Source organism: Melopsittacus undulatus, chromosome 10, assembly GCF_012275295.1.
Source record: "Melopsittacus undulatus isolate bMelUnd1 chromosome 10, bMelUnd1.mat.Z, whole genome shotgun sequence".
In the NCBI taxonomy this organism is placed as follows: domain Eukaryota; kingdom Metazoa; phylum Chordata; class Aves; order Psittaciformes; family Psittaculidae; genus Melopsittacus; species Melopsittacus undulatus.
Genome location: NC_047536.1, coordinates 11,824,838 through 11,967,006, shown reverse-complemented (window position 1 = coordinate 11,967,006; position 142,169 = coordinate 11,824,838). Strand labels below are relative to the sequence as shown.

At 42.3% G+C, this 142,169-nt stretch overlaps 5 protein-coding genes and 1 long non-coding RNA gene across 8 annotated transcripts in view; 3 read left to right on the top strand and 3 right to left on the bottom strand.

The window, feature by feature from the left end:
* Window positions 1-690, bottom strand: part of CDC23 (cell division cycle 23) — a 9,037-nt gene extending 8,347 nt beyond the window's left edge. Inside the window, exons 1-2 of one of the 2 annotated variants that reach the window (XM_005147364.3) lie at window positions 563-690; window positions 422-494 (exon numbers count right to left, since the gene is read on the bottom strand). In XM_005147364.3, the coding sequence (XP_005147421.2) occupies window positions 422-494; window positions 563-678 (189 nt within the window). In that variant the 5' untranslated portion in view covers window positions 679-690. Of the gene's footprint in view, window positions 1-421; window positions 496-562 lie in introns of those variants that run through there. The other variant, XM_031047413.2, reaches the window with a different exon arrangement.
* Window positions 691-25,850: 25,160 nt separating this feature from the next.
* Window positions 25,851-32,884, bottom strand: LOC101879070 (GDNF family receptor alpha-4). Its single transcript, XM_034067155.1, has 8 exons — window positions 32,842-32,884; window positions 30,063-30,338; window positions 29,288-29,380; window positions 28,518-28,863; window positions 28,330-28,439; window positions 27,435-27,569; window positions 26,352-26,482; window positions 25,851-26,049 (listed from the first exon to the last, which is right to left on the bottom strand). The coding sequence occupies exons 1-8, from the start codon at window positions 32,882-32,884 to the stop codon at window positions 25,915-25,917; spliced, it is 1,269 nt and encodes a 422-aa protein (XP_033923046.1). The 3' UTR covers window positions 25,851-25,914.
* Window positions 32,885-45,271: 12,387 nt separating this feature from the next.
* Window positions 45,272-56,542, top strand: LOC101881859 (C-terminal-binding protein 2). The gene is made up of 9 exons (XM_005147301.3): window positions 45,272-45,491; window positions 46,113-46,267; window positions 46,358-46,502; window positions 48,825-49,031; window positions 49,642-49,856; window positions 50,673-50,803; window positions 50,950-51,077; window positions 51,605-51,725; window positions 52,758-56,542. The coding sequence occupies exons 1-9, from the start codon at window positions 45,443-45,445 to the stop codon at window positions 52,927-52,929; spliced, it is 1,323 nt and encodes a 440-aa protein (XP_005147358.1). The 5' UTR covers window positions 45,272-45,442; the 3' UTR covers window positions 52,930-56,542.
* A 775-nt stretch (window positions 56,543-57,317) lies between these two features.
* On the top strand, window positions 57,318-116,221 carry KDM3B (lysine demethylase 3B). 2 transcript variants are annotated; one of them, XM_034066667.1, is made up of 24 exons: window positions 57,320-57,567; window positions 74,311-74,478; window positions 77,030-77,143; window positions 77,510-77,615; window positions 78,801-78,925; window positions 80,308-80,376; window positions 81,249-81,827; window positions 84,293-85,532; window positions 85,898-86,099; window positions 87,437-87,651; window positions 88,722-88,874; window positions 90,764-90,871; window positions 92,294-92,421; window positions 93,077-93,356; window positions 94,287-94,543; window positions 97,951-98,217; window positions 104,391-104,562; window positions 107,650-107,740; window positions 107,828-107,958; window positions 110,984-111,103; window positions 111,594-111,733; window positions 112,080-112,256; window positions 112,860-112,994; window positions 114,884-116,221. In XM_034066667.1, exons 1-24 carry the CDS (start codon window positions 57,391-57,393, stop codon window positions 114,962-114,964), a joined length of 5,235 nt encoding a protein of 1,744 aa, XP_033922558.1. In that variant the 5' UTR covers window positions 57,320-57,390; the 3' UTR covers window positions 114,965-116,221. The 2 variants fall into 2 exon arrangements, with proteins under 2 accessions (XP_033922560.1, XP_033922558.1); XM_034066669.1 differs by lacking the exons at window positions 112,860-112,994; window positions 114,884-116,221 and having other exon boundaries at window positions 57,318-57,567; window positions 112,003-112,115.
* A 1,159-nt stretch (window positions 116,222-117,380) lies between these two features.
* On the bottom strand, window positions 117,381-120,449 carry LOC115946232 (uncharacterized). Its single transcript, XR_004080326.2, has 2 exons — window positions 119,380-120,449; window positions 117,381-117,531 (listed from the first exon to the last, which is right to left on the bottom strand). It is a non-coding gene; the product is annotated as an uncharacterized lncRNA (long non-coding RNA).
* A 142-nt stretch (window positions 120,450-120,591) lies between these two features.
* On the top strand, window positions 120,592-136,036 carry REEP2 (receptor accessory protein 2). Its single transcript, XM_034067223.1, has 8 exons — window positions 120,592-120,652; window positions 120,915-120,987; window positions 126,625-126,701; window positions 128,132-128,252; window positions 128,808-128,921; window positions 129,290-129,437; window positions 130,175-130,332; window positions 133,967-136,036. The coding sequence occupies exons 1-8, from the start codon at window positions 120,621-120,623 to the stop codon at window positions 134,039-134,041; spliced, it is 798 nt and encodes a 265-aa protein (XP_033923114.1). The 5' UTR covers window positions 120,592-120,620; the 3' UTR covers window positions 134,042-136,036.
* The last annotated feature ends 6,133 nt before the right edge of the window (window positions 136,037-142,169 follow it).

Genomic DNA, 142,169 nt, shown 5'->3' with positions numbered 1-142,169 from the left:
TTAAAGGCACAACATAAATTGTACTACAATAAATGTTGGCCTTGGTAAAAACAAATAAACCCCAAAATTAAGCGGCATAATTTCAAGCTTTGCTTAGAGAGCACCATGTTATAAGCACAACCACACGTCAAACGGAACCCTTCCATCTGGCGAAGCACGCTCAGCTCTGCCTGCCCGTTCACTATGGAACAAACACCGTACAACACCCAGCGCCCAGAGCCGCCTCCTTCCTGCGCGGGATTTTGAAGCGCCCGCGGTCGCGGTTTTAACTCGGTGCTGCAGACAGGATCTACGGGCAGCGCTGCACCAATCGCACCCCCACCATGCCCCCGAGGCTCAAACCGCTCCCACGGCGGCGGCCCGCCCTGCCCAGCCCGCGGGTGCCGGATCCCGGGGCGGCAGCGGCCCGCTCCGGCCGTACCTCTGTGAGCGCAGGCGGCGGCGGCAGCTCGCTCAACGGCAGCGGATCCAAGGCAAAGGCGAGCTCGGAGGCCCTGCGAGGGGACAAACCGTTAGAGCGGGGCCGGCGGGTCCGAGGCGCGCCCGGCCGTGCGGCTCTCACCACTTGCCGCTGTGCTGCAGGCCTCGCTCGCGGCTCCGCTCCGCCACGCACAGCAGCTGCTTCTTGATCTCCCGCAGGTCCGAGAAGTCGCCTCCACACAGCCCCACTGCCGCCATTGCACCGGAGCGCTCCCAGCCAATCACAACCCCACACACTGAGAACACTTCAGCACTATAGACGCAACATTCTCTTTGGCTGAGCTCGAAATGACTCGTAGCCAATCAAACGAGGGCGCTGAATCCTAGAAGCCTGATTGGCTAATCGGTGCTCTGACCCTCCACGGCCGGTACAGCTGAGCGCCGGCACCTGGACAGAGCCAGGCTGAAGGGAGGAGCGAAAGAGGCGGGGTCAGGCTCGTTCCGCTCGTTGCTACCGGTGCAGCGCACCGAGTTCTACCTGGCTCGTTCTCAATAAGGTCCGGCAGGTCCGGCGCAGCTCGGCGCTGTCCTTCTCGGTAGTCCGCCTAGGCTGTTTACACCTCGGCGCTATCAGGCGCTTTTCTATTCGAATCTGTCCGACATTGTCAGCCTCGGTGCTTTCCGACTCAGCTCTGTCCGCCTTGGGTGGTTGTTTTTTTGTTTTTTTGTTTTTTTTTGTGTTTTTTTTTTTTTTTTACGTTAAAATGGAATTTCTTATCCAACTGCAATTGAAGGTTACCTGTCAGAAGAGGTTAGAGGTCTGCTCTTTTCCCTTCTGAAGTGGGTCATTTCACGTGTCAGTTTAGAAAGGATAATATCGTACAAAAGAAAGACCTCTTTTGACGACGTTTTGTATTGATTAAAAAAAATTTAAAAAATCATTTCTCCCACTCAGTGTTGCTAAACGTTGGAACTGTGTATAATGTCCCAATACAAATTCTTGTTCAAATGCAGATCAGGCATGAGGAAGGAGAGGCAGGGGATTTCTTTCGCAGTTGGTGCCAGATCTGCTTTTGGACCGGCTGGGAGAGTGTGTTTATAAAACAAGAGGACCATGCTCTTTTTGCCTTCTGCTAGCCAGAGGCCTGGAAATCTTAAGTGCCCACTTCACTCCTGTGTCCGCCTCGGCTGTTTCCGTCGCTGCTCTGTGCGGCGCTGCCCTCCGGCTCTGTCAGACTCCCCTCGTCTCGGTTTGTCTCGTTCCCTGCTCGGCTCTTTCCGCCTCTGCTCGGCGCTCTCCGCCTCTCTTCGGCTCCTGTGGGAGTCTGGCACCCCGTCTGAGATGCGGTTCCGGGTCCTGGCCGCACTCCCTTCCGAGAAGCGGCCACTCGCGGTGTGGTTTCCAGGGACCGAGGTGTTGACGGGAAGTATTCCTGGGTTAGATGAAATGGAGGGGCTCTCTGCTCCTTCTGGAGGCGCAGGGGGTACCTTGGTGCTGGCCTTCCCTCTCCTTTTTTCTATACTTTGTCTTCCTTCATTCTTACAGAGTTTGCCCTAGCCTTTGACATGCCGAATGTTATTAACTGTGTGGGCTTTTTGCTTTCACTGAGGTAAATCCTTGCCTTTCTTGAACAGGTGTCTGTACAGAGGAGCTGGAGACAGGACCAGCACTGTGGTGTGTTGACGCTGCAGTGAGGAGGAACAAGGCTGGCAAAGTCTGGAAGAGAGAGAGATCCTTTGGAGGAGTCTGAGCAACGGTTTGTGTCATAAGGACATTTTCGGGAGGGCCCTTCCCGTTCAGCACAACTGAAAATCTCACCCATTTCTGACTTAGTGTTTGGATTTTCCCTTTTCTTTATGTAATTAAAGTTTATCTGGTTTGAGCCTCAGACTGGTGACGCCTGCTGTTGAATGAAAGCTGGGGAGACAAGGCCAATAGCACTGCAACATCATGATCATTCTGAGATGAAGAAACAGGGGCCTGTCTTGTTTCTAGTCGATCAGTTCTCAGCTGATAGCAGAAATACCATTAGTAGGGTTGTCCTCTGGGTTCTAGTCTTCAGGGTCATCTGATTGTTTCTTAATGGAGTACTTCAATTTGCCTGTGTTGATAACACCTCCTAATTTAGTCTCATTTCAAAGTTTCACTGACTGCCTCCTGTGGTAAACATCATAATTTAAAAATACTAAGTAGAATCGGTCCTAATACCAGTCACACAAGCTTGTACTTTTAGACCAGTATAATCTTTTTAATTTTGTGGTTTATTTTCCTGTGTTATTTTTCCTTGTGATGCTTTGGGTACTTAACTGGAATTAGAGTAGAATGGGATTTAACTCTTGGATTGATTTTTTTTTTTTTGGGGGGGGGGTTGGGTTTTCTTTCTTTTTTTTTCTAATAATACAGAAATTTAAGCACTTGTTTTGAGATCATTTTGCTCCACAACTTTTTAGGCTTTTTCAGAAAAAAATATAATACACCATTGTGCTCTTTCTGGTATTAGAATGTCAACTTTAACTCTCTTTTGAAAGAGGAATTAGGAAAGATTACTGTTAAAACTCATTTTGTTCATCATTTGCAGTTTCCTCTTTTTTTTCTGATGGTAAGGGAAGTATATTGTCTGTATCATGAAAGTGGCCTTCACAATCACTTCTTTTATTACAGAAGTGACTTGAATGACAGGATCTAGTGTTTGAATGTGCTGCACGTCTGTTGGCAATGAATATCACTGATAGCACCATGTCTCCCTACTTGATTCTTTTGTATCATAAAGAAAGGTTTTGGCTTGGTTTTGGTTTTGTGAGCCACTAATGTCACTACTTCCTCTTACACTGAATTCAGTTTAGATTCTAAGGTTACCACCAGCTTTTGGTTTGTTGAGTATTGTGACAGTTTCTAGGTTGTGACTGTGTTGTTCTTGAACCATTTGGTCTGGAGCAGTCTACTGAAATCAAGGTTGTTCTACGAAGGTTGACAGCAATAGGAACAGCCCAGTTTATTGTTTAAGTGGAAAACAATGGGTTATTTATAGGTTTTTTGGACTTTCAAATAGACAAACAAATTAGTCCATTGTTTGAAGTCTGATTTTAGTATTTCATGGGGTTTTTTTCTGTCTTAATTTTAGCTGTATGTTACAAGTTTGGTTGAAGCTGTAATAGAAAATACTTCTCTTACTCTGCCAGCCCATATATCCAAAATGCCAATAAAAAATTCTTTGTTATTCTTATTACTACAAAGATGGGTCTAGTTAGTACACAAAATGCCAGACTCATTCCCCATTCCCTCTCCTTCCCTTTCCCCAGATACAGATGAACAGAGACTCAGGTTTTGGTTTTTGGTCTGAAGATAAATTTTTGTTGTCCTTACAGTCTCTTTAGTATATGTGTATTTTTATACATACCTGGGTATCAGCTGTTAGAGTGAGCTGTTCTGTACTCCTAAATTTTGCATTTGATATTTGTTTGATAATTACATTGTTTTAACTTAAGGATGTTTGTATTTTACAATCATACAATGACTGGTTTGTTTGTTTTGGGGTTTTTTTGTAAATAATTTTGATGTGTGTGAGGCCTGTGAAGTCATTTTGTCAGTCTGTCCATCTTCTTTTTGGGCCCGCTCACTACTGCATGCTGTTTTCCTTCTGGAAGCTGTGACAATATGTTTCAGGAGCTCTGCAAGATTTCAAAAGGAACTATGGAGCCTTCTGCAAGAATGCACAAAGTGCTACTTAGTCAGACGCTTGCTGAAATCTAAGTAACATATCCCTTATGTCAGGTTCCTGATGTGTGCTACTGGGGCAGCTCTGCTCTAGTTGTTCATATGATTGCTCTGCTGGAAGAGCAGCTCAGACAGCTGTGACATACTGAGCTTCTCAGTGAGAAAACATGTTCATTTTTTGGTGCCTAACCAGATGGATTTGAGTGCGTGAATATCTCACTGCAGTAGGTCCCCAGCTGCTGAAATTGGGTTTTGTGGCCCCAGTTACTCAGCAGAAGGTGGCGCTTAGGGCTCTGTCTTTTAGGCACAAGAAAAGGATGAAAGGGCACTTAATGATAGCTAGAGTCCAGTAATTCAATTGCTCTAGACTTGCTTCATAATGAGAATTCATCATTCTTCCTGTCATTCCGTTGTTTAAGAGATGCATATTTGAAGTGACACCCAGGGCTGGATTAGCAGGGGCCTAATTAAATCCACTGCAGGAAACCTGGTAATATCTTTGGGAAATCCAGATTAACTTGCCTGTCCTAACTGATGCTGTTGAAAGAGCAGGAGGTTGTTCACCATGTCGCTAGAACACAAAAACATGGTGACAAAAGCAGTGAAGGTCAGAGCAGAGGGAGTTGTGTTAATTGTACAAATGGCTTGTGTAGACAGTTACTTTAAACGTTTGGGGTTTTTTTATTTTCCCCAAAGTTAAGATTTTCAGCTGTACAGCTGATGCCCAGGGAAGTCTGTGTAAGTGGCCTCTACCAAGTCAAGTGTCTTGCCAATACAGGGAATTTCATGTGTTGACAGAGGAAATCCAGACTTCTGCATTCTCTGGATTCAACTTCTTTATCATGATACTATCAAACTGTGTTTTTAAACTTGCTTAAAAGCCAGTTATGTATATGTAAATGATTTTAAGCTATATATATGTAAAGCTGTGATTGCAGGTTCTTGTATAATCTTACACTGAGAAATTTGATATAATAAGAGCTTTTTTTCTACTATTGGTTGTATTCTCTATTTAGCACAGTTACTGCAACTCCTCCGTTTGCTTGTACATTCTGCCAGCATGTCATTAAGGTTAGAGCTTGGAAACCATGTGACCCTGAGCTGTGAGAAGAAACCATTTGTACTTAATTTACAACAAGACTGAGGAATAAATTCTCACCAACTGTGGATAGTCTCAAAGGTGGGAGATTGCCTGTCAGAAGGTAAAAAGGTTACCCATGAATTTGTGTCAGCTCTGTGACACAGTTATTGAGTTCCTGAGTGAGAATGGAATTAATTCTATTTGCTTAGGGGCCCTCTTGTGTACTTCTAATCCCATGGAGATGAGCTTTTCTTTCCAGCATCCTTTTGTATTTCTTCTTTCTAATAGTATTTTTCCTTCCAGAAATGAGAGTTACATTTCTCTCTGGGTTCCATGTGTGCATTATGTCAGACCTCCTTAAGTGACCTTTGGTTTAAAAATAATAAAGTAATAATATGAATCTTCTTAAACTGGCTGTCCTGTAGTTGATTTGTGGCTACTTGAATTGTCCTATTTCAAGTGAAATTTGAAGGAAACTTATTTAGAACTAAGAATTTTGGTATATATGCATATGTATGCTGTCCATGTAGCAGCCAGGATGTTTCTCATTTTTCAAGACAAGGAACAGGTTACCACTGGTACCAATTCAGAGATTGACACTAGCACTGACTGAAGATCTTTGAAGAGTTTCTGCCTTTTGCAAAATCGTATCTTGGCAATTCTTTGTGTTACAACAGCAGATTTTTAAGGAAAATCCTTTCTCTGTGAGAACTTGATAGGTTCTTGCCAAAATTTCTGTAACTGGTTGGAGCAAAGTTCACAAAGAGTTTGTTTTATCTGATCCTCCAGGATGTATTCTAACCAGCATGTTCAGTGAACTCTTTGAACTGTATTGTCCTCACGTTAGATGGCACAAATAGGTACAACTTGTAGATGATGCAAGTTCAGAATCAGTATGTAGATTCTTGCAGGAATCAGCTGGTTGGAGCAATAAATTGATGTGCAGCTTCATTAGAAAGTGACTGAAATGCCTGTTTATACTCAGACTTTCCTCTTTGCATTTGTAAAAGATTCTTAATTGCAGATAAACTCCTGGCCTGTAGAATAGCTGTCTGTAACCTCTGATGTTAATGGAAGGTCTGTTTTAGTGATTTAACTGTACCGAGATTATTAGTTGCCAAACTGCCAAATACTTGTCCCAAAACTTTACTTGACATTTCCTTTGTGTTTTTTGCAAGACTTAAGTCCACACTTAGGCAGACAAACATCTATTCCTATATAATGTTGGGGGGTTTCCCCCTAATGAAAGAAACAATAAGCTGGGAATATCTAAGACCAAAGTAAATTCACTGGGAATAAACCTGACCCCCCTTTTTTTTCTTTTTCTTTTTTTTTTTCTTTTTTTTCTTCTTTTTGTTTTCCTTTTTTTTAAGGCCAGCCTCCCTGGGCAAGTGGTGCAGCTTGAGAACCACAAGTGGTTTAACTTCAGTGTATGGAAGTCTAAGCTTTACCAGATGTAATTGTAGTTCAGTTCCAAAATGATCTTGTTGGGGCAAAAATAGACACTGAATGCACTGAAAAAAGTGGATGTCAATGTTCGGAATATTTGGACAGAATGGAAGGGGTGGGTTTTAATATGGCTTTTCCATCTTCGGTTTGTAATATTGTGTCCCCCCATCATCGTCCCACACACTCGCCTTGTTTCTTCTTGTATATACCAGTTGCTAATCTTGTAAACCATGTCTGCTGCATAACAAGAACAGGGAATTGACTGCGGGATAGCTCATGTGACAAAGGCGCATTGTGGTCCACAGCCGTAGTGCTGGCCAGGACAGTCTCCAACGTCTGCTGTGCAGAGAACAAGTCACCACGAGCAGGGAGTGCAGAAGGGGCTGTTTGACACAGCTTTGCCCATAGGTGGTGATACAGTATACTGCAGGGGAAGTTTATAACTGCCCTGATTGAAAACAGACACGACTTTGTTACAAACATGATAGAATAGTATCATTCACTGTAACCGTTGTTTACTCTTTTTCATCAGAATTTAAGTGATAGGTACCTTGCTCAGACTATAGTTTTCTGATCCTTCTTCACCCCCTTGAGGCCGCTTTTTCCTAATACTGTCTTACTGGTAGTAGCAGTTACACAGTTATATAATCAAACCGGATTAGGAAACTGATCTGGTTTTAAAAAGATCTTGGGTGAAAGTGTGCTTCAGCTTTCATCTGACTCACCTTGTCCAGCTTGTGGGCTGACCATGGGACTGCTCCCTTGGGTGGCAAAAGGGCTACAAGAGTTTATGGGAAGGATGGGACTGTCCTTTGCAGCAGCAGTTTGGGCTTAGTTTGCATGGTTTGGAATCCACGTGTTTCATCTGCTACTGAGAAGGCAGTGCTAGCTGTGAAGAGTTTTGTAGTGTGAATGTCTGTGTGCTGGAGCTTATGGAGTAGAAGAAGAACCAACTGGCAGTCAGGTTGAAACAGCACCAGGCTGGAACTGACCCAGTGGTTTGATAGGAAAAACTATTTTTTCCTCATATGATTTATTCATAGAGATCTGTATAAGTGCAGAAATGTGTATGCTCTTGTATCCTGATCATGACAGGATTATTTTATTTGAAAGCATTGGTGTTATAATGATGGATTACTATAGACATTTTGGGCATCTGTTTCAAACACTATTAAGCCTTGGTTTTCTTCAGGCTGTTCATTTTATGATTAAAGTATTTTATGTTTAAGGTAGTCTCTCTAATAAGAATTCTCAGTTTTGTTAGAATTGCATAGGCTTTTGCATGTCATTGCAACAATCCTTGTGATTTGTTCTTGATTCATTATCACAGACTGCTAGCTTTGTGCAACCAAATTCCCACTCCACAGGAAGCACTGAATTTCCTTGTGTGGGATGCTGTGTAGCATAGTGGAAAAAGTGTCTTAAAATAATGTAACAGAGTACTGACAATTACTTCTGTCCGTGCTGCTGTGTAAAGTTGGTGCTGGAACAACAGTGTTAGAATAGGTGGTGGTTTTACAGCAGATTGTCTTTTTTGCAAGTAAGAAGATAGAAAACAGTCTTGTGACCCAGAAGCTACTGTGAGCAAGTTAGAATTGTTGTATTCTTTGTTTGCAGTATGTGCAAAATTGGGATGGGGAACATTTTGAACCTGAATAACATGTTAAAGTACACTTTGGAAAGCTGCTTTAACTTTCAGCTTCTTTAACTTTCAGCTGTAATAACAACTTAATTGTCATCTGAAATAATTTTTCCTTTTACTCCCAGTAGGTGGCTGTTCTTCTATCAATACTATTTATCGTTTGCTTTCCCGCTTCAAAACTGAATTCCAGGAAATCTGCCTGTGACTCAAGTAATACAGCATCATGACATCAGGGCAGGCTTTTTTGTGTTGTCAATAACGTCTTTTTTCCACTCCCTCTTGCTCAGACCTGAATTGTTTTCCTGGGAGGTAAATTGAGATTAAGTGATATAAAATGCCTCTAAAGACCCTGGAGTCACGCAGTAAAAGTGTTTACTGTGCCTGAATCACTTCTTTATATCTGAGAAATCCATTGACTCATGCCATGTATTTTCTGTTTTGGAGATTATATTTAATTGCAGCTTCTGATGAATTCGAAGGTAGTATCAGCTATCAGCTATGCATGCATAACTAGCCCAGATGCTCTGAGGAAACCAGCATGCATCATTTGCATAGCATGATGCCCACCAGGGCACCTAGATATCACAGTGAAACTGTAAAGAACCATGCAGGTTCTTCAGGATTCTGTTATTCAAGAGCCTTCAGACTGTTGCTAAACTGTGGTTCCTGACTTAGTGGAGAACAGACTTGCCTTTTCAAGAGACGAGAGCTATTGTTTTAACCAGTCTTCAAAAAATATGATTAAACTGACTTCTAAGAACTAGATTAATTTGACTGGATTGTGTTTAGTGTGCTGCTATGCAGCCTGGAAGTCACTGAGGAGAAGAGAGACTTGAGACAATATACTGAGTGATGGTCTTCATCTTGCATGTGAGCAGTAGGAATCTGTGGTTCCACTAGCATTGCTATCTAGCGTAAGTCTTTGCTGTATGCTGAAAAGGTGAGTCCTATACCTTCCATCCTTGTTCTGATTATAATGATTGTACACATAGATGATAATGAAAGAGCTAATTGGAAGGAAAATCCATTGCTCTTTTTTTGCAGGGCCACTGGAGTCAGCATGACAATGAGGGAGGTGAATGTGGGAAGGCAGATCCACACCCTTCATTACTGTTGAAGATTTTGGCAGGAAGAAGTAGAAACTAATAACATGCAATGAATGAATTCTTCTCTCCTCCCTCTGTGAACTAAGCATGGATGTAAAATAGGTCAAAGCTGCTAGTAGTTTCCTTGTGTGTCAGAGCTTTGTTACTGAGCAAGTGAGTGCAGGTTTTTACTGTCAGGAAACTAAAAATTTCTGCAAACCTGTATTGATATTTGGTCTGTCCAGGCATTTCCACACACACCCCTACCCCCGCTTTTCACTATATTTTCCACTTTGAGAAGAGAGAGGGATTTTTTATGGTGATCAGCAATCCCTTATGGCTGCTTCTAAGGCAGCAGCATTTTATACAAATTGAAGCAGTGACTTTAACCTTACAAAATAAATCAATGACCAGTACCCACAGCTCCTCCTGATTGTAATGCCTGGATTGATGCACTGATGCTCAGTGCATCACAAAATCAGAATGCTTAGTAGCCTTTCTGTTTTGCATCTGTCTTACTGAGAGGCTGTATTTAATAGGAAGGGTGTTATTATCAACTTGATCTTTTTAAATAAAACACAGTATTAGATATTTTTTTGAACCTCAGTGTTAATGATTTCTACATGCTTCATTAAGAAAAAGAACAGTTCTTCAAATAGCTCCTGTAAACCATCTTCTCTTCAGCAAAAGAATGTTGTGACTGTTTTCTGTGTAACAGTTTCTGTGAAGCTAATGAAGGCAAGGGCCCACTACTGGCTTCTGTTCAGCTTGGTGTCCACTAGGACTCCCAGGCCCTTATCTGCAAAGCAGCTTTCAGCCTGGTGCAAACATTTCATACTTTCAGTATATGTTGGTGCATGTGTTATTTTCTTTCGGCTTCATAGGCTTGGTGTTAAATGACATTTAAATTTTGGTTTTTTATTTTTTTTAGTAAGTTAGGTGCTACTGTGGTAGTGATAAAATGAATTTTAATTAACTTTTCAGCATAGGTGTGATGACTTCTCAAATTTCACTTTAACTTAATGATTTGTAAGCCTTGCTCAAGTGAGGAATGTCTGAGCACATCGTGAATATCCAAGTAAACATCAAGGCCAAATTATGGGCTTTTATTACCTGTGCTAATTCAGTTGAAATTCCTGGCTTGTTAACCGAGCTGTACTGATTCTGATGGAAGATGAAATAGTGCCCATGTAGATTTCTGTTGTGTTGATAAATTGCTTCGAAAGGGATTTCTGCTGTCAGTGGATCAAATGCAAAGACAAAATTTATTTCCATTATGTAACAGCATATCATATTAGACATCCTGAGGAAAACGAAGTTAAATATTAGTAAAGTATGTTCTGCACATAATTGACTTTATTTTCTTTAATTGAGAGTAATACCATTCTGAAACAGAATTTAGTACATCTAAAGTGTCTGATGCTAGATGAGTTACGATGGGTTAGAAAGTCTAAGAAACTTAATAGTGACTTCTATAGCATTGCTTGTTCCAGTTAATTTTCCACAGGTCATCAGAAGTTGGGGTATTAAGGACCTTCAGTTTAACTCAGACACTGATATGTTGAGTGTTAACTCAAGCCATTGAAGTACTTAATTTAATAATTTTTGTTATCCAGGCTTTTAAATAATTGTTGAGAGACTTTTATGAATTTTATCTAGATGCTCAGGTTGTTAAAGTATTTTAATCATATATACAGAACGTGTCTTTTCTCCTCCATTTGAAGAGCAAGAAATCTAAAACCCTCACAAAGCCCACTAGATTAATATAATGAAGATGCAATGAAAGGGAATTTGTAGGGGTGTTTTTAGTGAAGTAGATCACTTTGACTTTTTTAACGCTGTGAAAAGCAAGGATTACTACTGATCATCACAGAGTGCATATTAAAATGCAGCATTATAAAAATTCCTGGTAACAGTTTTGGTTCAGTGAAGGAAACTGTCATTTGATGAAGGCTTACAGCCAGTAGTATGTGACTTATCCTCATTCTGTTTTATGAGGTGCTGATGTGATCTGGAAGAACTTCCATGGCACTTGTTGCTTTCTCTTCCCAGGTTGCATAGTGGCATTTAGTCAGATGACTGTTAATGATTGAGTTAATAGTGATTTAAGCTATTGCTGCATCTCCTCTGAAAGATATCCCCTTCATCTGCTGAAGGATAACAGTTGGACATACATTTTCCTCTTGTTTATTCCCACTAAAACAGGTTAGCTTAAATCATAGAATGGTTTGGGTTGGGAAGGACCTTAAGATTGCCTGGTTCCAATCCGCCTGCCATGGACAGGGATGCCTAACACTAGACCATGCTGCCCAAGGCTCTTCCCAACCTGGCCTTGAACACCTGACTGCCATGATTTTTCAAATATGGTGGACAGTGGCTTAGCAACTTCATTCGCCAGCTCCTTCAGAACTCGTGGATGGATTCTATTAGGTCCCATGGACTTGTGCACATTCAGATCACTGTGATGTTTCAGTGGACTAGAAATGTATAGCCATTTGAAGGATACTCATGTTTTAAAATTGTCCAAAGTCATCTTCCTATACTGCTATTATAATGTCAGGGTATCTAAGTAAGAAGATTCTATATTCAGAGGCAGAGGAAGACATTTCATGCTCCCTGAACCAATGCTTTCTGCCTAATTGAAAACTGAAACTAGATTAAGTGCCTGTATTTCTACTTAGAAACAGACCTTTTCTAGTAGTTTCACTTCTAGGAATGTTGGTGCCGTGTCCTTCTTCACCCTCTTGGCTGCTCTAAACAAGCAAGCTAAAAGAAGTCTGTTGGTACCTAGCTCATATAATTAATTCAGTCTACAGACATGTCAAATTAGTAACTAGCAAAGAAGGACCCCAAGAGGACTGTTCCTAAGAGTCTGGAGTTTTCTGTGAGTGACAGGTATGATAAGCAAGGATGCTTGGCCTGAGTCCAGCCAGTTTATAAATGGAGAAGTCAGCGCTGGTAGCATGTCACGAGAGTGTAAGCATAAGATTTATTTGAGGAACATTTAATTAAACTGGAAGGTAATGGAAGATACAGTGTGTAGCTTTTCCATTATAGAAAGTACCACAGTGCTTAGATGATTTATTACTGGGGAGAAATAATGGCTTCATGTTTTTCCAGGACACAGTAGGAAAGTGCTGTATAACATTTGAAAGCTATGTACATTACATTGATACAACCTTCAGAATTATTATAACGTGACTTGTTTTTTGGACTGTACATCCAAAAGCAATCAATTCTGGTGGCCCATGGTGAAAAGTTTGGGGTATGGTTATTTAAAAGGCAAATCCGACAAATACTACAGAAGTCTGCAGTCAGAGGTTATAATCCAATTCCTTGTGTCAGTGTGTGTTTCATGAACTGTAACCAGTTTTTGCTAGGCATGACACCTCCTTAATACACTTTGTTATAGTGTGTTGCCTGTTAAAATATTCTATGGTTCCCTAGAAAGACTATTTTTCTTCTCTTTTCCTCCCTCTCCCTCCTCCTCCATGATTTGAGGTTTTTTGATGGAGAGAACTTGGGTGAATGTGCTGCTTGTCAGCTGGAGATTTACCATGCTGCATATTTATGTTGTGGGGCAGTTATGCACTTTGTCTTTATAGAAGTTGCATGAGGAGAAGCTGATCTTTGCATTGCATTTTTCAGGGGCATAAATTTTAAAACCAGTAGCTGGGATTGATTGAGCAATACCTTCAAGTTCACATGCAATAGGGTACTGTGCAGGGAGTGAACGTCAGTTTTCTCCCTACAACAGGCTGTCTTTTTTTTCTACCTGAAATCTCCTCCTGACAGTCACGTTGTGCAGTGAGCTCTGATGATCCTTAGCTTAGAATAGTCATAGAATAGTTAGGGTTGGAAAGGACCATCATATAGTTCCAACCCCCCTGCCAAGCACATTTTGCTTATTAAAAGAGATGCAGTTCTGTACATTGACTTCTGAAGGTCCAATCAAAATCATCTCTTTTTATTCCACGTTACACAGTAATTCATATATTCTCCTCAGACCCTGAATGACCCTTCATATTTTCAGTTTTCCAGTGTTTGGGCTTTCCTTGTGAAACCTTTCTGCTGCTTCTTGACCATGAAGTCACTCTTTTCATTTACTATGTTAATCCCACACATAAAATCAAGTGTGGTGGACACTGATACTGTGTGAAAGAGCATGTATTCTGAGATTAGGCTTTAGAAATAAAGTTGGTAAATATTGTGAAAGGGTGGGGCAACAGGACAGATTTTGGTAAAGTGTGGATAGACTGTGGTATCCAGAAATCTCGAGACCAGTATATTAAACCAACTGAAAGTGTGTAGTAGTTGTAATCCAAAATTAGAACTTTTACCATGTGCAGATACATATCTGGGCTACAGTGTGAATACTTTTGCACAGTTACCAGTATCAAGGTGACCTTTGGTTGAAGACACTTTAAAATAGAGGCAAACTTTGTGTTCTCTTTTAAGCATGAAGGAACGGAGACTTGGTATGAGAAAAGAAGAGGGAAGAGTTTAATTTCTTTTAGATGCATCCATTGTTGTCAATTATTATAGAATCATAGGTTTGGGTTGGAAAGGACCTTAAGATCACCCAGTTCCAACCTGCTGCCATGGTCAGGGATGCCTTCCACTAGAGCAGGTTGCTCCAAGCCTAGTCCAACTGGCTTTGAACACTGGCAGGGATGGGGCAGCCACAGCTTCTCTGGGCACCCTGTGCCAGCGCCTCAGCACCCTCACAGGGAAGAACTTTTCCTTATATCTAACCTGAACTTCCCCTGTCTCAGTTTAAACCCATCACACCCTGTCCTATTGCTAGAGTCCCTGATGAAGAGTCCCTCTGCAGCATCCTTTTAGGACCCTTTCAGATATCTTCCTTTTTATGCTTAAAATGAAATATGAGAAAAAAACCTGTATAATAAGGTCCTCCAATAAATTCCTGGGAATCAGGGAGTTATAGGATAAGTAAATAGAGGCCTGTATTTTAAGAATATGGGTATTGAAATAACCTTTAAACAATAAAAGGTTAATTAAAACACTAAGGCTTAGAGAGTCTTAAAATGAGGGTGTTCTAAAGGGGGGATATGAAGATTTTTCATTAATTCAGGCTGTCTTCTCAATACTGTGACATGCAGTATTTAGGAAAAAGACATCATGTTCAAGTCATTTGTCATGTTCACTTATCCTTAAGTCCTTTGCAGGACTGCATGCTGCCAAGAATCCATTTCCTTTGTGACACTTGAACTTTTCAAGGTACACAAAATGGAGCAAAGAAACTGATCTGGATGGAAGGAGAATTTCAGTCAGGGTGAGCAGATTATTGCTTAGAGCACTACTAGAGCTGGAGAAGGCTTTTTATCACTTCTTTTGACAAAATGGTAGTGTGTAGGTGGGCTGCCCTAGTGGAATATCTTATAACAACACCTGCAGTGTTCAAAGCATGGGAAAAAAGCATTGTACTCTGAACTGTCATCCTGTTATGTGGTGTCATGAACAAAAGGGAGGTAGGGCACCAGAACTGTGGTCATGTCTTTGTCTCCTCCAGAACTTTTAGAATTGGGTTGTAGAAGCCACACTGTGAAAACTGTTTACTCTCATTAGTAAAAGGGGCACCATCAGGACTGAGAAAATGAACATGAGCCAGCAGTGTGCGCTTGCAGCCCAGAAAGCCAACCATATTCTGGGCTGCATGAAAAGAAGTGTGAAGGTCGAAGGAGGTGATCCTGCCCCTCTACTCTGCTCTTGTGAGACCTCACTTGGAGTAATGTGTGCAGTTCTGGTGTCCTCAACATAAAAAGGACATGGAACTGTTAGAACAAGTCCAGAGGAGGCCACGAGGATGATCAGGGGACTGGGGCACCTCCCATATGAAGACAGGCTGAGAAAGTTGGGGCTGTTCAGCCTGGAGAAGAGAAGGCTGCATGGAGACCTCATAGCAGCCTTCCAGTATCTGAAGGGGACCTATAGGGGTGCTGGTGAAGGACTATTCATTAGGGACTGCAGTGACAGGACAAGGGGTAACGGGTTGAAACTTAAGCAGGGGAGGTTTAGATTGTATATAAGGAAGAAATTCTTTACTGTTAGGGTGGTGAGGCGCTGGAATGGGTTGCACAGGGAGGTTGTGAATGCTCCATCTCTGGCAGTGTTCAAGGCCAGGTTGGACAGAGCCTTGGGTGACATGGTTTAGTGTGAGGTGTCCCTGCCCATGGCAGGAGGGTTGGAACTTGGTGATCTTAAGGTCCTTTCCAATCCTAACTATTCTATGATTCTATGATTCTGTGACTAATTTCTTTCTGAAGGAATCTCTGCTTCTGTGATGACCAGAAGTTGACCAGGACACTGGGCACTTCTGGTTTGAATGCACTTACTATTTCTCATGTGTATTTAAAATTCCCAAGTTCACTTTTGTTTCTGATCTTTGTATTCTGTAATATCTCTGATAATGTGTTTCTCAGTCTGTTATAGTGTTGCATGCTGTCATGCTTACTCATGAGTAAGGATTAACGTAAATTCCACATTACTGCCAGTTTCTATCTTACAGATATTAGTTTTCGTTGGCATGTTGTGGCTGCTGCAATCTCTGATGTTAGACTGTAGTGTCAGTCAGTACTAGCTGCAGTACTGCCTGTTCCTCATCAGTTACGGAATTTAGATTTCTGTCAGAAAGTATTTAAATATTCTGTGTCATTTTAGATATAGCAAATGTTTGCTTCTATTCTGTGTGAAATGTCAAAGCCTTAGGTTCTACACATCTGTGTAACATGAACATGGTCCTTATTTCTCTTTGTACTGTCCTTTTATAGATCTACTTGTTTCTTATCTCGTTAGATAAAATGTTTGGCTTTGGTTTGTAGCATCCACTCTGTTGAGCAGGAAATTTGTTGTGTAGATGCTGTAGGCTTCCTTTAAAACAAAGGTGAAATTCAGCATAAGTAAAAATAACTTCCTGGTTAGGTGATAAGACGGTATTGCGGTTTTACATAGGGAATATACAGGATGGAAAGTAGTTTAAATTTTTGTCACGAAAAGTGTATGCTGCTGCATATAATATTGCCATGTCAAGTTTCATACCAGTTACAGGAGTTGTCAGTTGAATGTTTTACACTTCCTGATTTTAATGACAATTTGTATTATCTATAGAGGTTATAAATTCAGAGTGAAAGTGTAGCTGTAGTGTAACTGGTATGTTTGTGATCAATGAAACCTAGGACTGAAGTTGCAAAAAGGGATGGATCTGCTGTTGCTGGTATGGAGGCAGCTGAATTTTACAGGATGGAGCATCTGTATGTAAAGATGCTTTTCAGTCACTCTCTCTTAAGATAACTGTGAAAATAGTACTATTAATACATGTTGGAAAACCAGTGAGGTTTTAATAGAAGTAAATGTGGCTTCTCGAGACTGTGGGTTGCCAGTCCCATTTGCTTCTGCATTAATCTGACATCTTGTTTAGCACTGATAACACTAGAGAGTCCAATTAAAGTATTCAAGAAGACATCCCTATACAAGACTACACTGATTGTCCGCTAATGTGTATTGAATTGTAGCTGAACAGAGCCCCGGGTGCTGTGCTGCAGAGCAGGGGAGCTCGCTGGCCAGCTCTTAATTCCTTTTATATCGATTTGGCTGCTAAGGATACAACCTTCTTCTCTAATTAACTGACATCTGCATTAGGCTGAACAAGAGCTGCCTGCTTGAAGCTGTCCACTTCAAGCTGTTCGTGTTATGAAATGTGTCCTCTTTGTATGTTACATTTTGTCCAGATTAGCTTAGTCCGTGCAAAATAGGTCTGAATGGGTTTACAGGTTTTTTTTCAGTTTATTGCTTGATGGGGATATTGTTAGGAATAGAGGCTTATTGGGGTGAGTGTGTGTACGTACACCCCCCACATCCCCACCAATATATATGTATGCTGTTACTTCAAAGATGACAACAGATCTGTGAAAACAGATTTCAGTCGTTCCTTTACTTAAGGAGCAAGTTGTTTCCCATGTTATTATAGTCATATAATGATAAAAAAGAATTTCTGACTCTAATCTGTGTTATGCTACAGAGCATTTCAGCCCTGTAGGGGGAATTTATGTCCTATATGGTATAAATATAAAGGGTGGCATTTTACTCCCAACTTTTTTAGTAAATTCCTTCATGACAAGTCATGATGTCTCTCTGCCAAAGGGCCTTTCTCAGTTGAAAAGATATATAAAATGTGCCTTTGCACTGTGATTTGCAGTTCCATGTTAGTTCCATTTGCACTCTGTTTTGTGTTTGCATATTAAGAATTAAGTGTTCAGTGCACTAGAAGTGTGCTTCTGATGTGGTACCACTGCAGCTCCGAGCTGGATGTAGACTGACAATCAGTTGTGTAGTGCGTTTGAGGACCTGGACTGCTTAGTTTAATTTAATAAACTTTGACAAGGCTGGATTGAAATTGAGAAAAAATATGGGATGTCTCTCAACTGGTTTCTACTTGAACTGTCATAAAAGATACACATGCTCTGATTTGGAATGATGGGAGTGAAATACAAAGAGCTTGAGGCTGTAAGAATTAGCTGCTAATCTCACATTTCTACAAAAAGACTGAGCAATTCCTATTTTGTAGCCCTGAAAACATAATGGAGCCCTGGGGATAACTGACACAACAAGCTCCTGAGAGCCACTAGCACTTAGCAAAATTTACTTCAGTTAATCAAAAGATTCTGGGGGGAGGGGGGAGGGTGGAAGGCTGCTGGTTTGGAAAGCTGCAGAACAAGTAACTGTGTGTAGACGGTAAAGACATTTCAGTTCCTTGCAGTGGGGTTTGGTAATCTGTAATGACAGTATCTAATGGGCAAACTTAAGTAGAAGGAAAAATAATTTAAGTGCTAGACTGGCGGGGAAAAAGGTGAAAGGGAGGAGAGAGATAGAGTACAGTGGCACTTTGCTCAGACTTTACTAAAACATCTCCTGAATTAGTTGTACATATGAATCTGCAAGCACACTAGAGATTACAGAAGTGATGGGTGCAGAAAGAACAGAATTATCCAGTGTGCATGACCTGGAATATTAACATACCCCATTATGAATCATAAAATCACAGAGTGGTTTGGGTTGGAAAGGACCTTAAGATCATCCATTTCCAACCCCCTGCCATGGGCAGCGACATCTCATCCTAGACTGTGTCACCCAAGGCTCTGTCCAACCTGGCCATGAGCACTGCCAGGGATGGAGCATTTACTACTTCTTTGGGCAACCTGTGCCAGCACCTCACCACCCTCACAGTAAAGAACTTCTTCCTCATATCTAACCTGAACTTCCCCTGTTTTAGTTTGAACCCATCACCTCTTGTCCTATCGCTACAGTCCTTGATGAAGAGTCCCTATCCAGCATCCCTGTAGGACTCCTTTAGACACTGGAAGCTTCTCTGAGGTCTCCACGCAGCTTCTCTTCTCCAGACTGAACAGCCCCAGCTTTCTCAGCACTATGAGAGGTGCTCCAGGCCCTAATCATCCTCATGGCCTCCTCTGGACTTGCTTCAACAGCTCCATGTCCTTCTTATGCTGGGGACACCAGAACTGCAGACAGTGCTCTGAGTCGGGTCCCACAAAAGCAGATAGAGGGGCAGGATCACCTCCTTCAACCTACTGGTTACGTTCCTTTTGATGCAGCCTCACACATGGGTGGTTTCTGGGCTGTGAACACACACTGAAGCTGGCTCATGTTCCGGCTCAAGTTCCGGCTCATCTACCAGCATCCCCAAGTCCTTCTCCCTAGGGCTGCTCTGAATCTCTTCTCTGCCCAACCTGTAGCTGTGCCTGGGTTTGCTGTGACCCAGGCGTAGGACCTTGTACTTTGCATTGTTGAACTTCAAGAGGTTGGCATTGGCCACCTCTCCAGCATGTCCAGGTCCCTCTGGATCCCATCGCTTCCCTACAGCGTATCAACTGAACCACACAGCTTGGTGTCATCGGCAGACTTGCTGAGGGTGCATCAATCCCACTGTCCATGTCAGCGACAAAGATGTTGAACAAGATCAGTCCCAACACTGATCCCTGAGGAACACCACTCGTCTCCAGCTGGACATTGTGCCATTGACTGCAACTCTTTGCATGTGGCCATCCAGGCGGTTCTTTATCCACTGAGTGGTCCATTCATCAAACTCATGTCCATCCGATTTAGAGACAAAGATGTCATGCGGGAAACATTTGAAGAATGAAGAATATGTTTGACATTATTCTGACTTATGTGCCATTTTCCTGCAGTCCTAGGTAAAAGGAGGCACCAAATTATAACCAGTACCCCACAGTTCTTCCTTGGTATTTTTTTTAAGAGTCCATGGTGAAATCTCTGATGCAATATTTTAAATTGGCATGGCTGGTTTTAGTAGTGTCCTTTTCTTACACATTATATTATGTTCTGCTTATCACTGTTAGTGCTAGACGTTAAAAGAAACCCAGGGGGAATCACATTTTCTGGAGTCCATTGGAATGCCTGATAATGTAAGAACAAAGCTGTGAGGGTGGTGAGGCACTGGAACAGGTTGCCCAAAGAAGTAGTAAATGCTTCATCCTTGGCAGTGTTCAAGGCCAGGTTGGACAGGGCCTTGGGTGACGTGGTTTAGTGTGAGGCATCCCTGTCCATGCAAGGGGGGTGGAACCAGATGCTCTTAAGGTCCTTTTCAACCCAGACCATTCTATGATTCTGTGATTCTGTGAAAATACTTTTGAAAAGTTTCCATGTTCTCTCTTTAGGGACTGAAACTGCAAGAAACCTCCTGTGTCACCAGGTCCAATCTCCTGGTATCGCAGTCACAAATTCATCCATAAAGTCTGTCACATAATACTTAGGTTTTTTCCTGCGAGCAAACGCGTTAAGATTTATGTGTCTCCCAATAATGGAATAAATGGTTTTATTACAGTGGAGTTTAAATGGTCATTTGTGAATGCCAGGGGAATTTATCTGCAGCATCAGTTCCAGCATTATAAATCAGCTTGCAGCTTTTTTCTACTGAATATGTCACTGTAAACCAAATTTTAATTTTGCTTCTCTGTATGTGTTGCAATGCAGATGTTTCCATGTAATATTCCTCCCTGATCAAACACCAAAAAGTGTGAAATAGGGATGGCCACAGTTTAGAACATGAAGCACTGCAACAAGAAAACACTTCTGTTTTCCTTATTTGAAGAGTATACTGGAAGGAGAAAAACAGGAATATAAAGATCAAAATCTTTAATTTAGTTTTGGATGTGAATGTGGAATCCTGGGTGGTCATGACAGAAGGAAAACTGAAGTCTCATGCAACTGTTTTATTCTTGCACTGTCTTCAAAGGGATGATATATGCAACAAGGTATATGTGTGCATGTTGTAATGAAAGGGGAATAACACTTAGATGCAGAGTTCCAGTTTCTCTGTCTCTATATAGTGCTTTTCTAAATGTTGTTCTCTATTTTGATCAGAGGTTGCTGAAATACAATTCAGTGGAAGACTAATTTATTAATTAATTTCATTTCAGTCAGAGTATCAGTAGAACATTTCTCAGTTTTTTTCTTTACACACACAGGTAGCTGTAGCTCTCCTGTGTTCTTGAGCTTACCAGCAGTTCTTCTTGCAAAGTGCTTCTAGAGGCTCCAGTCTACATTTCCTAGCTCTTCAAGCATCTAGTGGTGTGAACTCTGTGATTCTGGACATGCAATAATGCAGAGGCAAATATGATTTTCTCTGCATCAGGACAAACTATTTGAATGTTGCCTAATCAGTTTTGTCATCTGCTGGGTAGAGGGGAGGAAGAGCTGGACCTCATGCCTTACAGGAAAACAGGTGGGACCAATAAGAGGAAAGATGAGCCAAAAATCACACAATTATTTTGTGCTAGCTTAATGGCTGCCTTATTCTGCCCAAAGGTAAAGACATAGTTATCAGTGCCATTTATCAGGTACACCGTTTTAGTATAAACTTGTTTAAAACAGCGTAGAGCCCCTTTTTCATCTTAATTAGACAGTAACCCATTGATTCCAAGTGGGCCTTCATTTTCTAATTATTTAGTACATAATATAATGTCATTAAACATCTTTGAGTGGACAGGATTGCTCTAAAAGCTTTAGCTCAAGAGGTCTAATATTAGGCTTTTGGCATTCATCCCTGTGTGTGAAAAGCAGTCAGTTTGTTTACCAGGAATTTAGATTCCCATTACTGGGGGAATTAGCAATGAGCTATTAGTCTGATTCAAGCACTTAACAATTGCTGATCATCTCCTCCTAGCCTGGGGATAATGGAGCTGATCAGCTGTAAATGGAAAGTTTGTGGCCCTATTTTCATGAAGGCACTTGAGAAAGCGCTGCATTCCCTGACCTCTTCTAACCCTGGGGTTTGCAAGAAACCCAGACACCAAGTCACTTCCTGGAGGACAGCTAATCACCTCTAAGAAGAGCTTCCATTAGGGCCTAAACCAAGCCCACCCTCGCTCATCTGAGAAAAGGTTCAGCCACAAAATCCCTGAGGTAGAAGTGATGAGCTTCTGATTGTATTTACCAGTATCTGTTTCGGTGGGGGAAGCAACTGCAGAATAGTGGCTGGTTTTGATTCTGTAGCAGCATTGAATGGTCCTGTTGAGCCCATGGTGCTGGTTGGCTTCCTGCTTCTCCACTGTTGCCCCAAAAGCTTTGTCTGGTTCATGGACACCTCAGGTTACTTTGAAAGTTTTCTTTCTTGTTCTTGTGTAAATTTGCTACCATTTTAGCAAATAGAGTGACTTGTGATTTTTAGGATGGATTGGGAAAAAGACTTTTGTTCTTTATATATGCTGAACCTGTAGTGTTGTCTTGTCAGCTTGAAGTTACCTTCAGTTTTTAAGAGGGATACCAGTGATCTGTAGCCAGGAATTACTGTTTGAAGTAAAGCTTAGCTTTTCCTCATCTGTGGTACATATTGTACCCCCCTTTAAAAGGAAAACTGCAGTCAGCTGATTCTTACTGAAAGATATTTTGATAATTTGTTGGAGGCAGTGGGAATGTTTTTAATGAGGCAAGGATACAGTAATTTTGGACTTCCAAATTCAAGGCTTATCTCTGGCATAACCTTGCTGATGACCTCAGGCAAAAAAATGTGTATTGCTTCTCCCACTTGTCGCAAAAGGGAAAGAAGTGCCTGAGTGACTGAGCTCCCTGCTGGAGGATGGTATGAATGCCCGTTGTGAATGCTGCATTAGGCCATGTTAAGGGATCTAAAGCTATGTCAGTTATAGAAGCCACATCTGAAGTATGTGTCAGTGAATGATGTCTGTAAAAGTTGATTGTTTTTAGAAGGGATTCTGTCTAATTGTGTTCTTTAAATTTCTTTCCCATAATGCCTCCAGAAGTGGAGACAAGGAGCTTAGCTTCTATCAAACACAAAGGAAGCAGGAGACTTCTAAAGTTGCAGGATAAAATTTATTAGTCAGATTTGGCATTGTTTCACACTTTTAAAAATGATCTACCTTACAACAATGAGAAGGTTCCCTCTTTTTAGGTGCTTGCTGAGAGCTCAAGGTTAAGTCTGTCAGGATAGAGAATTTGTATTAAATTATTTTTTGTGTTTGGGGCAAAGGTACTCACAGGATGTTGTATTTCAGTTTCTGGGGACTAGAAGCTGAGGAGGGTTTGTAAATTCCCCTCTAATATATTTAGTAAGAACCATTCTGAAAGGTACCTGGCAGTCTTTAAACATCAGCGGTGCTAACAGAACTGAACTGATACTGGCTGACATTTCTAGCAGTGGTTATACTTGTGCATGCGTGTATGCTGTGTAGTTGAATAACTGGTATTTGGAAAACAGGTGTTACAAAAGTCCAAGTGAAAATGGGTTTGTACTTACAGCAGTGTGAGTACCTGTGAATATTCAGAGGTGAATTTTGTTTGCAGTTACTGATGAACAAGCCTGAGAGGCAGCTGTGTTTATAGAGGTACACATGTACATGCGAAGGGAACATAGGACACCTGGAGAAAACCCCAGATTGACACATTTGGCTTTCCTTTCAGTCTATAGCGGGATTTTCTGAGTGTCAAGCATTTTCCTATGTAATCCAGGACATGACAGGAGGCTGCAACTGCAGTCAGTAACTTGGGGGTAAGGGGTTAAAGGCGCACGGTATCTTGAATATGAACAACAAAATGCTGATACCTTTTTCCATATCAGCCTGTCTTAGAACACAGAAGTGGGGCAAGAGGAAAGATCACAGTGCAGATAAGTGGAAGAGGAATGCAGTACACTGTGTGTGTGGTCACATGGCTCAGGGAAGTCTACTCGGGTATTCTAACAAATACCCTCACTGATACGAGTATTGCAAAGAACGTTTTTTTCTTCCCTGTAACTCTTCACTGAATTCTGGAGATGACAGACAGTATTACTCTAGTCAACAATCATGACTTGTTTCTAGTCCAACCATATGGAGGATGGTCTAAAGTAGATATGAGAATATGGTAATGTGGACTCTTCCCATTAAAGACTGTTAGCAAACACATGGACACAGTGCTGTCTCTTGATCCAAACAGCAATACTGCAGTAGGTAATCAGAAATACCAGCATTCGTACTCCTCTATATTACTGCATGGAAGTAAGGTGTTGCTTCTCTGTGTGACAGAGGAGATGTTTCTGCTCCATGCAGTGATTTCCTGCCCAGGAAGTAAACAGAAGGCTGGAATTTGAAATGCAGATGTTACCACTGCAGAAGGACAATTACTCTGATACGTGAGACAATATGAGATTCTGTAATAAGAAGGTGTCTGACAGTGACTGGAAGCCACAGCATATTATCTAGCTGATGCTTCCCTGGCACAGATAAACCACAGAGCAAAAATAAACACGCCCATGTTCTGAATATATTCAAGATTGTAATATTGTCTGGCTGCGGGTAATACTGTCCAGATCTGTTTTATCTCACAGAACAAGCAAGGGGCCCTATTGCGTGCATGGAGGAGCTGCTTTGAGATGAGTTTCTGCTATCCTGAAAGCCTAGACTGGCTGATGAGGCACCTCTTGAACACAATTGATTGTGGACTATTAACCTATGCTCAGAAATCAATATTCACTTAACACCACGTTTTAACAGGCAAATGCAGTACAAAATAACAGCAGTTACACAGTGCACACATTTACACTCAGAATAAACAGGTCATGAAATAGAGCCTGGCAGAGATTGGGCAGGCAGTGTGGCAGGGGACAGTGATAACTGGAATATCTGGAGACATACAAGGTAGTTACAGCTCCCAGAGATTTTGTGGTCACTGAGCTATATGCATTCTCTAAACGTTACTAAGGTTTGCCCTGAGGCCAGGCAAGGTCATCCTTTGCTAGATAAGACTAAATTTACTGAGGTTGAGCACAGAAATCCACTCTAACCCACGAAGTCCAAGTCTGTTCCTAGCTGTGATGGTTATATATATGTGTATATATATACATGTTGCAGGGGCAAGCCAAAAAGGAGCAATATAAAACTGTAGTGTCCTTGATCTAGGATGGTATTTTTCATATTTGAGATGAATTTGAAAAGGGAACTGAATGTAATCCAGAACTGGTGTTTACCAGAGACTTTATGGGTATGTTTATTGAGCTTTACTTGCTAAACCCACCCCGGAGCATGGACTTCTGTCCTTTAGGATGATGTGCTGTACTTCATGCCTTGACAGGTTTCAGGAGTGGCCCCTTGTGAACTTCCTGAATTTCAGCAAGGCCAAGTGATAGGACATGGACCTGTTTAAGAAGGTTTAGAGAGCCACAGAAATTATGAGGGCTGTAGCACCTCTCCTGCCAAGAAAGGCTGAGACAGCTGGCATGGTTTGACCGAGAGAGAGAAGGCTCTAGGGAGACCTTGCTGAGACCTTTTGATATATATAAAGGAGGATCATAAAAGAGACTATTTAGCAAGGCCTGTAGAAACATGGACACTGTACTGAACTCTTTTAACCTGAAACAGGGTAAGTTTAGATTAGATATAAGGAAAAAAGTTTTTACTAAGAGAGTGCTGAGGCGCTGGCACAGGGTGCCCAGAGAAGCTGCGGCTACTCCATCCCTGGCAGTGTTCAAGGCCAGGTTGGACACAGGGGCTTGGAGCAACCTGCTCTAGTGGAAGGTGTCCCTGCCCATGGCAGGGGGTTGGAACTGGATGAGCTTTAAGGTCCCTTCCCACCCAAACCAGTCTATGATTGTATGCCTGAGTAAGAGCTCCAGAACATGGAGCAGTAGGGTGCATGGTGTTGGGTCCCTCCCTGCAGTCAGAATCTAGTGCTGCAGAAGTTCTCTCAGAACTCAGACCTTTGTTTTAAAGTATTAGCCTCACTGTTACTCAAAATGCTAACATGGCAAAAGCAATGATGGGCACCAGATCTGTCTGCAGAGTTCAGTACAAACTGTTGGGGGAAAGTAGGGTGCGAGGTGGGGAAGTTTCCAGTGACTGCTATTCTGGGTTAAGGCTGTTCCATTCCTCTTTTCTGTAAGCTTTCTGTTTTCCAAAGGTAAATCCACAGTGGGAGGTGCCTGGATATGAATAAAATTAGTAATATGGGAAGGAAAGATGCCATTTCTGCCAAGTTAATGTGGGCTCAGCCACAGGGGCAGGAACAGAGCCAGGGATGGCCAAGAAACAGCAGCTCCAGAATATACTGAGGAGGCCATAGGCATACTGCTGTGTTTGGAGATGTCTCGCTGTGTCTTCCCTTCAGCCACCTAGGAAATGAAAAGGAGGAATGAATCCCAGATAGATACATTTATGCTCAAATGTCTGGCTGTAGAGCTGCCAGTTCTGAGCACTGATGAGAGACCATAGGAGACTGCTGTAGCCAGGCAGCATGGCCTCCTGCTTCTACTAGTCTGTGGGGGGAATAGCTCAAGGTCCAAGGGTTCTGTATACATGTGGCATTCCTCACTTTAGTGTCCAAAATCACACCTTTCCAGATCCAAGGCTTCTCAACTACTGTCTCAAGGCTACTTGACTCGCTGCTTTGTGAAGGCAACAAAGCAATGCATACCTGGGACATTTCTGAAGCAAGAGATGTGCTGGCACTGTCTCCTTGGAAGCTTAGGGAAGATGAATAAAAGAAGTCTTCCTGTCTTTCTAGAGCTGTCTGTTTCAGGTGCATTTGAGACCAAATCGCATTTTCTGCAAACAGAAGTAAAGCAAGAGTCTTACTGTGCTTTTCTGTGCACATCTTGGAGTCTAGTGAGCAGAAGTCTAGGGAAGCTGTTAGCTTCCAGACAGGCTCTGTGGCTTCGATTCAGAAAATACATATTCTGTGTTTAGTGAAGGGCCTGTCAGTCTGTGGGTTTACTTCTGAGTTTGAGCCAACTGCAAAGCCAATTTGCACTGTACTTAAGGACGTTTGGGTCCCTCTGGGACTTTCCCGAGTGCCTGTTTGGTAAGGCACAGGTATGTAGTAACTCAAATGGGATGTTTAGGTTGTAGGTGTATCTATAGTGCTGGGTGTAAGGCTTTTCTATACAACAGGAGGTAGATTTAAATATTAATCATTTATGTAATGATGCTGGTTTCTCTGATATCCTTTGGGAGCTTTTACAAACATAAAATATTTAACTTTTATTCCAGTCTGTTGCTAAAATGCTAGGGAGATAACAGACTTAGGAGTACATAGTTGAATGTCGCAGGATTTTTGTAACTGTTGTGCTGCTGAATCCAGTAATGGGCTGTGTCAAGAGCTACTTATCCTGATCATGTGAGAGCCAAGGAAGAGGGAGGAGAGGAAGCCAAACTGCAGGATCCTGGTGCACTGATGTGGTTACTCAGCAACCTATGGATACAGCATGTCTGACCTCCCCTTGCAATTTGTTTTTTTTGCAACCCCATCATTTGAATGCTGTTTGGAAAGAACTTCATGGTGTTTGAGACAAATAGAAGGGTTGCCAAAAGATACAGAAGTGCTTCTGAGAGCAGATCCAGGCTGGTCCCATAGGTTGGATAAGGGATCATGGAGACACTGCAGAAGAAGGCAGAACTATACCCAAGAACAGTGCAACACAGGATCTTGAAATCAACAGGATTTGAATTTCCCTGTGCTGAGCGGTCTCTCTCATTCTGGGATATGATTGATGCTTACCAAGGCATTTGTTGTTCTCAAACATGCCGAGTATCTGGTCACACTTCTCCTTCTCATTGCCGCTGCTCTCACATGTGCACCACAGGGATACCTCTGCACTGGAGTTGCTGACATAGTTGGGTGTCATGGGTGTGCCTGTCCCAAAGTGCCAGAAACCAGAATGAGGATTTACTTACCAAATGAAAGTAGAATCATGAGTCCCACTGTAATAAAGGGAATGCTGCCCTGAAGGCAGAAGCCTTCCAGTGCAATACACACTACTCAGGAGTGCCAGGGAGCCCCTGCAAGGTGACCCAGGCCTGGTCAATCTACATGAAGTCTGCTGGGCTGTGATAAAGCATGGAGATTGCTGCCCCTGGCTCAGGCAATCTGATGGTGAGGAGTGCTGATAGCTGAACCTGGTGCAAGCATCAGATAGGATGCAAAGCTGCAGGGACCTGGCTGCAGAACTGGCATATGGCAGCAAAAGATGCTCTTGTTTCTTGTGTAGCTGGCAACACTGTGAGGCCAAATGCCTTTTGCCACAGAAATGTTGCATGCTTGTGGGGTACCATTCAGCCAGAGTTCATTTGGCACAAAACCAGAAAAGACCAGAAGGTATAGTTTAAAGCTCCTGAGATACTGCTGCTCTTTACAGTTCCTCTTTTGAGACACTCTGAAAAAGTATTAGCAGGTTGGCAGTGAATGCCTAGAACCAAAGATGACCTTCCTCCTAACAGCTGGTAGTGCTGTTTTCTGTCTGGCCATGAGAAGATAGCTCTTTTTGGGCTGTATTTACCTCAGAAGAGGGAGCACCAGCATCAACTATTCACTGGTATACTGAGCAGCATCAGTATGCCTGCAAGTTTGTGTCCTACAGGCACCCGCCCTGTGTGTTCCTGTGGCTATCACTTACCAATCATCCCCATGTAAGCCTGCAGGCATGCAGCATGGCTGTGCTGAGAGCAACCATCTGGAGATGTGTCTGCAGGTTGACAATTTTGTTGGAAGTCAGCCAGTCGGGACCTGTAGGAAGGAAAATGAGACTGTCAGTGTCTATGCTGTTCTCTTCTCTTGGCTAATGTCTGCTGCTGCTGGACCTACTTGCAGATATGGTCTTCTAAGCAGGAGTCCAGAAGCCAGAGGCAATTGGGTTTGGTGCTATGCTGGAAGGAACAATTTGGAACAATAGTTTTCCGGCGCCGTTCTCCGCAAAGCTCATCTTGACATGGACAGAATAAGATCCTTTTGGTGAAATCCTCAGGGACTTTCTCAAAGAAATTCCTCAGCCCTCTGTGGCATTTTCGACGATCACACACGTCCTCACTTCCTGCTCCTTTGGTGCAGATAGAAGCATATTCTGTGCGTAGACGAACACACTTCTTGCTCAGATTACAGACATGAGTTGCTTTTACGCATGGATTTGTTGCATCTCTTGCTAACTGTGAGCCTAGAAAACCAAAAGAAATCCAGAAACAGTGAAGAAAGTCTCCAGAAGAGATTCTCTGTGGAAATAGGAGTAGCCCTTGTTTGATGGTCAGATTGGAAATATCAAAAAGAACGAAGCACCTTAGTCCTGCTGTGTGCAGGCAGTGTGCTGTTGCAGTGGTACTAGTTACAAAACCATATTTTTTGTTGGTTCATGTTCGGGTGTTTGTTTCAGTGAGCACATCATTGTGAGTTATTCCCTGTTTCATGGACCTTGATCTGTGGCTATATTTACACTTGTTAGGGGGGATGAATTTAGGCAAGTATCCAGAGCAGGCATTCATCTGATTAAAGACGCCATTACCCCAAATTTTTCTTAATAACTTTCAGCCCCTGAAAAGATAAGAAATGACAGCATTATATCACGTAACCATTACAATCCTTACCTGATAACAGAGCTGCCAGTTTATTATAGTCTGTCTTCCAGTGTTCTTCATTTGCTGGATTCTCGTAGGGAGAGGTCTCCAAATTGAAATAACCTGGGCAAGATACAAGATATTTTATGCAGTGGAAACATGGTTTGGATTTTTTTCTTTTTTATTTTTCCCTCTTTTTGTCTTACTTGTGCCTGGCTGTTTTCTCAGGCTGGAATTCAGAGATACTCTGTTTTGCTCAAAGCCAAATGCCAAGAATGGTTCTGTGCTGGAGAAGCCGTGTAAAAACGGTGTTACATTTTGTCATCATTATTTCCTCTGGATGGAATTTGGTCTATGTTGTCATTTGGGCCTTTTCAGCCTCAGTAGTAGTGAGGTGATGTACAGCACAGGCTGTAGTGGGAGGCCAAGTAGAAGCATCCCACTGAAGTTGGAGAGAAGCAGCATGCTCAGGGATGCTGAGTGTGTGTAATAACCACGTGTTGTTTTCAGTGATGACAGACTCACATTTTGAGGTGATTTTCATAGCACTCTCCCCTCACAGCACCAAATCTAACTGCCCCAGAGTAGCTATCTTTGTCTCTTGGGGTCCCTGGTGTATTTGAAGGACCAACCCAGATCAGTTTTCTCTGCTTATCAAACAGAGCAGTAATGAATTCTCTTCACTGGGAGATGTGGCTCCAGAATGAGCTGCACTGTTGGAAAGTCACCTTTCGCAGTTGTTTCCAGATGGGGGGCAGGGGTGAGCCTCACTAGTACCTTATAAATTCCTATTATTTCATCTCACCATCTGTCATGCTGGAGTGAATGGTCCAGAAAACACGCAAGCAGTGCTCCTCTCTCTTCATGCGCCGGTGACACTTGCAGTGCAGCAAAGAGCTGTCCCCGAGGTCTAGCTCTGCATTCAGACATTGGACCCTGCTATCATGATCCAGTGGAAGGAAGCGAGTCTTAGCCAGGGCACAGTTTTCTAGGATCCTGTATGTGTCATTGCAGGTAGAGTCCAAGAGGCACAGTTGCTCTGCTGCTATGCAGTCATTCCTTGGCAGGGCCAGGAGGTCTCCTGGTCAAGTAGGGAAAAGATTATTAGGATCACAATCATGTTGGATGCCACACAAGCACCTTGTCACTGTTCTGTAGACATCCTTTATTCAATGAGGACTCCTCTCAAGAGGCAAAACTGATCAGGGTCTCTCATATGGAGTAGCAGGGAACAAAATCTGTCTCTATTTAGAAACAGAAGGATGAATATTAATGTATGAAAGAGGGAACAAAAAGTTAAAAAAAAGTTGCAGAAATAATTTTAATAAAACCTTTTTTTTATCACCCTTAACTCTTTCAACTTGGCCATGATCAGGGATGGCTCTGTGTTTTATGGAGTAGTAAATCCCCATGGAAACCTTGGGGTTGATGAGGCCTGCTCTAAAGAAGCTCTTCTATCTATTATCTATGGGTAATGAAAACCGCAGTGCAATAAACACATAGTAACACCATGCTGTGTGCTGTGAGTCAGTGCTGCTGCACTTGCTAAAGTATATACTGGTCATTAAGAGATGTACTGAGAAAGCCATTTGTAGGGTGTAAAAACAACTGCTTTACTGAGCTTGGAAACTTAGGAATAAGAATGTGTATTTTTTGCATACTAGAAAAAATCCTTAATATAAGATGCAAGTAGCTTCATATAGCAGCACTGATGTGCAATCAATTCAAGTACACAGGACCCAGTCCCTGAGATCCCTGTAAAAAATGCTGGGATGCAGGCTTGGTCTGCTGTCTTTCATCTCTTGGTCGGCTGTGAACTCGATCTATTATGTATATGTATATTTGCATAGCACAGGCATTGATGCTATATAGACACACATACACATGCCTCCTTTCCCTGCATGACAACATTGCTTGGCTGGCTTTAAGAAAGGACTGTGCTGAGCCTTACATCTACCTTTAATGTTCTTTGGGTACACGCTATTACCTGTCACTTTCTTGGTCCCTAGGTGCAGTAGTATTATTTCAGTCTGCATTCATTATAGATTAGAACAAAATCTTAGTGTGCCTCTGTACCTGGTATACTACCTTCACCATCTAACTTGTTCTCTCACTTCCTTTACTTCTGCTGGCTTCATCAGTTCATTTGCTGTAAGCCATAAACAGCACAATTGTGTGCTAGTCTGTTTCTCAGACCTACTCCTGCAGCCCTGTGATACTCTCTAGGTGTCTCTGTCTCACTTGTACAAATGTCTTTGTTTTTCTAGCAACTTTTACTGTATGTTGTTGTTCATCTGGCTGTAACATAGACTGTGGCTTTGTAATCTCCCTGAAAAGCAAATCTCTTGTCAGAGAGAAATTCAGAACTCTCCTACAGACATCATCTAATAGCTATGCGTTATTTCAAGCCCTAACACAACTTAAAGGTAATAATAACTTCACAGATTATGATTACTTATACCTTAGAAAAAATGGGTAGAAAATACTATATCCCTTTATTCTCCCTTTTCACTCCATGTCCTGCCATATATATATAGATGTGTGTGTATTAATTTCATGCCCCTGGTGCACCACGCTATTGGAAGAGGATGATTACAGAAGGGAAACCTATCAAGGAAGCATTAGGACTGAGACACGGAAAACTGAGGGACATCTGTTGTACTCATGTGGCTGCAGGTGTTGCTGAGGTCTCAGTGCCATGGCTCATTTTTAGAGCAGTCGCTGTGATACTCAGCAGCTGCAGCTTTTTCTGAGAGTAAAGCACTGATATCTCAAAGCCAGAGTCTAGGAATGGTTGAGAGGAGTTCTGTAATTTCTGCATTTCTAGTCACAACAGCCATGAAGACTGCACAGGAGAGGAACCGTTTCTATCCTTGGCTCTTGTGACTTGGCAGTACCAGACAGCAGAGGAGAGCAAACTGCTGCGTCTCTGCAAGAGTTCCTCGTTGTGGTCTTTGCAGACTGAGCCTCACCTCAGAATACTACCGGCCTGCAGCACCTGGGAGGGGATCAGGGGGGTGGGTGCCAAGAAAGGCCCTCGACGGAGCCCGCGTGAGGGGTGCAGCCAGAGCCGGCTCTCGCCGGGTGCTACTTCTGCCGCCAGGGAATCAGTTCCCTCTGCCCCGCTCTGCAGCACGGAGCCGAGCCGAGCCGGGCGCCGACGCCGGCCCCAGAGACGAGCCGCCCCCTCCCCGGCACGTCCCTCCGCTCCGCTCGCCGCCGCATACGCCACTCGCGTTCTGGGTCACAAGTAGCAGTGCGTCTCTCCCAGCTGGAAGGCGATTCTACCCCTGGGGCAGCAAGGCGTTCGCCCTCCGTCGCTGCCGGTGGCCGGGAAGCAAGGTTGGGGCAGCGGCCGAGAGCCGCGACCGCGGGACGCGCTGTGGGTCCGCCCAGCACCGGGGGAGACCGGCCCGGGACTACTCTGCCGCTTTCCCGGGGGGCAGGGGATGCGGATGGTCCCTCGGGGCGGCGGCGCGGGTCCCACTCTCCCACCGCCGGGAGCGAGACGAAAGACATGCTCCCTGCCCCGCCGCCCTCCCAAGCACCCCCCGTCCGCCGCCCCCCGCTTCGGGCGCTGTTACCTGCTCGGGAGAAGAGCAGTCCCAAGAGCAGGGCGAAACCCATGCTGGAGCCCGCGTCCGCGGTCGGTGTCTCAGAGCGCTGGGGCCGCAGCTCACATGCTGCGTGCAGCCCCGTCTCAGCTCTCCGCGGTCTGCCCCGCGCGGATAGGCTCAGCACGGCACGGAACGGCACCGACCGGCCCGCCCCGTCGAGGAGCGGGAGACGAGCGCCGCCTCGCAGCCCGGTCCGCCCCCGGGACCTGACACGGGGGTCCGGCCCCAGCGGGGGTCGCGGCTGCGCTCGGAGCCGTGGCGGGGGAGTGCGGGGTGCTGTGCTGCAGAGCGCCGGAGGCGCCTCCCGGGAAGCAGCTGCGAGCGCCTTTCAAAGGGGAGGTGCTGGAAGGGGCTGCTCGGTTCGTGTGCGGGCTCTCGGTCCGTCCCGAGCTGGGGTCAAGGCTGGGTCTGCGCAGGGCAAGCACCCGCCGTGTTGCACTGGGTAAGATAAAGTCTCCAGCGGAGTGCTGCTTTGGTCTGCAGGAGGAATGAGCGAGCTTTGTTCGGCTTCTTCCTCCTAGCTTTGTTGTGGAGGGTCTTATTTCAGCATCTTACTTGTGCTGGCTCTGTCGAGGCTAAGGATAGCATTTCTAAGAGCCTGCCCGGCATTCAAGCAGCCATGCTTTTTGAACAGATCCTTCTCTTTAGTTTACATCCTACAGTCAAATTAACCAACACAAGAATAACCAGCAGTCCAACATGTGCACATCAAACATTAGTATATGAAAACGAGAGAAACCTTTTGTAGGTCGACTGTTTGCACACATAGAGAGACCTACCCCATCTGCTTGAAAAGCCCAAGAGAAAGGATAATAACTGTGCAAATACAATAAGCATTCACAGTCCAGTTCAGGGGTGCCCTCCTCTTCTTGGGGTTTGAACAAGATTAGTCCTTCTGCTTCCTGCAGGGAGCTGCTGATAGAATCCTTCTGAAGGTGGACAAGTTGTCCTCAAACACTGGGAGCTCTTACTTCATGCTTGAGGAGAGTAAAAGCGTTCTCACCATAGCTTGAAGTTTAACCAAAATCTAGTATTTGGAGGAGCTTAAAGAAAATGGTGGATGGGATGGAGCCTTTTTGATTTTGTAGTTAATTGTTCGCAGTTATCATTTAGGAGGAGGAAATAGGGTAGTTAGGCTGAAGAAAGAGTAGAGGTTTTCTTGTAATGCCAACATGTAAAATCAAGAAGTGGCTTGGTCCTGTGAACTTCTCTATGTTTTTGTCAGAAATTACAACATTAAATGAGTAGATCAGAAAGATTTTAACCCTGATCCAAGTTATAAATGTGGTACAGTCAAGATCTGTTTGGATTATTACTATGGCTGCAGCATTAATTACAGTAGTGTGCAACTTGTGAGGAGTGAGAGGCAGGAGAAGAAGAGATGTTGCCTTCAGTGTCATGGATTTGTAGACTTGCTTTGAGACTGTAGGAGGATCTTTTCTATGCAGTTTGAGTGATTGTTAGAAGAGAAGGAGACTGGTCACTGCCATTTATACTCCAGGCTGCCTGGCAGTAAACCCAAGCAGAATGATCCAGTGCACAGCAGTGGGACATGATAGCTGCCCAGGCATCCCTCATTACCACAGTACTGGTAGTACACAAAGCTTATGGGACGTGGTACTAACTTTCTTGGTACAGGAGACGATGATAGCCAGAGGAGGGGAAGCTCTGCTAACCCTGACTGTAGCTGACATGTAGTTTCTTGAGAATGTTAACATAAAGGGCTGTCTGGGTGGTCATGATTGTCAGCCAGTGATCTTTCAGTCCCATCTATTTTGCTGGTTTTACGCTTCTAAGCAAAGGTAAATTTCAGTAAACTCAGTGAATTTACAGCTAACATCTTACAGGAGAAAAGCTTGGAGAAAGGAAAGCAGTGTGTGTGCCTTGAAAAAGGGAAGAATATAAACAACTGATCTTAACATCAAGCTCTAGAAAAATTCTGGGATGCATAACCAATCTGTTAGCATGTGGAAAATAATAGGCTTGCTGTTTGTCTCCCAGGTGGATTTGTCAAGGACCAATACAATTTCTTCTACAACAGGGTAACAACTTTTGTGGGAAGGAACAAAAAAGAAGATATCATGTGTACTGGGGATCTTAAAGAACAGCTTTAGACAAGTTGGTCCACGTTGGTACAAGAGAATAGCTGAAAGGATCTTTCAGATTCATTTCCAGATTGGTTCTCTGATTCTGTGATTATAAATCTTCACCCAAAGCCCACTGAAATGGTTCATTAGTTCAGCTTTGAATTATGCTCTGCAGCAAACATAAAAGGAAAGGGAAGATTCTTCCTTCCATGTTAAAGCTGAATGGTGTAGCAGCGCTTTCAGGTTGTCTTGGCAAGTGGCCAAGTAGAGGAACCCTGATGTGGTGTCTGGTGAAGGGTTGGCCAGGTCCCTACTCCTTACTAGGCAACAGCCTGTGAGGGCAGTGCGATGGTTCCTTTTTTGATTTTTGCCCTGCTTATATATGTATGTTCCCTGGGACCCATGACATACGAGGTTATTTGGTTGTTTCTCCCTCCCCACATACATGCAGAGCAGCACTGTAACCTCATTATAGGTCTCAGAGAACTGGGTAATTACCAGTCTCTCACAACCAGAGCTTTCATCACTCTCTCTATTTGAAATTGTATAGGCCAGCTCTGACCTATGGGGGTCATCTACCAGTGTAATGTGTAATATCTCAGGAATCAGTTTCTCTAATTCTGTGCAAGGTCCAGGCCTTTGACCTTCTTAAACAGCTGCAGAAACAGTGATCAAATCTGATTTCCTCAGCTTTTAGCGCCAGTTCCATGGTTTATGTTATTTTTGTTGCTCTTTGCTGGTTCATGTAGGTCCCGGTTGATTTGGGTTTAGTGACGTCAGCAGGTTCTGTGAATACAGACAACACCAAGTAGGGCAGGAGTGCTGATCTGCTGGGGGGTAGGAAGCTCTGCAGAAGGATCTGGCCAGGCTGGATCCATGGGCCAAGGCAAATTTTCTAAGGTTCAGCCAGGCTCAGTGCCAGGTCCTGCACTTGTGCCCAACAACTCCCTGCAATGCTCCAGGCTTGGGGAAAGGCAACTGGAAAAGGAAAAGGACCTGGTGGTGCAGACTGATGGAACTGAACATGAGCAGCTTGTGCCAGGGCAGCCAGGAAGGCCACCAGCATCCTGGCCTGCATTAGCACCAGTGTGGCAACAAGGCCAGGGCAGTGAATGTCCCCCCGTACTGAGCACTGGTGAGGCCATACCTCAAATCCCGTGTTCTGGGTCCCTCACTACAAGAGAGACATTGAGGTGCTGGAGCAGGGCCATGGAGCTGAGGCAGGGTCTGGAGCTGATGCAGGGCAATGGAGCTGATGCAGGGTCTGGAGCCCAAGTGTAATGGGGAATGGCTGAGGGACCTGGGGGGTTCAGTCTGGAGAAGAGAAGGCTCAGGGGGGACCTGATTGCTCTCTACAACTTAAGTCAGCCAAAGAGAGCAACTGTTTTTACAGCAGTCACGGGAAGTCTCTTCCTACTGGTATGTTACAGACAATATGACCACTATGGTATTGCACATTTCCTCTCCTCACCACCCCACCTGCTCCCTTGGAATACTGCTGTACTTTAACTTTCCATTTCTGTTTTACCATCTATGAGTCTGGTTTATCTGGTCCTTGCAGTGCAGATTACAATCCAATCTGCCTCTACTGGGAAATACTAGCACCAAACCTCATGTTCTTGAAATTCTTTGGAGCCATTACAGTTCATCTTCATATTGCTGTCAGTCTATAAAGGACTTGATACAGTGCTTGAAAGTTTTCCCTCTAACATTAAGAGCTCATTCAGCAGGCTTGGACACATGGCGGGCTACATCTGTGTTATATTTTTCATAGGCTCTGTGTGAGGTGCACACTGCAACCAAGAAATCCAGCCTGGAGAACAGAAGGCTGCATGGAGACCTCATAGCAGCCTTTCAGTATCTGAAGGGAGGCTATAAGGATGCTGGGGAGGGACTATTCATTAGGGACTGTAGTGATAGGACAAGGGGTAATGGGTTGAAACTTAAACAGGGGATGTTTAGACTGGATATAAGGAAGAAATTCTTTACTGTTAGGGTGGTGAGGCACTGGAATGGGTTGCCCAGAGAGGTTGTGAATGCTCCATCCCTGGCAGTGCTCAAGGCCAGGTTGGACAGAGCCTTGGGTGACATAGTTTAGTGTGAGGTGTCCCTGCCCATGGCAGTGGGGTTGGAACTGGATGATCTTAAGGTCCTTTCCAACCCTAACTATTCTGTGATTCTATGATTCAGTTATGCTGGTGCTGTTTCTTTATTAGTTGTTCCTCTCTTTGGTGGCAGGAAGATCCTTATGGGTTCTGCAGGAGGATAGCTTGTGTTTCCTCTTCTGTTCAATAGCAATGGACAGGCCTTTCCATTACTGGGGAAACTTTTAGTTTACCTTTACAGCACAAATCTTTAGTTTACCTCTGAAATGACTCTGTATCACTGTGTTAAACTGAGTAGCAGTTCCAGCGATACGCTAGGCATTTCTTCTCTACATCTGCCACTGCCACAGCCAGTAAAGAGTGGGTTTGACCAAGCAAGTATCTTGTTTGCAGTATTTGCTGAGTTGTACTGTATTTTGTGTAATACTAATCTTAAGAGGATTATAGCACACTGCTGCTTTTTATCAGGATTTGACCTCTACATCCCTTCTTGAGTCAAAACCAGAGCACTTTACTCTGCAATGCAGGAGATACTGAGGCTTTGATAGTTGAGCCCTGGTCATTTGGAGTGTCATCAATTTGACAGGTGGACCACTCGGTGGATAAAGAACTGGCTGGATGGTCACACTCAAAGAGTTGTGGTCAACGGTTCAATGTCTGGCTGGAGACCAGTAACAAGTGGTGTCCCTCAGGGATCGGTGTTGGGACCGGTCTTGTTTAATATCTTTGTTGCTGACATGGACAATGGAATTGAGTGTGCCCTCAGCAAGTTTGCCGATGACACCAAGCTGTGTGGTTCGGTTGATATGCTAGAGGGAAGGAATGCCATTCAGAGGGACCTTGACACACTTGTGAGGTGGGCTGATGCCAACCTCATGAAGTTTAAACATGCCAAGTGCAAGGTCCTACACCTGGGTCGGAGCAATCCCAGGCACAGCTACAGGTTGGGCAAAAAGGAAATTCATGGTAGTCCTGTGGAGAAGGACTTGGGGGTGTTGGTCAATGAGAAAATGAACATGAGCCAGCAGTGTGCACTCACAGCCCAGAAAGCCAACCGTATCCTGGGCTGCATCAAAAGCAGTGTGACCAGCAGGTCAAAGGAGGTGATCCTGCCCCTCTACTCTGCTCTCGTGAGACCTCACTTGGAGTATTGTGTGCAGTTCTGATGTCCTCAACATCAAAAGGACATGGAACTGTTAGAACAAGTCCAGAGGAGCGCCACGAGGATGATCAGGGGACTGGAGCACCTCCCATATGAAGACAGGCTGAGAAAGTTGGGGCTGTTCAGCCTGGAGAAGAGAAGTCTGTGTGGAGACCTCATAGCAGCCTTCCAGTATCTGAAGGGGGCCTACAGGGATGCTGGGGAGGGACTATTCATTAGGGACTGTAGTGATAGGACAAGGGGTAATGGGTTGAAACTTAAACAGGGGATGTTTAGACTGGATATAAGGAAGAAATTCTTTACTGTTAGGGTGGTGAGGCACTGGAATGGGTTGCCCAGAGAGGTTGTGAATGCTCCATCCCTGGCAGTGTTCAAGACCAGGCTGGATGAAGCCTTGGGTGATATGTTTTAGTGTGGGGTGTCCCTGCCCATGGCAGGGGGGTTGGAACTAAATGATCTTGATGTCCCTTCCAATCCTAACTATTCTATGATTCTATGATTTGTAAGGGGTACTATCAAAGTACTACTGCAGGAGGCAGCACAGAGTGTGCAAACACTTCTCTACCTGGGCTAATATTTGTAGCGCCACACTCTGTTCTTTACAGGGCTAGAGACAGACAGCAGACACTCACAGCTCATATTAACACCTGTACATTACAGAAATATTAACCTAATGCAAACAGCCAACAGAAGTTAATGTCTATATTCATAGCAAACCAAATGAAAACCACTTTCATTTCCTAGTGTGAGTGCTACTGCCTTAAACTGCTCTGGCTGCTCATTGACAGAGAAGGTTCAGGGATCTGACATCCACAGCAGTACCCATAGTTTTCTGCTTCATTACCTGTGGTATATGGCCACTTCTGGCTCAGATAGTTTTATTGTTTTGTTCCTATGAATAAAGCATTCAAAGCTGCTCTTGGATTTTAGCCTCAGTGTGGTTCACAGCAGGAAGATGAGAGACAATTAGTTGTCTGTCTGGATACATACAAAGTCATACAGCCTAATGGATAGACTGTATCTTTGCTGAGAAAAACTGTCTGTACGTCATCCTACAGGAAAAAGGAACTAGTAAATTTACAGTGATAATAATTTAGGGTGGGCAATTGACATGCTGGACCCAGAAGGACTTTGAGAAACGAAAGGGCTGGTTTAACAGGCACCTTGTGAAGTTTGGGAAGGAGAGTGGAGTGTGTCTTTTCTGTCTGGGGAGTGAGTGGCTGAAGAGCAGCCTTACTGAAAGGACCTGGAAGTTGCACGGATACCACTATGCTCCGATCCTGAATAAGACAACCCACACACCACACTGTACTGGGGAGAACACAGCCAGAGACTGAAGGACATTATTCCTGTCTACTTTGCAGGAGTGTGGCCAACCTGGACTGATGTGCATAGCTCACTACCTCTGATATTCAAGAGGAATGTGGAGGGACTAGAGGGGGTCCAAATGGAGGGTTACCAAGCATGTGATCAACAAAGAGGTTGACAGAGCTGGGTTTGTTTGCTTGGCAAAGAGCAATTTCAGAGGCAGTCTGTTACCAGCCTATAGGTACTTGAAGGTGAGTTGCAAGGTGACAAACCCAAACTCATGTTGGCAATGGCAGGTGATGTAAGAAGTGATGACAGCCACAGTTTCTAGGTTGGGTTGGTCAGGCTGGATACTATGAAAAACTTTTTTGCTAAAAAGTTGGTGCAGTGCTAGAATAGGTTATCCAGAGATATGTTGGTGTCTGTATCCAAGCTTGCAGAACCCCCCCTCCCCCCACCTGACTCGCCCTGGTGTTAGCAGTACCACCAAGCACACAGGTTTTGGATTATAGCCTCCTTTACAATCCCTTTGTGCCATCTAGTCGAGGCAATGATTGGCATGCATGTGCTTGGATGACAGATTTGGAAGCAACCTGAGTCATGAGCAGCTTAGAAAAAAAAATATGTGTTAATAGGAAAGTGAAAATACTTTTTCAAGGGAAGAGAGCAGCACTGCTCTACCACCTTAAGTCTAAATCTTTTCAGAGACAGGAACATAGAAAAAGTAAGTAGTGTTAATAATGCATTACACTAGATGTTGATTCAAAGACATTTAAGCAATGCACTATGAGTCCATTGTTCTCATCCTAGTATATGCATGATGCATATTGTCAGAGCAGCTACTCGCTCTCTCCTTGGCTCAACTGAGCTAAATCAGCACACAGGCCAGTGGATTGGGCAGTGCAGAACAGCCCAAGCCTTCGGGTAGCAGCTGTTCACAGACAGGTACTATGCTGAACATGGTAACCAACAGAAAATTACTGGAAACAAGAACAAGATTTTACTGTCCTGGCAAGGAACTCAAACAGGTATGAGAGCAATCAAGTTACAGAATTATTTCCACATTATTCAGTAGCAGCTGTACAGCTGTGTTCCTCTGTGAGATGGACTGGCTTTCCGTTAATTCAAGCCATGAGATGGGACTCCAAGGCATTTTAGGCATCAAAGATCAGAGGTCCCATCCTGCTGCCACCTTCACTACCTTTCAGTGCTGTGGAGGGCAGAGTGAGAGGCAGCAGGCTCCAGCTGCTTGCAGTTGGTTTTTATTTTAATCACGCCTGTACATTTTCTCCTTTTTGCTTGTAAAAGAGATGGACACAAGGAGGGCAGCAGCGCATGGGGCTGTTTACTTTACATCTTATCAGCAGCATAAGGTACTTTAGGGACTACCAGGAAAGACACAGGTACAAGCCACTCCCACTTGGCAGGACTTTGGACCACAGCAGAGAGCTGTTGTACCCAGACAGACCAGGCTTTCTCTATCAGCTCTGCCCCTAGCAACAAGGTTTTCAAGATTTCCAATTTGTCTGTCCTCAGGAAAATGCTCTTTCCCCTCCTATTCTTTTTTAAATGTCCAACACAGTACTTGCCCAAAGAGCTATGAGTAAGATGCAGTTGACAGTCCAGGAGCACACCTCGCTGCTCTCAAGAGAGCTGTGAACTAGGAGTTTTATACAGAGGTGAAAGTCAGTCAGCGTAAACGCAAAGGGAGACTCCATTTGCTCCAGAGCACAAAGGCTGTTTGCTAATGGAGGGTAGGGCTTGCCTCTCAGATCGTGCATGCAGGCCAAGTGGGTAAAGCTGCCCAATTTTGTTTAGTAGTAGTATATAAAAATTGTTGTGGTGAGGGGTTTATTGTGTATTTTAACTAACTCGTGCTGAAGGGAAGCTGCCAATAGCTGAGGCACCATCACAAGTTTGCTTATGCACCTCTTTTACCCCAGTGATCTAGATAATTCGTAATAAAATGGAAGATGTTCTAGCTTGGCCCCAGGGCACTGCTCAGTTGGTCATGGTTGGGGAGGCAGTATAGCTGGGAGCAAGACAGAGGATAGCATCATCTCTTCTTGATGCAGACACATACACAGGGGCTACCACACCAGAGTCTAACACTATCCAATGCCCTGGGGTTAAAAACAATCCCCCCATGGAGGCCTGGAGGGGCTCAAAACCACAAAATATTCTGTGTGCCCCTGCAGCTCCTGTTTGTGCCATCTCCTCAGGGAGACCTGTCCTAATGCCTTCTCCTAGGAGTGATGAGCTGGAAAAGCAGCTGAGGCCCCTGGCTGGCTGTGTTTCCTGCGGTGCTGCAGGAATGCTGAAGGAGCGAGTGCTGCAAGAGTAAGCACTGCAGGACACAGGAATGCTTCAGGAACACTGCCGAGTGCAGGAACGCTGCAGGATTGCTGCAGAAACACTGCCAGAGTACTGGAAGACTGCTGCCGGAGCACTGCAGGAACACCGCAGAAACACTGCCAGAACATTGCAAGAGAGCTGCCGGAGCGCTGCAGGAGCGCCGCAGGAACACTGCCAGAACACTGCCAGAACACTGCAAGAGAGCTGCTGGAGCACTGCAGGAGCGCCGCAGGAACACTGCCAGAACACTGCAAGAGTGCTGCCGGAGCGCTGCAGGAACACTGCCAGTGTGCACGACCGTTGCAGGGCCGCTGCAGGAGCGCCACCTGGCGGGCCCCGCCCTCGGGCCGTGCCGAGCCCTCCCGGGTGCACGGAGCCTGACATAGCTCGAAGTGTGCAGCAAACGCTGCTGTGTGTTTCGATCATCTCCAGAGGACATGTCGGAAAGGTGACAGGCTTTTCCAAGCTAGCATGATCATAAGGCTTTTCCGGCCTCAGGTGGGCTTTGTTAGATAAGAGCTGATAAATTAGCATGGAGCCATCTTCTGAGAATCACAACCTTCAGGCATATTTCACAGCGCAGGAGAAAGCTAAAGCATATGTGGCTGGTAGAGTGCAACTCATTTTACTGTAGCACCTAACAGAATTCTAAGAGAAAAGCAAGACCTTCTTGTTTAACTCTACTATTATCACCCCCATTTCATGCCTTTTATAATCACCAGGATCTCTTGTTAACTCAAATGTAAAGCAGAACATACAAGTTCATTGTGCATGGTGATTAACTCTGTTAGCATCACTATTTCTTTCCTTGATAATTTGCTTATTACATGAACCCTCAGAAACCATGCCAAAGCATTGGAGTGGCAGAAAGCAGCAGAATAGAGTCCATCCTAGCCCTGGTCTCTCTCTGACAACAGCCATCCTCAGCTGCTCCATAGGAGGCCTTAAAAACATCCCAAAGGGAGAAGCTGAGTAACCTTCCCTTATAGAAAGCTCCCATTGTCTGCTAGCTGGTGCTATATAAATCCACGTAAACCTATCAGATCTTCATCCTTGCCATCCCCACCTAGTCTATATAGGGATAACAGCAATACATTGAGCCACTACTCAAGAAAAGATTGTAACTAGTTTCAGAGCTGCAGCTTGGGAAGACCATGGCCGACATGTCAATAAGCAGCCATGCAACAGAGAAGTTACTGTCTCCAATTCTCACTGTTAATCTTTATGGAAGCATGAAGACTTAACTTGATGGAGACTTACTTGCTGGGATACCTGATCCCTAGCGATGAGCTGAGAAATCATCATTTCAGGTATCCACCGGTACCTGCATGCTTTGCTTTCTTAACACTGAATTAAAACAGGGAAGAAGGGCCAGTGCTCAAACACTTTGGTCTGCTCTAACTCTTTATTTTACCAGTCAGAAGTAGCAACTAAGAACATTCACAATGTTTGGTACTGAAGAAAAAAAACAGAGACTCCTGTCTGAAGTAGCAGGGGTGAGAACATCATACTACTAATGACATATACTGCCTTGCAGTCTCTAGGCAGGACAGCCTAAGAGCTGGCTTAGTCTTTAGTGAACAAAGATGGTTCTTACCCTTAAGCAGCTGTTGGTACTCTTATTTGTGGCTTTATGCTCAGCCAGTGTCTCACAGAGGCAGCATCAAGATTTTTTAAACAGACAGAAGCCTCAGCAAGGCAGATTCTCTTTCTCCCTCTTTCACCATCACAGCCTAGCTGTCTTCAGGGAGCTGAACTTTGATCTTGAAGACATGACTCTTCCAAGCAGCATCTGTTCTAGATACTGCTTTGGTGCTCACAGTTTTATGACACGAGTGATCTGGTCTTGCTTCCTTCACTCCATAGTCCATGACTTGCTCTTGGTGCTCAATTTCAGCAGCTCTACTTTGAAGTCCCAATAGTACATTGGACAGTAGCTCTGAGTTAACAAAGTTTCTGGTAACTGGAGGGAAAACATAGTATTGAGTGCCTACTATTGGAAGATGCAGACATAAGTAGTCAGTTTATCCCACGAGACAGTATGTTGTTGTTCTCAGTGTGGACGTAACTACTGTTCATCCATGCAGGCACCTACAGGTGGTAGACAGAAGCACAAATCTACTGGTTGACCAAATTAGGAGTCAGGCAGTCCATGAGTATCTTTAGCTAGATCAGCTCCCATGGGGAGAAAACAATCCCAGCTTTACCTGAAAAAAAATACCAGCTCTGCACAGATTATGTGGAAGGAAGGTTGTAGGAGTGTCACAGAACGAAAACTAAACCTTAATAAAATATGAAGAATAAACAACAGAGAAAAGCATTATGCAATTGTATAAAGTCCTTTTAAGCCCTCTATCCCAAAGAATGCAGCAGAGATTGAAGAGATACAGCAAACAGCAGCAAGGCTGATCAAAGTATGAAATGGAAGAGTTGAATACACTGAAATTCTTCAGTCAAGACTGACTAAGGAGGATCTGACAGAGATCTATAAACCCCGAGTTCCTTGGACAGCAGAAATGGAAAACTGTACAGTCACTCAATACAACACTGCAGCCACCAAAAGGAAACAGGTGTCTGGTTCAGAACTCATGAAATACAATGAAGCTTGAGAAGTCCTTAACGAGGCAGTATGAACGCTGTAAATGTACATAGATTTAAAAAGTAAAAAAAAAAACAAAACAACAAACAACCCCCAAAAAAACAAAAACAACAGATGGAAATGATTTCTAGAAGGTCCTGCCAAGGGCTATTACACAGATACCACAGGTTGCTAAATAATGAAGAATTCTCTGGGGCAATACAAGTCCATGTTTATCACCTTTTTATACGCTTCTTGTCTCTAAAAGCACAAAACAGGCAGAGAAGAAGATACCCCCAACACAAAGCGGGCAAGGTGTCACGTATCCGGCACCTGCCACTGGGGTCACTGCCGCAGCCCCATTCTGAAGGGAGCCGCAAGGAGCCGTTACTTTCTCCCGTTCTCGTACGCGTCCTGGCGGTCCGTAAGCATCCTCAGGGTCCAAGACTACCGCGGTCAGTTTCCCTGGTAGCCGGGGCTCTCCCAGGGACCCGGGCCCACACCCGCGCACCCCAAACGCCGTGGTCGGACTGCCCAAGAGCCGCACCGACCGAGTGGGCCCCGGCGGGGGGGAGCGCGGGGCAGCCCAGGCCGCGCAGCCCCTCCCCGCCGGCGGTGTCGTAGGCTCCGCGCAGGTCCCGCCGGCACCAGGACAGGGGAAGCGGGGCCCAGCGCAGCTCCCGGTTTCCTCGCGGCCCGGCGCCGGCCGTGACCGAGGCGTATGAGGGCGCGGCTGGACACCCCTTCACCGCAAGGGGCTGTGGGGCGGGCTGCAGCCGCGGACCGGAAGCGGAAGCGAGCGGCGCCCCAACCAGCCGTACTTGTGTGGCGGCTGGGCCGCACGGCACGGGGCCGGGGCCCGGCTCTTCCGCTTCCTCCCGGGAGCCGGGGTTAGGTGCGTCCGCGTTGGTGTGGGAGCCCGTGGAGGCTGGTGGGGGGTGTCCGTCCGCGGCGCTGGGGAGTGGCGCGGCCCATGGACCGGCACAAAGTGAAGCGGCAGCGGCTGGACAGGATCTGTGAAGGTGAGGCGGGGCGGGCGGCCTCCGGCTGCGGCGCGCCGCGTGGGGCCTCGCCCGGTGGCGGCGGTGCTGGCCCGGCAGCTGCTCTCCCCTCCGAGCGGCGGTGCTCGGCGGCCGCCTGTCCGGTCCTGCCGCCTGCGGGCACGCTGCGTGCGGCTGGGAACGCAGCGGCTTTTAGAGAGGGTCGGCTGTCAGGGACCGTGAGCGTGCGGGTTCTTGAGGGCTGTTAAGCAGGAAACAGACTCTGTCCTGGCATGCTGGGGAGGGAAGGGGTTAGTTAGCGGGTAGCAGGCCTGAAACGGCTTTGTAACTTACTTTTGAAAGGCTAAGGTAGGGAGGTGTGTTTCTGAGTAGACCACTTAGATTATCTCGTGATTGATAAAACATTGCTTATTTTTCTTCTTATTGTGGTGGCAGAGGTTTGGGTTTGTTTGTGTTTGTTTGTTTTTGTTTGTTGTTCTCTTTTTTTCCTCTAGCTTAATTTCCCTGTTTGTTTATTGTTTCTTTCTTTAGCGTTGACTAATCCCTTTCGAAGTACTACAGAACTAATGACTTGTTGGACTAGCAAATGAGACTCAGAATTCTTGTCTTTCATGTAACCACTCCTGCTGACTTTTTTAATAGGCATACGGCCTCCTATTGTGAATGGCCCAATGCCAACACGGCCACTGGTTGCACTCCTGGATGGACGAGATTGCACTGTGGAGATGCCCATCTTGAAGGATGTTGCTACAGTGGCATTTTGTGACGCCCAGTCAACTCAGGAAATCCATGAAAAGGTGGGCACAAACATGTGCGAGCATTCAGACATACAGCTCTGCCTCTTGGGCTAACCAAAGCAGACTGATTTGCCCTGGTTTTTGTTGTAGGTGCTGAATGAGGCAGTAGGAGCTCTGATGTATCACACCATTACCCTTTCTCGTCAGGATCTGGAGAAATTCAAAGCCCTCAGGGTCATTGTGCGCATTGGCAGTGGCTATGACAATGTTGACATCAAATCCGCTGCAGAATTAGGTATGATGACACGATTAGAGCTCTGTTGTGACCAGAACTGAATGGGAACTGGAACACTGCACATGTTTTTCTGTTTTATAGCTGAGTGCATTTTAGATCTTTTATGTAAAAAGATTTGAAGCTGCCTAATAGTGGGCATTTTTGGGAAGCTGACGGTATCGGAGTTGGTAGGTGGCTTGGAATTTCAAAAGATTCTTAGCTCAGATTGCTCTGCTATAGGTGTCAGTGTTTCTGCTGTTGTTTGGGATTCAGAAATGGTGTCCAGGTAACTTTTGGCGAGGCAGCTTTAGGTTGTTTGTGAGAAAAGAATTCAGCAAACTCTGACGTCCAAAAGCAGCCTGCAAATACTGGTACAGGATAAACTCACTGTAAATACTTGATAAGTGAATTTTCCTGTTATTTTTTTATATGCATGTAGGTTCTGATTAAACACTATTACTGATTCCTTTAGAGCCTTATGCATGTGAAGAGTCTGAATGAAGTGACTAAAGCTGCTAGACAGTGAGACTTTCAGACCTTGTAGTCCCCCAGGTGATGTAGGTCACCTAAGTATCTTCTTATTTTGGGCTTGTGTAAGTGATTTGAAATTTTTCTTAACATAATGCAGATTAGATTAGGCTTAAATCAATGCATGTAAAATTGATATAGCTGTTACAAATTCTGGATCTGTAAGAACAGCTGCATTGCAAGTAAAAGAGGAGTGCTTATTTGTCTAGTGCTTGAATTAGGTCTTCTGGTTTGAATGATACAACTGAAGGCTCAAGAGTGCCTGGCAAGGTCTCTGATACTTATCCAGCCATTATGTTTTTGGGCTGAGTTTGGAAACTGATCTACTCTTGGGCTTTTCCACTTTCCATATCTTTGATTCAAAGCTTTCCCCCACTCTACACTAATTAACTCAAAGAGAAATGAATGGGTATAATTCTTTTCACCATCAAGACTGCTGCTTGCTATTTTTGCTTTGGAGAGGTACTATGATGACCCTCGGGCACAGCCAGATTTCCTTTATCATGTACAGCTAATGATTATTTTGATAGTTACCCAGGCCCTTTAATTCATTCTGAGGTAAGATGCTGTTCCTTATGTGTTGTATTCTGAGTCGTCAAATCAGACCAAAGGGCTATTGTATGTGCTTGCATTTCTTGCATTTAGGCATAATATTGCATGTAAACACAAATTGGTGTCTAGTTGTGTAAGAGATGAATGCATGTGGCTTGTCTGAAGTTGACTGAGGTGGTAACCAGTGAGCTTAAAAGAAGTCACGTTTCCCTATCTTCCCTTCTCATGTCTCTGAGTAGTCTATGTGGTATTACAGCACAATTGCAAAAGATTTCATAGAAATTTCCCTAGTTCTCTTGGGAGAACATAGTCTGAGTTTAGTCAAATGCCTCCTTTGTAATGGCTTACAAAAGAGTGATGTATTGCTGAATTTTATGTGCCTTCAACCATCGCCTAGATGTTGTGCCTAGTTTTAGGACAGGTGGTAACTTTTGAGGGGGAGAGTTTTCTTGGTTTGGCAAGTGGTGATGGTTGCATTTGGGAAGAGACTATTTTAAATCTAATTATTTTTATTTCTTAGCTGGATTGTTGACCGAAGGACAGCCACAACAGGGAAAGACCAAATTTTGCTACAGTGTCCCACCTTTCCCTTTTCTGACAGTATTTTGTGCTTCCAGGACTTTAACTCAGTTTGCATTAGTAATTGACCTGATAGCTCTAGCCATGGGTTTTATGGCCCCTTGTGGTTGTGTGTTATTGTAGAGTGGGAGTGTTATGTGTTGCCATTTTTAAGTATAACTTCAAATGGATTTAGAGAGGCTCCTGTAGCTTTTCTCTGTGTTTAATGAATTAGTTACTTATTGTTGCTCCTGGGGAAGCTGATGCTTGCAGTGAGCATCTGGACTGTGAGGCACGAAAGAGATCAACCATCTGTCTTAATTCTTCTTCAGTCTGCCAGTTAATCTGTCAGGACTCTCTCTGGAATGAGTGCATCTTTTTGGACGCAGATCTTATGAAAGTCAGTTTCTTGCATCACTGGTATGAGCCAGTTTTCTTATTTCAGCCTGCTTTGTTTTTTTTTTTTTCTTTTTCTGGTGAGTGTATCAATCAAATGACCATTTATAAGGAAGGAATGGTATTTCCTTGGGGTTAAAAAGCTGGTGATCATTTCTGTGTTCTGTGAATGAGCTTCTGAGATAAATCCTGTTTCTTGGCAGTGGTTCTGGAGCACTGAATTATCTTTCAGCAGTTATGCCTGAAGAGCTCTGTGTTTTTTTAGCATTGTGATGCTAAAAATCTTATATGACCTCTATGGCTTTGTAGGCATTGCAGTTTGCAACATCCCTTCCTCCTCAGTAGAGGAGACTGCTGACTCTACTCTCTGCCACATCTTGAACCTCTATCGCCGTGTTACTTGGCTACATCAGGCTATGAGGGAAGGGAATCGAGCCTCAAGTGTAGAACAGATTCGAGAGGTGGCTGGTGGTGCTGTGCGTATCCGTGGGGAGACTTTGGGCATCATTGGACTAGGTAAGTGATGGGAATTGTTAGACTGAAAAGTGAACTGTGAAAGTTTCTGGGAATTTGAGAGTCACAGGCTGAAAACAAGTGACAATGTTACAGCTGTTTATTGTGAAATGCACTGACTTGTAAAGAATACTAGTGCCCTGTTCTGTGGTGCTGGATATCTTCAAGAGTTGGGTATATGCCATGGGATTGGGAATTTCTTTTCTATTTTCAAATGGTTAGAAGAATTGGAATATTTAGACAGTTCTCGGTGACTGTTTCCCTGTGTGCTAGGTTCTGACAAAGCCACCTGAAAGCTACCAGCTCTTTCCCCAGGTTCTTATAATCAGATTATTATTGCTTCTGGCTAAGGGTCCAGATTTGTCTGGAAAAACAGAGCTCCTTCTAGGCTAAGCTCTGGCTATATTACATGGGGAAGGACTAGAATTAGCTATATGGGATCAGCACTGAATAACCTCCTCTGCATCCCTGTGGCAATCTTAGGAGTTTCCAGGGCTGTGTTACCTTGGGCCCTGGCAGTGAAGTCCAGTGTAGGCTCCCAGTCTACCCCAGTATCTTGTCTATAAAGATTGTTTTACCTTTCCTTGATGATTGTGGGTTTTCTTTTGTGAAGGCCGAGTTGGACAGGCAGTGGCTCTGCGAGCCAAGTCCTTTGGCTTCAACGTGATTTTCTATGATCCCTATCTGCCGGATGGAGTGGAGCGATCCTTGGGTTTACAACGAGTAGGAACCCTGCAGGATCTACTAATGCACAGCGATTGCATCACATTGCACTGCAGCCTGAATGAACATAACCATCACCTCATCAATGACTTCACTATTAAACAGGTGCAGCAGGAGCTTGATTTCCCCCACAGAACACTGTGGAAATGAATGCAAACAGAAACTGCTGCTTTCACAGAGGCTGAGAGCGTGTGAATCCTGCTGCCTCTGTCATGTGCCTCCTGCTGCTGCCTTTGGAGGCTGGGAGTGTGTGGATCCGGGTGCCTGTGCTTTGTGCTGTATAGAATTTCATGTTAGGAGAAGAATAGGATTGGCTCTTCTTGCCAAATAATTTCACTTATAAAAAATGCTTTAGGTGATTCAATAATTTCAAATTACCTTTAAATTGCATAATTGACTCTGGCTATTAGAGCCACATGTGCTGTGGCTGGGACTGTGTAAGTTTCTTTACACGGCTCTGCCCAAGCCTCTCTGCCCAAGCCCACTGCAAAATCAGTCTTGGGCTCTGCTCCACTAGTCTATGAAAGCTTATCAGTGCTTTCATGTGAGACATCTGGATGCTGTAGTCCAGTTTTGTATGGTTCTGAGTTACTGGTTGGGTTTAAACCATGACAAGCTGGATACTTGATTCATGTCCTCTTTCTTTTTTAATCTAGTAGGATGAATATGGAGTGCAGAATTTGAGAGTTTCACTTTTGCCCTTGTCTTGTGATTCTGTTTGTACATTTTAAAAGCAAATTTCTCAAGCATTGCTTGCAGGCATTTCCCTTGTGGTTAGCTTTGCAGTGAGAGCACCCCTAGTTCGTTCAGGCCTCATCTAATCACTGCAGGCTCCTGTTCATTTCCAGTAGACTTCAAAGATTCACTTAGCTTCCATGAAAAGTCTCATTCTCAAACCACTTAATATTTTTGTTCTTCCAGATGCGCCAGGGCTGCTTCTTAGTGAACACAGCCCGGGGAGGGCTGGTAGATGAGAAGGCCTTAGCACAAGCCTTGAAAGAGGGGAGAATCAGAGGAACAGCATTGGATGTGCACGAGTCTGAGCCTTTCAGGTAATGTTGCACCTGCATGCCCACTGCTAGCATGTGACTCACCTACACTGGATGACTCTTGCTTTTTGATATTCGAATTATGGTGATACCCAAGAGGACAGACGGCTTATCTGTTTTTTGTTTCCCTCCTCCCCTCCCCTGCACAGCTTTGCTCAGGGTCCCTTAAAAGATGCACCTAATGTGATCTGCACCCCTCACACTGCCTGGTACAGTGAGCAGGCGTCCATTGAATCCAGAGAAGATGCAGCTAAAGAGATCCGCAGAGCTATTACAGGTAATGAGGAAGACTGTGCACTCTGCAGCTGCTACTGCAGAGTGTTCTTTTGTTAGTTCACTGCAAGGCTTACGCTCCTTGTTCTGAAAACTTAGGCTCAGTAACTGGTATCTAAAACTGGAGTGTAAGTTGGTAATTGTCTTGTAACTAATGCTGGAGTGGCATTTTCCCTCCCTGGAAAAACCTTGTATCCAGTACATCCTTTGCAATAATTCTTTTGACAGTTATACTGTACACCATTTTTCTAGAGCAGTACATACTGTCTCCTGGGGAAGGTGAGGCTTGGCAATTGCAGTTTGTGGCATATAAATTCTATAAGATCACAGAAGTGGGAAGGAAGGTTCAATTTCTTGAATTCTCCAGAGACTAGCTGTTCAGAAGAGTCTCTCCTGCCCAGTGTTACCCTGTGGAGATAGATGGAAAAAATCATGTGCGTTTCCTTTTTACTTTCCTTTCTAAATGCTTCAGGGTATGAGCCCTTTCTACTTGAGTCCTGGGGTTTTTTGTAATTCTTGGTACTCTTGCAGGTCACATACCTGATGCCTTGAGGAACTGTGTTAATAAGGAGTACTTGCTGCTAGCAGCTCAGTGGTCCAGTATTGATCCTGCAACTGTCCACCCAGAACTCAATGGAGCTGCAGCTTACAGGTGAGATGTGTATTTAGGTTGTACAAGTTACTGCTTTCAAGCCTATTTTCCTACTGAAATAGGTCAACATCCCTCTTTGGGTTTGAGAACCCAAACTTGTAGCTGCAAGCTGTTTCTGTATGCTCTGTATATGAACTCTTTCCAGGAACTTAACAGCAGTACCTCTGAAGCTGTACTAGGATTTAACATTTACTTGGTCATATTTAGTTCCAGCTGCATACTGGTTCGTTTTTCCAAATCCTTTTAAGACCTGCCCAAGAGATCTTATATAAGAAAGTCTGCTTGGTACCAGAAAAAGAGGTCTGGATCTTGAAGATTAGCAGTTGTGTGTATCATTAGAGTTGTATAAACAAAGCACACTTACCAATTCTAAGTTCAGATACGGAGTATTAAAGAGGCACTGGCAGTGGCCTAAATAAGAGTGTATTTCAGTTTATTTGTGTTACAGACCTGCCAAGTGATTCTGGGCAGGTTGCTTCCCTTCTGTTTTTCTTCCATCTGCAAAGTAAGACATACATTCTCTTCCCTTCTCTGAGACATACAGAGGTTCAGATATGTTTCTGGAGAAAGCATAGGAAGGCAGAATAGGAAGTAATGGAAGAATAGTTCATTAGCAATTAATGACTATTGCTGTACTATTCCTTATCTTACTTGTAGCTATTTTTATTAGTTCAGTTCCTTACTTTTTCAGATAGAATCCAGTGAAGGATAACTGGCAGCTTGTGCTCCTCCTGCTGATGGAGAGGGAATTTCTAGCCCTTCACAGTACCTTCACAAAACACCTTACACTGTTTTCCACTGGAGATAAACTTTGTACCAGTTTTTAAATGCTGAATACGTGACCCCTCTGTGAACGGGTGTCATTAGGATATAACTGCTACTCTTCAGCTCTGGAGACTTTTCCTGTGTTCTGTCACAGAGCATTTCTGTTAGAAAGATGGGTTTGTATCCAGGAGGTGCCTGAGGGCGTAGCTCCTTGTCCCTTGAATAACTGTTGGACAAGCTTGTAATTTCTGTTTCTGTTGGTTTTAGGTTTCCTCCAGGAGTAGTGGGAGTAGCCACCCCTGCGCTGCCAGAACCGCCAGTAGTGGAAGGGATTGTAGCTCATGGGATCCCTCCTGTTTCTCACCCTGCACCACGTACCCCTTCCCCAGGAGAGACAAGCAAACTGGATGCAGACAGAGAGATTCCTGCTGACCAATAGCAGCATTTTTCCTTTCATCTGACAGCAGATAAAAGTAGGAAGGCATCTCTTCCTAGGACCTTCTTTAACACCTTACAGAGACTGTTTCCTGTTCATGCAGGACAGGAGAATGCATTTCATTACTGGCAAACTTTAGCTCTTGCCTTTATTTTTTAACCCTTTAGTTTTAATCCCTCAATCTTTCCCCTTCCCTGGAGCAGGGCAGCAGTGACCTTGCCTCCTCTTGGAAACACTTAGTTTAACAAATGAATTTTCCCATATATCTACCCTGGTTGTCTGTGACAGGGAACTGTCCTTGTGGGGTCAAACACTGAAGTGGAGCTGTCTGATCAGGAGTGGCCCTCAAGGTTCCCAACACCAGACTTCAGTGCACACCTTTCAGTTGTGACTTGTAGCTTAAATTTAATTTGGTTGAACCTCTCAAGTGTAGCCATGGGGAATACTAGGAAAATACTAGTGAATTGGAGAAGTTGTGACTACTGTCTTTATTATGCCCTTGGTAGAATGCAGCCTAGGCTCAGCTGTGTGTGTTACTTTGCTTGTTTTAAAAGGTTTCCTGTGTGAACAGGCATTGCTCATTGTTGACCATACAAAGTTCAGTCTATGCAGTACCAGGCCTGAGGTTAAAAGTAACAGTCTCAAAGCCAGCCCTGTAAATAATTTGGAAGGGAGTAAACTGTCATCAAATATGTTGTGGTGACCACTGTGTTTGTGAGGCTTCAGAGTAGTTCAGTCTGGAGTCTCTCTAACTCAGAAAAGGCAAGAGAATCCAGAAGGGGGAAAAACTTGCCCTGGAAGACAGCAGGTAGCAGTAACTTGCAACTGCAGTTGTTTGTTCCTCACACACAGGTACCTCAAAGTCTGATGGTGGTGGTTAGCCACAAGGTATCAAGGTATCTATTATGTTAGAATTTTAAGCTTTGTGCTACAGATTGGTTGTGGGTTGTTTGTTTGTTTTTTTTCCATAACTGCATCAGCTAGAAGTAACGTAGCACTGGTTCATGTGCTGATGGAGAAGGCAGCTTTTGCTGGGTGAGCAAACTGCACCAGCTCTGCCACCACACACTGCATCTCCAACAGTAGGGCAGGGCACGGCAGTGTTGTTGTGGTTGGTTTTTTGGTTTTTTTTGTTGTTTCTTTTTTACACAGCTGAGCTTTGGGATACTAAAGGAGAAAGAACCCTCTTAGCTTGTCATCGGACGCCAAGGCAGGATTGTTGCTCTCAAGAATTTTCCCATTTTCCAAATGATCGAGTATGAATCACTTCTTTGAGGGGGATGGAGTAAAATGGGTTCCACAGGAGAAGCTTATCCTTAGTTCCACATGTTCCTTTAATTTTATCTTGTTACACTTTAGCTACATCCTTTCCATGCACAACATGTAATGATTCACAATTGATTTGTTTGTGTTGTGTGGGCCTGCTGAAGTCGGTGCTATGTGGGAGGCATCCCCTGTGTGTGGGTTGGTCTGCCTCCCTGTTGTGTGTCTGTGACTGGAAGCTGACCAGCTGGGAATAGACTGGAAATACAGCTTGAGGTGTGGACACGATCCTCTCGTTGGGTTGTTTGGGAAGCTGAGGGAAGCTTTCACAGTCACTAAGTTTTCAGGGTTTTGATTTTGTTTTTTTTTCCTGGTTTTAAATTTTTCTCCAACTGCCTTCGTATAATGGCTTGCTACTGATGTAGTGAAGTGATTAATTCCTTTCGCCTCCAACCCCTCGCACCTCACAATTCAAGAAAGGAAAATGAAGTAAACTTCAGGTGTTTTCTTATGGATTTTACACTTTAACTGTTTAGCATTAGTGAGATAATATTAGTTCTCTAGTGCTGAGTGTCTTTTTTGATAAGGTGTTTGTCTTGGTGAAGGTTCTTCACGTCTATGTTTTCATGGATGATGCTGATTCTACTTAAAATTCATATACCTCCTTGGCAGCTCAGGTTTAGCAGATGAGTCTGGGACTGGTGGAAAATAGCCAGCAGCACCTTCTTGAGTTCTCTAACCTCTAGGAAATCTAAGTTTTACTTAGATTTACAAGCTACTAGCTCAGAGAGCTGTTCTTCTGACAGGCAGATGGGGAATAGTTTTCAGGGCCTGAGAGCTCATCCTCTGTGTATTACCACAATCTGTCAGCAACTACTCTTTCATTAATCGCTGCTGAAAATTCCTGCCCTGCTTAGAGGTTCAGGTCTGAAATTATTCTGTGGTAAGGGGCTTCTAGTTATGAGCTTTGTGACTACAGAGAATCAGAGTACATTGACCGTGTCTCTTCTAGAGCACAATGCAAGATAGATTTATTTTTTTTAAAAGAGGCAGCAATTTATTTCTTTTTTAATCTTCTTAACTGCAAATATCTCTATAGACCAATCAACTGAGCAGAGGAAGAGTGTAAAGATCCCATCTGGGGGACACCTGCATTTCTCAGTTCTTACTTTTGGTGCCTAGACATACTGGTGACTAGTAATTCCCTAGTGGGAACTGATTGATGTAATAAATATTTCCAGCTATGGGTACTAAGGAATTGAAGGCAACAGCATTGATAGTGGCTCTGTTCTAGCCAACACTCTGTAGGCTTGTGCTTGTATATGAAGGCAATCTTCCCCCTGATTAAAGCTGCAGCAGAAAATATTGAGGTAAAAACGAACAGAACCCTTATCATAACCTCAAAGACAGACAAGGGCTCTCTTTGTGTGTATAGGATTACTTTGCATATACAGCATTTGTCCCTCTACCTATAGACTGAACCTGTTATTACCAGACAAAGGCTATTCTGAACAGATAGCACAAAAAAAGAGGAATATCCAGTACTTAAGTGCTTTGTGGTCTTTTCCATCCCCTGAGTGCCCAGTCCATTGTCCACTCTTTCATGTGTGACACTTGGACTTGCAGCTCCCTTCCCAAGCTGTTGCAGGTTACAGAAGAGGAAGGATTGATGCTTATTTTGTTTAATACCTTCCTTCAGAACTAGTGCAGAGCTTTAATCCCAAAGAACAGAAGTCTGCCAGGGTGAGGCAGGAGTGTCCTAGCTGCACTAATCTGCTTACAGGAGGTGCTCACACTGTCCTAAGGTACTTTCTGTTTTGTCAAGGTCACTGCTGCTGACCAGCTTTTTTATAGAGGATTCAGAGTTTCAGAAATATATTTTTGTAGACAATGACTAAACTGTGAAACATTGAAATAAAGCATGTAAACTAAAACTTCCAGCACTGTCCTCTGTACAGCTGTTTTCTCACTTCAGTTCTCTCCTGCCTCGTTAGAAAATGTTTGATTACTTCTTGGATATATTTTAATAAAGTTCTCTAAAGAACATGACTGCTGTCTATGGAAGGGGTGGCCTTACCTACAGAAAGTCTTTTGAGCTGCCCTTGATGCAAGTCTTAGTATCTTATCTGTGTGACACATCAGGACTAAAATCACACTGCAAAGAGTACAGATGATGGGATGAAATCATGAAATGCAGTCTGAGGACAGGTGCATTGTACAAACTGGTATTTGGTGCTACCTTGCCCATTTCCCAGTGAATTGCATCCCTCTAACCAGGAGTTAACAAATATAAAATGTTGTCATCTACTTAAAGCTGCCTGGGTACAATCTCTGAATAAATGAAAGAAAGCAACTTGCCTTTGCTGCTAATTCAGTGTCACATGTGGCACTCCCAGAGCAAGGAAGTATGTGTACAAGAAGATTTATTTCCACAAGCATCTCCGTGTTCTGGCATGGAAAAATATCATCTGCTCCCGATTCCAGTATCTGTCAGTGCTACTGTGGCTTCACAGTGCAAGTAGCGAGATGTCAACTTGTGTGTCATTAAGTGTTAGAGCATGAAGGATTCTGTGTTTGCCCAAGTACGCTTAAGAGCATTGTGCTGTTCTACATGAGAACTGTTCAAATGTATCAGCTCATCACGACAGCCCCATACCATTAACAAAACAATTTTGTACCTTAATCGCCTCCTAAATAAACGCCTTTTCAAACTTTGCCTCACCGACAAGCGAAGCCCCGGACCTCTGAGGCTCTGCTGTTACTCTGGGCCAGCAGCAACTCCTCCTGTCAACCCGCACCTGGAGCTCCCGAGCGGGGTTTTGTCTGCGTTCACCTCCGTAACAACTCCGTCATTCCTGGGGTCAGTTCGGAGCCTGAGGTCGCTGTGACGAGCGGCCCTGCGCCGGCTGCTCACGGCCTGTCCCGCCCGGCTCCCGCGGCAGCGCCCATCCCCCGCCCCGCCCGCCGCTCCCGGCACCGCCTTCGGGGCCAAGGACCCCGGGGCGCTCCGGGCGGGGTGGCGCGAGGCATTGTGGGGCAGAGGAGGAGAGGGGGGGAGTAGTGTGGCGCGGTGCGTGCCGGGAACGGGGCGGGCGGCGCTCGGAGGCCCAGTGCGGGGCAGGCGCTTGCTCGGTGTCTCGGTGCGGCGGTGACGACCGGAGGGCTTGGGCCAACGGCGGAGGAGGCTCCTGCCCGTCGGGGATGGCGGACGCGGCGGCCTCCCCCGTGGGGAAGCGGCTCCTGCTGCTGCTGGCGGCGGGGCCCGGCGAGGGCGAGGCGGTGGGGCCGGAGCCGGGGCCGGGGCCTGCGCTGCCCTCCCGGGCCTGGCGGAGCGGCACGGTGCGGGCCATGAGCGGAGCCGTGCCCCAGGACCTGGCGGTGAGGCCCCGGCGGTGGGGGTGGGGGGGTGTTGGGACTGGGACGACGGGCAGCAGCAGAGGAGGCGCTGCGGGTCGGGCACCCCGTGTGGGCCGCGGCCTCCCGCCGCCGTGCAGGGCTGCGGGCGAGGCGCCGGGGCCGCGGGGCGCCGCCTCTCCTGTGCGGGTCGTGGCAGCGCTGTGCTGGCTCCCCGCGGTCACCCCGGCCTCCCCGCTGGGCCTGCCGGGACGCGCGCCGGGCTGAGGGGCGGCGGGGCCGGTCTGCGGCCGGCGCGGTGGCGGATCGGTCCTGGAGCTGCCGGGACACGGGTCAGCTCGGGGCGGAGCAGACCCAGTGGCTTCGGGTGCGGTGGTCGGAAGTAACCGATGTGTGAACCTCGGGCCTGGGAGGTTTCTGCTTTTTGGTGCTGATCCATCTGTATGTAACTTCTGAGCGTTGGAGTTTGTTTATTTTTCCTCGGTAAGATCCTGAGTTTTCTCGAGCAGCCCAACTAATGCCCTTGTTTGAAGGTGTACTTCTGAGTGGGGATCGTTAGTTTCATTCTGTCTCAGATTTTGCTTCCAGCTGTAGGAATTCGTGCTTCATATAATGTGTTTAAACAGTCTTTAGCACTTCCTTGGTGTGCTTCTAGTTGTTCTGAATTCAGGACAAGATAACAGCGCAAGTATAGCTCGGTGAAATGTTTGTGTGGAGATCTTAAAAAGATCTCTTAAAAGATACCTGTGCTATATATCTGTTTGCATATGCCAGTTCTGCAGGTATTTGCTGTGAGCAATGGTATGCTTCAGAGACCTGGTGGTATGCTGTTGAGAACTGTGGTTGTTAAATAGATGCACAGGGGGAAGGCATGAGGTTCTGTGTTTGTGAAGAGTCTTGTTAGTTCTCTTTTTGATGACCTTTATTAAACATTTGTTGTTACTACTGTAGGTTCTTTGGGTTTCTTTGCAGACTTCCAAATTTGAGAAGTTGCCTTGACTTCCTGCAGTGATGCTGATTTCTTTGGCCTTGTCTTAGTACTTCAACTGTGCCATCAGTGGGAAGGGGTGTGCTGGATCTAGTTGGGTGAAGCCAGGTGCCCTGGCACCCCGTGTCTGTAGCTGGGAGCTGTGGTGATGCACTCAAGCTGCTCCTTTTCTTGTTTAAGGAGGGAAAAAAACAACTCCTTAACATGCAGAAAGGGATCTTCAAAGGAAAATGGGGCAAGTGTTTGAGATGAGAAACATCAAAATGTGTTAGGCTAAGACCTGGTCTGGAGAGCTACTCTTGTAGTAGACTCCATTTGACAAGCGTATTGTCAACACTCTTGCATTCTGGAATCATCCATCCCAAATCTGAGTATGATGTAGGGAATTTTTGGTGTGTTGGTCTTACGCTCTTTTGCTGGAAGGATTGGTGAGGTGTTTTCCTTTTTCCTTTTTATTTTTTTTCCCTTCCTCTAGTGAATCTGTCCAGTGAAAGGTAAGAGTTTGTTTCCTGGTCAGTCATTGCTGACCAGCCTTTTAGACTACCCTAGCAAAGTAAAAATCAGCTAAATAATGTCTCCTGCTGCTGTTAAAGGCAGAAAACTGGGGTGGATGGATGTTGTTAAGACCAGTAGGCATATCCTTAATGCCTTTTGCTGTACAAGAGATGTTTGTGAACAAGCAGCATGTTGAACATACTGTATTTGCAAAGCAAGTAAAAAATATTAAAAATATATATAAAAATGCAGCTTTTCGAAGGAAAAAAGTTAATCGAATGAGAGCTGACTGCAAAAGTAGTTGATGTACATTCCCTTCACTTTGCAGTATTTCGTAGAGTAAGCACAAAGTGTTTTATACTTAAGTACAAAATGCTATAAATTCTGGTTATGCCAGAAGGTTTTTTCTGATAGCCTTTCTGTCTTCCAATGTGTGATAGACATACACACTGAAAAATTTTCATTCATATGGTGAGCAGTGTCTTCTGTGGCTCCACTTACACTGTTCTTGGGTTGGGGCTCAACAGGGTCATGAGGGATTCTGTAACTGTTTATACTACTGAAGTGCAAGGAGTAGGGATAATGTGTGAGTGTATGGAATACCTCTGTGGTTTTAGCTTATGTAAGTGTAAAGTTTACGTGATTTATTAAAAAAACACTCTTGGCTTTTTTGTCAGTGTCATTGCAGTTAGAGGTAACTCAGTGTGACTTGTAAAATTCTCTAAAAGGATCTTGTCAGATCCGAAATTGTTATGAAGTTACAGGTGAGGACTGGAGTGGAGACTCAAGCTGAGGAACATTCCCAGTCCTGTGTCTGGTGTCATGCCCACTGAATAGCGAGTGGCAGGGAAGATGGTGGCTGTGGAAGGAGTGGTAGGACTGATCTCAGTAGTGGTTTTATCAGGGTTGACAATGGGATTGGGACTGTTCCCCTAAAATACAGGTAATGGAGAAGGAACATTAACAAAGTTTGTGTATGAGAGGCTTATTAGCTTTCATGCATTTGGTTACAACTTTGCAGAGCTGTTCTTATGCAACAGGGATTCTATTTGTACTGGGTACCTTCTCAACCCAGCTGTCTCCTGTACTTCTGTTAACCAAGACAAAGTCCCTGTCCCTTCATTTTTTCTTCCCCTTTTCTGTATTTGAGGGTACTTGTAATTTCTTGACACATGGTAGCAATTACAGTACATGTGCAAGACCTTTAGTTGAACTGCCTTATTCCTGAGGGTTATGGAAGTGCCCACTTTGGATGTTCGCTGTGCATCTGTAGTGTTTATGTGGTGTTTCTGATACTCCAGAAGTGTCACACAATTGAACACATGCTGTGCTGATCTGCACATGTGCAGTAGTTTTAATACATATTAAACCTATTGGACTTGCACAGAATAAACATGTTTGGGGAAGTGTGGGTAGAAATATGGAAGCTCTAGATAGAGAAGGCAAGCTTCTAAGAGAACTGCTGCCTCTAATACAGTATGTGTTAGGGAATGAGTATTTTACTTTTGTGTCAGTGAAAGTATACCTGTACTGGACAAGGTCAAAGGCCCACCCAGTCCACCCCTTTGCCTTGGCCAGTCTTGCACTGGTGAGATGTGGACATCCCTGTGCATCCTTTGGACGGAATCAAAGCTGTTGAGTGCTGCCAGGTGGGAGTTTTCTGAGATGATGTTTAGCTATAAAGTCATGCACAGCTTGACCGCTCTACATTTGCCAGCAAAAGGATACAAAGTAAGTTTTTGGTCATCTGATACTGGATGATCTGTAAAACTCACTGACCTTGGATTGACTTTGGAGGGTCAGCCTCTTCCTCCTTCTTTGTGGTGTTTGTTGTAGCAGAATCAAAGATTTCAGATTCGCTGGTTCAGTCTTAGTGAACCATGGTTATTTGGCTTTGAAAATTGCTGCTCAAATAGTCTTACTGTTTGAAATCTATATTCAATAAATCTCTTTATAGAGTTAACCCATCTTTATATTTAATTGTAATTACATCTACAAGTTTTATTTATACTGATATAAGTGGTAGGAAAAATTGTAGTGTTCTTACATGTTAAATTATTAGGAATATTCAGATCCAGCTTTTGCAAGTGAAAGCTGGAAAGTTACTGTGTACTTGCAAAGTCTGCAGGAAGCTCCTTGTGTTTGCATTTGCAGATCAACCTTTCTGCCTTTGAAAAAGTTCCAGTTACAGGCAAAAGAGATTCAAACATTTCGTAAAAATTATTTGTTTTGACCTTTGTGAGTATTGTTTTGTAGTACTGAAATGTGGTGTAATGAAACAAGGAGAAAAGGCTAGGAAAACATGCTTTGGCAAGACCTTATTTTTTTCTCACATTGTTGCCAAAACACAGCAGTTTGGCAGTCTATTTTCTTGGGTGGACAATGTTGACATGGTATGACCAGGGCTTGCATTTTACCAAATGAGATGCCATAAACTGGGGAAGTAGAAACCATGTTTTATGATCAGATTAGTGAATATATGATCACCTCATTTAGTATTTTTAGTGATGGATACAGAAAGCAGGGGACTCGGTGAGAGCTGTGCAAATAGAGTAAAATTTAGGAATTGAAAACTAGTACATATAATCATAATTTAGGTGCCTGTCGACACATTTGTTGGTATGTTTTTTTCTAAGGTGTTGTATGTGTTACACTTCAGATAAACACAAAAGGCAGAACAGTACATTTGTATGGGGTAGTTCAGCATGATGATAAGGGGTTTGAGTTACAGGTGGGCCGCTGGAAGTCCATTTCATCATTCAAATGGCTGCAGACAGTCAGGTTTCTGTAATATGTATACTAAGGTGATTTCTCAGTTTTCAGTGGTGATATCAGTGGAGCTACTTAGAAGTTTGAAATGCATCATTTGTTGATGCCTGTTGGTGTGACTGCAGCGCACTGCCTGATGCAGGAATTCTGTGGGATACGTGCTAGCAGTTGCATACTCTTTTCTGTCAGGTTTCAAATGGAATTGTTTCATAGGAGGTAAAAACACATGGACTTGTGTATAGAAAAACTTCTACTTGAAATGCAGGTGATTATGGGAAAGTGGGAGTTTTGTCTTGAGTTATTACTGTGTTAATCTCTGATGGCATTCCATTTCCTAAACACTTGGGATGAAAAGGGGAGGACAGTGTTCTAACCAAGCAACTGCTTCAAGAAGTCTGGTCTGTAGGTTCAACTTCTTCAGGTACAAGGCATTTTTTAATTTTTTTATTTTCTCTGTAGGAAAACAACTTTCTGTATATTCCTTAGGCAAGCTCTGTGTGTCTCTGGTCTGAATAAGGTACTATTAGATTTGAGGCAGGAATATGTGTAAAGAAATTTGATACTTTTTATGCCAGCTTTATCAGTGACATTATTAATATCTTGAAATACTAATTCTACTGCTCCAATACTTAACATTTCAAAACTAATGATTTTCCATCCTGCTTTTATCATTGTCCTTAGACATTTGTAAATTCTGGATGCCTTCATTTTCAGTGCAGTGCCATTTGGATACTCAAGTTCAGGTTAGATGCAGTAAGGGAAAGTCCTTCATATCATATGTAAGCTATGTAGTTAAAACTTTCTTTCACTTTTAACTCTTTCCATTTACTGCCATTCTTTTTTTTCTGCAGCTTCCTACCTCATTCTTCACCTGAAACTTACCCTAATATTTGGCAAACCACTGATATTGTTTGAATAGACTAATAGTTACCAGTTTTTTTCCTTCCTTATTTTCAAATTCAGGTGTTGTATTTGCTACTTGCCAGTTACGCAAGCACCAATTTTAAATAGTTTGAAAAGTCTGGCTATCAAACGTGCAATTTAAGATGTTGCTTTTTCTTCCTCATCCTTTCCTTGCTGATAATTGGGTTGTCGAATACTTGGGATTAGGCATAGCTTTCTTTGTTTTCCAGTTGATTTGTTTTGTGAAACAGCAGATATCATCTCTGCAGGTGCAGAAAGAAACAATAGTCAAAAAAGATTGTCTTGCTATTATTTCACTGAAGTCGGTTTTTACGATGCTTTGATTGGGATGCAGGCAGACGTTAGGTAAAGAGTTTTTTAGATGGATTGAGGCCAAACTAGATTGCTGTTGCATTCATACCTGTGATAATTAAGGTTGTGGGCTGTCTTTGTGTTGCAGAGGCGTTAACAGGGCTGTTCATACGTGGTTCTGAGCATTGCTCATTTTTGTTACAACAGGAGAGTGGCAGTTGCAGTGTGCTCTAAAATGACTCAACTGACACTTGTGTAGAACCAGGTAGGGCCTTCCCAAAGATGACTCTTCTTCCCGTGCGTGTTGCGGCTTGTGTGTAGATTCCAGCGTAGATTTTTAGCTGTGATATTCACGTTCCTTGACATTTTCCTCCATGTGTGTGACCAGTGGGGGGGGTCAGTAATGATGCTCAAGCTGGGACTGCTCTAATGTTGAAAGAAATGAGATACTGATAGAGTGCTGTGCAAGATTCCCTTGTTTTCGCACTTTGTCATTCTTTCCTACCTACTTAACCCAACTCATCTAAATACATGTCTTTTTGAGCCACATAAAGAGGTATTGAAGACCAGTTTTTTTCAGGAATGGTTTTCTCTACTATTTTTGCTGAGATATAGTGTGGTGTTTGGTTTGTTTTGGGGTTTTTTTGGTGGGGTTTTGTTTTGTTTTACTTTAATAAACCAGGTTCTGCCGGGAACTGCCTGGGTTTTAGGATGATTACAGAATTTAGCTATGGTGGTGTTTTGTGTTTGCTCCGGATACCCACTATAATTCTGTTACTTATTAACCTTGAAATGTTTATTTTTTGTCCTTTGTTAAACGAAAGTAAAAATACCCAAAGAAAACAAAAAAACCCATAACCCAACAGTAAAAAAACAGAATGTGAAACTTTATCATCTTTGTTGTGTCAAATGAACACTGTAAATAAACTCATATTTTTTAGATATGCCATATTTTGGTACTTTAAGCTCTAAATTTTACTGTAGGGCTTGCTATATGTTACTGTGGTGTCAGAGCATTGTTCAGTCTTCAGATGTAATAATCATGATGCCAGGCAAGATACTTAAAATTCTAGGAAGCTCTTTGTTTCAGTAGTTGTTTGAAATGGCTATACAGATAGTTACTAATGCACTGGCCCCAACAACTTAATTCGGCTTGCCCTATCATACTGTCTTCTGTCACTTTCTGCTCAGTAAGTAGCCACCTTTGAATAATAGTAGCAACACATATCCTCCCCTTCTCTCTGTGTTGTCATTCCATCTTATATCAAACCATAATTAATTCTAGCAGTGCCATTCTTGACAAGTTTCTGGATCCTCTTTTTTCCTTCTCTGCTAATAGAGGTTTTTACAGTGTTGCTGCATAGTCTCTTCATTGCTTCTGGTTTTGCAGTTGTCATACAAGCAAATTTTCTTACCCAGATATTTCTAGTTGAATCTAGTTGAATTGTAATCTCAGTATTGTCTTATCTCTGTAGTAGACAGATCAAATAGAATTCACCATCTTTTCTGGCAGGCCTTTCATGAAAGAATGTATTATTAATTTCCCCTTTCAGTCTCATGTTTTCTTGATAAAGCAACCTAATTTGACCACTCCAAAGTTTTATTTTTTATAGACCTTTAGTCATTCTTGTGTGCTTTCTTTTGCTGTCTCCTGTTGTTCTTACCCAAACTACTCATAAGTATCTTAGCAGAGAACTTAATGAAGCTAAGTAGAGAGACAGTTGCTTCAGGTGTACTTAGACATTTATGTACATGTCTGTCCTCTTTTTTAAGCAGTGTGAGGTAGCTGAATATATACCACCTCATGACCCATTATACCTGCTCACTTTTATTTTTCTATAAAACTGATGCTTGTCCTGTCACTGGTAGTTTCTGCCTTTGTTTAGCACCTTGTGCTTATTTTCATGATTGTGGTGTGCTCTGATCTGAGGCAATTTCTCAAAATTGTTAAGGTAATTTGAGTTCTGCCTTCAAGTGTGCTTGCAGAGCTTTCCAGCATATGATCTTTCTGGGGAACTTGGCAATCCCAGTGTTGGTTACAATGTTTAATGACTGTTCTCAATCAGTTTAATTTTTGGAACATATTCCTATGAAGACCCTCAGTCAAATGATTCCGTTTTATCAGAGAATAGTTGATTTTTGTGCTCAGCATGTAGGCTGTCTCTTCCTGGTATGAAATGTTATACAGAAGTGTTCCAAGGTCTAAATTAAAGGTGTGAGACCTGTATTTCTCTATTTGGAAGAGATTGTAATCTTTCTTCAAGCAGAGAATGACAGGGTCTTAAAGTATCTAATCCATATCTACCCGTGAATGTTTTTAGGTAGCTTTTATATGGGAAGGTTACTGCTATTTCTTTGTAGCAGTGGATTAGCAAAACTTTTTCATATTTTTCATGGAAAGCCTCAGTAGTAGTATTGTAGCAGCTGAAGAATATAAAACCTGTAATAAAAAAAACCCCACAACTCAAAACTGTTCTTCACTGGCAAATGTTGTGACCACACCACCCAAATCTTGGAAGGCAGACGCAGGGACTGTGAGAATGAAGACCTTGGGCCCACTGTAGGAGAGGATCTGGTTTGAGACCATCTTAACAACCTGAACACAAAGTCCGTGGGACCTGATGAAATCCATCCATGGGTTCTGAAGGAGCTGGTGAATGAAGTTGCTAAGCTTCTGGCCATCATATTTGAAAAATCGTGGCAGACAGGTGAAGTTCCCAGCAACTGGAAAAAGGGAAATATAACCCCCCTTTACAAGAAGGGGAAAATAGATGACCCAGGGAATTACAGACCAGTCAGTCTCACCTCTGTGCCTGGCAAAATCTTGGAGCAGTTTCTCCTGGAAGGCATGCTAAGGCACATGAAAAACAACAAGGTGCTTGGTGACAGCCAGCATGGCTTTACTAGGGGGAAATCCTGCCTGACCAATTTGGTGGCCTTCTATGATGGGGCTACAGAAATGATGGACAGGGGTAAAGCATTGACGTCATTTACCTGGACTTGTGCAAAGTGTTCTACACTGTCCCGCATGACATCCTTGTCTCTAAATTGGAGAGACATCAGTTTGATAGGTGGACCGCTCGGTGGATAAAGAATGAGTGGTGTCCCTCGGGGATTGGTGTTGGGACCAGTCTTGTTCAACATCTTTGTCGGTGCCATAGACAGTGGGATTTGATTTTCTGATGACACGAAGCTGTGTGGTTCGGTTGATGCGCTGGAAAGAAGGAATGCAGTATTTGTAGCCGTTTATTAGTGGTCACCACCCTTAAAGTAATGGTTTTAGCAGTTACTATTTCTCTAGCTGCTGATGGTTTCATACTCTTTACGCCCTCTAAGATTTTTCCTGTCAAAGGTGGTTTAGGTTGTTTTGCTTAATAATCAGTATGTGCTGTGAGCATACAAAAGTGCCAAGGAGATATAAAACCAAGGTATATGTTCTAATTTTAGTAATATATTTAGTGTCTTCACTAAATATATAGTGACTTAATCAGTATCAGCCTTTAAGCCTAGTTGTTCTAATACCTGGTTTCTTGGTTATGTGATGAAATCTTTTTATCTGCCTTGATAGAAATTATTTTGGAGGAGGACTTTTCCTCTTAGTTTCTTTTTCTAATTTTCTTGGTTTGGGAATCAGCTGCAATGAAACACCGTGTGTGTGTGTGTGTGTGTATGTATCTATATATTTCAGACTCATTTTTTTGCCTTTGCTTGTAAGAAATAGTTTGAAGCATGATTACTGGATTGGAAGGTAAAAGTTTTCTAAACACTGATGTATCTTTGTTTCATGTAATGAATTCCAAAGTAACACTTCGACTGCTTTAGAAAACTATTAGAAAACTACAGTAGGTTTAGTTTTCTTTTCTAATCCCATTTAATGATGGTTTTAGCTGAATGAGATCTCAGTTGTCTCCCAAGGTCAGTCTCAATGTCTACCTTCCTTTCCTTCCTCTTTCATATGTTGACAATGTAGTTCTGTATCACGAGTAAGAAGTCATGAGCCAGCTTGTTACCTAGTCTTACTTGATAGTCTGCAACAGAGTCCTACTAGTGCCTCCTTTCTGGGCATAAGTACTATTATTCCAATTTACAGATGGGGAAACTCAGCCAGTGAGACTAAAAGGCTTGACCAAGGTCATGCAGGAAGCTTCTGATGCAGCAGGGAATTGAACCTGGGTCTTTGGCTACTCTCTAGCAACTGATGGACCATCCTTCCTTTCAAAACTAGGTAACATTTAAGACCATTTTAAGGGATATTTTTGAACTTGGAATTTTTGCCATCTTCTGCTTTTTGTAATCTATAAAACTCTAAAATGTAAAGATTTTGTTTTTCATAGATGGCATCTGCATTAGACCTTTGTACAAATTCTAATACAATAAGCTGCAATACTTTTTCCTGTTAAGGAGCATGTTTAGAGCCTGTGTATCACGTGATGAAAAAGACCAATATGTCTGTCTTACCTAAACTATGGTCTTCCTGTTGTTGCTGCTTTTACGGTGGAACTGATGCTGGAAAACTTTAGGGAGATATTCTGTTTGAACCAGACCATAGTTCTCAATAGTGTGTTAAGGCCTGAATTTTAGCATAGTAGCTAAATAAGAATGTGTTTCTGGAAAAAGCACTTTAGGCTTTGTAGATCAGATAAAGCAGCTCTGCTTTGTAGTATTGCTTATTACTGGGAGAATTACAGGGCTGTGTGCACCCTCTGTTCTGTGTTGGGGAAAAATAAGTGTTGTAGTTTTTAAAAAACCTAAAAACCAAACATAAAAATATTTTCTTGTTCATAAGCAGATGTTGCTTGCACCTGCTTGCAGGTGTTTTTTCCCTGTAGGAGAACTTGTGAAATCTTTCAGGTACATTTTTGTCTAAGCAGCATCTTTTTTCTTTTTCCCTTTCTTTTTTTTTTTAAAATACAATACAGTCATATCTGCACTAATTTAATGTGTAGTTACTATCACCAGTACCACTGTTTAGAACCATTAGTATTAACAAAGCATCACTGCTGTTCTTATCAATGACTCATCTAAACTGATTGTGAGCAGAGTTAGGAGGGTCAGCAGAAGATACTGTTTGTAGATGTCACCATATGAATTGTAGGACTATTGGTACATTTGAGAGGTAATGTATTCTACTGTAGCCAGGGCTTTAGCACACAGACATTGCCCTTTTGACTCAGAACTGCACAATTACCAAATTCAGATGAAACACGCTCCACCCACTGGAAATTCTCAGTCATAATGCAGCCACTTTCCTTAAGGCTCTGGGGTTTTCAGCAAAGGTAGACTGTTCCTGTTTACCACTTTAAATATCAGAAGAAAATATGTCTAGTCACTCTCAAGTCTGTCTAATCTGTCCATACATTCCCTGCTTTAGGTATCTCTTTCTGGACTTCTCTTAGTGTTTTTCTCATAGAATTTAAGCATACTGGGCATCAGTTCACAAATATGCTGTAGTTATTTTCTGTAGTAATACAAAGTAGCATATACACAAAGATGTAGTGTGCTGTGCAAATCAGCTTCTGCTTCTTGCGCACCCAGTATACAAGGTGATTTTTATTGCACATTCTGGAAATAGAAACTGAGAATAGAGCTGTTATTAATGAGGGTTTCATCCTTTTTGTTGCTGTGTGATCTCTTGGAAACTACTGACAATACTGACAGTATCATGTGTGTTGCTGCATGGATCTAGAGCAGCTGCCCTGCATATGTGTGTAAGAATAGTCTGTTGGGTATTGACTTAGAATTAGCAACACCTGTTGTAAAGGTTGGAAGTCAGAATTTGGCTGGACTCCATTGCTTCTGTTGATGATACCAAGATCAGAATATTGAACGTAGTGTGTAAAACAAACTTGCCGTGACTTCTCTGTTCTGCAGGGAGAGAGATGATCTTAGAATGATAATGTTGTAAGTCTTTTCTCTCCTTTTCACTCAGTTCATGGGTCTGAGGTTTGGAAAGGAAAACTGTAAAATCTATTTTCTGAGTTACATGATGGAATAGAGTAGTTCAGTTGAAAGGGACCTACGACAATCATCTAGTGCAACTGCCTGACCACTTCAGGGCTGTCCAAAAGTGAAACCAAATTGTTAAAGGCACTGTCCAAATGCCTTTTAAATATTGGCAGGACTTGGTTTGCCCTCTTGACTGCCAGGGTACACTGCTGGCTTGTATTGAGCCTCTTGCCAACCAGCCCCCCTGGTCCCTTTCTGCAGGTTGCTCTCTGGCCACTCATCTCCCAGTTTATACTTCTGTCCAGTGTTGCTCCATCCCTAGTGCAGAATCCAGCATTTGTTCTCATTATATTTCATGGTATTAATGATTGCCCAGTGCAGGATCGCTGCACAAAGTCTCTTGTCACTTGAGAGAGTCAGCAGCACCTGCCAGTTTGATACCATCAGCAAACCTTCTAATGGTGCATTCAACTCCTGCATCCAGATCATTGGTAAAAATCTTGACCAGCACTGGCCCTAGCACTGAGCCTTAAGGAACACTGCTGGTGACTGGTTGTCACCCAGAAGTAGCCCCATTCACTACAACCCTCTGAGCCTTGCCATTGAGACAGTTCTTCACTCAGTGTGCTGTGAACCCGCTTGTCTTGCAGTTGGACAACTTGCCCAGAAGGATGCCATGAGGGACAAAATCTAAAGCATTATTAGAATCCAGAAAAACTGTATCCACCACCTTCCCTTCATATACTGGGTGGGTTGTTTTGTTGTAAAAGGAGATGAAATTAGTTAAATAGGACTTTACCTTTGTGAACCCATGTTGATGGTGCCTGATGATTGCATTGTCCTTCAAGTGTCCTGTGTGATTTCCATAGCTTTTCCAAGTGGCTAGATAACAGGTCTGTAGTTCCCTGGCTCTGCCCTCATGCCTTTCTTGTATATTGGAATAATGCTGGCCAGCTTCTAATAAGTGAGGACCTCCCCAGAATCCCAAGAATTTGGTAGATGATTGAGAGAGGTCCTGCTGTAATGTCCCCCGGATGTAGCAACGTTCCCCAGATTAGAGATGGCATTGCTACTGCTTTGTATGTGATGGGTACACAGTGTTTGTCAGAATATTTTGTGAGCCTCTTAAACCTGGAACACTCATCTTAAAGTTCATCACTGGCCATTTCTTGTAGCATTTTTTTAATAGGAAGTAGTGTGTTAAATTAGTATCCAACAGCACAACTCTTGCACTTCATCAATTTATAATGATTTATAGAAATGTGAGATGTCTTATAGGTTAAAACTGGAAGTTTTGTTATAGTCTTCCTTCTTGTGTGTCACAAGGTGAATTGACTGAAGTCTTGTCTGAAGGAGTAAATTAAAACATAATAGGTATCCTTATTTATTTGGGATAGAGTGGTAAGCTTCACTTTATTGCTTGCTTGAATTTGCCTATTTTAGTGATCCTTGCCAACTGGTTTAAGAGGATGTGCTAGTGGGAGGTCCTCTCTGTGTAGCAACTTATAAAATCTCCACTAATTTTCGTTAAATATGTTGCAAAAAAGGCATATATTCCAAAGTCAGCATTATTCTAATAGTTCTTTTTGACAACCTTTTTTCATGTAACTGCACAGTGAGAGTATCATAACAAGGTGATTACCTCACTGATACTGTACATCTAAACAGCTCCATTTTGTTATTCATACGTGGTAGTCCTCTCTTTATGTCACATGCTACTGCCAAGAAAGCTACAGGCCCATTGAAACAGAAAAAGTATCCAGTCAAATTTCCACTGTATTGCAGAAGTATGTTGATGTCGTGCTTTAAATCAAGTCCACACACAGCTCGTTCATTCACTCCCCCCCTTCGCTCCTCCGACTCCTGGAGAGTTAGGAAGGAGGATCCAAACAATTTAGCCCCCACGGGTTGAGATAAGCACAGTTTAATAGCTAAGGCACAACAGAAATCACTACTGCCATTACTACTACAAATAATGATGATAAAGCCAATAACAAGTGAAGAGAATACAACACCTCACCAGCCACCGACCCATAACTCACCCCACCCTGCCTGACCGAGCACCGTGCGATACCTCCTCCATCCCCCCAGAGCTCCAGCCCTTCTGGGTCTCTCCCGGTTACATCCTGGGTATGATGTGCTATGGTATGGAATACCTCTTTGGCTAGCCTGGGTCAGGTGTCCTGTCTCTGCTTCCTCCCGGCTTCCCCTCCTCCCTGGCAGAGCATGAGCTCAGAAAAGGCCTTGGACAAACCAAACATCTGAGCAGTAACTCAAACCATTCTTGCTATCAGTAACCGTTCCCAGCCCGAAAGTCAAAACACAGCACTGCACCAGCTACCAAGAAGGAGAAAAATGACTGCTACTGCTCAAACCAGGACATTACCCACCCCTTATTCCATACCATTCACGTCATGCTCAGATCCCACATTTTTCAATATACCATCACTCTTAAGTTCACCCCTCGATCATGAGACATCTGTATGTTGCATTTCTGGACTGATGGCCTGAAATATCTGGGCCCACCAGGCTCAAAATCATTCACCATCCCCTTCAGCAGTTCTACAGCTTGCTGCTGGGGACTCCATACAGCTGCCTTCCATCTCCAATGCTTCCAAAGCACTGGAGGGGTCCAGTGGACCAGATACTTGCCCATACTGTCCCACATGCCCTGCCACTCATGACTGTCCAGCCTTGGGGACAGTCTCCTGGTGCTCCTATATCCTCGTCTAACCCTAGACAAGACCCAAGCCTTACTCTGCTTAACTTTTGGGATCAGACAAAATGGTTGTGGGTAGAACACACTCTGTGTATGTGCCACCATGCTGATCCCTATCACAATCAGCAGGCAGGTCCCAAGGGCACCCAAAAGCCATTCAAAACAGTCAGAACTCTCAGATGATGCTGCTGCACTTGTCACTGGGGCTGATGTAGGTGCCATGCTTGCCAGCTCTCCCACCACCAGCTTCTCTTCTCCTGAGTCCGGCTCTTCCTCCTCTGCCTTGCTGGGAAGTGCTGCGTGGTCTCCTGCATCCTCCTGGGGCTTGGCGGGTGACTTCCGGGGAATACTCTCGGCCATCGCGGGGTTGGGAACGGCCACGGGACTCGGCTTTCCCGCTGCCTGGTCCCGCTGCTTGGCTCCCGCCTTTTTCCGGTCTTCTGCTGCCTCGTCCTGCTGCTCTGCTACAGCTGCTTGGTTCCCAGAGCCGCTCTCCCTGGCAGCTTCAGCTGCTGCTGCCGGCTCCCGGGGCCGCTCCTTCCCGGCTTCACGCAGCCTCAAGCAGAGGGAGGCGAGGACAAGGGCAAGGATGGTGAAGAGCAGTGGGATGGCCTGGTACAAGTCCACGGCCACGTCCATCCCCCCCTGCTGCCGGAGCCCCCCCCCCCCGTATTACAAGTCATTGCCATAAAGTACAGTGAAACAAAAACTTTAGCCCAAGCCCTATGATTGATAAACACAAATACATCTAATCCATACTCAAAGTACCTGGCAAAATCCTGAAACTGTGAGATCCAGAGAAAAAACTCTGAGAGCCAATAAATCAGCATTGTGATGAGTGACTCTAAATCTGCTCAGATCTGTTATCTCAACCCCTCATGCCCCACGTTGGGTGCCAAAAAGAACTGTCGTGGTTTAAATCAAGTCCACACACAGCTCGTTCATTCACTCCTCCCCTTCGCTCCTCCGACTCCTGGAGAGTTAGGAAGGAGAATCCAAGCAATGTAGCCCCCACGGGTTGAGATAAGCACAGTTTAGTAGCTAAGGCACAACAGAAATCACTACTGTCATTACTACTACAAATAATGATGATAAAGCCAATAACAAGTGAAGAGAATACAACACCTCACCAGCCACTGACCCATAACTCACCCCACCCTGCCTGACCGAGCACCGTGCGATACCTCCTCCATCCCCCAGAGCTCCAGCCCTTCTGGGTCTCTCCCGGTTACATCCTGGGTATGATGTGCTATGGTATGGAATACCTCTTTGGCTAGCCTGGGTCAGGTGTCCTGTCTCTGCTTCCTCCCAGCTTCCCCTCCTCCCTGGCAGAGCATGAGCTCAGAAAAGGCCTTGGACAAACCAAACATCTGAGCAGTAACTCAAAACATACTTGCTATCAGTAACCGTTCCCAGCCCGAAAGTCAAAACACAGCACTGCACCAGCTACCAAGAAGGAGAAAAATGACTGCTACTGCTCAAACCAGGACAGTTGAATAGAAGGAAGAATATCTTGAAAGGTCCAGTCTTCTTTCTCTGTAGGGCAGCGTAAGCAGTAATTGAGTTCAAGAATTCATTGGGAGATTTGCTTCATGTTCTCTCCCTCTGTCCTTGGAGTTTGAGCTTTTGAGTCTGGTGTGTGAAAGGGGAGTGTATGAATGGTCTCTAATACCTCTTTTAATAGGGATTACTGGTAAAGCAAAGAGCGAGCTGTCTTTGGTTAGGGCCCTGTTATCCCTAGTGATCTTGTAATTATTCCAAAACTCTGATTTGACTCTCTCAGAGCCTAACGTGTTTCTTAACTAATCAGAAATTTCTTGCTGTTTACCTGACATACTTGATTATGTTTGTGTAGTTAGTTCTGGAGGTGAAAGATTGGAATGCAACTGCCTTAACACTTACTAGCTCTAGTCAGGATGTGGAATGAGACTAATCTGCATTCCTGGTCCTAGCATTCTTACTATGTAATTTCCTAGGGCTTTAACATTTGTCCTTTGTGATAGAAAAAATGAGGATGATATCTCAGAGTAGTGATTTAGACTTGCAGTGTGAATTGTATTGTCACATTTGTAGATAAGGTAGTAAAAAATCTAGTGAGTAGGTGTTTCTGGGTAATCTCATGCCATCCAAAATATTTGCATTTGGTTCAGTGAGTTTAATAGTGTACAAGGCAACGTAAACTTTCCAGGCTGAATCATTTAATTCTGTGAATGTCAGTTAACTATGCTGATACAGGTCATCTGTTGAAATAAGAGCGTCTAAATTCTCCATAGTACCCTAATGTGAAAAGGCTTGTATTGAGGCATCAGCTGTATTTTGGGATGAACAATTTTCACATACTTAATTTTGTAGGGGAAAATGCAGCAGTTGAAGCCAGTGATGCATGTTTGGGATAAATAATTTTTCATAGGTCAGTAATTACTGTGAATTTGATTCCCGTTTCTTTTTTCATGATTGGTAGTTATGTAGATGTGATGTTCTCAATATTACCATTACAATACTTGTACTGGTTCTTTGACTAAAGCTGCTGTCTCCTCATCTATAAGGATTGTAGGTTCTAGTTGGTGTCTGAAAAGAGCTGAAATGCCCTTATAGTTTTTATTTATTTATTTATTTATTTTTATTTTTTTATCAGATCTTTGTGGAATTTGATGGCTGTAACTGGAAGCAACATGCCTGGGTGAAAGTCCATGCTGAAGAAGTTATAGTGCTGTTGCTGGAAGGATCATTGGTTTGGGCTCCTCGAAATGATCCAGTTATGCTTCAGGGGACTCGTGTCTCACTGGCACAGTGGCCTGCACTAGTGAGTATTTGGCCAAAACCCTCATATCTTCACTCTACTATGAAACACACGGTTGGATGTTGTGCAGAACACCAGTTTGGAGATACCAGAAATTGCTTGGGGATTGATTTTTTTAAAATGGGAAATAGGAGAGCAGTTGACTGAGAAGTATACCTTTCTGAAGATACTATAAGTGAGGCAGCATGCTTCCAGTTCCTGCCCCAGTAACTGAAAGCTGTTACCTCACAGAAATGAGATACTGTTTACCAGTGGGGCTCTGAAGAAATGTGCTATGTATCTAAAAATATTGTTTTTTTCCCTATTTTAGGCTTTTCTGAATTGTGAGATATTCTCACAATTCAGAAAAAAAAATCAAAGTCTTTTGATTTCTATAGTTTCTCTAGAGCTCTGTATGAGAAAGGTTGCTGCATAATTCTAATAGGCATTCCTGAAGGCATTTTAAGGGGGTGAATAGACCGTGGGCTTTGTCTGACCCAGAAGTTTGCCACTCCTCATCTAAACTGAAAAAGATTATTGAACTGTTATTGTCAGCATTAACTAACTTGATATGCAAAATTTTCTCCTGGTTTTTGAGGTGATTATCCATATTGTTGCTTACATGGCAGATATATGTCATGACGCTTGAGAACAAAACCAGTATGTTTTAGCTGGCATATCTGAGTACACCCATTCTGGAAACATCCTGGTGAGTGGTGTATAGTGAAGGGCATTTCTTACATCCTTTTTTCTCTTGGTGTCTTCTGAAGAGGAAATATCATTAGATGTGAGAATACTACCCTTGTTTTCATGCTGTCTAATTTTTATTATTTTGCCCTTTTGTTTCTTCTGCAGTCATTGGACTGCTTAGGATCTGACTCTGCTCTTTAATACTACACCTTGTGCATGGACACGTTGAAATGTTTTTTCTAGTCAAGGACTTTATGGCTTGGTGGAATTTGAATTTAATGTTTTAAATGGACACTTGGGCTCAAAGCAACTAGTTCAGCACCATGTCTTTCTCTCAGGGTTTTTTTATTGTATTTGTCTTAAGACAGAAGAAAACCAAGCCTTTACAACAGAAATTCTGTACATAGTGCTTGTTCCATAGGTGGAGTTTTCTTTTGGTGTATTTGCAACTTGTTTCCGAGATTGAAGTCCAGTTTAATTTTATCTGGGGAAACTGTGTTTATACAGGATCAGTTTATTTCAGATGATTCCCAAGTATCTTTATCTGAGTGATTTGGGGGTGTTAACCATAGTCCACACATTAATTGTGTGATGAGATGTGTCAGAACCTGTTAGAAGACTGTTAGAAGCAAATATGAGTCCACTATGATCCCAGAATATTTCCACTGTAACTCAAGTTAGATCTGTGGACTTGCTGAAGAAATTTTTCTATCCCCTGTGCTATGGATAGCCCCATAAGCATTAAAGCTTCTCAGTTCACTAAGTACTAGAGGCCTACCTGCATAACTGCATGGGGATATAGACTGGAGTTAGCCAGAGGACCAGAGTAGGTATGTATAAACAACTCTGGGAAGCCAGCTACTTAGCATTACAAAGTGTATGGTTTGGGGTGTGGACTCAAGTGTGGTGTAGTGGTTTTGCTTGGGTTTTTATGGTAGACTGGAGTGTAGTGGTGGTGATTTTGCATGGGTTTTTATGGTAGTGTGGTTTTGTTGTTGTGGTTGGTTGGGTTTTGTTTTTTTGAGATCTATCACTTACGAATGTGAGTTCATCCTTACTTCTCTTTTGCTGGTAGCCCTGTTCACTTTTATTTAGGAAATAATTGCATAAACTGAGAAAATACATTTGTAAGGTTATGTACAGGAGAACAGAGTGTGGACAAACTTGATGAGGGCTGTTAAGGGGACACTGTTGTGACTACTTGTGTGTTAAAATCAGTTAAGTGTGGGTGTGAGACAGAACACTTTTCAGAGACCCTGATTGTTGGCAACTTTCTCTGCCATCACCAAGTTACATTATAAGGTTATTGTTATGATTCAACTAGGTGTTTTTTGATTTGTCCTGCAGCTTGAATACCATTAGTACACCTGTTATGAACTTTAGTTTTGCACAAAGCATGAGCAAACAAAAAGCTCCCCTTTAATTGTATGCCTGTAAATTACTTACACCTGACTTCTGTACAGGAATAAAACTGCTCCTTTCAGGAGGCTGTACCCCAAAAATGTAGGATAGTTTGAACCATTAACCAAAGCTTGGTTAGTTTTTTCTTTTTGATTTTTGGGGTTTTGGGCTTTTTTTTAACCTGAGTATCAGAAGGTGTTTACCGCTGAAAAAAACAATAGCATGGAAGGTGTTTTCAGTTATGCTTTCATTTCTAATGAAGAAGTGGAGCCAATTTTATATAATTCCTTCTTGTGATATGCCGCATTTGCAAAAATTACTGACAATAAAGTAATAATTTGCACTAAAAGTCAGGTAAATGGTGCAAGTTGAGAAATTAAACTTCTTCCTTGTCATACTTAAATAGCATGTAAAAACAGCTATTGTTGGCCTATATGTGTGCTTAGTCATTTTTATAACCTTTGTTTTTTGTTGTCCATCACAGACCTTCACTCCTCTAGTAGATAAGCTGGGCTTAGGCTCTGTGGTCCCAGTAGAGTTTCTTCTGGACAGACATTTACGTTTCCTATCTGATGCCAGTGGATTACGGTTATTTCAGGTATTTGAACTGTGTTCAGTTAAAGTGCAAATTTAACTTTGCTGTGCTTGTCAGATTAATTTATTTTTTCCCCTGCTTTTACAGATGCTTATACTAACCTCCATCTGCATTTGAAAAGTCCTAGTTCCTCTCTGTATTCGTCAGTGGGAGAGCTAGCTGTCAAGCATAGTGTAACTGATAATTGCAATGAAAGTTTTGCAACAGCTTTTGCATAGCTAATGCATTTTGTCCTCCTGGCATGTTCAGCTGTGCTTTCCTTAGTTTACTTTTTTGTTTGTCTGTTTCCGAGAGCTGTCCCTTAAAAACTGATGAGTCTATTGCCTTAAAAGACTATACTTTTATGTTAAAACCGTTTGTTCTTGGCAGATGGGAACAGAGAGTCAAAATCGGATTCTGCAGGAACAGTCTTCACTAAGAGAATCTGTCAATGCATTGATCAGTGACCAGAAGCTTCAAGAGATATTTAGTAGAGGTGAGACTGTATTTTTCTGTCTCAGAGCTGCTTTGTTGTGGAACAGTTAGACCCTGCTGGAATTTGTGAAGGAGAATTAGTGATAGAATTTTTTACTGTTTGATTTGGAAGGTCAATTTTCTGTATTGTTTTGAAAGTTCTTTACAAACAAGCATTATTTTGTGACAGATACAGGTGCTCAGTGTAGAGTTAATATCTTAACTGTTGTCTGGATTTTATATTAGGGTTAAGCTTGATGGTAGCTTTTGTCAGATTGGGGTCTTCAAGTGCTAAAATGATTTTCTATCCAGAGTTTGGGTTCATGGGGCCAGGTGGCCACCCTAGAGATAGGCCACTGTATTACAGTGGGAGGATGATGTAATCCTTAATGGGGATTTGGTGCCTTTTGGTTAAATGTTTGCTGATGAAAATATTATGAGGTCAATACTTCTTACATGAGTAAGTAGCTTCAGAATTTTCCAGTTTGGAACCTTCTGAAGTGCCTGGTTCTGGTTGCATCAGATACAGGCTTTTTGAGCATGTGTATTTTTGATGACCTAACATCAATAAAGGTGTTTTTGTCTGGATTTAGGGTAGGAGGAAAGGTCTGTATGCTGATGTGAAGAGTGAGGGCAGGGTCAGAGGAAACCCTTCTGTAGATAATCTGTTACCTGTGTCAGAGAACTAAGATTGTTTGGTGTATAGACATAACGTATTTGTGCAATTATATTAAATTTTTCACTGTTACAAATGATGTGTTTCTGTTCTGAACTGCATGCAGTTTGTACTGGGATTTCATGTATCTGAACAGAGTCAGAATGTTGTGACAGTCCACTGGATTGATGTTTCATAATTACTGACCTGTAGTTTAGAAAGCAAAGGGGTTAGTTAGCAGGGAGCCCCTGTCTCCTTTGCTTTTGTCAAAGGAGTGAGTTTATTTTGCTGCTTTTTTTTGCCTTTTTTTTTAATTTGTAAGCTGTATTTTGTCTCTAGCTTTGAGTGTTCACTGATATTTTACAATAGAATGCTTGGCTTATGCAGGATTTGCAGCAGAAGCCCTAGTGTTTTAATTTCTTTCCACCTGAAAGATGACCCTTCCAGCCCTAATTGTGTGTGCAGAACTTTTTGTTTTTGATTGTATGACTTCTAACTAATATGACACAAAGCTTGTCTGGAAAATTCCACTTAGAGTCCTTCTTTTTCCAGGTCCTTACAGTGTCCAAGGCCAAAGAGTTAAGGTTTACCAACCAGAGGATGAAAATAGCTGGCTCTGTGGTGTTGTGAGCCATCAAGATCCAATAACTCGTCTTATGGAGGTGTCTGTGACTGAGGTAAAAGCATGAAGCAGTGCTTTGGTGTTTCTGAAATACCAGACTTCAATAGCTCAAAGAGAATGACAGCATCTCAAAGCTTGCACTTTGGCTCTTTGTTATTTGTTTTAAACTGAGTAATTATCCATGTTATTACTCACAGAATTATTTTTCTTCTATTGTGGTGACTTTCCACAATAACTGATGATACACCACCCACTGCTATACAAGAAGATGCAAGAATTTCTTTAGAAATGAGCACTATATGAAAAAAATGTCAGAAGTGGCTTTCTGTATGGGAGAGAATGCTGATGTACAGAGCTACCTCCTGGCTCTATTATGCTGTTGTCTTCTTGTGCCTTCTCTCAGGTTCTGTCTGGTAGGCTGTACAAGTGGTTTGAAACAAGTGCAGCATAAAAGGTGAAATCTTAGTCTAAATAAAAATGATTGGTTTATTTTAGCTTAGGCTGTTTACTTTTGCCCTATTCCTATCAGTAAACCTAATCTGTGCAGTGCCAGAGTTAGCTGGTTTGTATTGTGTGCTACTGTGTGGTGTGACAGGTAGTTCAGTCCTACCAGCAGCCTGCTTCCAATGGCTTCATTTTTCAGGAGCAGCTAGGAAGAAGTCTGTGGTGCTGTGTGTAAATTACTGTAGCAGTAACACTCTTCTCAGGTTTTTTGGGGTCCCATGCCTGTGCCACCCACCCTCATAGCCTTTGCTTCATGCAGTAAAATATATGTGCAGAATGAGTGCACTGAACATGTCCAGTAAGTCCTGTGTATACATGCAGTACTCCTGCATGCTGAGATCTATTGCTGTTGCACAGGAAAAAAGCTTACCATGTACCATAAATGTGTATAGTGCTTTGGAGAGGCACTGAAATTGTGGAGGATGTGATTTCAGCAAATACATGCCAGGAAGCACCCAACTTAATTCACATCTACTGTGAAATAAAAAGGTAACCTCCAGGCACAATTAGATAAGGTATTCATTGCTCCTTTTGGGGAGAAGCTGATAAAGATAGATAGCATAAATTGATGTGCTTCCAGTAGCCTGAGCAGCTGAGTAACAGAGTGTGTGTGCAGAAGGCTAGAACAATACTAAACCAAATTTAAGAACAGGTGTGCTTAATGCAGTGAATGCATTAGAGATGCTCAGTAGAACAAATTTACAAGGAAAAAGTAGTAGGAATCAAGTCTGAATGAGCAAAAGGATAGAAGATAAACTGGAAGCCTGTATTATTACTAAGGAAGTGTGACAGAAGTAAAAGACAAATGGGAGAAGAGCTGCAAAGTAACCCTGCATTTAAGGTCTCCTGTGTTGATACTTTATATTCTGAATTAAAAACTAACCTCTTTTTTTTTCCTTCTACCTCCTCAATATCAATCTGCATGAAAATTAGAGTGGTGAAGTTAAGTCAGTGGATCCTCGACTGGTTCATGTGGTGATGGATAATACTTCTCAAAGTGAGGTACGGCAGCAGTTCAGGTCTTGTATTTACAGTGTGAAACTTGATAAAAGTTTAGATAGAAAGCATGGAAGCAACTGAAAACTGATGCTGTGTTCACTGTGCGCTTTTGATAATGTCATTGGCAAACGAAAATTTTAATGACCACTCTGAGGTTCTTTAAAGGATTCTTCAGACAGTCTTTTTTTGTTCAGGCCTGTTTCACTAATTTCAACCATGGGTCTTGGGGGAGCAGTGGTTGTTTTAATAATCATGGCTCCATTTTAAGGGGAAGTGCTCTGATAAAAAATGTCTCTATGCTCTCTGCCTTTTTCTAATGGAATCACTCTACTTCTTCACAGACCGTTGTTTAAAATTGCCATCTGGCTTTTCTGAAGCAGGCTTGTGTGCTTGTGACAAGCATTTCATTGCTTCAGTTGAGAGGTGCCATGATGACATTTGAATCTCTGTTTTAACCTAGGCTAAGGGCAAGCTATCTCCTGTAGTTAAATATTGTAGGTTTTGCGTAGTGGACAGAAGGTATGCACTTCAGATGGGGATTGCACTTATAGAAAAAATTACTGTGCAGATAGCTTTTCTGTGTTGGAGGATGGCCATGTTGCACGTTTCCCAGAATCTGCCATGATGTGGTACATGCTACAGCAAAGCAGCTCAGCTACAAATCTCATTGTGAAGATCCTGTTTTAGTACAAAAAAGACAAGACTGCATTTATGCTTGTGTTCTGTGTTCACATGGTATCTTTCCTTAGAAGTCTCAATTTGTGAATAAGTGTTCTAAGCTTAAGAGCAGTGTAATGTATTCTAATGGAAAAATGTTCTTTGAATAGGTGTCCTGATTGTTCTGTTCAGCAATTGCATGATGTTGTCTGTTATAGGGAGGGGGCCTAAAAGCAGCTAAATCATCTAAAGGGAAAAAGAAGAAAGAAAGTCTGGAGGGAAAGGATGGACGGAGGAGGAAAAATGCTTCAGATTCTGGGTGTGATCCTGCAACAAAGAAGCTAAAGGAGAGGGGTGAGGTGGATAGCAGTGGTAGTGATGGAGGTGAGGCAAGCAGAGGTCCTTGGAAAGGAGGCTCCAGTAGCGAAACAGGACTGGATCCAAGGGCCAAGCAGTTGCCTTCATTCATTCCGCAGATTAATCGCAATATTCGCTTTGCCACTTACACCAAAGAGAATGGCCGAACACTAGTAGTCCAGGATGAGCCAGTTGGTGGTGACACACCATTGCCCTTCACTCCATTTTCCTCTGTGGCTGGACAAGCTTTGCTAGTTGGATCTGGATGTAAAGAGGCAGGAAAATCACTGGAACAGGTTGGCCAAAGCACAGTGACTTCTGCAACTGCAGGTACTACAGCTGCTTTGACGCCAACAACTGTGAGAATCTCTGATACCAGTTTGCCACCTGTTACTGGGCAGGAGAAACTGAAAACAGGCCGATCACAAGCCCAGGGAGAGGTGAGTAGCTCATGATCCAGCATATTCAAGAAAGACATATATATCTGCAACAGGTGTTCTGCAGCACATTCCTGTTACAAAGTGTGTCTGTGGAATTGAGGAAACTGCTTTTCTCTGGTGAATCTCTTCCCTCCCAAAGGAAGCTTGTTATCTGATCTAAGAAAGAATTCAAAATTAAGATATTTGGCATTGTAAGAAACAACTTTTTAGCGCTCTTGCCCTTATTCAACATTAATCTGAGAAACGCAGCCTTAAAGTCACTTTAATCACTGTTGTGTCATGTGGAAAATAACCTACATAGCATCTCTTGCCTTCACAGAAATAAATATGCATGAGAACGTTCACCAAGTTGAATGTTTGAGTTTAACAAAACAAAAAAGCACCTCAAAACCAGAAAAATAATGTGACTACATTTAGAGGACCTTTTACAGGTGTCTAACTTGTCTGTTGCAGCTGTGATATCTCTGTAGTAGAAAATTGCCAGTCTCATCATATACTATCTCTGGAAACAAAGAAATAGTTAAAACATTTGAGATAGGTACCATTAGAATAAATGTTAATGAAGAACTCAGTCTGGAAGCGGCGTGAAGACTTTTTAGTTACGTCTTTGTATTTAGGGGAAGAAGTGAGAAAGTAGAAGGGAAAAACAGTGTTAAAAACAAACTAGAAGACTTTTTAAGTAACCAAATGAAGCCTTCATCAAAACAAAAGAAAACCAAAACCTCAGTAAGTATAGCAAAAATGAAGTAACCTGTAGTCTACTGTATAAAAAAAGTTAAGAAAAATGGGAGGTATGTTAGGGAGTCCAAGGTGGTTGCCAGAGGGTTAAATGGATTACTTTCATCCTTGTCTTTTGTATTAGCTAATGGAAGGGGGGAAAGATGAGATGTTTACCTTGAGATAAAGATTCCTAGCTGGTAAGGTGTAACAGAGAAACAGAATTGTAGAAGACTGGAGTGTTACCTAATGACATTGTTATACTGTAGCCTGCTCCCCTCCATCCCACCACCCCCTGTGAAAAAAAAAACAAGTTCAGACTTGGGAGCAACTACAAATTGTGCAGGTAAACAGTCAAAATTGTATCTGTCCTCAGCGGTAGTAAGGGAGAACTTGAGTTGCACTGAGAATTTGGTACCGCATCTTCCCTCCCTCTCCACAACCCCAAATCATTTGGTTTACATCATTGCTAAATAATTTGGCTTCAGAATTTGCAGGCAGATCACTAATCCATTTCAAACTGTATTTTCCTTGAGGGAACCTGGTATAAATCAGTAGGAGTGTTGCAGATAGTTCACACGTGTTGCTGCTTTAGACTGTCTGCTTCATCTTAGTGGTTTTGTCCTTGAAATTACTTCATAAGCTTGCACTTATAAAACTGTTGGAACTCAGCTTATGAAAATCTCTTTGATTCTAAAAGGAGATACCTGAAATTTGAATATCTGGAAAAACTGTCATGGGGGACGTGAATAGGTTATTAAAGTTGTCACAGCTGGAGGTTGATACCAAGAAACAAGCTAAACATTAGTTTGTGGTGTAGTAGGTGTGCAGTGACACTAATTACCAGTAGGATGTGTTGCACAGAGGCTGTGGTTGTATTTAACATGGCCTTGGAATAGTGTATTAATCATGAGTATTCCTCATGAGAAGGTTTCTACATGGAAACTCAAAGAAAAGGGATAGAACCAATGAGTTAGTTGCAGAATATAATTGGTTACAGTAGGACTGTGAGGATTGGAAAATCTGAGTAAGTATAAATTGTGAGAAGAGAGCAAGTAAGTATTCCATATCACAGTTATGAGTCTACTAAAAATCTGACAACTTTCCAGTATTGGAAGATCATAAAAATTAAGCTCTTTGGGCCTAACCTCTACTGAGTAATCCCTGGAAGGCAACACATCATAGGCATCTGTCTACCTGTTGGGAAATGTAACTTACTGTGACCAGGAACAGTTTGTTCACTAACTGCTTCTTTGTGGAATTAACTTTACAAACAAAGTTAATTATTTCGAGGGTGCTGGTTAGGTAGGAGAACCTTATCAGGATGATTTTAGGTGAGGGTGAAAGATGAGTTTCAATTAAAAACAGTCTCAATTTTTAATTGCAGTTTCAATTAAAGTTTCAGTTAAAATTTCATTCTTGCTGATTTGAATGAAAACAATTAGTAGTTCAAGTAACTTTTTTAAGTGACTTTTCTGTGAATTAGTTAACCTTGTCTTGTGTTTCACTTTTGTTCCAAAGCATGGTAAGATATTAAGTGTTCATTTTTTCCATATGCCTTAGATATGTAGTGGACATTGTTAGGTCATTAGTTTCAATAGCTTATGGGTAGGACCAATTAGGCTAGCAGAATCCTTAAAGAAGTTTCTTCACTGTAAATAATTCTACTAATTCTACAGGTAGATGAAGTGAAGTATTGCTGAATCAAGCAAGAATCCTTTCAGAAGCTAATGCTTATTTTGTTTCAGAATTCCCAGAATTCACTTTTGGCTTCTTCTGGATTTGGAGTCCCAAGTGCTTCCCAGTCCTTGATATTTGGGGGTGGAAGGAGCCAATCAAATGGAGTGGTGACTACAGAAAGCAAGCCTTCTGGATTTCCTTTTGGCTCTAGTACTGGACAAGAGGCTCAGAAAGATTCTGATCTATCCAAGAACTTGTTTTTTCAGTGCATGTCCCAAAATCTACCTTCCAGTAACTACTTTACGGTCATTTCAGAGAGCTTGACTGAAGATGCCTCTAGTCGGGACTCATTCAAGCAGTGTACAGAGAGTGTGGGTGCTGGCATCTGTAAAGGCAAAATTCTTTCAGCGGACACTAAACCAGGAACCCAGTCTGGCGGTTCTGTGGAGCGGAAGCTGCCTGTGGAGTCTATGCCTACACTTACTCCAGCCTTTTCACGAAGTGTGTTGAATACTCGTCCCCCAGATAGTCATGAAAACCTGTTTTTACAGCCCCCAAAGCTATCAAGAGAGGAACCCTCAAACCCTTTCCTGGCATTCGCTGAGAAAGCAGAACTTAGTCCTTTCAGTGGCTTTGCATCTTCATCTCAGACAGGGGTGTCTATTCCCTCTACACCTGTGGGTCATAAGGCCACTTCTGGCTGGCTGGAATCACTCACCTCTGCAGACTCCTCCCTAGCTAAGAAGAAGACATTGTTTATAACAACTGACTCTTCAAAGATGATCTCCAGTACTCCTGGTTCAACAGTTGCTGCTGGTGTTCAGAGCCCTTCCACTATAGGGAATGGCTGTTCCAGCTCACCAACCAGCAACTTGACACAGCCTATTGAGATGCCCACACTTTCTTCCAGCCCAACAGAAGAAAAACCAGCTGTTGGGCCTGGCCAGCAGGACAATCCTCTTCTGAAAACCTTTTCTAATGTGTTTGGCAGACATCCACCTGGCTTTTTCTCTTTGCAGGCAGAGTTTCCACAGGAGAATAAAGCCCCTTTTGAAGCTGTGAAAAGGTTCTCTCTAGATGAGCGAAGCTTGACATCCAAACAGGACTCAGACTCCAGTACCAACAGTGATCTGTCAGATCTGAGTGATTCTGAAGACCAACTGCAGGCCAAGGCTTGTATGAAGGGAATCCCTGACCACTTGATGGCAAAACTAGGCCCCAATGCAGAGCGCAATGCTGAATTGCTGCTGGGGAAAGGAAAGGGGAAGCAAGCCCCAAAGGGCCGTCCCCGCACAGCTCCCCTAAAAGGTGATGACTTGAATTCAGGGTGTCTTGGAAGCACAAGGAGGTGGGATGCAGGGATATCTACTGTGTGATGAGCTATGTGAACTAACCACAGGTATAAACCTCATTTATGCTCAGTAGGCAGCACACAGGATGTTTACAAGGCTAAAGCTTAAGACTTCTTTAATGTGAATGAACATGTTCACTTTGAGAAATGTTTAAGCATTTATTTGTCAGGACAAAAGAACGGTATGCTGCAGACTTGAACAGTCTTATTGGTTTTCATGCATGTGATCATATAGGTTTCTGAAAATATGTTTATTTGGGCCAGTATCTTTTTGCTGTTGCAGTTATCTAATGGGTTTTTACTTCTGCTTTGCCTCAACCAGTTGGTCAGTCTGTGCTGAAAGATATGAGCAAGGTGAGAAAGCTGAAACAGTCAGGTGAGCCTTTTCTTCAGGATGGCTCTTGCATCAATGTGGCTCCACACCTGCACAAGTGCCGGGAGTGCCGTCTGGAGCGGTACCGCAAATTCAAGGAGCAAGAGCAAGATGACTCAACTGTGGCATGTCGCTTCTTCCATTTTCGGAGGTGCTCAAATCCTTCCTTCCTTCAAATGTAGTCTGTGTGCAGGCTTGTACCGTGCCCAAGCACAAAGTAAATATGTTTTACTTATTTAATATGCTTGGGTACGATAATGAAGATTTTGAATGTCTTGCAGTTCCCTGTATCACCTGCCTGTAATTCCCTCACTGGGGTGGTAAGAGTTGCTATTGGAAGATACAGGTGTATGGTACTAAGTGAGCCTCCAGGTCCAGCCTCAGGGAATTGAATTTTCTTTATTGGGTGGAATTTTACTGCTGGGTAGCAGTTTGTGTGCAACAACTGTTGTATCCCTCTTCCATAGAGAATTTAGAACAAATATAGAATTTTACAAGTTCACAAGTAGCAAAACATTGCTGGTATGGGGCTAATGTTTGACTAGGTTCTGTTGAGAACAGAACTGATTTTTAGGAGTAGAATACTGCCTGTATTTTTTCTGTCTTCTGTACCTGTCTTACAGTTATTTACCTCTTATGCTTTTCTTCATCTTTCTTAACTGCCTATTCTAGCAAGTGCTAGGTGTCTTTTTTGGAAAAGATGTTTGTTCACTTTCGGACAAGTAAATAGTGAAGTAAATTTTTTAGTGAGTGCCACCCGTGCAGTAAGGATTATAGCTGATTTTCTTCCGAAACTTGTTAAAAATTAATCTAGCTTTGAGGTTAAAGACAAGATTGGTTTTACTCTAAAATAAAGTTACCTTTAATATTGGCAGCAGACATTCAGGGTTCTATAACTTACACCTTTTGTTGTTGCACCTTTTACTACACAAAGACAAGGAGGGTCAACAGCTACTGGTAAAACAGTGACTTGCCTCTGTGGAGAGCAGTGGCAAGAATTAATAGGTACAATAAGGATTTTTATCTCTTGTAATGTATACTCTTAGAACAGTTGTCAAGTACTAGCGGCCCCAGCCAGAACTGAAATATTGGTTTCCCTAAAGGTGGGAAATAACTTTCTCCTGAGTAGAATGAGAACCATGCACAATTTTACAATCAGCATCATGCAGGAGCACAAATAAATTGAATTTTATCATCTCTATCAATAGAGAAAAGTGACTTACTAAACTCTAGCCATTTTCTGTATGTGGAATTTCCCACCAAAGCTTGCTGGGCCCTGGAGATTCATTCTAGTGGTTTTGCGGGCATTGCCTTTGTATACCTTATTCTCTGTTATTTGGATTTGCATAATAATTGTACTGGCAGATTATACCACCTAGTTCAAACCCTTTTCTCCCTTTCTGGGTTAATGTTCTGACACAGATAGCATTATAAGTTAGTTAAAGGTGGTTGAGCAGCTTCTCGATTACTCCGTCCTGTTTTCTGCAGGCTGATATTTACCCGGAAAGGTATTCTACGAGTAGAGGGTTTCTTGAACCCACAACAGAGTGACCCTGATGCCATGAGCCTGTGGATTCCTTCTTCCTCCCCTGCAGAGGGGATCGATCTGGAAACTTCCAAATATATCCTGGCCAATGTTGGGGACCAGTTCTGCCAGCTTGTTATGTCAGAGAAGGAGGCAATGATGATGGTGGAGCCACATCGTAAGCTGGGCTTTTGACGTGTTTTTTGTCCATCTTCTCTGTGTAATATGTGTACAATGCAGTGGAATAGAGTTGAAAGTGTAATAAATTTTTTTTGTTAAAATGCTTCTCTTTTTCTTCCAAAGAGAAGGTTATGTTCACCTTTTTGGGGGTGTGTGTTATTGTGGGACCAGCATTTAGGATTTTTCGTTTGGATCAGTGCTAACCAGGAAGCTAACAATAACTTTCCCAGACATCCTTAAATTACTTTTCAATAAATAAATGCAGGAGTTGGCTGGCCCATGCTTCTAAGAAAATAGAAACAAGTTCAGAATGCTTATCAAACTGACCAGCTGTGCTTTAGTGAGCAGCTTTTCTTACATATTCCTATCCTGTTTTATTCTGGGGTCATCACATAAAAGCTCAGGATTTTGTAGGGATTGAGCAGTACCTGCATTCACCCTGCAAGGACTCAGCTGAGCAACGGGTTGCCAGCATTGCCAGTACAAGGGGAAGTAGGTTTAGAAAACATTTTCCAAAGGTATCTAGTGCAGCCTATTGCATGGGGTCATTCTGACTGTCTGATTTTTTTCCTGTTAGCTTCTGGAATGTACAAGGCCAGCCATTTGGAGAGGGCTTCCCCTTTCTCAGTGAATGTGTCAGTTTAGAATCTGGAGAGTTGACAGGCTTCCAATTAGTAAAGTTAACTATGCATTCTTCATAGTTTTATAAGTGCACATTATTTGTTCATAAAAGCTAGCAGCAGTTTTATATTTTTGCTCTAAGTTCTATAAGTGCTCCTTGAAATTCAGCTACTGCAGATCTCTGTAAGGTGCTTCATTTCTTTGTAGCATGTGTGTTTTGGGACTTGACCTTACCTGCTCTTAGAAATGGGTGCTTTAATAGTGTCGCAAGACTAGCAACTCAAAAAATGTGTCTCTGGATGTACAAAGTATGTGTTTCTATACTCTGCCCTCTAGTCATGTTTCTGTGAATTGTTTCTTTATCAGTGTTACTGTGATATTCTCAAATTAGGCAGAAGAAATGCAAAATGTCAGAGCAGTAATTCCTACTGTTCCTTCTCTTTATAGAGAAAGTGGCATGGAAGCGAGCAGTACGTGGCGTGAGGGAGATGTGTGATGTATGTGAGACAACACTCTTCAACATCCATTGGGTTTGTCGCAAGTGTGGTTTTGGGGTCTGCTTGGACTGTTACCGGCTGAGGAAGAACCGTCCACGTAGCGGTGGGTGCTGGGCTTTTTTCCCCCCACTGTAGTCTTTAAACTGGCTGGCTTTCAGTGGGGATAGTTTCTGGGAAGCTGCTGAAGGTTTTGTGGCAGAGTTAGTGAGTGGTTTCATTCTTCATTTCTTCAGATACTCATGTTTTATCGATTTGATCAGAATTTGGTTATTAAAATAACATCAGCAGGCATAGGCTATCTGCTGAGACTACCTTAGAGTTCTGACTTTTCCTCAGAGGGTATAAAGGAAAAATTTAAGTAATATTTTAACAGACTGGAACCATTGCAAGATGAAGTAGTAAGCAAACATTGCAGAGAATTCCTTTCTATAACAAGGATTTAGAAAGGTCTTTTTGATTCCTTGGTGCACTAGGGTTATAATTCAGGAAAAAGCTCAGTAAGTTCAATTTCTAACAAAGAAAGGTGCACTGTTTACAAAAGTGAGTACCTGGTTAGTTTTTTGTGGGGGTGTTTTGTTTTTATTGTCATGAGACCGCTTTGATAGCATGGACACTGGCAATAGACAGTCAAGTGTAAGGCTATTAGTGACAGTTACTTTATTATATGGAGCAGAGGTGCAAAATATTGGATGTTAATAAGTGTGGGTACTGCTATCTATTCATTACGATAAAGGTGCCAGAGAGCACTAATGAGTTATAAAGTCACCTATTTCAAAATCACTGTTATGGGTTAACCCCAGCAGGCAACTAAGCACCATGCAGCCACTTGCTCACTCCCATAGCACTGGGACTGGGAAAGAGGAAAGGAAGAATAAAAGCAGGAAACCTGTGGGTCAAGATAAAAATTGTTTAATAAGCAAAGGAGGAATAGAAGAAGAAAACAAAACAGGAAGCTCAACAAAACAAATCACTCAAAACATTAGTGTGTTATTGGCATGGTTTTGATCATAAGTCTAAAACAGCACTGCAGCAGCTGCTATGAATAAAATTAACTCCATCCAAGCCAGACCCAGTATAATAATGAAGCCTATGAAATTATTGCCAGAATACTCCAGAAGAGAGCATAACAGTCTTATGATGTGGTTAACCAGGGTACAGTGGATATAGCTGAAAGTGAGTAGAATAGGTTTTCTTGTGTTGTAATTATGTCTTATTAATCAAGTCTGAAATTCTAGAGTGGACCAAAATGTAGAATCAAGGCATTAAATACAATTGCATCCTTTGAGGCTTCTGAACTTTGAACTGTAGAAACAACCTACAGAGATAACAGGTCTAAAGGACCCCAAAATGAAGTTTTATGTGATCCTTCTCATATTCTATCACACTCATCCTTCCACCTTGCCTTCTTTTTAAAGGAAGAGAATGACATGTATTTTATGCAGCTACGTATTTGTAAACCGAACTTGGTGTAAAATCTGAAGAATTGTAAATTGGTCAGGCTACTTTTCAAACTACTAATTTTCTACTTTATAGCTTTGTAAGTAGGTAGGCTGACAGGAGATTTTAGTTTTCTCTTCCTGGAATAGATCTTCAGATATTTTTTTTGTTGTAAAAGCTTGAGAGGTGATGACAAGAAAAGATAGAATTACTCTGTAACTTAGGAAAGTGTAATGAGAGCAAAAGTACGATATTTAAAAATGGAGGCTAGAAGCCAAGGCTTTTAGCTGACTGAAATAAACAACTAGAGATGAAGAAAAAATAACTATGGTAGTTTTATAATCTGAAGAGGCAAAGAAGTTGCTGTAGATCCTGGTCTCATGGCCTGTATTTTATAGCTTATTTCTGAGTTAAACAGGTTAATTTCTGCACTGTACAGAATAAAAAAAACTGCCAAAAAGAAAGGCAACAAAACCCAATATTGATGCAAAAATACTCTGATTGTAAATTTTTAGTGAATTCTGTGCAAAACTTTTTTATGTGTCTTTATTCTAGAGACAGAGGAGATTGGTGACGAGGAAGTCTTTGCATGGCTGAAATGTGCAAAGGGTCAGTCTCATGAACCAGAGAATCTTATGCCTACACAGATCATTCCTGGTACAGGTAATGCTTGAAACCTGAAAGAAAAAAATCCAAATCTTGTCTCAAGCAGAAGTGGAAAAACTATTAAGATGGTTGATGTTCTGGCTGATACCTTTCCTACCATGGATTCAGAGGAGTCTTCTACTTGTGACAGTGGAAAGATTCAAGGGACGATAAATTAAGTGAGATCAAGCTGTGAATTTAAAGTGAACACCCTGCTGATGCTGGCTGTGACTTCTTGTGCTCAGCTGGCTTTAATTTTATCAGAAAATTTGGTTAATTTGCAATATTTTTTATTTGGGGAGAGAAGTAAGTAGTCAATGCTGACCATTTACGTGACAGTTTGCATAACTGGTCCTGAAAATAGAATCACAGACTGGTTTTGATTGGAAGACACCTTACACCTCATCCAGTTCCAACCCCGTGCCATGGGCAGGGACACCTTCCACTAGACAGCTTGCTCCCAGCCTTGTCCAGCCTGGCCGTGATGGGGCAGCCACAGCTTCTTTGGGCACCCTCCTCTGGCCAGAGCCTCACCACCCTCATTGTAAAAAATGTCTTCCTTGTGACCAGTCTAAACCTATTCTTGGTTTAAGACCACTGCCTCTTTTCTGTCACTACAGGTCCTGCTAAAAAGTGTCTCTCTGTCTCTTTTGTGATCCCCCTTTACATACTGAAAGGCTACAGTATGGTCATCCCCAAGCCTTCTATTTCCAGGTCAAACCATGCCAGCTGTCTCAGCTTTTCTTGACAGGAGAGGTGCTCCAGCCCTCTCATCATTTTGGTAGATCTGCTCTAGACCTGCTTGAACAGGTCCATGTCTGTCTTGTACTGGGCATCCCGAGCTAGACAGATGCAGGACTCCAGGCGAGGTGGGGTAGAGTGGAATAGACTAGAGAGGAAAAATCGCTTCCCTTTGACCTTCTGGCCATGCTTCTTTTGATGCAGCCCAGGGTTCAACACGGCTTTCTGGGCTGTAAGCGCACATTGCCGGCTCCCATCCAACTGTACCCACCAGTACCCCTAGGTTGTTTTCTGCAGGGCTGGTCTCAATGCATTTATCCCCCCAGTCTATATTGATACTGAGGATTGTCCCAGTCCAGGTGTGGGACCTGGCCTAGCTGAGACTATAGTCTCTGGTTCAAAGTTGCCTCGTTGTTCTTATCATTGGTCCCTATATAGAATAATAGGAGCAAATGATAATCTGTAGGATTTGCCAGGCTTGATAGCCTCTCAGTGACATCACAAAACTGGTGTTAGCACAGTTATCCACACTATCCAGGGACAAGTGTCTTGTTATAGCATGTGATCTTAGAGATACTTAGCAGTAATACTGGGGAAAGAAAAAAAACCTGAACCATTCATCTGAATATATTGTATAGTTAAGGTCTTGGGTTTAGATTTCTATACATGTAATACTGAAGACTTTAACTTTATTCCCAGCACTTTACAATATTGGAGACATGGTTCATGCAGCACGAGGCAAATGGGGTATTAAAGCAAATTGTCCGTGTATTAACCGTCAGAACAAATCAGTGTTGAGACCGGCTGTCACTAATGGAATATCACAGGTATGTAATTTGAGCCTGAAATGCCTTGTTTGACATTTACATTTTTAAGATCTATTAAAATGTTAGATCCTTTAGAATAATCCATTATGAAACCCAACCTTTAATTTCTCGATACGTATTCTGAGTGGTTTAGCTTAGCAAAAATCTTCTGGGGTATTTTTTGGATATGTGTGCTGCAACATTATTTACCAAGTGGATATTTGGGCTAATGCTCTTATGTAAAAGTTGGGTAGGAAGCCATTCATGTGGATGCTGCATCTTAAACCAAACCACCAAGTAGCTTGCAACTTTTATTTTATATTTATTTATATTTATTTTGTTATGGTTCCTGAATTTTGTGCTGAATCTACAGCAGTTCTGTTACTGTTCACACCAAAAATTATCCTATAAAAAAAGAAATCAAAAAGCCTGGGCTTACGTTAAAAGGCAACTAAAAAGATGGCATGGTAAGAATTCACACGACAAGGTCTAATGTATGTGGAGAAGAAGCTCCTATACTCTGCTGCTATGTAAGTGTAAAGGATTTCTACTGTGTGCTTAAAGCAAATGATCAAATCAACGAACAAAATCCAGTGCATTAGATAACTAAAATGTCTCCCAAGTTGAACTCTTCCGTTTATTCAACATTTAGCAGTTGTTTATATCTTTGTTTTAGCTTCCGACTGTAAATCCGAGTGCATCAGTCTCTGGAAATGAAAACACCTTTTCCACTGGAGCAGGGACAGCAGGAGTGGGGCAACTAGAAACTGATACCATTCCAAAATCTGAAGCAACTGATAATAGGATAGAAGAATCTGCAAAAGCAGAGACATTACCAAACAGTAACACTGGTGAAATAAAGACTAACAGACCACTTTGTCCAGAAACAGCTCCATCGTCAGCCTTACACTGGCTTGCTGATCTAGCAACACAAAAAGCAAAAGAAGAAACAAAAGGTGAGCAAAAGACATACCCTCTGGTGTTGGAATTAGAAGATACTGTTTGGTTGTTACTGTTCGTGAGAGTGCTTAGCCCAAAACAGAAAAGAACAAGATGATATTTTTCTCCCTTTGCCTCCTAGAACCAGTTTCTTTTACAGGTTTAGGAATACCCAAAGCTGGGAACAAGATGATACAGCTGAAGATAAACATACTGTCTTGTCACTCCTGGTTTATTTCAGTATTTATTTCTAAGTAATGAGCCACTGGTATGTGATGTAATCAATTTCAGGTGCAACTTTGTCACTTCATTGAAGTAAATAAAGTTGTTTTGTGTGCTGTGTGAAGAGTGCATTTCCAAAGAATTAAGAGTCCAGTTGAGGGTCAGAATGAAAGCTTAGATCTTCTTTAATACTCAGTAGTTTCAGTGTGATTCTCAATATGAAATAAGTGTTTACAAAATACACCTCCCAGTTGTCGAAGAGGTAGCACAACTAACACGGGATTCATTCTTGTCCATGTGTCTAGCAGGAACTACTTTATATGTTGGTGTTAAATATTCATGACATTTTTTTTAGGGCTTAGTCACTAATATTTTGACCACAGTAAAAATATGAGATTTTTCATATTGAAACAGTTCAGAAAGTCAAGGAAATGTTTATTTGATGGAATCTGTTACAGAGTTGTGGTTTGTTGTGTATCAGAGGCACTCACATCCACTGTGCTATTCAAAACATTAACAGCACACAAAGGGTAAAATTTATCTGCAGAATATGATGACTGTGAATCATTTTGAGATGCCTCATTTACTGTTACAGTGATAATTTACCTTTTCCACAAGTTTCTATCAATACCCTATTTAATGCAAGAGCAAATAACTCCAGAGAACTTTTTAGTCATTTGAACTTTGTCTTCTTTTTTTTGCTGATGTTGCTATTTACCTTGCAGAATCAGGATCACTGAGGTCAGTGCTTAACAAAGAATCCCATTCACCCTTTGGATTGGATTCCTTCAACTCCACTACAAAGGTTTCCCCACTAACTCCAAAGCTGTTTAATAGCCTCTTGTTGGGCCCTGTGACATCTAGCAATAAAACCGAAGGCTCCAGCCTCAGAGATCTGCTGCACACAGGGCCAGGAAAGCTTCCTCAGGTCCCATTAGACACAGGAGTCCCCTTTCCTCCAGTCTTTTCTGCAGCTTCTACGGTAAGTAATTTTGTATTCTTTTGATATCTGTTCTGTGGAAAATTTCATGATGATTTAAATGTTTTTATCTTATCTTACTTTTAAACGTTGAAGCAAATGCAATGTCTCACCAAAACTGATCCCTGGCAGTGTTCAAGGCCAGGTTCGACGAAGCCTTGGGTTACATGGTTTAGTGGGAGGTGTCCCTGCCCATGGCAGGGGGCTTGGAACTAGATGATCTTAAGGTCCTTTCCAACCCTAACTCTTCTATGATTCTATGACACAGCAAATTTTTATGAGAATTGTTAGTTACTGGTTTGGTTTACTGCTGCTGTGAAGAAGATATTCCTTGCAAGAGACCAAAAAAAGTGAGTTATATGTAGTCTTTAAATTGTTTAACTGATAATCAGCATCCATATAAAAGCTTGCTTTAAATGCCTCATCTTTAAAAATGTTGCAGGAACATGCCACAGAAAAAGACAAAAATCTATGAGCAAACCAGTTCTGTAAAAACACTTGTATGTACTTGAAAGGCATTTAAGATAGAAATTAAAGTGTAGTTGCTATTTCTGGGTTCTTATTCTGGGTACTTTGGTTATCTTTAGTCCATTCTGGAGGAAATAACCTTAAAAAAGCCCTGAACAAACCAATGATTATTGGAATGGCTAAAAGCATTTTGTTTGAGAAGAATAGATTTTGTGGAATTTATCAAGGCTTAGCTCTTTCTGGAGATACTTTCTCCAAACGCTTAGGCAGGTAGAATGAGGAAGGTGACGAAATGGCTTGTCTCATAGCAGAGTTTTATTTTTTTTTTCCTCTGTGTCAGGCTGGAAGGATGGAACCTTAATAACAGTTCAGAGAGTCCTGTTGGAGAATCAGGTTGGAAGGGACCTCGAGGATTATCTGCACCAACCTTTCTTGGCAAAGCAGGACTTGGACTAGATGTCCTAGCCTTCCGTCCAGCTGAATCTTAACAGTGCCTAGTGTTGGGGAGTCCACCACTTCCTGGGGAGATTGTTCTGGTGGCTGATAGTTCTCATCGTGAGAAATTTTCTTCTTGTGTCCAGTCAGAATCTCCCCAGGAGTAACTTCTTGTGCTCATCAGCCTCATCTTTTCCATGTGAATACTAAAGAGGGAGTGTCTGTCTTCTTTGTAGTCACCCTTTAAATACTGAAACGTGTTCCTGTTGTTTGAATTTGGTAGAGGGAACCATACAGGAAAATATGTCACTGCTAAAGGAAAGTGAATCGAATACCACTTCCACCCCTTCTCATCACTGAGTTCAGGCAAAGAAATTGTGATCACGTATTTAATAGCAAGTTACTTCTTCAAGGCTTGAAAGGCCTGTCTCAACTTGTATCCTTGTCCCACCAACTCCGTGCATTCTCTTACCACATTGAATCAGATCTGTTGTGTAATGTCTTTTTTCACTTTCTTGACTTCTGGTCTTCACAGATTAATATAGATTTGAAAGAACTTGAGCATAATTCTGGTCCAGCTCTGTGCTTGAATGCCTAGATGCTTTATGTAGAATGAACATAACATACCTGAGAAGCAACAGTTGTGTGGTGTCAAATGAGAGGAGTAATAGATGGCTGCTTATGAAAAGTATTATCTTGATGTTTCTGGAGCACTGACATTCTGCTGTGAAGAGTCATTAGCATTAACTGTAATCATTAAACTGGATATTATCTATTTCATAGCCTTTGTAGAATCAGTATAGAGATACATTTTTCAAGACCGTTGTAAGCAGATGAATCTATGATCTAGTCTTACTTGGAAACAAATAAAACCCCAAGCAGCAGTAAAGGCTGGGGTCTGACTGGCAGGAATGTGGCCCTTCTGAGATGAGCCTAGAGGACAGCAAGCTGAACATGAGCCAGCATTCTGTCTGTATGCAATGCTTGTGAAAGCAAATGGTCCTGGGCTGCATTAGGAAGCATAAAGCTGGAGCACATAAAGGAATGTAATTATTCCACTCAACATTTGTTAGGCCACACCTGGAACACTGTTTCCAGTTTTGCTTTCCCCAGTTGAAGAATGACACTGAAAAAATGCAGTGGGTCCAGTGGAGGGCCATGAAGAATGTTTAAAACATAGGAGAGCTTCACACGTGGAGAGAAGTTGAAGACACCGATTTTCTTCATCTTAGAGAAAAGAATGTTTTGGGGATCTGATCCATCTTCTGTCTAAAAGTTAGTTGTAGAGATCACAGAGGTACTCGTTTCACAAGGGTGTGTGGTAACAAGGCAAGAGGCTGTAGACACAGATTGTTTCAGGGGAAATTCTATCTGGATATAAGAAAAAATTCTCACTTTACATTCAAATATTGGAATAGGCTACCCAGAGAAGTGATGTAATCTCCTTCCTTAAGATGTCAGGTTTGGCTTCACCCAGCCCAGGGTAACTTAACCTGATGTCAGCAGACAGTTACACCAGATGATCTGTATGTCTTTCTTCTGACCTGGAATGAATATCTTCAGTTATGAATAGTGTTATGTTTAAATTCATAGCTCTGCATATGGTAAATTTTCTGCCTGTTGATCTTTATTTTTAAAGAAGATGGCAAAATTGTTCCAGTATTAGTTCTTCACTGTTTCCATTCACTCAGCTTCCAGCCCCTGTTGGTTTTGTGGGATTTTTTTATGTGTGGGTTGTTTTTTTGTTGTTTTGGTTCGGTTTTTTTAGGGGTGTTTTTTTTGGTGTTTTGTTTGTTTGTTTTTGTTGGTTTGTTTATTTGGTTTTGAGGGGTGTTTGGGTTTTTTGGCTAAAGTAAGAAGCTCTTTGCTGCCAGAAATCTGTAACACCCTTACCCCCTCCCATAAATGTCTTGTGAATAATGATCGTGTTAATCTTCTGTTCAATATATAAAGTATATTTAGTGTCTTAAGTATCTTGCTATAGTCATGAGTCTTCTTTTTTTTAAGATAAGAACACGGTTTAAGATTGTATCATTAACCTCTTCTGGATTTTAAACATCCCTTGAGGAGTTTTAAATGTCCTTTGAGGAGCATGTATGCCAGAAAAAGAGATGCTGTCTACTAATGTTTCTGTTAATGTTGCACATAGAGGAAGCACTTTCTCCTCTCTGTCAGTGGTTATTTAATGTTTGCATACTCAGCAATTTATCTGTGCCAGAGATGAATTCACTTTCTTAGAACTTAAGTTTTCTATTCCATGATTGTTCCCTTAATATTTTTTCTAGGCACTCTGTAGCAGGTTATTCTAAGTTTTACTGTTATAAAGTAGGGCCATAGCTGTTTCAGTTCTTACTATAGATACATGCCTATCTCTGAGCTGATTTGATTACTGTTAGATGTTTTTTTGATAACAAGATGTCCATGACTAAAATCTGAATGACAGCAGATATGTGTCAGTATGTATGCTGTTTTAAGCCTAAACTTACCTCTCAATTTACATCTTCTAGGGGGCCAAAGGTAAAGCCAGCCTGCCTAACTTCTTAGACCATATCATTGCTTCTGTGGTGGAAAATAAGAAGACATCTGATGCTGCAAAACGAGCTAGTAATTTAGCTGACACACAAAGAGAGGTGAAGGAAATGGTAATGGGCTTAAATGTGCTGGATCCACACACTTCCCACTCTTGGCTGTGTGATGGTAGACTCCTTTGCCTTCATGATCCTAGTAACAAAAACAACTGGAAGATCTTCAGGGAGTGCTGGAAACAAGGCCAGGTGGGTGATGATAGCCAACTCTTACTGCTTATATAAATTTTAACCTGTACCTTGGTTATTGACAACTCCATTCAAACTTTGGCTAATTGCTCTTGAGTGATTATGATGAAGATTTTGACTGCAGCACTGTAAACAGGACTCAGCAGCCCTGTCCACTCCATGCTTTACTGACTCAAGCCCGTGTGCTCTTGCCCAGTGAGGTTTTTCTCAGCTTGCCAGTATGAGGGTGTTTGCTGTGACAGCCTTTTTGTTTCTGATAAGGTTTGTGCTGAACCTGTTCTACTGCAGCACAGTAACAAATCCACTGTGCTTTCCTGCATGATCCTAGTATCTACCCCATACTTGATGCTTTATAGCCTGAGGGGAAGGTACAGCTTCCAGCTGCAGCATGTACAAGAATAAAAGTGCTGTATCTAGTAATTTCTGCTGAAATTTTGAGTGTACTTGATGCCCTGTCTCATCCTAAGCCTACAGTCTATATGAACCCAAGCATTATTTTGAACTCAGCATTTCATGTATTGAGCACTCCTCTGGATTGTCTGAGGAGTCATCAGCTCGTTAGGCTTTCGGTCAAGAGACTGGACCTTAGACCTTCTGCCAGCATCATCACTTTTTCAGATTTCAGTATGTAGTGCTACAGCTTAGGTTTCTCTAGAAAGGTCTGGTCAGACAAGCTGAATCTCAGCCATATCTCTGATAGAATATGATGCCCATTAGGTCAAGCTCTGTTCTTGGCACTTGGTTCTTTGGCTACCACTGATGTCATTACCTTCACTGACTATTAAGAATTGAGATCATTGGTGCTAAACAGTTAACATCCTGTTTTCTGGAGCAAGTCCTTTGTTGGCTCTTCTGTTGTTATGCTAATATTGTTGGCACTCACTTGTACTTATTTGTGGTTGTGGACTGCTGAGCTGTGGTGGAGGAACTGATCAGGCTGCATGTTTCTGTTTTGGCACTCAAAATCCATTCCTGCCAGAAGCAGATTACTTTTCAATTAAGTTAGCGTGTCCTTTGGAACCGAACGTTCTTTGGGTCCCCTGGGCACAAGCATAAGTAGGATGTAGCCATGAGAACTGCAGAAAGGACTGTGGCACCATCAACCACAGAATTACTGGTTTCTTTATCTGACTGCCCTAGCCAGCTCCTAATAGGTGGAAGAGGCTACTGTGCAGCACACTCTTGATTCTCAACACTAAGCTGAAAAACTTAGCTCAGTGCTGGCATTGCTGCTTTCCCCTGATGCAGTGGTAACCTGAGATTTTTGCAGTACACAAAGGTGTCTTCTCTTTTTTCTTTTTTCATTTTTTTAATTATTTTTTTCCCTCTCTCCTGGCTTCCCCTTCCACCCCCTCTTTTTTAAAAAACCCTGTTGCATATTGCTTTGGTTTACAAAGGATTTCACGTCATTCTTTTGCAGTGCTGTCCTGTAAGTCATCTGCCTGATTTAGCAAAGAGCTCCTTAGTTTCTGTTCAGCGTACTCTGATAATTTTCTCTACCCTCTTTATCAGCAAATAGTCATGTCTCTGAGGAGAATCCTAAATCTTGTGGTCATACTGAAAAAAGACATGGTTATCTGTTTCTCTGCAGATGAGGCTGGTTAATCACCATGTGCAAGTTGCTGCATGTGACTTTGAGGTTTTTGTCCATTAAAGAATCCTGAGAGACTGCTTGTGGAGTCCAGAGATGAGATTACCAATCAACTGTCAGATGTGTAGCTTGCAGTGTGCATTGCCTTCCAAGTTGTTGCATACTTGAAGGCTCTGGCTACAACTGTCATGCTCATGTACTATTTTGACTCTATTTTAGGCTTCACCCCAAGATAGGCTATTGATGCTTTTGGATGACATTATCACTCAGAGGACCCCTGGTATAGCAGCAGACTATCTTCTCCCTGTAGTCTGAGAGGAGATTTGGCAGGAAATGTCTGCCAACCAAGCCTGCTATTCTTTTGTCTTGCAATCTTAGCTGTGTTTTCACTTAGAGATAACACTTTTCTTCCATGAGAAATTCTCTGCTTAGTAGCTGAAAGGGTCCTACTAGGTTAAGTATTTTGGTTTTTTTTCCCCCCTTATGTTCAATGGGTTGAGTACATACAGCAGGGATCAAAATTTGTCATTATTTTCTTGGGCTGAAGACTAATCTATCTGTTAGCCTTAATGTCTACCTGGCAGCAGTTTCTGTCCCTCCTGTGTAAGGTACTGTTATTTTACTCCTCATCCATGATCTTAGGTTTTTGTAGAATATGGTTAAAACATCTCCATTGCCTGAATGTTACAGTTCCTGCTGGGATCAAGGAATATATTTAAACTTAGGATCGGTGTGTCTTGCTTTGTGATCTTGAGGAGGTTTGCTGCTTATCAGGCCCTTACCATGGGCCATAGTGAAAAGACTGCCAGAGCTTGTCTGTCCCTCAGATGTTTATCCTCTGCTGCTGTTCCATATTGGCATGAACAATAGTACCAGTCCAGTACCTGCATAGTATCAAGAATGACTGTGTGGCTCTGGGAGAAATGATCATGGAGCCCAGGTGGTTTTCTTAATCCTGGCAGTGAATAGGTGGAAGGGGTTGGCCAGTCCTGCATGCCAACCGTTCTTTGTGCAGCTAGTTTCAGCAACAGGGATTTTGGGAACCTCTTTGGGGATTGAGGTCTGCATGAAGGAGATGGGATCCATCAGAGTATTTTAGCCAACAGGCTGTCCAGCGTGATTAGGAGAGCTATAAGTCAGGAACAATAACGGAGGGAGAGTATGACCAGTGATCAAGACAGTAATTAGTTGATTGGGTTGACAAGCAAGCAGCATGAATGTGAGATATCTCTATACACAAGAAAACAGAGATGAAAGATCTCCACCTCAAGCGTGTGCACAGTAAGTAAGGAACTGTGTACAGAACAGCATTATGAGGAAAGTTCTTGTAATGTTTCTTGGAAATCAGCATGACTAGGTGTCTTTCTGAAGTGCCTGCACACTAATGCATGCAATACAAGGAGCAAACAGGAGGAATGGACAAGTTCGTGTGTGATGTACTCTAGGTTACCCTGCTCTTGCAGGGGGGTTGGACTAGATGATCTTTTGAGGTCCGTTCCAACCCTTAGGATTCTGTGATTCTGTGAATTAGTGTACATTTGCACAGCCACAATCTCACCAATATGATTGAGAAGTGGGATGGCTTGTGCAACTGTAGTTAGAGATACACAGCTACTGTACTGTAGTGATACAACTGTAGCAAGAGATACATAGAGGTTGTTCAAGAAGGATGGTTCAGGTATGACAGGCTGGGACAGTGAGGAGGGAGCACTGCTGTTTATGTGAGAGAGCAGATGGAATGCATGAAGCTGTAGGAGCAGACGCAGGAGGTGGCCGTGAACTGTGTCCTCTCAACAAAGAAGGGCAGCAGTATTAGGAAGAACATTGTCACTATGTCAGGGGAAGTGATCCTCCTCCGCTTTCTTGACACTGGGAGGATGCCACACCTGGAGTACTGCGTCCAGCTGTGGGCTCCCTAGTACAAGAAAGACAAGGACTTAAAGTCCAACGAAGGGCCACAAAGATGATTAAGGGACTGAAGCATCTTTCATATGAAGAGAGGCTGGGAGAGTGTTCAGCCTGGAGAAGAGAAGGCTCAGGAGAGTGTGGGGAGGAAATCATATCAATGTGTATAAATACCTGATGAGAGAAAATGAAAAAGAGGGAGCAGTGCCAACAGACACTTGCATGACATGTCATGCATTTCAGCTGCTCCCTCACATAAATGGCAGTGCTCCCTCCTTGCCTTCCTGGCCTGTCATACCTGAACTATCATTCCTGAACAGCCTGTACATACCCCTTGCCAGACTACAAGAGGGAACAGGCACAAACTAAGACCTGGGAAGTTCAACATAAACACAAAGAAAACACTAGTGTGTGGGTGTTCTCTTCCAACTTAAATGTTTCTGTGGGTCTGTGGAAGCTTTTTGCCTTTTTTACCTGAAGTTGACAGGACTACAGTAACAACCCCTTCTTGTTCTCTTAAATCTCGCTCTTCTAGAGGTGAGGTTTCATTGCTGCCTTTTAGAACTTAAGGGCTATGTTGTGTTGCATTTGAAAGCCAAGGCTATTTTTGTTATCCTCAAAGTTGTGGGTTTTCATCCATTCATTTTTGAACGAGTAGCTTGTCCTCACTTAGCGACTAAAGTGAGTAGTAGTCCTGTTAAAGGCCATTGGGCAATCCAGATGAAGCAGCGGATAGTTACTGCAGTGTTTTCAAACAACATAACTTTCAAGTTGCTCATCTATTGCTCTATAGGTAATCTTTGCCTAATTTGCTGATAGTACTAGACTGTCTAGGGGCATCTGTGCTCATGGTTGTACTGAACTACTCATATGAATGAAGCCAAGATCTACCTTCAGGTCATTGTTAATGTATAGGACACAGCTTTCATTGACATTTGAACATAAGTAGCAGTTCCTAACCTTAGAATTCTTTACATGGCCTAGTCCATGTGCGAGTTCATACACTCTTCCTTTTCTCTCAAGTCTTGTAACTCTCTCTAGAGATTGCAGGGTTACAGGAACTGACCAAGGTCTTGGCCAGTGTTGGGAAGATTGGTATACCTTTTCCTAGTATTGTTAGTTTAGCAAATGCCTTGAGCATTAGGGGGAAGAGGCCACTCAAATCATGGTGTGGAATATATATATATACACTGTTAGCCTAAACATCTTAAAACACTGTTTGCTGAGTGAACAGCCACTTTTTTGCTACTTGGCTTTGTCCTAGAGAATTAATGATGACCCATGTTTATACATAAAGAAAGCGTGAAATTGTTTAAAAAACTCCTATCAGAGTAAGAAAATTTCATATGAGAAGGTTTTTCTACAAATGCTGTTTCTAGTGGTAGTTGCATTTGTGCATAAAAAGAAGAGGTGGCAGGACTCAACACCCAGTGTACTTCCACAGGTGGATTGTGCTGGCTGATAGATCCCTTCCCAGCTGCTCTCTTATCTTCTCAACAGGATGGGGGAGAAAATGAGGTGTAAACCTTTGTGTGTTGAGATGAAGACAGGGAGATCACTTAGTGATTGCTGTCACAGGCAGAACAGATCCAACTTGTGAGAAAATAATTTAATTTATTGCCAGTTAAAAATAGGGTAGGATGGTGGGGAACAAAGACAAAGCTAAAAATACCCTACACCCAGCCACCCCTCTTTCTTCTTTTGTCCCTGACTCTTCTACCCACTTCTGCCCCCTCGGAGAAGCACAGGGAGGATGGACAGCAATGGGGCTTGTGGTCAGTTCATAACACTTCACCTCTGCTTGCTCCTTCCTCCTCATACTTTTGCCCTGCTCCAGTGTGGAGTCCTTCCTTCATCCTTCATGAACTGCTCAAGCATTGGACCTCTCCATGTGCTGCAGTCTTTCAGGAACAGACTGTTCCAGTGTGGGTCCCTAATAGGCCCCAGTTTCTGCCAGAAAACTTGCTCCTGCATGGGCTTCTCTCTTAAAGCTGCAGCTCCTACTAAGCCTGCTCCAGTGTGGGCCGTCCATGGGCAGCAGCTTGCTTGAGGGCATCTCCTTTTGCTGCAGTGTGGGGTCCTCCATGGGCTGCAGTGGATATCTACTCCACCATGATCCTCCACAGGCTGCAGTGGGGCAACCTGCTTTCCCAATGGTCTCCTCCACAAGCTGCAGGCACCTCTTCCCTCTCCTCCTTCACTGACCTGGGTGTCTGCAGTGTTGTTTCAGATCCTTCCCCCAGCAGGTGCAGAGCATTTTTTACCCTTTCCTATTGTCACAGAGGTGCTACCAGTGTCAGTTATGGGCTGAGCTTTGACCAGCGATGGGGCTGTTGGGGCCAGGTGAAACCATCTGGGTCCAGCCATGAGGAGCTCCCAGCCTCATCTCAGGAAGCCCACTTCTGCTGCCAGCACCTTGCTGCGTAGACCCAGTATGCTTGCCTTAAAGCTTGTAAGTCTAATACAGTACCCCTTCTAAGGCAGCTGCACATGGCCTGGAACTGAAGTTTCCTTTGACTCTGGTTATTTGTTTGTTGCACAAAACCCAAACATAGATGGAAATAGATTTCTCGTATCTTCTGTATAATGGTAGCCAGGAGTCTCAGCTCTTAAAGTTTGGCTGCATGTGTAAGAAATTTGGTTATGGTGGAGTAAGCATTCATCTTTGTATTCTCAGCCCGTGCTGGTATCTGGTGTCCATAAGAAGTTGAAGTCAGAGCTTTGGAAACCAGAAGCTTTCAGCCTGGAATTTGGAGATCAAGATGTAGATTTGGTGAACTGCAGGAACTGTGCCATAATTTCAGACGTGAAAGTGCGTGACTTCTGGGATGGCTTTGAGATAATACCTAGTAAGTAATACCTGTGACTGACTAGTTTAACTGAGTAGTCTGTCTTACTACCTCCAACTCCTCCTTTTCCACCTATTTTCTTAAAAAATAACAAAATCCAAATATCTATTAGTGTCATCCAAAAAAAGCAATTGCTCCTCACATGTAGCACACCCTAGATAATACTTTATTGGTGAAGATTAGGGCAGGGCTGCCCAAGTAAACTTCATCTGTACTATAGTGTGTTGGTGTTTGGTACTTTCATGTGTCAAAAGATGATCAACTTAATGGGAAACTACTTTTTTATTTTGGTGGGTTTTTGTTGTTTTTTTTTTTTTTTTACTTTGAGTTTCAGCACCGAAAGCTTCAGTCTGTTTTAGGTCTGCAGGTTCCCTTTAGTTTTACAATAAAAATTGAGGTTGGAAGGAGTAAGGGTAGCCAAATTATTGTCTTAGTAATGGTAACTGGTGACTAATTTCACAGACTTGGTGGAATTCATCAACTAAGTAAACTTGACATTGAATATTATTTTGCAGTAGATCATGTATAAGTACAAGCACAAGTGTATATGTACTATAAATAGCAATGCTGTATGTGTATCTCATGTGATAACACATTACTTAATGCTTGAGCAGTTTTTCAAGAAAACCTTCTGTCAAGTATCGATGTGGAAGCTAACCAGTTAAAATTCCTGGGGATATAACTGTTCAGATTAAAGAGCTTCTGAAAAGGAGTTCTCTATTTTAGATTGTATATACCTAGATCAGAGTGGGTTTATATTTACAGATGTTAAGAGTTGTAATGGTTCATTGCAATGTTGCTGATTTCAGTGTTGTGAATAAAGCGTTCTCTGTATTTATTGCTTGTGCACATGGCAGAAATGGTGACTTAATAGAATGTTTGTTCATGGCAAACAAAATGATAGGTTTGTAGATCAAGAATATTCCCTTCCTTAGTAATTTTTCAATAAAAGAGCTCTCAACTTTTGACATGTTTTCATATGATTCCAAGTACAGAGTCTTACTTTTTTTGTACTGTTAAATTTCATCCTGTTTCCATTTTTTCTGAGAAATAAATGGCCTAGAAGAAACTAATGGGCTGGTCTTTCTGTGTGTTCATGGTAATTGTGAAAATTCAACAAACTCTACTGTTGTGCTAGGGTCCTTCATGAAAATAGTATATTTGTATGGGTCAAGTTATCTTTGAGAAATGTCATTTGTTGTTTGTCTCCAGAGAGATGATGCTCCTTTCAACAAAATTGGTTGCTGTGTTTCATTTAGACAATACTATTTCCATACTTGATATGAGAAGTGTTAGTGATCTTGGTTGGAAACATGATCACTTTTGCTGGTTTCTTTTAAAAACTTTTTATTTAGTGTTTTTCAGCCATGTGCAATCCTCAGTTTTGAGGAGCATTATCTGCTACTAGTCCAGAGATTTCACAGACTTAATTTATATGAAAACTTTGCCAATTATATAATGACACTGACTTCTCTACATTACATAAGTTTGAGGTTTCTCAAATATGTGGCTGGTTCCCACACACTTGCGTAAAGTTATTGAAGAGGTGTAGAACAGCCACTGGATTCGGAGGTGGTATTGAGATAATCCATTAATTATTCTATATAATATTTTAGTTTTAATCTTGTGCTGTTTGCTTTCAATATCTTTGGGTTCTAAGTGGTCTTCTAGCAGGTGTTTTTGTTTTGAGCCTTCTTAAACCTGCTTTTCTTTGCTAATGAGATGTTTTCTGGACTTTGTCTGATTTTGTGTGATTTGTCAGATCCATTTGTTTTCTTCCAGATAGCTCTTTACTCTGTCCTTTCTGAATAACTTTCCTTTCAGTTTCTTCTCCATGTTTGGAACAAAGATCCTTGATGAGCTCAAAATCTTGACTACAGGAAGTTCTGAAACAGCTTTAAATTCAAGTCTAAATTCTACCTAAAATCCATAGTTCATCAAAATTCGTTTTGTTTAAATCAGGTTTGGTTTGCATATCTGCAGTTCTTAATTCCTTTTAAGTTCAATAAAATAATATATTGCAGACTAAGGCTGTCTTATGTAGCCTGTTGATGTATAACACAGATGTGAGTCACAGGTCTCCAAGTCCTAGTTTCTTAGATACGCTTTCTCTTTTGGTGCTGTGAACAGCTCTGCTAGGTTTAGGTAAGATCAGTTGCTTTTTGTTTGGCTGACAGTCCTTGGTAAAGTAGTAATTAATGCAAGATATTACTTTCTGGGGAAGGAGGGATAGAAGGTGTCAGACTGCACTCAGTACACCCCATTTTTCAACTGATGGCTTCATGTAGAGTTGTGAAGGATCTGGTGAAGAGTGAACTTTGTTTCTCTCAGAATGTTATGCTGAGCCTTCTAGGCTGTTCCACATACCAATTCCCCATACACTCTCAGCCATTATTAACATCTGAGGCAAACCAGCAGTTGGTGTACTCAGTGCTGTCGTATTGTACATCCACTGTTGCATATGTAATGTCATCTTTCTGTGCGACTAGCTTTCTCTGTGACCAATCAGGACTCACGTTCTACTCTTGAAGTGAAGAATAAATGTTTGAATTCAGCACCCTGCTAATTAGAGTGCCTCCAGCAAAAAAGAATTGAAAAAACTAAAGGCTTTCTCATTAGCTGTCCACCGTGTAGCTTTTTTGAGTGTCGTACCATGGTTTCTTGCTTTATACTGAGATTAGGGTTGATTTCAGAGCATGAAACAGTAACTTTCATTTTACGGAAGTGCCACTCTTGAAACGAGAGATAAAACTCCTTTAGAGTTTGGTAAAAGTAGTAAGGTAGAATGCATTGGAAAAGCTTGTTTTCAGAGGTGAATAAAACCTATTGTAAAACTTAGCAGCTGTGCAAGATCTGTTAAATTTTTACTGTAGGTAGTGATTATATGTATGCATGTATGTATATATTTATATAATTGTTAAACTTATTCAAGTCATATTATCATAATGCTTGGAAGCCCAAAGAAAAAACAAGATTGATTTTGCTGCAATATGAGAGGTGTTGGTACAATAGACTTAGTGCTTAAAGAAGGCAGTGGGCTTAGTAAAAAAGATACTACATGAAGAAGTCTTAATTTGTTTCTTGCAGAACGGCTACGGTCAGAGGATGGTCAACCAATGGTACTAAAGTTAAAGGACTGGCCTCCGGGGGAGGACTTTAGAGATATGATGCCTACAAGGTAATAAAACATTAGTATCAGTATGTACAGAGCTGCTGTAGGCAAAGTAGGAGGAAAACATGCCTTTGTTCTCTTTTTGCTTTCTAGGTTTGAGGACTTGATGGAAAACCTTCCTCTTCCTGAATATACCAAGAGGGATGGCAGACTTAATTTGGCTTCTAGGCTACCAAGCTACTTTGTCCGTCCTGACTTGGGTCCCAAAATGTACAATGCCTATGGTATGTGAAAATAGTTCTGTAGATGTTGATTTTTGTCTCTTTATTATACTTAGGGCATGTACAAGGCTGTGGCATTAATCAGAACTCAGTGCCTATTCTAGAGCACACTGTCATTTTTATTTTGGTTTTTTAATTGGTCCTGTGATCGATTGCTCTGCTAGTCCTCTCTGTCAGATGTGCCCTTTTTTGCCTCGTGGTTTCCAATAGATGTGCATATGATAAGTTTGTAAACTACAGGGTTCAAGGAGAAATTAATTTATTTTGACATAAATTGATACACATAAGGTGAAAATTAGTTGGCTTCTGGGCACTTCCATCTGTGTGTTCACATTTCTGACCAGGGCTGTAATTTTTTTAATCCATGTCTAACAACACAGACCACAGACAGCATGCAAGAAAAAACTCTCCCCATGTTCAGCTACCTGAGTTTTGTCTTCTTAAGACTATAATTATATAGTAGGTAAATAGCATACAAATGGAGGAAACTTCTGTCTGAACACATGCCCTGCATGTGGCTGTGAAGCGTTAAACTTTCAACTGATTGTTAATGTAGCAGAGTGTAGAGGATATATTAATAATTAATATCAACTTGAATTATTTTAGTTCTGAATGTATGGTCTTTGAGGTCACAGTCAAAAGCAGGTTTTGGAGACTTTTAAAAGAAAGTATTGTTAAAGTTCCAGGAGATTGATTTGGAAGAACATACTTTTGCAACCTTAGGGTAAGATAAATAACATTTAAAGTGGTTGCTCTTTGTATATACTGAAAGATGTCAAATGATAAGGAAATAGTTGCAGCCATCTTGCAAGGCAATTATGTGGTAGCAAATTTACCCTAATGTAACTTCCATAGTTCTCTTAGAATATTGATGAGGCAGGGTTGCAGGGTTTTGTAAGGTTTTTGCATTCCAATTGATATATCTACACTAACAACTCGCCTCAGTTCATTAAAGCTTTTGCAGTTCTGAGGAAGCATTTGTGGAGTTATTTTGGGGGGGTTTAGCAGTATGACATCACAAATAAAAGTTAAAAAAATAGGGGGGTGTGAACTTAGGCAAATTTCGCTTATTCAGTATTTAACAGTGTTTGGTGTTTTGGTTTATGTATTACTTGACCTGTAAGTTGAGTGAAGAAGGCTGTACACCAAGTGGCTTATAATGTAATTGAGGAATATACAGGAGTGTGGCAAGACGCAAGGTATCAGTCATGCCTAACTTGACTGTGGTTTGCTAGTTGCTAGCAATGGAAGGAGTAGCTGCATTTTGTTGAATTTTTTGCATAGAATGTAACCATTTACTACTTCATCCTTCTTAGATGTATAGGTCTTGGTCCAAAGAGAAAAAGTATTACACTTTGTTTACTTCCAGGTTAAAAGAAAAATTTAGCTAGGTCTGTCTTCAGAAACAGTTTTGTATCATTTTGCTCTTAGCTGCTTTACAGAGAAAATAAAGGGTGGACCTAGACATAAAACCAGCAATTCTATCTGTGTTGAATAAGAGTAACTTTTCTAGTGTATTAAATGTATTTTGGTTGTAATTATATAGCTTTGTTTTCTGAGTATGGGATGGAAAAAAGTTCTCAATAGTGAGGTAGTGCGTTTCATGTGCTTAGCATTTTAAAGCAATAAGATATAAAAATTGTGGCTGAAGCTTGGTTCTTAAAGTGATATTCAATTACCTAACAAAAGGACTGTTTACAGAAATAAAATGTGAAGAAATCTTATTCCCTTCAACAGGCTTTGTGTGTAAAGGACCCTTAAATACTGAACAATTTTTATATATAAATACATGAACTGTTTCGCGTAAGACCTACCACTGATGTTGTATTTGTACTTCTAGCATACTCTGTGTGACACCACTAGCAAATAATTAAGGAATGACACTTCTTTAATTACATCCTGCTGCATCTGGCAAAGCATATTTTTGAGGTGGAGGTTATAAGGGTCATTACTTGAGGTCAATAACTAACCTATCTTTTGTGAATTTGTCTGGCTTGTTTTTTCAACCCATAAATTATGTTTACCCGTGTTTGTATTTCAGTTGTGCTTTCTTAAAGTTCATGTTTAGACAGACTGGCTAAATAAGCTACTGTTTCTGGTTGGTTGTGGTGGGTACTGTACAGTGAGTCGAGTTCCTGTCCCCAGAAGCTTGTCTTTTAAATAGAAAAGAGATGAATACAGTGGTGATCATAAATCATAACCAAAAATCTTGTGGTCATAATCAAGTTCTTGTGTGTTGATACAAAGATTTTTTCTAATTTTTTTCCCCATGTTACATTCTAGAGGAGATGGTAAAGTAAAAAGAGAGAGCTGTTAAATGGCCAGATGAAAAGGTGAAAGAATTAAGCAGTAAACATTTGAAATCTTTCTTGGTTGTTTATAACCACTTGAGAGGTGTAAGATTATTCAATGTATAAAGGTACAAGCATTTGAGAGTCTGCAGCTGTTTTTCCGTAGTTTCCATCTGAATTGTTAATGATGAATTGGACAGTAAGTGCTGTGAATTCAACTGATCATATGGATTTTACAGTCGAGTATGAGAAAATAACCTGATGAAGGTTTATGCTTAAAGCAGTCTAGTGACTTGCTGCATGCAGTATGATGCTGATGACACTTAAAGCAATTGGAGTTTCTCGTGTATTTCCAAGCAAAGGAAAACAGTGCCAAAGAATGCCTACTAACTTTGTGTTATGAAAGCTATGAGCCACTACTACAGACTTCATGAATGACCCTCACAGAGACAAAATCGTAAAGTACAAATTCAGGCTTTGTTTTGAAAATGCTTTTCTTATGGCTTGGGTGAACTACATTTGCTACTCCTGTTTCCTGCAAAATAAAAATACTAATTATCAGTAAACTTTTTACTTAAGCCACATGTGACATGACTATAACTACTTTAGGTGCCCTTTGATTTTGGTTTCTGCTCTTACTGCTGTCTAAAGTTAGCATTCTAGAAAGATCTTAAAGCCAGGTTATATTTCTGTATGAGCTTAAATAGAATTTGATTTTGTTTTACACTCTGTTATAGGCTTAATTACTGCAGAAGACAGACGAGTTGGTACCACAAACCTACACTTGGATGTGTCTGATGCTGTTAATGTCATGGTGTACGTTGGGATTCCCATTGGGGAAGGGACCCATGATGATGGTAATGTTTGAGGAAAGCTGTTTTCTGTCTGTTAAAAATTAGTTATGTGTGAGAGAAAGCAGACTGTACCTTTTATCATTTAAGTTTGTCGTACCTATGATATAGAATACGAATATACAAGGCAGTTTGCTACAACTGCAGAACATATTTAAAGGTGCAGTAATGCTTCATTGGTTTCCAACCCTGGACACAGCAGAATTTTGCTAGAAATTAGGTATTTCCCTGAAGAAAGGAAGAAGATTCTTGTATTTGAATAGTTGCAATTAGTTCAGTTTGAATTCATGATTAAGCTTTTTGATTAATTGTCAATGGATACTTTTCCTGAATTTTGTTAAGAGGAAGCTTGATGTGCTTAGAAGGGGCACTGTACGATGCGCCAGTTGCAGCAGTAGTGTGACTGGATATAGTGGCTCAAAATATTCTTTCCTCTTCTGTATGTCAGAAATCAGAAGCATTGTAATCATATCTCTTTAATGTGGATTCCTTTCAGAGGTTCTGAAAACAATTGATGAGGGAGACGCTGACGATGTAACAAAGCAGCGAATCCATGAAGGAAGAGAGAAACCCGGAGCATTGTGGCATATCTATGCTGCCAAGGATGCTGAAAAGATACGGGAACTTCTCCGGAAGGTATGTCAATTACAAAGGAGGCTTGGGCTGACAGGATCCCTTGACTAGCTTGCTTACAACAGCTGAATAATACCAATTGCTATCAACATCAAATGCATAGCTATTCTAATGATGTCTTTGAGACCATTAATAGTTATTACATTCCCTAGTTTTTAGCTTGGTCTAGAATCTTCATACTAATGCACATGTTGCTAGTTAAGACCTAAATGAACTTAAGGAAAGTAGTGTCCTATCTTGAAATAGTTTGTTTGTTATGTTTTTTGGTACAGAGCTTTTTGTGAGCCAGCAATGTCAAGGTGCTGTGTCATGGTTTCCCTCCCACCCCCACCCCATATCTTGGCCCTAGGTTGGAGAAGAACAAGGCCAAGAAAACCCCCCAGATCATGACCCCATTCATGACCAAAGTTGGTACTTGGACCAGACCTTACGCAAGCGACTCTATGATGAGTATGGTGTACAGGGCTGGGCAATAGTGCAGTTCCTTGGAGACGCTGTATTCATTCCTGCAGGTGCTCCCCATCAGGTCAGTATGCCACCTTTAGGACATTTGACAAATAGAATTTAATTTGAGGCATAGCAGACCTGTGACTTTAAAATAACTATTAGATAATGCAGCTGACTTAGGTTCCTTTTCTATGTATGCAGTTCTTACAGGAACTATTTTAACTGGATTTTAGTAATTATATTAGTAAAATTTTTTAAAATACCTGAATTATGTGTACAGTATTGTGATAGAATAAAAAAAAATAACATGAAGAAAGTAGGGTGAATGGTGGTAAAACACTTCTGTGTAGTTGAAACTTCAGTCAAGGGAACAGAATTCCAAAAAGTGTGGAGAACAGCAGAGAGCTTGTTTTAGGGAACACTGGGGTATGTGGGAGAATAGGGACCATGTGAGAGATGTCATGTATTTTGTTCTGGTTTTACTATTCAACACAGTTCTGTGTGAGATCAAATAGGCTTCAGTTCCTGTTTCTGACAAGTAAATGTAGAAGAATCTAAGTGGTAGTGGGGTTTGGGTTTTGGTTTGGTTTGGGGGAGGAGGGGGCTGGCAGAGGGAAGGAGGGGGGTTTTATGGTTCATTCAATCGTGATGTATCGATCATGTGATCTGGATATTTTTTTAGGTCCATAATTTGTACAGCTGCATTAAAGTGGCAGAAGATTTTGTATCTCCAGAACATGTGAAGCACTGCTTCCGTCTGACCCAGGAGTTCAGGCACCTGTCTAATACTCATACAAACCATGAGGATAAACTGCAGGTAACGATTTTACGACAGTGTCACTAAATATGTCCTGTGTTCTGACAGCTTTGTTCAGTACTAGAAACGTGTGGCCAGTGATACAAGAAAAAGTAGCAACTTTCTTTAACTTTGGAGGTTCTCATTTAATAAGTATTTAAAAACTAATAAAGGCATCAGTGTCTACGGTGTTACATAAACAAAAGTGAGTAAAGCGTTTGGATTTCCAGAGAACTTTCCCCCTTGTGCTAGCACGTGTCAGCATGAACAAGTTTTTAAATGGCAGATCCTGAATGACCAGGAAGTGTGCTTATTTTGAAGAGAGATGGTTATTTGACTTGGTATTTGTCTCTCTATTGCCTAAAGAAAAACTGCTCTGAAAGCAAAGGTTTGCTTATTTAAATTATGGATATGGTTTGGTGGACTTGGCAGTGTTAGGTTTATGGTTGAATTCAATGATCATAAAGATCTCTTCCAACATTACTGTTTCTGATTCCCAAATGGGAAAATCATATGTGTTTTGGTTTGAAGAAGTGTGACTGCTTAAACAAATAATTATGCACAGAACATATTATGCACTGAAGCAGTACATTGTGTGTAAGACAGTAAGCTCTACAGAGACAAGACCAGGGCAGACATTTTTGTATTTTGCCTGTGTATGCTTCTGAAGAATTAGGATCTGTTTAGTTTGCAAATTCTGGTGTCAGCATTTTTTGTGTATTGGTAATCTCATGCGTGTAAAATGAAGGATGGTGGAGATCTGCAGACTTGCTGTTCTTGCAAATGTGAGTACTCAGTATACAGCCGTTCTCCAGCATGTCACCCAAGAATCATGTTAATTATTCCAAACAATTCACTGAAAAAATGCTATAAATTGCTATATGGATTTGCACAGGATTTTAAAGAAAAGCAGAAGTAGGATCAGCTGTCACTGAGGGGATCCAGCTTCTAACACTGCACCTCTTCAGCTGTAGCTATGCAGATGTGGAAGTGTTTCTGTCAATGAAAAGTTTGGGAATTACTAATGGTTATTGTTTAAAAAAAGAGTAACTGCTGGCAAAGTGGGACTTGGTACTCCTGTGAACAGGGATACTGTTGGCTGTGGTTGTGCCTCACCCAAGCTTTATGGCTTTCCTTTGGCATTTTTAATTTATATTGTAATAGTACTTTTATACACATCTGTCTCTGTATTTATATAGTTTAAAAAACCCCAAACAGTAACTGTCACATAAATTCAAGAAAAGACTGAGACCGTATGTACATCAGGAAAAAATGATGGTGCTTGACAGTTGGTTGAGCGAATACAATGAAGCTGCTCACTTGGGCTTGAAGCTGTTCCATTAAGTACCAAGAAACTGAATTCAGTTTCTGAAAAGTGGGAAAGATAGAGCTGTGGTTGTTCAATAGCGAAGCATGGAACAGGTTGCTGGGATTACTAGAGATTTTTCACCTTATCTTTCTGAAAGATGCACAAATTACAAACATTTCTAGCCTCCATACAAAGACAACGGAATGATTTGTTGCATCATCTTAATTTACATAGAGTTAAAATATACTGTTTATTTGCTCCTTTGGGGTTTGATTCTTGTGAATCTGAGTGACATGGATCACAAGGACTTTTTCAAATAAACTCTTAGGTGTGACTTCATAGTGAGAGACTTGAAAATCACGTGAGTAAATGTATGTTGCTGAATAATCAGAAAATTTTTTGTTAATATCAGTGCAGTTGTGTAAAATACTTGCTGTCTGTGACAGTTAAATTTGTGCTGTTAATATCCTGAAGCAGTGATAGTATATACTTTGAATTTTCTTGCTAACTCTTATGGCTTCAGCTGTCCAAGTTGATTGTGGATATATGAGTCTGTCCTTGTTACTCTGTAGATACGGATTTTTTTTCTTTCCTGTTACAGGTGAAGAACATTATCTACCATGCAGTGAAGGATGCTGTTGGCACACTGAAAGCTCATGAATCCAAGCTAGCTAGATCGTAGGAATTTCTAATTCCAAATGCCCTGTGAACTAAGCCTTTTGCTCACAGTACATACAGGGACTGCACATGACTGCCTCCGCAGGTGCAGGGGCTTCTCACCAAGAGCTGGTGTGGTCAGAATTACACACACTCTTCAGCCACCGTTTTCTACGCTGCCTCAACGCTCAAGGTCTAATGGAAGGTTGCACTATTACTTGCAGAATTCCAGATTCTAGTGAAAGGTGCCATGTCCCTTTCTGTGGCCTTTTGCAAATTGGAAGAACATGGAAACCACTTGGTGCATATTATGGTTAGAAATGGTATAAAGAGTGTGGATGGTTTTTTTCCTCATGCCTAGTTAGACTCCACAAAGTTAGAAGAAGTGTGCTGGAGGTGGGTTGTCCTACTGCAGACTTAGTTGATAACTGCTGAAGGAGTGTGACCAACAGTAGCCCAACTGCAGAAATTTAAGCAATCTTCCCATGTGAGATACAGGCCAAGGAAAAGAATAAAATTATTCTCTGCACTCCCCTTCTTGTAGCCGTTTCTCTGTACACTGTAGAGTTGCAGAAATAAAGGGAGAACCCACTTTTTTTTCCCATGAGACTCCAGAAATAAGAGAATTGTGTATTTAGTGAAAAACTAGGTTTGTAGTGAAACAGTTAATATTTCATGAAAGTAGATATTTTTAGTATTTTTAAAGTACCACACTGTTCCTGGATTTTTAAGGAAAGGCGCGTTACATTTAGTCTTCCTTACAATAAAATCAAGAACTGATTTTTAGAAAGCAGTCCAAAATAGCACAAAACCAGCCAAAGGAGAGTGGATAGAAAACGACACCCCACCTCCCTTGCCCATATTCCTCCCCCATCTTTCCCGCCCTCCCTATGCCACTTTGCTTCCTCAGAATGAGAAGTAAAAAGGAGTATAAACTCTGTTCTCATGTGGAGATGTTGTACATCTCTCCCTGCACTGGTGACTGCAGGCAATAGTTCACCCAATACCAGTGCTAATTGAAAACATCTATCCTTTCCAAAGTGAAGGAGAAGTTAACTTTCAGTGTCAACTTTGTCCAGAACTATTTTAAGTAAAATGTTCCTGCTTGATAGAACTGTATTCAGAATTTACTAATGTCAGCATTGATGCAATGGATTTCATTGTCCGGGTACACGGAGAAATGTATCTACCTTATATCCAGCTGTACTGTAGTGCCACCCGCAGGCCTGTTAATATGTTCACGGTTATTTCATTTTTTAAAAAATAAAGTCATTTACTGTAACAGCCTGAGCAGTTTCTTTCAGACTTGTACCCTCATCTTCCTGCTTTGAGTTTGTGTCAGCCTCTGCTAGTGTCAACTGCCTGTTAACTTCTTGCCCTGTGTCTGACCAGAAGGCTTGGGTGTTCTACACCTCGTGGTCCACATATGCACTGGGAGCATACCAAGGTACCTGTGAATTTTGGTTCTCTGAGGTAGTTTGGGTGGAGGATCTATCTTGTCATCTCTTGTGCTGTCCTCCCCACCTCTCACTATCTTCCTAACAGGCTAGGGTTCAGAGCTGCCCTATCTACTGGACATACAGATAGGGTGGTAAAGTTTCCCTGGTTTCTGACCTTGGAGTTGTGATGGCAGCAGCAGTTCTGGTCACTGATGTGGCATGCTGTCAGCTTCTCAGGTTGGTTACTGGGTGCAAGTAGTTCATGCCCAGACTTTTGCTGCTTTCATAACCCTTGCAACTTTCCTGTGAATACAGGTTAATTCAGGCAGCTACACATGGAAAGGGTTATCCCAGACCCACAAACCATTCAACTTCACTGTGTTCCTGTTGTGCAGCATTTCTTGTGCAATTCTGTTGTGCTCTTTGCATACAACCCATTCTGAATGGTTAATTACAGGCGAGATTATTTGTGTGTGTGTATATATAAGGAATTAGAATTTGGTAAAGACAAAAAAGACAAAGGACATGGCTATGCGTAATGCAATAGCTTCAGTAACTTCCAGTGCAGTGATCTACACTTAGTTCTGCATCTCATGCTGAACCGTTGGTTTGAGCGTATCAAATATTGCTTCTGTCTCTTGAATTTCCTCTTTTATTAGTCAGAATAGAATCAACCTAAAGCAATATTCATCCAAAATCAGAGGAATGCTTTGCACAAAAATGACAAACTAAAGAAATTTGTAGCAATCCAGATTTTAGACCAGATGAGGACAGGAAGAATCTGTAAACTGATCTGGCAAATGAGTTCTAGTAACTTACATTTTAAAACTTTTATTTGTTATCTGGATTGCATCCACTGGGAGACAGAGACTACCACAACTTAACTTTTTTTGATGTTGATGAAAAATGTAACAATGTAGTCTGCCAGGGTTAAGTTTAGAACACTTAAATCTCTCGTCTGTTTGTAAACTATACTGAGGCAACCGAACCAGGCAACGTAAATATGAGAAAAAATAGGTACTTTATACATCAAAGGCTATGATCCATTTGTTATTCCTCTGAGAGATTCCAAGACAGCCTCTTGTAGAACCGGAGGATGTGAAGTCAGTATTGGAGCAGAGGAGATAGATGTGAAGCAGTAAGTTGAATTTACCTGCAATACAAATAAGAAGGAAGAAGTTACCAGGCACAGATATTCTTTAAAGTTATTGCTCCTATGTACATACAACTTCTTTCTCCTTCCTCATTTCTGGTAGCCCTTTGATAGTTCTCTAAGCTTCTACAGTTGAGGTATTGGTTGAGCTGTATGACACATGCTAGTGACTTATCATGCATCTTGTAAGCATTGCTTTGGTGGGAAAGCACTGAAACCACACCGTCTGAGTGAAATACCACGTGGAAGCAATGTGGACAATGCATTTACCAGTTCTGGTTACTGGTAACTAATTTTCTGGTGGTCATCCTCAGTGTTTTCCCAGGCTTATTTCCTGCCTATCTGGGATGCACCACCCTGCTTGTGGTCACTTCTCAATGTAACTCAGAATGTGACAGCCCACAGCTTCTTTTCGTTGGTAGAGTCTGTAAGTTCCCTATTCTCAACCTTGAAAAAGAGCTGCATGATCCCACCAGGCATTTGAAAAATAGCCAGGCAGAACTCTTACTTCTCTCTCTTTTCTCCCTCATCCTTCTGCCTTACAAGAGATTTTGTTACCTCTCTACTTTTATATAGGCTAATACAAAACTGGTGGAGTTTCAAAAGCTAGGTGTAACAAGATACAGCTGCTTCCCCTAGGAAGGTCCCTTATAACTTAAAAAGCTTTCAATCACAAAGCACAACAGGTAAAGAAGGGGAATGTTCTCAGAAGAATTTCCAATTCTAAGGTCCCTCAATGTCAGTTTATACTGTCAGCTTGCACTTTTGTGTTTTCCTTACACCTTCCAGCATTTGATACCTTTTTCCATTACAACCTGCACCTTTAAGCTTCAGAGAGAGGGTTCCCACTGTGTTCTTCCACTTCATCTTTCTTCTTGAGATCCTTATTTATTCTGCTAAACTTGCCCAGAGGCACTTTGTATTCTTCAGCCCTGACTAATTGTCATTCCTCTTCATTACAGCAGCATCTGCCTGAACTTCAGTTTCAGCAGGATCTCAGATCCAACCTGGCATTGTTTTAAATGTAGCTTTGCTTAAGCTGCTCTATTCAAGGAATGGCTCATTTGGTTCCCAAGCCTTATTGTTTGGGCCATAGTAGATTGATAGGTCTTTGGTCACTTATGACAAATTTGTGTTCTACAAATCATTAAAATGAGTTATTTCACCTTCTGGAAAAAATATACAGCCTTAATTTGAAAACAGTCAATGAGCTCTTTTCCTGGGTAGGTCTTAAGGTCTTAATTACACAGCAGTATAGATTACTGATAGCATCATATAAAGAATACTGCTAATCATTCTATTTTAATTTGACCTGCAGCTGGCTTTTGTTCCAAAAATAGCCCTTCAGTACCAGTAGTACTTCCTTGTGGGAAAGTAAGTTAATGAACTAATTTCTTATTATACTTTATGGAAAGAAATTGAGCTGCTTATTGCTAACTGAATTGCTAGCTTAAAGTATAGTTCCTGAGGTTGCTCTAAAGCTCAGTGTGCCATGTAGCAATGAGCTGCCACCTCAGACATTCCCAAGACCACCTGCTTTACTAATGTTCACATTCTGTTGTTCTTAACGCAGTTTATTTATAATGCACTGTAAGTCTGCCTGCTGCTCCTGGGCACATTGAACCATTTAAAAAGGTAAGGCACACTTTATTTAGGTGCCACTTACCCATGATGCAGTTATTTAGTCCTCCCTCCCACACTCTTATGGCATTTTACTCACCAGGTGTCTGAATTTTCTTTCTTCTGTTTGCATCTTTCACTCACCTGAATCTGAACCCATTACTTAAGTAACAGAATTGTTGCCATGCAATTCTCTGATGAAACCGGTGCAGTTAGAAACAGACTTACTTTGGTAAAGGTTATGTATGTTGGAGTTACTTGGAGGTGAGAGCAGATTCCTTTCATTCTGTTTGTGAGTCAGTTGCGCCATCAGTGATGTAAATTGTACAGCCCCTTTAGCAATCCTTTTGTGGCCTTTCATATCCAAAAGCAGACTATGACAAAATGTTCTTTGTCACTGTCTGTAGAGACATTTGTTTTTTCAACTCTTACATGTAATGGATAATACTTTGTATTTTTTAGCGCTGCTCATTATACTAAAGTTCATGCAGTCATTACAAGATTCTTCCCTAAGCAGCTCATTGTTTTTGCTCTTACCCTTTCTTTGGTCTCTTTTCATACAGGCTATTTGGCAATTGATGAGGCTTTGCCATAGTGCCTTCCTTTAGGGTTGGGGGTTTTTTTGGTTAGCAGAAGAACTACAATAGCAAATAATTGTTTTTAATTAAAAAACAGCTTATATAATGGTCATCACCATCAGAAATCTGTGTACAAGGCCTGCTCCATCTACTGCAATGCACATACAGGCTATGGGGGTGGGAGGCAGAAGTGGCCCATTCGTTAGCTATGGCAGTGCCTGAGGACAGGGATTCTGGCCCAGTCATTGAAATGTAAGAATTTCTGGTCCTCTGGTATGCTAAAGCATGCACATTCCCACCCCACAACAAGGGGGTTTCACGCCCCTTTCGTAATTAAGTAATCTTTGGTCTCTTTGCGGAGCTTTCCAGGAACAAGAGCACTAGACAGCAGCTTGAACTATCATAGAAACTACGAATAACAGCCTTCATCCTTCCGGTTTCAAAGCGAGTTAGTTTTGTTTTACGTCCAGCTTTGGGTGGAAGCCGTGGGCCTTTAAAATGCTTTTAAGCTTAACTGCTGTTGCCTTGAATGCCTCAGAGGAGGCGCCTTGTCAGAAGATGGCTTCTCCCCTCCTGGTCTCTCTTGCTCTGTCTTCCGAGCCACCCATGGTCTTAATTCAGCGCGTTCTCTCCGGTAATTCTCTCCCGCTGTTCATGTTGCTCTCTGCCATCCCTCCGGCAGCTTCTCTCCCTCCTCTCCCCGTGCCTGCTGCCGGGGCTCCGCCTGCGCAGGGGGGCGCAGCCGAGCGCCGGGGGCTCCGCAGAGGCGCGGGGCGGGATGCGGAGCGTTCGCCCTCCGACGCGCCGGCTCCTCCCCTTCAGGCAGCCAGGGCGGGGCTGCGCCTGCTGCAGGAGCCTGCCCTTCAGGAGCCGCTTCCCGTCGCTGCCGCCATGGTCTCCTGGATCATCTCCCGCCTCGTGGTGTGAGTGCGGGTGGCCGCGGCCGGGGGGTGTGCGGGAGCTCGGGGGATGCGGCGGTGCCGCTGCGGGGCGGGCGGCTGCGGCCGAACTGTGGCCGTGCTCGGCGGGCCCGCGCCGGCTGCGCGGCCCAAGGGCGGTGTTGCGGAGGAGGCGAACGGTTCCCACCTTGGGGGTGTCGCGGGGCACCGGCTTCCTGCCGGAGCCGCCGGGGCGGTTTGCCGGTTGCGGCAGGTGGTGGTGCTGAGCGCTCTGTTCTTCTCGCAGGTTGATCTTCGGCACCCTCTACCCCGCGTACTCCTCCTACAAGGCCGTGAAGACGAAGAACGTGAAGGAATATGTGAGTTGGGGCTGGCCGCGCCGGCGCGGCGCCCTCCCGCCCCTCGCGGCAGCTCCGGGCTGGCCCCGGGGCTTCGGCCCCGCAGCGCGGCTGCGCGGGCAGCAGCCCCGGCCCTCGGGAGAAGTTGGCAGGGAAGGGGGCGTACGAAAACGGGAGGTGTCCGACTGTGAACGTAGGAAATGTGGTTCCTCAAGAGATGCTGAGTGAGGAAGGGAGCAGGGTGGAAACAACCGCACTCTGGACACGGGGGAAGTCCAGGGCAGATTCTTTTTTCTAGCTTCATCCTTACTCTGTGTCCGCTTACAGCTTTTTCAGTACAACTTCTGTTGTCTTCCAAAAAGCTGAGTAATCTTGCTTGGTTTGTGTCTCCCTGTCAGCCTTGCTTGTGATCAGTGTTTTCTGTTAGTCAAGGCCTTATCTTCCTTCTCTTCTGGAATCAGTTTTCCCTTGTCTGTCTTACATCATCATTACAGTTACTGCATTTAAAACACCACATGCTTTTTAGGGATGTGATGTGTCATCTTCTTACAGAAGGGGTATTCGAAGTTGATCAGTGGAGATAAGAGCCCTTTGGTTTATGGGGGGGATGAGTTTCTGTTACCTAGAGCAAGAAGTAACCTGATGGAGAAGAAAGGTAACGGGGTGAATAGCACATAGTTTGTCAGTATTGCTTTGTGGTGCAGTCTGAGACTTCTCATCCCTCTCAGTCTGATTGCTCCTTTAGAAATGACACGTCAACTGTAAATATTGCAGGATCCTTTTCTGTCTCATGGTGCTTCTGTCCTCTAGAATTGCCTAGACCTTTCCCATGTGTTGGCTTAAAATTCAGCCTACTGGTTTTTGAAGAAGATGCCAGCTGAGGTGAGAGTCTTGCTCATAGTGGACAGCTTTACAAACCACAACATCTGGCTGAAGTATTTTGGGGTTTGCTTTTGGGTTTTGAGGGTTTTTTATACTGGTCTCAGTAGAGAAGTCAAAATGTGAATGTTCATGAGGTAACTAATACAGTGTTTTGAGTGAGTATTAGAGATACAGTCAGAAATTTATAAGCCTTACTAAATGTTGAAATTATGACATTAGAAACTGAAAAGAAAGTATAAAAGAAACTGTCTGAATAATTGCATGATCCTGTGACTTCATAGTTATCTTTGAAGTTATATACGCAGTATTGTATACTGTATTCTTTGGCCTTCCTCTCCTCTCTCCTTCCTGTTGCCTGTAACCTCCATTTATTGCATGAAATGCTTATTTTTTTACCCAGAATTTAATTCTGGCTCATGAGTGTCTGTCACGGAATGGTTGTGTTCCAGCTGCAGAATCTGTTTGACTTTAAGACAGACTCAGATTTCAGAGTTGAAAATTGTTTTGTTGAGAACTTGAAGGGAAAAAAGAAATTTATGTTTTTTGAAACTCCAGAGTTTGCTTGTTCTGGAGCTCAAAGACCTGGTAAATATGGAGCCTTTGAATGTGTGCGGGTATTCTTTACAGTAACAACTTGCATCTTTTCTGTGGGTAGGTTAGCTGTGGAGGTACATAAATGCTGTGTTTCCTTGCAGAATCTGAATTTCTTTTGGTAGATGTTATTTAAATTACTGTAAGACTTCTCTAATCTTATGGCAAAAAAGAAATGCGACACAGTATTTGAGTATCATAAAGTTATCCTAACAATAATATCAATTAATCGTCTGTGAGCCCACTGGGGCTGATGTGGAAAAATATGGCATTCATTTTGGGGTTCTGTTTAACACTTAATCGAGATTGTTTTCCTGAAGTACATAGTTCTGGGTTGCTACAGCAGAAAATTCTCTCTTGTCTTTAGTTTCAGTGAAAATGTTGGAGTTGGCTCAAGGAAATGTATTTAAACTGCTAAATCAGATTTTATAATATAAATTATTTCTCTTTGAGAGGACTGTATCAGAAATAAGCATTTAGACACTGGACTGGTATTTGCCTAAGTTGTTTATGGTTGGAGGGCTAAGAAAACATAAGATGGGGGAAAACTGATCTTATTTGGAAAACAGGAGAGGGGGCTGTGCTGTTCAAACTGTTCTTCATGTGGAGAAATTGAATGATGTGCTCCGCATTTTTAGAGCCAGCCGTGTCTATGTAATACTACTTGCTTGTAGTGCTTAAGAACCAATGTTGGTGGGGGAGAAAGATCTTACAGGTGTATCTGTGCTAGAGTGTGTGTATTGAAGGTTGAGTTGACGCAGACCAAGCTACCACAAGCAGTTCATCAGTGGCATCAGAGTACAGTGCAAACTGTCTATTTTCCCCAGCCATGATACAAACCTGAGAAATCCTTGAGTACCTGTGACAGATTGCTCCTAGTAGCTCAGAGTAGTTTAAAAGTAATTTCTTTCTTTTTATGTGTCATCTTCACCTTTGGTCAAATCTATCTTCCGATTACTCTTACGCATTTACTGAATTTGGTTTTGTTCTTTGTGCAACTTGAGAGACTCTGGGCAGTTAGCTGAAATTGGTGGTTATCAGCTTGAGCAGTAAGACATGACTCCTTTTAATGGACTGAAGAAAAATATGGCCTGGTTTGACCCTCAGTTTTTTAACATGTTTATAATCTGCGACTTACAAACATCGTAAGATGCTCTTCTAGTTTCTGATCATCTGCATTTCAGGTACTTCTAGAAGCTGAATCCTTCTAGTTTATTTAAGAGCTGTTTTTGTCTTTGACTGAAGAGCTTAGCATGAAGGGTGGCAGGAAGAGACAGAGACCTTTGCCCAGTATCAAAGATGTGAACACAGAGTATTTAAATAGTAACAAAGCAATGTTTTCTGTTCTTTTCTGATACTCTTCTGATACTTATAGCATTCTGTTAGCAGAATGAAAATGTACAATGAGCACTGAGCTTATGGTTTCATCAGGCTGTCTACAGTGACCACTTCTGAGTGGCATGAGCTGATTTATGTTACTACAATAGTTTTCAGTTAAGAAAAAGCAGATAGTCTAAGTTCATTTCTTGGTATTTAATGATATTTAGTGGCAAAGTGTCAACTGGAGATCTGTCAGTATACGTTTCTGAATTCTTGAATCAGCTCATACCTAATCCTCTATATAAGAAAGTATCTTCTGCATGTTTTGTCATCTTATTGTTCACAAACTTTTCCAGATCTTCAATGAAGATGTGCAGCACAGATTTCAATACTGATTCATGTGTGATTCCACTGGTAACTTTCCTTATTGTGAAGAATGGCAATTTATTTTTACCCTCCGTTTCCTCTCTCGTAACCAGTTGTTAATCCTCAAGAGTCCCTTCATTTTTATCCTTGACAATTTAGCTTCTTTGAGTGTTTATTCAGGCCTGTCAGAAAGTTTGTAGAAACGCACGCTGCCTGTGAGGGAAGCGCTGTAGCAAGAGCTGTGAAACCTGCAAAGAGTTTCGCTACATTTGGGAATTTCTTTTTTTTATTTTCTGAAGAAAACATATTCCTCATTATATAGAATCACAGAATAGTTAGGGTTTGAAAGGACCTTAAGATCATCCAGTTCCAACCCCTCTGCCATGGACAGGGACACCTCACACTAAAATACATCACCCAAGGCTCTGTCCAACCTGGCCTTGAACACTGCCAGGGATGGAGCATTCACAACCTCCCTGGGCAACCCATTCCAGTGACTCACCACCCTAACAGTAAAGAATTTCTTCCTCATATCCAGTCGAAACTTCCTCCTGTTTAAGTTTCAACCCGTTACCCCTTGTCCTATCACCACAGTCCCTAATGAAGAGTCCTTCCCCAGCATCCCTGTAGGCCCCGTTCAGATACTGGAAGGCTGCCATGAGGTCTCCATGCAGCTTTCTCCAGGCTGAACAGCCCCAACTTTCTCAGCCTGTTTTCATACAGGAGGTGCTCCAGTCCCCTGATCATCCTCATGGCCTCCTCTGGACTTGTTCTAACAGTTCCATGTTCTTTTTATGTTGAGGACACCAGAACTTCACACAATACTTCAACTGAGGTCTCACGAGAGCAGAGTAGAGGGGCAGGATCACCTCCTTCGACCTGCTGGTCACGCTCCTTTTGATGCATCCCAGGATACGGTTGCTTTCTGGGTTGCAAGCATACACTGAAGCCGGCTCATGTTCATTTCCCATCAACCAGCACCCCCAAGTCATTCTCTGCAGGGCTGCTCTGAATCTCTTCTCTGCCCAACCTGTAGCTGTGCCTGGTATTGCTCTGACCCAGGTATAGGACCTTGCACTCCTATAGCGCAAAATGATACATGCTTATTGTTTTTATTACTGCCTTCATTTTGCCTAATATTGAAGTAAGATTTACTAGTATCTAGCTCCTCTGAACTCTCTCGCCCATTAGGATCCCTATTTGCCACCTTTGCTTTGTTATTATTCACACAGTTTTTCATACGAGAACTGGTTTACATTGCTGAATTGAAGAGTTAACCATTTGTTTCATAGAGTTGCTTTAGAAGTTGAGTGAATGATGCCTGGTCCTGTCCAAACTGATGAGAAAAGGAAAAAACTAAAGGCAGGAGAGTACCATAAAATACAAGTTTTGCTACTTGTTTTGGAAGCTCTTTCAAGAACAGGTCACCAAGTTCCCCAACACATACAAGTTTGGGGATATCTCCTTTTAGAATTTCATTTCCTGTAACAAATACTGTCACTGAACTGTTCATGTAATTTTAATACATGGATTAATGTGTGGCTTTAATATGTGGAATTTCTTTGATTCAGTTTACTTTTCGTGCTTATTCTTAATGACACTAAAAGTGCTAAGTTGATTTTAGCAAAGGTGACCTCTTCTTTCCATTTATCTGCTACTTATTTTTATTTCTTAACAGTATAAAAAACTGGCAGTTTCCCATATAAGATATTGACTCTTCTACTATTAGGCATTCTTGGGTAGCAGTTTTTATAAGTCAGCTGATTCAGAGACTTGCTACTAAAACAGGATGGGGGAGAGCATGTGTGTGTTAGTGGGGGATTATTTTATGTTTGCTTTGAAAGAAATATCTACTGCTTGGAAGAAAGGTGTGAGAAAATAGGGAAATAGATGACAGGCACACAGATGTACCATCACAGCACAAAGTAGACCTTAAACAGGAAGATGAGTTTGTGACATGTTTTTTGCTTTCTTACCTCTCTTAATGAGCCTTTATTTGAAAAGAGAAATGCTCGTGTAATTTCTGGGCATAATGATTAAGACAAATAATGCTTACTAATACGAGCAAAGTCCTGTATCTTTTGGTTTTGTGGTTTGGAAAATACAGGGCTACAGTTTAAACTTTTGTGCATGTGTATGTATTTGTTACAATAATCATGATACATGAAAGAATATAACTTCTTGAAGTGAACTGCTTACTCTTTTTAGATAGCTTATTTGGGGCTTTTGCACAGTTGCTCATGATACTGCAATAGGGTATGCATTCATCAGTGTGCCTTCATGCATTTATCTAGTTAGAGCACATTAATTCTACATGTTTTCCCAAACTATAATGTACCATTAAGTATGGACCCTCCTCCATTATTAATAATATATGCCCTTCTTGTTGTGGAATTCAACGTAATGTAACTCATCAATGATGAGTCATTTTTACTGAGAAGACATATTGCCTTTTTCTGGGTTCTGATGGATGTGTATTGAGTGGCTGCTCTTTTGCAGGTGAAGTGGATGATGTACTGGATTGTGTTTGCCTTTTTTACCACTGCAGAAACACTTACAGACATTGTTCTTTCTTGGTGAGTTCCTTGGCACTGTGGGATTTGGGGTTTTTTTGTTGGGTTTTGTTTGTTTGTTTGGGGTTTGTTTGATTGCTTTTTAAAGAAGGGAGGAGTACTGTTAGGATGCTAAGAATAAACTGTCTCTTTAGGTGTTTTCAGTCCCTATGAAGAGTCTTAAGGTTTGTAGATACTGTGGGTAGTAGTTGCTGTCTTACCTTTCTTCTGTAGTTGCAAACAGTTGGAATAAATGCACAGTGTCTGTAAGAGGATCTTCATAATATCAAACATTTCTGAGAGACTTAATTGGAACTGACAAAGTTTGAAAAACACTTAAAAAATGATGGTAGAAGGCAGGGGCCTGTTTTGCTTCGCCAGCCCCTTGTATGTAGGAGCAGATCGAATGCACCTCTGTGCTCTGTTTTCCATGATTAAATTCTCTTCTACTAGTGGGGGTGGGGTGGAGTTGTGGGAAGCAGGTTCTTAAGCCTTGCAGTGCTGTGTTTCGTGCTTGGCAATATGGACGCCTCCAAAAATGACAAATCACCATTACATGTCTTCATCTGAACCTTCCAAACAGGCAATCTTCAGTTTCTTCATTTGCTTTAGTGTTTGAGCTTTGTGTACATCTCTGAAAGAATACTAGGCAAGAACTGTATCCCTTAAAGAAACATGAAATGGCCACACATGCCTCACAAAAGCGCTCATCAGTTTTGCCTCTTCCTGCATAAACTCTCAAAAGCAAAGATCTAAAAAGAACAAGAGCTTTGGCTTGTTCACATGCTTAAAATGGACTACTGAAGCCAAAAGTCTCTTACTACTAATAGAAAAAGAAGGTTTTCGTTTACTGGTTTCAATCTTTGCTACTGTTTCTTCCCAGAAACTTTATTGGGTGAGGGTTAGACATGAGATGTCCATGCTGCCAGCTCTTTTCTATTTACACTGATCCTCCTGCAGTGTTATTTGTGGAGTACCTACTGGAAGCTTCAGAAACTGAGCCATCAGCCTTAGCAGGAACTTCAAATTTCTTTTTCTCCATTTGAGAACAGGAGGTCATAGTTGAAAACTTTGGAAAATGAGATGGAAAGTAATGTAGTATTAATAGCCAGGGGATACTCTCTGAACAGACTTCAGAATGATGAGAGTAGCTATCAGATTGTAATTTGGTGTGTTTGCAGGGCTGAGAGATGCCCTGTTTATGGAGTTTTCATGGCTATGGATGAAAGACTAAGTGAGACTCGGAGCAGGTATGTTCTAGGATTCCAGAGGGTTCTGCTGTTATGACCTGATATATTGATTCTTTTGTTTCTGAGCCGTTATATCTTGTCTTTGTTCTTTCTGCCTGTACTGCTTTCTGCCAGTTGTCTCCATCTGTCCCTGTGCTAATCTTGATACCAGTTCTCCATCTTTCTCTCTGTCTCGCTCTTCCTCCCCCCACCCCTTTCTCTCAGGTTTCCCTTTTATTTCGAGCTGAAAATCGCATTTGTCATTTGGCTGCTCTCCCCTTACACCAAGGGCTCCAGTGTCCTCTACAGGAAGTTTGTGCACCCAACGCTCTCCAATAAGGAGAAGGTACTCACTTGTTAGAAGATACTGACCTCTCTGGGAGTTGACTGACTTTTGATTCAGTTATGCTGCAATAAAAACTGAAATGCAGGAATTGTGCTTGTGCTAACATTAATCGATGTAGAATGATTCTCTCTCTGACAACAGTGACATCCTGCAGCTTACTGAAAATTGCAATGTAGCCAGTAGTTTGCCTAATGCTTAGAAAGCATGTTTGACTAACGCAGTGTCATGAGCCCTTATTGTCTGTAGTTAAGCTCTTTGAATTACGATATGAGCAGCATGTTCCGTAGTTATGCTGTTTTTTCACATTGTCAGTTTAAGCAGCTCCTTTTTTTTGGTTGTTACAATTTGGAAATAGCATACTTTGAGGAAAAGTTGCATTTGCAAGCTTTCTGTAAGTAGCAGAGAAACTTCAGTTATGTGATCAATGACAGCTGTTGATGGTAGTTTGGAAGAAAGTGTCCAGATGAGCTTTGGGGTTTTAAGGGTGATGGTGGGGGAACTTTGATTATGTTTGTAACAAGCAGCTAAATGCCATGTTCCACATTACCTTCCTAGGAAATCGATGAATACATTACTCAGGCTCGTGACAAGAGCTATGAAACCATGATGCGAGTTGGCAAGAGAGGGTTAAACCTTGCTGCCAATGCAGCAGTTACTGCAGCTGCAAAGGTAATACAACACCTTCTGTAACATTCAGGAATCCCCAAGAAGTTTAGTTTTGTGTGCCAGCAATTAGTAGTATGAGTTTGTTAGGGGTGCTGGTACTTGTGGACATCAGTCTACTTTTCCTTTCCTCCAGTTTGCCTTGTGGTTAATTCCATCTTTTGCCTTAAGAAAAGTGAGGAAGAGTGGAATGGATTTTGCTTTAACCTCTTTTCTTTTGGTCTTGGGAGCATACTTTTCTTTTTCCCTTTTCTGTTTTCCCAGAGTACCCTACTGGGGAATAGGACACCTTTTCTCTTCTTCTGAATGATCCCATGTGAGATGATCTTGGTGAAGGTGAAGTGCCCTTGACCCTTACTATTTTGCCATCTTAGGGCCAGGGAGTTTTGTCTGAGAAGCTGCGAAGTTTCAGCATGCAGGATCTCACTCTGATCCGGGATGAAGACACTGTGCACCTGCAAAGCCGGGAGCCACAACTGCACCCATCTGGTGGGAGTCTTCTTGAAACCATTGAGGATTCAGGTACAGAACACTGTCCTGGGTTCAGGAGTAAAAGTAATTTTTTCTCATTCTCAGTAGCTGGTGCAGCACTGTGTTTTTGACTTTAAGCCTGGGAACAGTGCTGATAACACCAATGTTTTTAGTTGCTGCTCAGTACTGCTTACTCTGACCAAGGACTTTTCTGAGTCTCGTGTACTGCCAGGGAGGAGCGAAAGTTGGGAGGAAGGAGGGACAGGACACTTGACCCAAACTGACCAAAGGGATATTCCATACCACAGCACGTGATGCATACTATATAAACTGGGGACAGTTGCCCGGAAGGCCAGATTACTATTCGGGTCAGGCTGGGTATCAGTTGGAGGGTGTTGAGCGGCTGTATTTTCTTCCCTTGTTATTGCCCTTATTATTATTATTGGTGGTAGCAACAGTGGTTTGTGTTATACCTTAGTTACTGGACTGTTCTTATCTCAACCCATGGGAGTTACATTCTTTCGATTCTCCTCTCCATCCCTCTGGAAGTGGGGGGAGGAAGGGGACGGGGAGTGAGCAAGTGGATGGGCAGTTCTGAGTTACTGCCTGGGCTTAAACCATGACAAACATCCCTGCTAGGCCATCTCCTAACACATCTCTACTTTTTGGATTATCCTTGTTCAAGATTGTTGACATCTCCCTTTCATGTGGTCCTTCAGGATGGGCCATTTTAGACTTTATGTGATTTTTCTGAAGTATTTACTAAAGCTTTCTCTCTTATTCCTTAGCTTCCTGTTACTCCTCAGGAGAGGAGAGCAGTGTGGCACATAGGTCTAATGGAACACCACTGGAGACTAGAACAGATCCATCAGATGAAGATGCAGGAGATAAACTTCCTAAACGTACCCAGAGTCTCAAAACTTCTAAGAAGATGACGAAAGCTGAGGTAAGCTGGTGTGTAAATTATTTCCAGTACATATGTTGATTTGTGAGGTTTGTTGGAAGGCTCTGGCTTCATAGTCTCATTGCATTTAAAAGCTATTTACATGCAAGGTCCTGCACCTGGGTCAGGGCAATCCCAGGCACAGCTACAGGTAGGGCAAAGAAGAGATTCAGAGCAACCCTGCGGAGAATGACTTGGGGGTGTTGGTTGATGGGAAATGAACGTGAGCTGGCTTCAGTGTATGCTTGCAACCCAGAAAGCAACTGTATCCTGGGATGCATGAAAAGGAGCAGGTCGAAGGAGGTGATCCTGCCCCTCTGTTCTGCTCTTGTGAGACCTCACTTGTAGTATTGTGTGCAGTTCTGGTGTCCTCAACATAAAAAGGACATGGAACTGTTAGAACAAGTCCAGAGGAGGGCCACGAGGATGATCAGGGGACTGGAGCACCTCCTGTATGAAGACAGGCTGAGAAAGTTGGGGTTGTCCAGCCTGGAGAAAAGAAGGCTGCATGGAGACCTCATAGCAGCCTTCCAGTATCTGAAGGGGGCCCTACAGGGATGCTGGAGAGGGACTCTTCATTAGGGACTGTAGAAACAGGACAAGGGGTAACGGGTTGAAACTTAAATAGGGGATGTTTCGACTGGATATGAGGAAGAAATTCTTTACTGTGAGGGTGGTGAGTCACTGGAATGGGTTGCCCAGTGAGGTTGTGAATGCTCCATCCCTGGCAGTGTTCAAGGCCAGGTTGGACAGAGCCTTGGGTGATGTATTTTAGTGTGAGGTGTCCCTGTCCATGGCAGGGGGGTTGGAACTGGATGATCTTAAGGTCCTTTCTAGCCCGAGCTATTCTATGATTCTAACTTTGTTGGACTCGGTCTTTGCTAGTTGAGTTCTACATCAGAGGACTTGCTGTCTACTTGCTATACTAGTCTGTAGCTTTTGTATTTTTATCATGCCTGTAAGCCTCTGTCATAAGCTCGGTCCTTGCTTCTCGTGTTGAAGGGTGGGAGTATTTGATATTTTTAACATATTTTGTTTACTATATCTTCTTTCCTGTCTGTTACAGTCTAAATATATAATACGACTGTGACAGTCCCTGGGACAGCCCTTTCTTCTCATCTAAAATACATTAGTTCTGTACCTAGAGCTAATGTTCTACAACTAATGTACCTAGAACTAATGCTAGGCCTTCCTGGACTTCTGCATATTAGATATGGGGAAATTGCAATTTCCACCTCCACAACACTCCCTGCACCCATCCTGCTCCTTCCCCTCCCTGGGGGTTTTGTCTGGAAGTTCGGGTAACTAGTCGTTATTGACGTCTCCTCTGTATACCATGGGTTGATCCAGGATACTTACAGCCATTCAGATGTGGCATGAGTTGCCTGTATTCTTATTATTAAACAAACCACATAGGAAAATAAAGGCAACTGTGTACAAGAGTCATTTTAGCTTAACAGTCTTTTGAGGTGCTTCTTTCCAGGTTTTGACTCATACTTGAATGTTTCTTGTTGTTTGATTTACACGATAAAACGGTTGTCCCTTTTTGTGCAGTGTGATCTTGTTTGCTTGGTTCAGCTCAGGCTACTAATTTTATTTTTTTTATTTAAGATTAAGTGCTGTATGACTGGCTCACACTGGCAAGCTTTTCAGGCTAAATATTAAATTATTTGGAGGAAAGTAATTGCTTAGAGCATCATTTTTAGTTGTACTGTTAACGTCATCTTACAGTGTACAGGAAACTTTTGCGTATGATTGAGTACTGTTTATAACAGAATCACAGAATAGCTGAGGTCAGAGGGGACCTTTGAAGATCATCTGGTCCAACCCCACTGCTCAAGCGAGGCTGTCTAGGGCCTGTTTCCCAGGACCGTGTTCAAATGGCTTTTAAATATCTTCAAAGGTGGACATACACATCTAAAGATGCATTTAAAATCAGCCTGAATCTTTTTTTTAATGCCCAAGGCTTACTTCTTCTTTCTTCTCTAGCGTATTAGACTGTATGTGAAAACAAGAGCAACAACATTTGATTCTCAGCTTTCCTAGGGAGAAATTTTTAAAGTGAAATCATGGAAAGAGAGTAACAACTATTGAGTGCTGTTTATTCTGAATACAGAAATTCCAGTTACGCCCTTTTGCAGGCATATTGGGTCTTATGCTTGATCTGTTTGGATCTTTAGTTCAAATGTAGGAGTTGTAGGAGGCCTTGAACTGATATGTCTGAAGTTGCCCGGAAGGTCTGAATTCAGTACAGATCATAAATACCCTCTTCTTGCCAATATCTAGAATGAAAGACACTGGACTAAAGTGTGCAAACCAGTTTAAGATGTTTCTACATTTTTCGGATAATAGTCTTTGGGTTGGCAGTCAAGAAGCACAAAAGTTATATAACAGTAAATGTTATGTGAATGGTACCAGTTAGAAATATCACTATGTCTGATCTTTTGTCAAGACAACTGACTTCAGTGTTATTATCATACTTACCCAGTTTTGGAATGTCTTCCTCTTCTGGTTGCTCTTTGACGGATATACTCAGACTGATATGCTCAGACTGATTTGGTTACTAAAAAGATGAAAATGAATGGTTAAATAGCTTTTCTGAAAAAAACAGATCATGTGAATTGTCATCTTTGACCTCTTTGTCAGCAATATGGGCAGTGGGATCAAAGCACCCTCAGTAAGTTTGCCAATGACACCAACCTGTGAGGTGCAGTTGACATGCTGGAGGGACAGGATGCCATCCATAGGGAGCTGGACAGGCTGGAGAGGGGACAGTGTGAACCTCATTAAATTCAACAAGTGCAACGTCCTGCACCTGGGTCAGGGCAATCCCAGCACACATACAGCCTTAGTGGAGAATGGATGGAGCAGCCCTGAGGAAGCCTTTGCCATGTTGATCTATGAGAAGCTCCCCATGACCCAGTTTCAGCATGCACTTGAGCCCAGAACTCCCCCATGTGCTGGGCTGCATCCTCAGAGCATGAGCATCAGCTCAGGGAGGGGATTCTCCCACACTGCTCTGCTCTGGTGAGATTCCCCCCCTGCAGTCCTAATACATCTCTGGGGCAGCAGCACAAGAGGTATGTGGAGCTGTTGGAGCGAGTCCAGAGGAGGGAACGGAGATGCTGCGAGGGCTGGAGCAGCTCTGCTCTGGAGCCAGGCTGAGAGAGCTGGGCTGGGGCAGCCTGGACAAGAGAAGGCTCCTGAAGGGGAGACCTTAGAGCAGCTCCAGTGCCTAAAGGGGCTGCAGGAAACCTGGAGAGGAGCTTGGGACAAGGGCCTGTAGGGACAGGCCAAGGGGAATGGCTTTAACCTGCCAGAGGGGAGACTGTGATGAGCTCTTAGGCAGAAGCTCTTCCCTGTGAGGGTGCCCCATCCCTGGCAGTGTTCAAGGCCAGGTTGGACACAGGGGCTTGGAGCAGCCTGCTGTAGTGGAAGGTGTCCCTGCCCGTGGCAGGGGGTTGGACATGGATGAGCTTTAAGGCCCCTTCCAACCCAAACCACTCTGTGAGTCTGTGAATAGGGTCATCATATTATAGTTGTTTTGTCCTCTGTTTTCACTCTGCATTCTTGTATCTTTCTGTTAGACATTTAGGTGTTAAACTAACCCAAGATGCCTCTTTTTGTTTCTCCTCAGGTTCCAGTAAGAAGTGTCAAAACCCGTCCCAAGAAGAAAGCTGCAGGCTCTGTCGCTTCTGTTGAGTCATCCTAAGGCAGCCTCCCCTTCCCCAGCACCTGTCTCTGTCCTGGGATTTACCTGTCACTTTTGAGGGGAAATTCTCCATAGGAAGGGAGCTGAGATTCATGTACATAACAGATACTGCTTTGTAGAGCTCATTCTGAGGCAAGGGGGAGGCTGGGATTCAGAGCATGGAGTAGAGGATATGCATCCTCAGGAATTTTCTCCTTTTCATCTCTCTGCTGGAAGGAATGTTGATATGTCTGTACATAGCCTGTTGCTTTGGAATTCTCACTATATAAACCTAGTTGAGGAGAATCTTTGCTGGGAGAACTGACTAGGGTTAGAGACATCCATTGCACAGAAGCTGGAAAAATATTAAGACACTGAAGTTCCACAGGGGTGAGTGGCTCCCTAAAATGTCTTGTTTTGCTCTGGGTATTCTTCTGCAGCTGTGTGTTGTGAAGAAGTGCCCACAAGAAATCATCCTCCTTAAGAATGGGCTGAAACCAATCATGTCCATCCCCTTTGAGAAGGTGACTGAAATGATGTATGCTGAGTGCTTTTGAATTGAAAGGACTGGCTCGTGGGAGGAGTATGCTAGATAGACATTGCTAGTACTGGAAAGTGAAGAGATTGGTTTTAATTTTTTTTCTGGAAGGTGAAGGGAGATAATTGAAAAACTGAGTAATGAAGAAAATATGTTCTTAAATACACCTGTGGTGAAGTAGATACTGTAACTGTAGTTACAGTAGTAACTGTAACAGTTAACTATTGAGAAAGAAAGTTGGGCATTTGTAAGATTTTGGCTCTTTTTGAAGCTGCTTGAATTTTATTTCAGGTTCTGTTGTTCATTTTGATACCATCAGTGTGAGGCGAGTCCCATGTGGTGGGAGAAGTTGACAGGGAGACTGTTGCTTTGCCATTTAGTGGTTGAATTCCATGTCATCCTGATGCTTGTTATGTCAGACAGTTTTTTCATTCTGGCAGATGACTGGCAAAAATCTCAGTGTAGTCTGCAGGCATGTTGAGAATTTCAGGAGCCCTTATCCTCTGTACTGGATTTAGGAAATCCAGTTGTCAGGGTATGAGAACTTACAAATAGCTGATGTATGAATTTTGCTAATTTCAGGATTCCTTTTATGGGGGGTAAAAAGCAGGGAGTAAGGAACATTTGTGATTAATGAGTCCTCTTGCTTTATTCTACTGCAGCCCTTGCACAAGTTTTCTTTGTTTCTTTGATAAACATGTGCCATGTTTATCAGTGTCCTAAGACTTGAGCAGTATGTAACGCTTGGGACAGAACTACATCGAATGTAGTATATATATTGTGGGAGTTAAATTGCAATGTCGCGGAGAAAATTTGCATCATGCCAAGCCATACTGGATTCTAATCTTTTGAACATTGTTAAGGGGAGATCCCTTGTACAACTGCTGACAGAATCAGTGGCAATTTGAGATGAGTGGGATTCCTGTTGAGATCTGTAATGGGAGAGCACCATTATAGACATGGTTGTCTAAGATCATCGAATATTCACTCAGTCTTTAGTGATCCTAGTTATAAAAGGGACCTGGCTCCTCCCTCCCTACTGAAGATCATTCTTAGCTCTAGATGCAGACATTTGTGTTTGCCCACATCTTTTGCTGTCACATTTCTTAAATTACAGCGGATTGCTTACAGAGCCCCAGAATTTGCTGTTGATGATGTATAGAAGCACGTCTGCAAGTAATATTACACAAGTATTTCTGTCTTAAAGAACAGCCGTTCAGACGTTTGTAAAGTTGAAGATGAGCACTCAATTTTTTTTTCTTGTTTCCTATTGTCCTGGTGGAAAATTGTTACAAATTTACTATTAAAAAAGAAAACAAACAATTCAGTTAATTTTATTTGTAGCTTTAAATTAAAGTCTTGACAAACCATGTCACAAACTTGCGTCTTCCCAGAAATACTTGTCCTAAATTACCCAGAAGGCAGTAGAAAACCCTTGATGTGGCTTCAAGTTTTGAGTTTCACAAAAAATAAAAAAAGGCAAGTATTTTGTTCTTTTTAGTTTGTTAGCAAACAGTGCATACATGTCTCACTAGAACATGCAAAGCGTGTCCTGAAGCAGGAACTGTTTCCGTTTCCAGAGGAAAGTTCTTTCTCCATCTAAGGGATAAAAATCTTTACTGATTATGTGGAAGGTTCATTTGTGAGGAATTGCTGTCCTTAATTTTACTGTACTGAATAAAAGAGAACCATTATTCTCTATGTACCAAGTATCTGTATGACCACATATCTGGATTACTTTTTTTCCATAGCAGATCATTTGTGTAAGTCATTGTGAGGGATTTGATTTGGAAGCCAAGGATTCATTAGTCTCCCCTTATGCTGATCCTTGTGTGCTTTCCTTGTGCATGTGTTGTGATATCTCAGATTGCTCTGCTTTCATAGAGTGGCTTTCCAGAACGTTTTCTGGAATTTGTTCATTTGTAGTAACTCTTCCTTCTTTGAAGCACAAAAAGAATTTCTGAAGACTCAGTTTTGGCATTTGTGTTTACCTTTGTCTTCCTGTGCTAAGTATTTTTTACTTAGCATTGTTGCTTGATGTTATTAGCCTGTGGCCATGCATCAGTCTTACTTGTGAGTTTTGTTGTATAAGGGAATTAAATGACTTCCGGTTGTAAGAGACAGTCTGAAGTAGAGTTAAGGACTGCTGTCTACTATGTGATACAAAGCTGATGATGTCAAGCAGCAGAACTTACCCAGAGCAAGAAAAATGTCTTAACATGGACACTATTTTCTTCTTCCAGTAGAAATGTGACTGCTGGATTGTGCTCCACTTGACCAAAACCTCTGCACATCTGCCACCACCCATGTGACCTCTTAGTGAGTTGCTAGATATAGTTCTGCATTGGATGGCATATTTTTGTGTAGAAATTCCCTTGTTAATGAGAACACTGAATGTGCTGGTTTGATAAAATGCTTTTGTCAGCTGATACTCATTGTTTTCAGCAGGAAATGTTTCTCTTCAGTATCATCTGTGACCTTCATTGTGCAATTAAGCAAATGGTTACATCTTCACCCAGCAGTAGAACCTGTTCTGTTCTGTAAGTTTTCATACCCCTTTCCTAATATGCTTGGGCAGAGATTGAAAATCAGAGAGAAAATAATACCTAAAGTTGCAAGAGGGGTGGGGGTTGTACGTGTCGGATTTTGTGTGCCTAAAAATTACCCTGAAATACCTGTACCATGAGATACAAAGTAAAGCCATGGCCGCCTTTTGGAAAAAAATGGTGTACCTCCATGCTTTATAATACTATGAATCAGTGTTCTGCTGTTGGAAGAGACAATAGTGAAATGTGGTTTCCCATTTGAGAAACTTAATGATTTGCTGCATAAAAGGGAACAATGTTTACTTGCTTGGCAGTATCCTCCACAGTGAGTAAGAAATAGGAAGAGACTACTGTCAGGTTTTAAACCCTACACTTCAACTCAACATCTTAATTTCTTACTGTTCTTTATTGAGTATCTGATTCTCCAGCCTTATGTTTCTGGGTCTAGGGTTCTGATTTCTTTTGAGCTAGTTTCCTTGGTAGGTAGAGGATGTGTTAGAGGGATGCTGGTGTTCTTAAAATTGCAAAACTTGTGCTGGGGAAGCTACACCTTCCCCCATTTTAGTGAATTGAGTTCTATTTGTTGTTCCTTTGCAGTCTGGGCATTCTTCTTTTATACATCCCTCTTGGAAGTGTGACTCCCTCACAGTATATGGCCAAGTCATTTTTGCCTTGAAAAGCAAGATTTCTAGAGAATCTCAGCTTCCCAGAAATTGTTTATTCTTTGCCATCTTAGTCAGCAGGAAATATAGTGCCTTAGGAGGAAAGCTGGATAACTATGGAATACTGCACTGGTTCTCTGATCTGCACATAGCATTGTATCAAGGAGGCTTGCATGTTACCTGTGAAGTGTCACTTGTATGCTTGAGAGCAGCTATTGAGTTGAGCTCAGTTCTCCTGTCTGTCTTCCAAACTTGCATGTAATGCTGGAAAGTGCGGCTTACTGCCTAAGTGACAAATCTGGGGAGGGGGGAATATTGTTGCCCTTCTTTCTGATGGGGACACTGTATTGTCACATTACTGTGATACTTGCTGGGGAATTGCTGAATCACATCTCTCTGTAACTTGTCAGTAGTACAGCTTTTCTTGCTGTTTCTTTTTCCAACTAAAAATTTATAGTGTGCCACCTGGCTGCAGTATCTTGTGCTGCTGCATTCTGAATTGCCTCTAAAGTCAGATATATGGAAAATCAGCAAGGTATTCTGAAGCTACATGAGCTCGTAGAATCATAGTCAGTGGAGTTGGAAGAGACCTCTGGAGGTCATCTGGTCCAAACTCCTTGCTTCTAGGATCAGTTGCCCAAGAGGTCCTGTGTGCTCTTTGTGGTCTCGAGCCTACTGAGTTTGAGAGGTGGGTTGTGCAGAAATGCATATGCTGTATGGGAATGTGCATCAGTGTTATCCAGGAGAAAGGATTCCTAGTCATTTAATCTGGAAATTGGCACTATTACTAGATGCAATCAACATAACGCAGTCTTACATTATTTACAGGTATTGTTAACAAGCCTACAGGCTTCAGAAGAGATTTTAAGAAGCATTCAGAGTAACTTGTGAGAAGAACTGAACAGTAAAGGAAGACAGTAAGCCTTCATAGCAGCTAAGAACCTGTCTTCTGTACAGTACAGCGTTGTCCAGGACATACTGCTGCCCTTCTGATCCTCAAGCAGTACTTAGATTCTGTACTCTATAGATCAGATAGTGATTCCTCTCTTACAGCACCTCTTTCTGTGTCTTATCCTTTCTAAGCTGGGCTTGAGCAACATACATTGAGATTCTTGAACCTTTCATCACTTTGGAGCAATAGAGTTTGAATTTTACCTCTGCAGGCAGCTGATCGACAGGGAGGACCAGATGAGTATCAGGGGTCTCGCATCACTTTGCAGTAGATCTCCAGAGGATATCTTCCATCTGGGCAATTAACCCCTCCCCCTAAGCCTACAGTTTTGGACTAACTAACTGCTGGACTTTGCTATGCTCATATACACAGCTGTCTGTAGAATCCCAAAATTATGTCAGAAATGCCAGCACTCTATTTCTGATGGGAACTTGAATCAAAATAATATGAAATTAAAAGAAACAGTGGCAAATTGGTGGGTTTTTTCTGCAGTTTTGCAGGTAAAATTTAGGTCTCTGCTTCTTTGCCAAAAACCTTTCTGAAAACCCTTGCAAGCAAACAGTTATTTTCATGCTCTCTTTCTCAGCTCCTGTCCTTTCATGACCCAGTTAAGTTTCCCATGTTTTCATGAAGCAAAGGACTACTTTCATTTTGCCGAGTGTGGAGACATGAAAAACCCTGTCTTGTAGAGCTGAAATTTAGCGTTTTCCCATTCTTTAATCTTGTGACGTAGAATCATGCAGTCATTTGTACAAGGCCTAAGGCTGGATTCCCAGATGGAATCTGAGCATCTCTTGCCGATAGCATAATTTGATGTTATTCCCTTTTCTTGCAGTGGGTTCTGGCTGAAATATGTTCACTGCAGACACTTTGGGCAAGAGCTTTGTGTCTGCATTTAGCCAAATGTTAGAAGTAACATTTATGGAAAGGCTGCAAAAATGAGTGAACTCTAGAGGAGCAAGAATTCAAGTCTTCTGTCATACATAGCTGTCTGAGACTAGAAGATTTGTGGCAGCAGTAGAAATACATCGCTATACTGACTTACCAAAGGTGGGGAGTTCAGTCATTTTCTTTGCAGCGGCTCAGGGAGGAGGCTGAGGCTGCACAGCAAGCATATAACATTTTTACATAAAGGGGAACTAAGTTTTTATCATAAGTACTGCTTAATAACTTACCAAAAAGCAAGCAAGTTGAAAATTTGTGGTGACTTTATGAAATTATGAGGTAAATGATTCTGATCGTCAAACTGGTATTGAACACAAACCTTTTGTGTTCATGCTGCTGCCTTTTTGGGGAAGCACTGAGGTGATGGACTCCTCACTTTGACTCCTCTGTTAAATTATTTCTCAAATGTTCTGAATGTCATATAGAGAGAAATGAAATTTTTACTTTGACATGTGTCCATTAATTCATGTCTAAATTCAGGCATGCTGAGTTGTGTATGAGACAGTATGGGTTGAATGAAAGCCCAGTAAGAAAATGGAGAAGCTGAGACAGATGTAGCCCAATAAAGATACTTGAAGGGCCTTCCTTGAAGTGCAGAAATTAGAGGCTGCGTAGCAATGCTTGGTTTTGATTCAACATTTTCATGACGAAGTTCCTGTTAGCACAGTGCTGATCTAAGGGCCATAAGGCAAGGGAAGGGTTGTGAATTGCATGTTGTCCACCAGAGGGTATAACATACAGTGGTGGAAAAGAGAGAGCAGAGACTTCTGTAACAGTTGTCAGCCTGAATGTCAGTATTTCCTATATATGCGAGTGAAAGTCCTACCTAGGGGAGAGAGTGGGGGGAACATGACACTGACAAACTGGGGCTCTGATGAAGAAATATGGAGTAATATTGCAGTTAACCTCTGGCTAAGGCTGTTTAATCTTGCTGGGCTTTCTCATTGAGCCACTTCCCAGTGATGCTTGCTGAGATTATGGTGTTATAGAAAGCTGTCCTCAAATCTTTTTGTTGTCCACTCAAGCTATTTTCTAGCTTCTGGAAATCTGGTAGTGTTTGTGACTAATTTCCTCCCTTTTTTTGCAATTAGCCACTTTGAGTTCGTTTATTCAGTAGTGTTGCTATAATTTATACTCTGATTTTTTGTTTAGTATTTCTTTGTAAGAATGAGTAGTTTCTTTCAATTGGATCTGTATTCCGTAAAAATAGAAGCAATTTTAATCTAAAAGAATACATAAGTGTCTTAACAGTTACTGTGCTAATTTGTGACCACAGCAACAGAGTTGGCATTCTGAAGAACAGACAGGTTCATTCTTTGGTTGTTTGGGGTTTTTATCAGTCACAATCTAATTACTGTTGCAAGCATTTCAGGGAAAACCTGACTACTTTATTTCTTACGCATACAATTTCATAAAGGGACAAGGGATTTTGACGTTATCTCACATCAGATTTTCTAGAAATGGTGATGAGAGTATGGGCTGAATGAGCAGAGTGAGGTGCATAAAAACTGGCTGAATGGCCAGGCCTGGGGGGTGGTAATCAGTCCTTGGGAGCCTTATTGGAGGCCAACAGCTAGCAGCATACCCCAGGGCTCAGCACTGCGTCCAGTCCTGTTTAACATCTTCACAGTGGTCTGGATGAGGCGACAGAGTGTACTCTGTAAGTTTGCTGATAATGCAGAACTGGGAGGAGTGGCTGATACACCAGAAGGTTGCACAGGAAGCAGCAAGAGGTGTGTAAGAGTATCTGACCTTGCATCTCAAAATACATGGAAATCTTAATAGGAACATAATTCATTCCAATTATGAGAAAGAGGAAGTCTTTTATTTTCAACATCCTAAATGGAGATTTACAAACTGAAGGAAGGTTCAGGACATTCCAGATGGTTGGAAAGAGAAATAGAATTTAGACTAGAACTGGGGATTCTTTATTGTCAGACTTCATAAAACCAAACAAACAAAAAAACCCTCCAGCAACAATAATTGATATGTTTCTGTTCTATTTTTTCCATCATACAATCAGTTAAATAACAACAGTGCTTTCAGACAGCTGCTAAATCTCAGCTACAACTTGTGGATTGCCCTGACATATTCGAAATCCCAGCAGCATGTATTCCACTGTAGGAATGCATGCTTAATAGTGATTTAAAGAGTTGTAAGAAATAAATACGTTATTGAGGGAAGTAGGAATGAGCTCTCGTGACCAAGTCTCGTAATTGGTGAATGGCTTTCTCTGCCAGCATAAAGCTGTAATGTAGAAGCTGTCTACTAGCAATACTCAGTGTCAGTTTTATAAGGAAATGTGCTGGGTATAAGTATAGCCAAAGCCAAATCACAGTATTTTCCAAGCTTTCTCTTTTCCTAGGCCCTAATGGGGAATCTAGCAACTGAATGGAAATTACAGCATTGCTGCTATCACTTGCTAATTTGGGGCAATGAATATCTTGAATTAAATAGAACCTAAAATGCATTTAAAAGCCAATTCTTGTAAAAGCCAGCTGTTGTG

Coding starts and splice junctions, on each gene's coding strand:
- LOC101879070 (XM_034067155.1), bottom strand. CDS start 32,884: ATGGGTTTCGCCCTGCTCTTGGGACTGCTCTTCTCCCGAGCAG. Junction 28,864..29,287: donor ACTGGCAGCTCTGTTATCAG/GTAAGGATTGTA, acceptor TTGGTTTTCTAG/GCTCACAGTTAGCAAGAGAT. Junction 26,050..26,351: donor TTGCTTCAGAAATGTCCCAG/GTATGCATTGCT, acceptor TTCATTTCCTAG/GTGGCTGAAGGGAAGACACA.
- REEP2 (XM_034067223.1), top strand. CDS start 120,621: ATGGTCTCCTGGATCATCTCCCGCCTCGTGGT. Junction 120,988..126,624: donor CGAAGAACGTGAAGGAATAT/GTGAGTTGGGGC, acceptor GCTCTTTTGCAG/GTGAAGTGGATGATGTACTG. Junction 128,253..128,807: donor CGCTCTCCAATAAGGAGAAG/GTACTCACTTGT, acceptor TTACCTTCCTAG/GAAATCGATGAATACATTAC.
- LOC101881859 (XM_005147301.3), top strand. CDS start 45,443: ATGGACCGGCACAAAGTGAAGCGGCAGCGGCTGGACAGGATCTGTGAA. Junction 46,268..46,357: donor CTCAGGAAATCCATGAAAAG/GTGGGCACAAAC, acceptor TTTTTGTTGTAG/GTGCTGAATGAGGCAGTAGG. Junction 46,503..48,824: donor CAAATCCGCTGCAGAATTAG/GTATGATGACAC, acceptor ATGGCTTTGTAG/GCATTGCAGTTTGCAACATC.
- KDM3B (XM_034066667.1), top strand. CDS start 57,391: ATGGCGGACGCGGCGGCCTCCCCCGTGGGGAAGCGGCTCCTGCTGCTG. Junction 86,100..87,436: donor CGCTTCTTCCATTTTCGGAG/GTGCTCAAATCC, acceptor TGTTTTCTGCAG/GCTGATATTTACCCGGAAAG. Junction 87,652..88,721: donor GATGATGGTGGAGCCACATC/GTAAGCTGGGCT, acceptor TTCTCTTTATAG/AGAAAGTGGCATGGAAGCGA.